The sequence below is a fragment of the Pelobates fuscus genome, chromosome 6 (genome assembly GCF_036172605.1).
Source record: "Pelobates fuscus isolate aPelFus1 chromosome 6, aPelFus1.pri, whole genome shotgun sequence".
Taxonomy (NCBI): Eukaryota; Metazoa; Chordata; class Amphibia; order Anura; family Pelobatidae; genus Pelobates; species Pelobates fuscus.
The window spans coordinates 84,500,713-84,644,891 of NC_086322.1; the positions used below are offsets into that span (position 1 = coordinate 84,500,713).

Genomic DNA, 144,179 nt, shown 5'->3' on the forward strand with positions numbered 1-144,179 from the left:
TTGAAAATGCAAAAAACTAATTTGAACGCAAATTTTGGCCAGTGTTTGTGACTAAGTGGCTACTAAAAAAACATACCCTATTTGCAATACCCTGGGTTGTCTACTATTGCAAATGGTATGCCATCATGGGGATAATTTTCATTCCTAGGCTACCATACGTTCTCAAAGGCAACCTGGCGAATTTTAATGTGAAAAAAATGAAACGCAAACCTTATATTTGACTCTGTAACTTTTGAAAACACCATAAAACCTGTAAATGAGGGGTACTGTTATACTCAGGAGACTTCGCTGAACACAAATATTAGTGTTTCAAAACAATAAAACGTATCACAACAATTATATTGTCAGTGTAAGTGCCATTTGTGTGTGAAAAATGCAAAAGATTTCACTGTCACTGACGATATCGTCGTTGTAATATATTTTACTGTTTTGAAACACTAATATTTGTGTTCAGCGAAGTCCTCCGAGTAAAACAGTAGCCCCCATGTACAGGTTTTATGGTGTCTTGGAAAGTTACAGGGTTAAATATAGTGCTAGAAAATTTAATTCCCTGAACTTTCGGCCTGGGTTGTCAGGCAGGTCCTGCAAATTGTAATTAATGAAATTACCTAATTATGTAAAATTATTACATAAATATATACGTAGAATTATTATATATATATATTTATATATATATGTGTATATATATGTATATATTTTTTTTATTTATATATAGGTATATATATATAGTGATATATACGTATATACATATGTATATAGATATATATATATTATTTTGTTCTACATGTATTTTGATATCAATATATATATATTAATTTTAAAATACAGTTAGAACGAAATGACGCATGTTTATATATTTTTTATCTATTTATTTTTTATTATTTTTTTAATTTTATTTTTTATCATATTTATATATTTATTTATTTTTTATTATATATAAATATATATATAATGAAAATTATATATATATATATTTAATCAATATCATTGTACGTGTATTTTGATATTAATATATATATATATATAATTATGTATATATTAATATTAAAATACACGTAGACAGTGTATGTATATTTATGTGTATATGTGTATATATATACTTAGATCATATATATATATAATAAATATATATATGATCTAAGTATATATTATTTAATTTTATAAATAAATAATTTTATAAATAAATAATGAAACGATTATGCATGTAGTAACTTACACATACATATGCCTAGACGCACAGTCATATATATACACACAGATGCACAAAGTCACATATACATAGTAAAACAAACATACACAGTCACATTCACACAGCCACATATGCATGCACATAATCACATACACACAGTAACACATCCAGTCAGACATATACTTACAGAATTACACAGTCACACACAGTTACAGGCACACACAGTCACAAACATAGTCACAGTCACTGTTACAAGGACACACTGTTATATTCATACACAGCTACAGCCAAACAGTCAAAAGCATAGTCACTGTTATAAGGACACCCAGATACAGTTACGTACAGATCCATCTTTAACGAGGAGCAAACAGCAATTTCTTTTTCTCTCCCATGGGCCCTCTGATGCAGCGTGGGGGGCTGCACTAAGCGGGCCCACTGGGTAGTTAATGCCTTTAGGCCCACCCAGTGGGCATTTTTCAGCAGGGTTTTGGTCAGACGCTGCCTGATTAACAGTGCGGCTGGGCCCCCTTCCAGTCTGCAGAGTAAGTGATGACCGGTCACTACCTCCCAAAGAACACAGAGCCGTAAGAGAGTGGGTAGGAGGATGCAGTGAGAACAGGTGCTGGACCCAGAGAGATGGAATCTAACTCCCAACATTGGACTCTGGGGGAACCCACCCCCCCCCCCCCCTCCTGCAAAAAGTAGAAAACTGGAGGGTGGCTACAAAAGTTAAAAATTTTGAATGTGTATGTGTGTCTGAGTGTGTGTGTCACTATGTCTGTCAGTGCATGTGTCTGTTTGTCATTATGTTTGTCAGTGTATGTATCTGTGTTTGTGTCAGTATGTCTTTTAGTGTCATGATTTGGTTTACTCAGTCTGGTGCAGGAGCTCACAGTGCCACTATCTGTCTGTAGTGTGATTGCAGGCTGTTGCACCCAGACTCTCTTCCCAGCTAGCCTTACTTTGCAATCTTATTCTCCTTATTTCGTTGAGCCTCACTCCTTCTCGTTTGCCAATTCATTAATGTCAATGTTGTTGGTCTGGTCCTGCCTATTCTAAGTTCTAGGTGCTTCCCTGTATCCAGAGGCCTTTCTTGAGTATATAGTGGGATTAACTGTGCAGAGCAGTGGGACCCTCAGTATATAGTGGGATTAACTGTGCATAGCAGTGTGTCACTCAGTATTTATAATCAATTGTTACAATTGCTCTATCTTTTCTGTATGCAGGGTTGCAGAGAATCAGTTTGTCATTGTTGTTTCCATCACTCTCAGCAACCATTGCTAGTTTATTTGCAAAAGTCATTAGCGTGCACATAGTTTCTCATGTTAGTGGGTGGGTGAGAGTAAGTGGGTAAGAGGCAGGGGAGGGAAGGTCAAATAAACTCCTCTGATTAAGAGGTGTGGCCGACAAAGCAAACGGAGAAAGTTCTTAGTACCATTATAATATTTATGACAAATTTTTCAACTTTTTCTTGCTTTTTTTTTAGTTTATATTGCTAGTGCTAGTTCATGTGAAACTGAGGCAGGAGATGGAAAGCTGAAAAAAACTACCCTAGCTAACAGGTGTGCCCGACAAAGCAAACTGAGTAAGTTTATAGTATGTTTATAATATTTTTTACATACTTTTCAACATTATCTTGCTTATTTTAGTTTGTATATTTGTTTAAAAGCTTGCTTGTTTAAAAAATGTCAAATGATTAATCAAATGTCAAATGATATCATTTTTTTTAATAACAAAAGTCTGTACATTGCTAGAGTTTGTAACTTTGGAGGCTTGTTACAGGAACATTCCAAAGTGACCAGGTCCACTGAAATCACAATGTGAATTTGGCAGCATCTCTGATATCACATCCAGCTCCATCCACATTATCCTTGACACTTGCTTTCTAGTGCTTCATTTATCAAGAACAAGGAAAGATGATGAATTGTCTCACCAAGTGTAAACATTTAAATGAGATAGAGAATGAGTAGGATAATAGGAGAAGCGGGGTTAAGGTGAAGTGAAATTATGCCAACAGGGCGTAAATTGAGAAGGAGAGTCATTTACATTATATAAAACAAAGGTCTAAAAAGGAAAGGTCTAGAAAGTGAAAGTGCCTTAAATCCTTATGAAATGTATATAAAAACAAACAGTTGGAATTTTATCACGCTAAGTCTTCTGTGTAGCTTTTCTTTCTTTTCATGTGTAGAACAAAGGAACAATGAGCAAGACAGCAAAATTAAAAAGTATGGGTGTAAATAGATTTTAGCCAGAAGCAGCATCTGAGATGTGATCTGAGTAGGAACAATGGATGAGAAAGCAATAAAGCTGCTGTGTGTATTTTTAATAAAATGAAAAGACTAACTAAAAATACATTAAAATATATTTTTACCACCTGAATGCACCCATTTTGCAGGAACAGACACCCTACCCTGTAAGTATGGAAATCCTGAGTTCGTCTTTACTTATAAATAGAGTTGAGCGGACACCTGACTTTTCTGGTCCGGCGGGTTCGGCTGAACTTCGGAAAAAAAGTCTGGGTTCGGGATCGAACTTGGCCCTGAACATGAACCCCATTGAAGTCAATGGGGATCCCGAACTTTTGGGCACAAAAATGGCTCTAAAAAGTCCTGGAAAGGGCTAGAGGGCTGCAAAAGGAAGTAAAATGGTGGTAAGAGTAGGACAAGTGCCCTGCAAACAAATGTGGATAGGGAAATCACTTAAAATAACTTAAAATAACATAAAATAAGCAGCTGCTTAGTAGATAGCTCCCTAATACCGTGGGAATTAGGGAGTTATCTACCAAAAGGCAGAAAGACCTGAATTGGTCTTTCAGCCACATTTACTAATAATAAGTAAAGATTACTTAGTATTAGTCAATTCAGCCCCTACTCGCTATACCGCGAGTAGGGGCGTGTCTAGTAAACAGTGAGCAGTAAACAGTGAGCAGCACATGGCTGCTCACTGTAAAAAAAATAAAAAATAGAAAAACCTATTGGCCCCCACCCCTGAACGGCGGGTGGTGGACCTAAAGTAAAATAAGGGAGGGGGGGACCTATTGTCCTCCCCCCGGCCCCACCCCTGAGAAGCGGTTGGGGGCCCTACATAACAATGAGGGGGGGGATCTACTGTTCTCCCCCCCTGCGCGGTGGGTGGGGGCCCTACATAACAATGAGGGGGGACCTACGGTCCTTCCCCCTGGCCCCCACCCCTAAGCGGTGGGTGGGGGCCCTACATAACAATGAGGAGAGGGACCTGCTGTCCTCCCCCGGCCCCCTGCCCTGCGCAGTGGTTGGGGGTCCCACATAACAATGAGGAAGGGGACCTACTGTCCTCCCCCCCCGGCCTCCACCCCTGAGTGGTGGGTGGGGGCCCTAAATAAGAATGAGGGGGGGGACCAACTTTCTTCCCCCCGGACTCCACCCCCTGTGTGGTGGGTGGGGGCCCTACATAACAATGAGGGGGGGAACCTTCTGCAGGACAAAATAAAAGGACAAATAAAAATTCATAATAACCAACGCACTTTCAAAAAAAATATTTAAAAAAAACGAGAGCAAAAAAAAAAAATCTATTTTCATCCATGGAGAGCTCCTCACAGACTGAGCTCTGCAGGGCGAGGAAGGCTTATGTCATTTTACACAGCTTGGGAAAGTTCTTTGGAATTTTCCCACGCTGTGTAATTTCACTCATAAAAACACTCTGATTGGTGGATTGAAAGTAACCAATCAGAGAGTTATGAGTCAAATTACACAGCGTTGGAAAATTCCAAAGATCTTTCCTTATCTTTTTTTATTTGGCCTTTTTGGGACTGAAAAAATAAGAATTTAGAATAAAGAAGACATCAAATGGTAAGTGTGACGGTACAATCCGTTACTCCGTCAAGCATTCCCTTCTTCCCATAAAATAATATTCCCAATAATGTACAGGAATAAATATCGCCGGTATCACCAAATAATCCACACATGAGCTAAAGCTTAATGCTGGAACAGAACTTTACTGGAAGTAACAACAACAGGTATTCAAGCTACAGTTTCTTTTATGCCCTGCTCCCATGCAGGGAAGGGACACACACGTTATCTACAGTAGCCAATAAAACAGAGGTTACAGCCCACACAAAATCCTCCCCTCTGCCTGTGATTCAATTATCTTATACAATAGAAGATGCAATTATCACAGGCAGGAAAAATACAGTTTTTACAGCATATTCATAACTTCTAAAATATACATCACATTCACATAAAAATTATATATTCACAATCAATCCATTCAGGGGAACAGCATATCAAAAAATGGCATGAATCAGACCAGGGGTTCAGAAGTATCTTTTGGGGCCTGGCTGGCAGCATGGCTATCTGGCCCAAACCAGTTTTAAAGAGCCCTCTATCCTGGAGACAATGGGGAAAATAATCCAATTATATCCAGGGATAGAGGCAGACTCTATTGAGCACATGTTACCAGTAAAACACAAAAGGATACAAAAATACATAACATATCATACTGAATTGAACGGGCCAAATCTCCCAGGGTCCATAGTCACAGGGCAAGAGGCGGGCAAGCAGTCCTCTCCAGGCACAAGTGGCGAAGGGCACTTCGTCACAGTAATAAATCCATGAATAAAGTAGCAGGACATTGATTTGTGGACAGGACCACCACTTATGAATGTATGTTTCTTTCAATCCATACGATCTCTAGCATGAGTCAGAATGGAAATGTATGTCTTGACAAGCGGGTCTTCTGCATAAGCCAAGAATGTATCATAACTTTTGGCTAAAAAAAACACAGTTGTAAATCTGTTTAACCAAACCTCCAACAAATTAATCATTTGTGTCGTTGAGGCATGTCCCTATCAGGCAAGCCTAGATGTAGAAGGAATGTTAAAAAAATGTTTTGTGATCATAAAAGTGGTGCAAAGTTGTAAAAGTTGAGTAAACACCAATGGAATGCATTGATTCCGTAAATTTTTATGGTTTTATGGTACTTTTGTCTCTTTTGGATAATGCACAATGCCACCATTACATACAAATGTTAATACACTCTACAGTGTTTTGGCTCTGTTCAGTTATATTTACGGAGAACATATGAATTTAAATATGAGTTAGCACTGAATAGCACAATTGTGCACTTTCTTAATAACTGTTAATATTTTATGTTTTTTTTATTTATTTTTTTATTTTTTTTTGGAGTTGAGCACTTTGTATCTGATCTCTCAGACATAACTATAGTTTTAGTTCTTCTTTAGAAGTATTCAACTTTGTTTCCACTTGCTGACTTTCCCCGAGCCTGCTCTTCCATGTCAGTGAAATTTGTCATCTTGATAAATTAAATGCATTTTGTAAATCGTCAAGTTGGCAATTTTCAACAAGTTGCCTGACCTTGAAGAAAACTAGTGACTTTGCAGAGCCCAGGGTATTAAACCTTGTTTAGTAAATGTGCCCCTAAGTCATGCTACTAAAATGTGTCTCTTATTGGTGATTTAAAATACTGAGAGGGTTAATAAAAATACATTTTTGCATAAAATCTGTTGCTTAATTAAATGGGAAACTGGCAGGTTTGCCTTGCATTTGTAATACAATATGCTTGACAGTAGATAAATAAAATACGAGCATAGTAATGGCAGAATGAGACGGGAAGGATGTACACTTGGAAAGGAAAGGTTATTATTAATTAAAAAGGCTTTGAAAATAGTTTGAAAACTTTCATTATTTCACTCTATTTCAGATTGCTACCTTTAAAGGGATATTGACCCCACTAACAATTTAATGTTGTTTTAAATTAATTATACTGTAATAGTCCATTACAGAATAAATCTCCGTATTTAATTCCCCTCTCAAATCCATTATCTTTGTCTTCACATGCAGTAGCTGATGATGTCAACATTCACAAGTGATCAAATAGAACACACTACCTAGCGTAAAGCGATACTATAAGCACCAAACAACTTGAGCTTAATGAAGCAGTTTGAGTGTATAGATCAGGGGTCCTCAAACTCCATGTGACAAACTACCATTTGCCACTGGGCATTGGAGAGGACTGATCGCTAGCCTCCTGCCCTGCGACTATGGCCCTGGGATGTATTGCCCTTTAAGAATTACATTTGGGCATAATGGATTTTTGAATGCTGTTCCTGGCCCTTTAAATGCTTTGGAGCAGTGTTACAACTTTTAAACTGGCACTTCGGATGCAGTCGAAGTGCCGAAGTGTTCGAAGTGCCGAAGTCGTCGAAGTGGCCGCCATTCGACAAACGAACACGTGGAGGCGGCCATTTTAACTTATTCAAACGCGGTCAGCGGTGTGTGCAGCCAAATCTATGGAACTGTTTGCGGCTACCCAATTGCACGAACACCGCTGACTCGTACCTTCTTCGACACCGCGACTGGAGACTAAGTCCCGTTCGAAGAGTCATTTTCTCGGTGTAAAATAGACCGACCGCACAGCCCAAATCCATGGAACTGTTTTGGGCATGAAAATGTGCTTGCGGTCGGTCATAAAGGACTTATATCCTGAACGGCTAAACGGATTCGAATGATTTTTGGGTATGTTTGTATTTGGAATGTGCTGATTAATAATATGTAACTGTTATTAATATTGGATGTATGGTTTTAGAGTTATGAAAGTTGGGTAAAAAGTATGTTTAAACTGTACGGATAATTGTTAAAAATACAAGTACAGAGTCTAAGTGTATAAACCAAAGAATACCAAGTAACTCAAAAACACCCGTGTGGTAACCTCTCTATCCACACTAAAATCAAACAGAAATATATACATACATAATGGGTGGAGTATCTTGGTTCAAGGTAAAAGATGGTGGTTAAAAAACAGATGGAATAACTGTAAAGACAAAATAATGGACAAGCACCTAGTGCAATATCATACAGTACAGAGATAATAAAGTGCAAGGTGCGTGATTAAGTACTCACAAGGAGAGAGCCAAAGAAATATGGCTCAGTCTGGGCGCCTGTGGGATAGTTGGAAGGGATCCCACTCCCTTTAGATGTGTAGATAATTCTTTGTTGTTCTTTGTTGTTGGGAACAACAAAGAAATATCTACACATCTAAAGGGAGTGGGATCCCTTCCAACTATCCCACAGGCGCCCAGACTGAGCCATATTTATTTGGCTCTCTCCTTGTGAGTACTTAATCACGCAACTTGCACTTTATTCTCTCTGTACTGTATGATATTGCACTAGGGGCTTGTCCATTATTTTGTCTTTACAGTTATTCCATCTGTTTTTTAACCACCATCTTTTACCTTGAACCAAGATACTCCACCCATTATGTATGTATGTACGCATAATTAGGTTACCTCTCAGGCTAATGGGAGGGAATCTGTGGGATGTAACCATTGTGTGATTGGGTAAAGTATAATTGTATGTGGGCGTCTCCCTTGCAGGGGAGAATTGCATAAAAGCAGAGTGTGTGCCATTAAACCTGAGTTCTTCTTGACCCTCAACACGTAGTCTTGTCTCGTGATTGGAGGGGACAGCTATATTCACACTGGGGATTGCTATGCGCTGCATACTCCCTTGAGCTTTAATCACTTAGCTCTTTTGAGAGCTTGCTCCTGTTACGCTCTCCTTGGAGGAGAGATCTTCCCCACACGGTCCTGGATGCTGGAGGTTCATACAGGGTGGAAGGAAGACGGCGAGACTCCAGTTAAGCTACGGTGGTTGTGGAGTCTGTGGTGGTTACAGCAGCGTTACAGGGAGAGGAGACAATCTGTCTCTCTCCTCAGTGGCAGTGCATCCTACAGGGAGAGGAGATGGTCGGTCTCTCTCCCCAGCAGCAGTGTGTACTACAGGCAGAGGGGAGGGTTTGTGTACACTCTCCCCAGCGGCCGCCTACCCTACAGGATTGTTGGATGGTCGATCCAGATCCCCAACCCGCATTACAGGAGTGCCAGGAGGAGGAGGTAGGCAATCCCTCCTCTCCACAACAGTGTCAGGATCGGGTCAGGGATCCAACACGCAAAGTACAAACAGGTACAGGGTACGTATACCGGACCTTAGAATGGCCGGACTAACGTACAGAGAGTATAGAGAATGGTCAGAGACAAGCCGAGGTCGAGGGAACGAGAGGACAGGTAAGCGAGTAACAAGCCGGGTCAAGGATAACAGAGGTAAACAGAGTAAGTCAAACAAGCCGGGTCGTAACCAAAAGGATAACTGAAAAACACCAGAGCACTGTGTGACTAGACAGGCTAGAACCACGACAGGGCAATGAGCAACAGGGCGAAGTATGTTTAAATACCCTGGCTGGAGAGGATAGACACGCCACCGACGAGTCCTGATTGGTCTTCAACGGATTGAGTGACAGGTTGTTCCGGATTGGCGTCATGACGTCGGTCTCCGGGCACCATGCTACATAAGGAAGTAACTCCCTCGCGGCCGGCGTTTATGTGAACGGGTCGACCGCGAGGAACAGGAGAAACATGGCGACCGGACGGATAAACGTCTAAGTCTCTACCTCTCTCGGAGGTAGAGACCTCAGGTACCCTGACAGTACCCCCCCTCTCAGATACGCCCACCGGGCGGAAGGAACCGGGACGAGATGGGAAGTGGGAGTGATACGCCCTGCGGAGACGAGGAGCATGAACATCCACTTGAGGTACCCAACTCCTCTCTTCAGGACCATAATCCTTCCAATCGACCAGATATTGAACCTTCCCCCGTGAGATTCGAGAATCAATAATAGAGTTAACCTCATACTCCTCCTGACCCTCCACCTGAACAGAGCGAGGAGGGGCTGTTGTGGAGGAAAATCTGTTGCATATAAGTGGTTTCAGCAATGAAACATGAAACGAGTTAGGGATGCGTAAGGTAGTAGGAAGAGCTAGACGGTACGCAACTGGATTGATTCGAGTCAGTACCCTGTAAGGACCAATATAACGAGGAGCGAACTTCATGGAGGGCACTTTTAAACGGATGTTCCTTGTGCTCAGCCATACCCTATCACCTGGAACAAAGACCGGAGCCGCCCTTCTACGTTTATCAGCGTGTTTCTTAACCAGCATAGAGTTGTGCATAAGGATTTGTCGAGTTTGGTCCCACAACTTCCTCAAATTGGCCACATGAACATCAACCGACGGCACCCCCTGGGAAGGAGAAGCCGAAGGAAGAATAGACGGATGAAAGCCATAATTCATGAAGAAGGGGCTTGAATGAGTAGAATCGCAGACGAGATTGTTGTGTGCAAACTCCGCCCAAGGAATCAAACCGACCCAATCGTCCTGGTGTTCGGAAACAAAACATCGTAAATATTGTTCAATTTTCGGGTTGGTACGTTCAGCAGCTCCGTTAGACTGAGGATGATAGGCAGAAGAAAAGTTCAACTTGATACCTAGTTGTGAACAGAAGGCCCTCCAAAATGAGGAATGAAGTAAGCCATCTTAGTGAATCTGTCAACCACGGTGAGAATAACAGTCTGTTTTTTAGAGATAGGTAGATCGACAATAAAGTCCATGGCCAAACAGGACCATGGTTTCTCTGGAGCCTCTAAGGGATGCAGGAATCCACAAGGGAGTGTATGGGGTTGTTTGGTTTTAGTACAAACCTCACAAGCAGCGATGAAATCTTTAGTATCTTTACGTAAAGCAGGCCACCAGAAGTCTTTGGAGATCAAAGCAAATGTTTTGCGAATACCAGGATGTCCCGCCATCTTGCTGTTATGGAGACACTGCAACAGTTCCAGTTGAAGAGCAGGAGGAACGAAATGTCGACCCGCAGGAGTCTGTTTAGGTGCTAGATGTTGCAGCTTAATGATCTTGGCCAGTAACAGGGAGTGAATCCTGAGATTCGTATTAGCAACAATATTGCATCTCGGAACTATAGAAGAAAGAACCGGTTCCGGTATAGTAGAAGGTTCATATTGGCAAGATAAAGCATCGGCTTTAGAGTTCTTAGAACCAGGTCTGTAAGTTAGCACATAATTGAAGTGAGTCAGGAATAAGGACCAACGCGCTTGCCTAGAAGACAGACGCTTGGCCTCCCCAATATAGGACAAGTTTTTGTGGTCCGTCAAAATAGTAATAGGGTGTAAGGTCCCCTCCAATAAATGTCTCCACTCCTTTAAGGCTTTAATGACCGCTAACAGTTCCCTGTCTCCGATGTCATATCTGCTCTCAGGCCCAGAAAGTTTCATGGAAAAAAAACCACACGGGTGTAGTGGTTTATCCACCCCTAACCTTTGTGACAGAACCGCACCTACTCCTGTCTCAGAGGCATCGACCTCGAGTAGAAACGGCAAAGTCGTATCAGGATGGACTAAAATTGGAGCAGAGGCAAAAAGTTCTTTGAGATTCTTGAAAGCAACGAGAGCTTCAGTAGACCACGTCTTAGTATCCGCCCCCTGTTTGGTCATATTGGTAATGGGCGCAATAATAGACGAGTAACCCTTAATGAAGCGCCTATAATAATTGGAGAACCCAATAAACCTCTGAATAGCCTTGAGTCCCTTAGGCAATGGCCAACCTAGAATAGACTGGAGTTTGTCAGGATCCATCTTAAAGCCTTCCCCAGAAATCACGTATCCCAGAAAGTCTATCTGGGTCTGGTCAAAACTGCATTTCTCCAACTTACAGTATAAACCGTGTTGCAGAAGTTTGTGTAACACCTTTCTGACTTGTCTATGGTGAGTCTCAATCTCTCTAGAGTGTATGAGTATGTCATCCAGGTAGACAATAACACAATCATGTTGGAATTCCCTAAGAACTTCGTTAATCAAATCTTGAAAAACTGCAGGTGCGTTGCAAAGACCAAAGGGCATGACCGTGTACTCATAATGACCATAGCGGGTATTAAACGCTGTCTTCCACTCGTGGCCTTGCTGAATTCTCACCAAGTTATATGCCCCTCTGAGATCCAACTTGGTGAAAATTTTAGAATCCTTTAGCCGGTCAAAGAGCTCGGTAATCAGGGGAATAGGATAGGCATTTCTGATGGTTATTTTATTCAAACCTCGGTAATCGATGCAAGGTCTGAGTGAACCATCCTTCTTTTTAACAAAAAAAAATCCAGCCCCGGCAGGAGAGGAAGATCTCCTAATGAATCCCTTGTCTAAATTCTCCTGAATATACTCCTCTAAAACAGCATTCTCTTTAGTGGATAGAGGGTATACATGACCCCTGGGCGGCATGGTACCAGGCAATAGATTAATTTTACAATCAAATGTCCTGTGTGGGGGTAGCGTATCAGCGTTCTTCTTGTCGAACACTGCTTTTAAATCCAGGTATAGAGGAGGTATCTGTATCCCCTTAGACTCGGTAGAACTGTCTGGTGTGTTAATTACAGCCAATGGGGATACCCTGCGTAAACACCTCTCCTGACAACCCTGACCCCATGAGAGTATTTCCCCTAACTCCCAATCGATAATAGGATTATGTCTCCTTAACCATGGGTACCCCAGAACTATGGGAACAGAAGGAGACGAAATGAGCATAAGTGATAAGTTCTCCTCGTGTAAGATACCAACAGTTAAGTTAATAGGTATAGTCTCACGCGAGATAACAGGCTCGAGTAGCGGTCTACCATCTATGGCCTCAACGGCCAAAGGTATCTTTCTTAACTGGGATGGGATAGTGTGTTTAGTAGCAAAGGCTTGGTCGATAAAATTCTCAGCAGCACCGGAATCTATCAAGGCCATGGTCTTTAGCACTCCCTTCTCCCACGTTAAAGAAACTGGTAACAGCAACCTGTGATTTTTATAATCATGAGTAGAGGACAAAATAGAAACACCCAAGGCCTGTCCTCTAGAGAAACTTAGGTGCGGGCGTTTCCCGAGCGAATAGGACAATTCAGGCGCAAGTGACCTCTGACTCCACAATACATACATAGTCCCTCCCTTCTCCTGTACTGTTTCTCCTCCTCTGAAAGGCGAGTATTGCCTATCTGCATAGGTTCAGGAAACAGTGAGGTATTGGAATCAGGACTTTGAAATGCGGGTGCTAACTTAAAGGTAGGTCTAAGATTCCTCTCTCGAGTGTTCTGTCTCTCTCTTAAACGCTCATCAATGCAAGAAATGAACGAAATTAAGTCCTCTAAATTCTCAGGCAGCTCCCTAGTAGCAACTTCGTCAAGGATAACATCTGATAACCCGTTCAAAAATACATCTATATAAGCCTGCTCATTCCACTTGACTTCTGCCGCCAGAGACCTGAACTCTAGTGCATAATCCACAAGTGTTCGGTTCTCCTGTCTCAGGCGCAACAGTAATCTGGCTGCATTGACCTTCCTACCAGGCAGGTCAAAAGTTCTTCTAAAGGCAGCTACAAAGGCATTATAATTATATACCAACGGGTTATCGTTCTCCCATAATGGGTTGGCCCATCTCAGAGCTTTCTCAATGAGTAAGGTGATAATAAATCCAACCTTTGCCCTATCGGTAGGATAGGAGCGAGGTTGCAATTCAAAATGAATACTGATCTGGTTTAAAAAACCACAACACTTCTCCGGTGAACCACCATAACGTACTGGTGGGGTAATACGGGAAGAGGCACCTACAGTGGCTACCTCTAGGCCTGAATTTACAGAGGAAATTGGAGTAGTACGCGTCTCCTCTGGTGGGTTATTAGCACGAGACAATAACGCCTGTAGTGCTAAGGCCATTTGATTCATTCTGTGTTCCATGGCATCAAACCTGGAATCAGAGGGACAAACCTGACTGTTTGTACCTGCAGGATCCATTGGCCCTGTCGTAATGTCAGGATCGGGTCAGGGATCCAACACGCAAAGTACAAACAGGTACAGGGTACGTATACCGGACCTTAGAATGGCCGGACTAACGTACAGAGAGTATAGAGAATGGTCATAGACAAGCCGAGGTCGAAAGAACGAGAGGACAGGTAAGCGAGTAACAAGCCGGGTCAAGGATAACAGAGGTAAACAGAGTAAGTCAAACAAGCCGGGTCGTAACCAAAAGGATAACTGAAAAACACCAGAGCACTGTGTGACTAGACAGGCTAGAACCACGACAGGGCAATGAGCAACAGGGCGAAGTATGTTTAAATACCCTGGCTAGAGAGGATAGACACGCCACCGACGAGTCCTGATTGGTCTCCAACGGATTGAGTGACAGGTCGTTCCGGATTGGCGTCATGACGTCGGTCTCCGGGCACCATGCTACATAAGGAAGTAACTCCCTCGCGGCCGGCGTTTATGTGAACGGGTCGACCGCGAGGAACAGGAGAAACATGGCGTCCGGACGGATAAACTTCTAAGTCTCTACCTCTCTCGGAGGTAGAGACCTCAGGTACCCTGACAAACAGCTCCTTGGTTCAGGACCTGAATCCCCGCAGCCCCCCCCCCCCAGCAGAAGTGCTGGCACCAGGGCAGAGCGCAGTTGGCCTCTGCCCACCATGTACCTACAGCTTCATGCCTGGGAACACAAGGGAGATCAGTGGTGGCGGTCGTGCCCTCTGCAGCCTGGGATAGACAGGACAAAGCTGGACACCCAAGAACTACAGGTGCAGTACGTGGTTGTGGGTGGGCTGCTCGACTAACTCAGGTACTGACCGACAGGAGGTCAGGTACCTGGTTAAGCTCCCCCTGGGAGTGAAGATGTGTGACGAAAGCACCTTCGTCACTGGGATTTGGAGAGGCCTGCTTGCCTCTCTACACTTCTGTTCATGCAACCCCTAGCCATATCTTTGCTGAATGTGACTCACACAGCCTGCATGAAAAAAACTGGTTTAATTTCTAATCACTTACTTACTTACTTACTTATAAAGTTTTTTTTATCTCCTGCTCTGTAAATTGAACTTTAATCACACACAGGAGACTCCTGCAGGGTCTAGACAGCTATTAACATAGCAGGAGATAAGATATTCTAGATTAAACAGACTGTGCAATACATGAACCTAAATTATCTAGGTTATTTTTCAAAAAGTGTTTAGGAAGGTTGTGCAAGTCAAATGCAGGGACATTTGACTATGGATGTATAAACAAAGTGATTTAACTCCTAAATGGTACATAATTGAGCAGTGAGACTGCAGGGGCATGGTCTATAAACCCAAAACTGCATCTTTAAGCTAAAGTTGTTCTGGCACCAATAGTGTCCCTTTAACCACTTAAAGACCAGATGATAGTCCATGCCATCATGCAGTGCAGGGATTTAATCGCCAGGCACTGCATAAACTGTCATATACTAATGGTACCAGAAGGGGTCAAATCCCTGCTGGTATCAAAGACCCCCAGATACCTTTTGATCTGTCAGCTGGGGCCACAGCTAGGGTGCACTTAAATAGAAATGGGGAAAGTATGGTAAAATCAATACATGGCAAAATATTCAAAAATGCCTTGGTCACAAACAACTTGCATCTCAAAAAAACCTTAGTCCTTAAGGTGTTTAAAAAAAACAATATGTTGAAACAAAGCATTAGTGGCGAAACGGTACACAATGAAAAATAGAAGGAGAATAAAGACATTGTTTCAGTTTCTTTCCTACCACTGTGATCAATGGCAAAAAACAAATACATTTATTATGATAATGATGATTGACCGTGAGATATCCATTTCCAGAACAGAAGTGTGTATTTCTACATTTAGTTGTACTGTTCAGAACCCGCCACAATATAATTGTGAATACATAGGATAGATAAACATAATATTAAAAATCCTTTAAATCCCTTTAAATTGTTAGATCCACATCAGCGGTTTCAGAATGACTAACTCTAAAACTCTAAATAGAAGATCTGCACAGTCAGTCAAATGTAGAATCTGTTACAGACACAATACCGTATTATTAAATACTCATTCCCTACTTGTATGCTAACCTCTAGTAAGCAGATGGTATATCAATATTCATACATTAGTTTTTTTTTTCTAACCTAGTTTATTGATAATCACATTTATGTTTACAGAAATCTTCATTTTCCAACAGCAGAAGCTAGCTAAACCTTGTTTAAAGCACTCCCCATTGGGATCTACCCAATCTACTACATTTTGTCTGTCTTCCAGTGATTTTTTACATATCTTCTTGAACTTAGATATACTTGAGGCTCAAAGTAATACTCTTATTTAAAAAGATGAGAATTTTAAGGACCCTTGGAATTGTTTGGGGTTTTTTGGGGGGGTAACAGCTGGAAATTAGCCTGACAAAACCATGTAATCAGCAATTTGGAGAATTTCCTTCAGTAGTGTTTTTTTTTTATCTTTTTTTTTTTTCAGCAGTTCATAAAAATAAGAATAGAAATAAGGGTTTGGGTTGGGTGATCATTCATTCTTTGGAACTTCTTATGTGGGATTCAGTATTGAAAATTATTTAACTCAAATTGTTGATTGAACATTAAAATAAAGGGATTGGGAGAAAAAAACCTGCATTGGTTAAATGTTGTATCCTTCCATACTGACCTAGAACATAGAGAGGCGTTATTTTGAGGACATTTTTTAATGTCCATCCTGATGACTGGAATTAGGTGATAAGATTTAGAAAGCCCCTGGTTTACTAATCCCGGGAGAGAAATTTCAGATATCTTTAATCTCTGCAGAAGTTACAATCGTATACATTATCACATTTCATTTCTGGTAAACTGTTACTTCGCAGATAAAATTTCTAAGTAGAGAGGGTTAGTGGAAAAGTAAACATGCTTAAAAAGAGTAAAGAGTATGAATGCATATACCAGTGGTTCCTGCCCTTTTTTTTTTTCTTCAAGGCACACTTCAATAAGCGAATAGTTCTAAAGCACAAATTTGTAACATATACTTTTCCACCCTCCTCATCTATAATCCAGTGACATATGCAAAAAAGCAACTTGGCAACATATACAAAATGTGTAGGTTTAAATAACTCACATCATATCACCCTTACATCGCACAGCCATGTTGCTTCTTTGGACGCATACACTGATACATGCATGTGTGTGTGTGTGTGTGTATGTATATATATATTTGTGTTAAGGGCTCCTGATAGTACAGAAGATACAAACACTGTTAGGTGTGGGATGGTATTACAAGAGCAAGTCGGTTGTGGTGTGCCGGAACCGACGATGAGGTAGACCTGTAAATAAAGAGGGCCCACCAAGAAGAAATGTAAGAAAAAGGAGTTGATAAAGAGGAGTGGGTGGGAGGGTGATGCAGCGCTGACCTCGGACGGTATGGAGCCAGGTAAGGGGTGTCCCTTAAGTAGGTAGAAGGTGAGTCATACGCCCCTCCCACAATTACAGGCCAAAAGGCCTTAATACTTGTGTTAAGGGCTCCTGATAGTACAGAAGATACAAACACTGTTAGGTGTGGGATGGTATTACAAGAGCAAGTCGGTTGTGGTGTGCCGGAACCGACGATGAGGTAGACCTGTAAATAAAGAGGGCAAAAGTAGAAAATCAAAATTTATTACGAAACGAGCAATCTACATACTTTAACCAGACATATCTTGAAAGGCATTTCTAACTTCTTGTACTGGGTTAGGTGTGTATCTAGAGTATGCAGAGGACTTCCAGCGCTGTAGTGGCTGCTCCTATGCGGAAGGAGTGGCCCGAATAGTTATTTGCTTTTAGGCCTAGTTGTGTAAGTAATGACCTGACGTGGGTCATGAAGGTGGTGGTAGTGAGTACCGAACCTTGTAGACAAAAGTGGTTGAGATGGTGATGCTTGTAAAACCTGGGTATATGTGTCCAGTAATGTGACGGGGCACCACTCGTTGTGGGTAAGATAGTATCTAACCTCTACCGGAGGTGCGTGTTGATTGGTTTTGGAGTGATGCAGAGGCAAGATATAGTAATCCATGTGTTTTGTTAAGTGTGAGTGAAGCAGAATGTGAGTGGACTGGGTTGTGTAGATGGCGGTAAATTCTCTTGGTCTTAAAACCCATAAAAAGTCATATAGATGGCGGTTTTAATACCAAGGTATGTGTTGGCAAAGGGTTTAAATCTAGTAGTGGGTAGATCTTTGAAAATATTGACGTCTATGGGTAGCCTTTGCGCAGTACGTGGGGGTTCGGATCTCTGAATACCCCTAAGGATATTTTGATCTGGTAGGAGGACATGAAACTTGTGTTGTTTGGTTGTAATGTTAACATGTGATGTTGTATGCCTGTTGGATATAGCTGATTGTGTTGTATGGTAATATGAGTTTGAGGTGGCAAAAAGGAAGCAAAACCCAACAAGGATGTCATAATGAAAGGTTGTGCGATATTGTGTGATGACAGAAATCTTTTGAATAGAAGGAAAGCCCTGTCATAGGTCTTCCGGGTATTGGCGGATAGCGCTAATTGTGACAATGTCCTGCTATGTTGCATTAGCGTCTAGTCCATGACTAGTTGGTGGAAAGGTGGAGTGGTCGTGGCTGTGCGTGCAGCTGACGGAAGTATGTCGAAAAGCCTGTAAATTGAAACGAGACAAATGGTCAGCAGCCGTGTTGCATACACCTGGGACATGCACACAAAACAAGAAGAAATTGTGACACGCGGCCAGCCAGGTGAGTTTCCTCAAGAACCTCATAATGGTCAGTGATTTGGATCGACCTTTGTTTATGATGTGGTACGTTGCTTGGTTGTCTGAGTAGCAACGTACTGATGAACCTGCCCATAGATGCCCCCATGTCACGGCAGCTGCCACAATGGGATATATCTCAAATAGAGCTGAAGTAGTTGAAAAACTCTCCAGGTCTTGAACCTCTGGAGGCCAACTACCCCAAAGCCATTTATTCCCGTAAATTACTGCGAAACCTGTGGTAGACCCGCGTCTGACCAGAGGGTGGGTGAAGAGTCAGACAATTCAGGGGGGAACATGCTTTTCCTATTCCAGGTGGTTAAAAGTTTCTCCACATAAGTAGGTCTGCCGTGGCCTGGGTATCCAGGGGTAACCTGTGTGCATCATGCTAAACAGTGGAAAACATGTTTAGGAGTCGTGAGATGAAAGCCCGGCCTTGGGGTATAATGCGCATGGCAAAATTTAGTGACCCAAGTAGAGATTGTAATTCTTGCGGTTACAAGTACCGAGGTGTAAGTAAAGGTTGATGTTGGTAAGAATGTTCTCTATCTTGGTGTGTGGCAGGCTGGCTTGCTGGCTGTGGCTGAGTCTAGTATGATTCCTAGGAAAGTGATAACTGTATCTGGTCCTTCGGTTTTGGTGGGGGAAACTGGGACGCCCACCTGTTTAAAAAGACTAATGGTTTCTATGCGGCTACTGGGTGGAGAAATATTCTCTGCGATCAGTAAGAAATCCAGTAGTGTATAACTGTAGGGCATCTGGCTACATGTAACAATAACCAGCATAGTGTTTCGGCGGATACGTCGAAAATGGCCGGACTACTTTTGAACCAAACGTTAAACGTGAGAAAAAGTAGTAGTGCCCGGCCCACTTAAGCCATGCAGGTGCCATAGTGTAGGGTGGATAGGCAATAATTTGAAAGCATGTGTTATGTCAGTCTTGCTGAGCCGTGCTCCGACACCTGCCTGCATGATAGCCGTAATGGCGTGATCTATGGTGAAGTAGTGAAGAGAAAATTCCTCCGAGGGGATAAGGGAGTTCAGACTCGGTGTGGCAGAGGTGTGAGGTGCAGACAGATCGATGATAAATCTTGTTTGTGGGAAGATTTCCCTTTAGATCCGTTAAGTATGCTTAGGGTACATTTTATATGGACACATAGTTTTCGCCTGTGCTCTAAAGCATGTTTGAACATATATGCAATAACCTACATCCACTGTAATTACATGCACAAACATATGAAATTATTACATATTTGGGATTTCCCCAAAAAACTTGATAGGACGACCCAGTTTATCTTTGGGCGTTTCCTCTGCTGAACCAGCGGAACCAGTGCCCTGTGAGGTAGTAGGTTCGTTTGCAGTGGTAGGACAAAAATTGGCAGTATGGCCATGGAGGAGCAGTATGCACGGGCCGGTGTTCTCAGACCTGCAAAGTGTCTGCAGAAAAATGACTGTATCAATCTTGCTCCAGTTGGACCTTGTCCCGTACTGTGAGAATGTGCCAGACACTTTTGGAAAAATCCTAGGGGATGTACTGGCAGGCTAATTATGCCGGGTAAGGCGAAACCATTAATCTTGTTCTTTGGTGACAGGTGAGGCCCTGCTAGTTGCCAAGTGGCTATGAGAGGCTCTGTCTATGAGTTGGCGCGAGGGGTTATTGAGGCCACCCGTCGTAGTGGCAGGAATCGTAGGCCTCTCGGTGATAGTAAAAGAAAACAGGGGGAGGGAGTGACAGGTGAGGCCCTCTCTATAAATATTGCGAGGCGGCTAACTCACGTGTGGCCCGATGGCGTTTGCCTCCGAAACTTGGAGGCGGGGTGTTGGCCTCGCGGACCACTAAACGATAGGCAGAAATGCCAAGAAGGGAGATACCTATTTGGGCCTATACCCCTAACTTGCCAGTACTCTATGGCCTAGAAGAATGAAACGTATGTGAACTACAACGTGAGCAGGCTTACGTACCTGGTAGTATGTGTAAAGTTTTGAGAATCGACAGGTATGAAAACCTGGATAAACCTAAAAAGGGATAGAGTGAGAATGGATCCCGTGAGACCTGTGTAATCTGTATAGGCTGGGATTAGGGCTTCTAGCAGTATGTGTGGGAGGTGTAAAAAGTAGGATAGTGACATGACTGCCCATGCTTGGTGACAAGCGTTACGCTGAGTCCGATACCTGGCAGCAGGGGATTGGCCGTGTAATGTGTATATATGGAAGGTGATCAGATGATATGCATGTCACTAAACTGATCTGGGAATGTAAGGGACTTTTTAATGTGAAAATGACAATATGCAGAATCATAAATGTGCTGTAAAGTGACGTATGAATGTATGAACCAGAACGTGTGATTCAAAACCAAAAGTCTTGTGAGACGTATATGCCGTGTTCTTGAATACTCGTGTTACGTCGTCTGAGTGTGTCAAGAAAAGGCCTGAGTTTGTAAATGCCATGTGAAATTATGTGAAATGGCAATCTATGCAGAAAATGTTGTGACGTATGAGTGGTTGAACCAATGCGTGTGATTCAACCCGAAACCCTCTGTGGAAGGTAGGACCGTGTTCTTATATACTCGTGGTAATTCGTATGAGTATGATAAGAAATGGCCTGAATAGTTAGTGCCATGTAATCGTAGTGTACATGGTTGTAATAACATCATATCTCCATTATACTCTTAGAAAATAGGACCGTGTCCTTGAGCTTGTGGTATGTTGTACGAGCATGACAGAAAAAGGAGCCGTAATGTAGGCTAACCATAACTGTTGTTATAACAGGATGTTATACTAATATATCCCAATTTAATAATATATCCTGAGCCCTCACTTAAGTATAATTTTATACCACATGAATAGGGAGGATATGCTTTAAACATCATATGTATATAAAATACAGTCTGTGTGTGTGTGTGTGTGTGTATGTATGTATAAAATAGATGAAGTATCAAGATGAAAATATATATACAGAGGTACTTGATAAAAGACTATAATTAAGCTTACCCGAAAGTACATGAAATAATTTACGACCGAGTTCTTGTGTATGTAATTTGAGTACATAAAGAAAAAGTCAGCATATGACACGTGCCATGTAATGAAAAGTGTACATGGTGTGTTTACACCGGGAGAGAGAGAAAAAACAAACCGTATGTTTAAAACAAATTCTCTAGGTGCAGATGGAGGATACATAAATAATGTAAAGTTTGTTTAAGCAAAAAAAAAAAAAAAAAAAAACTATGTATATACCAGTAATTAATATATTATTATCTAAAAATACATAGAGTCCTAACCTAAGTATAATTGATGTGAAAGCATAATTGATAAAAAACAATGCTATAATCGTTATATGTATATGATACCCAGACTGTAATACTTAATGAACTAAAATCTGTATAGGAGAGGGAAAAAAAAAAAAAAATATATATATATGTATATATATACACAATAACCTACTACCAGGTATTAAAACTGAAAATATAGCAACCAACTGAAAATAACAAGAGTGAAAAGTAAAGCACATGAATACTACATACTTAGTGCAAATTTTCCGGCAACCAGAGGGTTAAAAAAGCCTGAGACTTTGGCCGTAAAGCGTGTGGCCGTAAAGTAAGGCTGAAAATGATTGCGACGCCGTGGGAAGTTATCCGGGCGACGGACTTACGATTGAGAAGTCCTGAGGACTCGATCAGCGACGAAGACCGGTTTTTTGTGCGTGGCTGGCCGTGGAAAGACCTGCAAGGAGTTCCTGGACACAGCTGACACTGAAGAAAAACGCGGAGTTTCCGAAAACAAGATGGCGCCGTCCGTGAACCGGAAGTGGATTCAGGATGCAACGCTGACCTCGGACGGTATGGAGCCAGGTAAGGGGTGTCCCTTAAGTAGGTAGAAGGTGAGTCATACGCCCCTCCCACAATTACAGGCCAAAAGGCCTTAATACATATACATTCTGATATAGGCACACATACAGACTCTTGACACATGGGTAAATATACACACACACCAGGGCCGTCTAACACGCAGGGCATATGGGCAGGGCCAGATTAACATAGGGGCTAATGGAGCTGCAGCTACAGGCCCATGGAATCGGCCCATTTAAAATGTATTGGGAAGTTACGAAGTCATATCCATTTTTTTTTGAGAGATGGTATTGTGAACAGAGATACTTGGAGGGGGTATGGAATCAGATGTATTTAAGAAAGATTTGCCCTTTCACAGACACTTTGGGGAGATATGAGACTGGGAGATGAATTGGTGCTAGATTCATGAGTGTTTTGGAGAGGAGAAATGGAGCTTCTGCTGTGAAATCCATTACGGAGTGTGGTAAACCTTCTATTAAACCTACATACTTCACTGTCTGCTATGAAATGTCCCAGGCTTTTTTATTCTTCTAAAGTTGGCAATTAGGTCAAATATGGTTGCTCAGGCACAGTTGATGGGCATTCTGTGCTGATGCCATAATTTCTGGGAACAGTGACCATTAAAGCGGATCTGTCACTTTTCAGTATTTCATAAAGTTTTGATCTTTATGAAATATTAATTAAGACTGATTTCAGTGAAATTATGACGCAATTCAAACATATCATAAGACAATGTAGGAGCTTATTTGCCTAATGGTAAATCCTGAAGGTGACTAAAGGAGGAGCTCCTCTGTTAACTATGATCCAATCCCAACAGCCATCATAAATGACAGCTGTGGGACTAAGGCTTTGTCTATGGAGGATCCCGTTGTCTTCTGGGATCCTCAGTAGACCTCAATGTTATACACTCATGCATTCGCGAGAGTACAGCACTCATGGGGTTCCTGGCAGCTGAAGCGACAGGAGCCGAAAAGACGTGCAGTTTTAACATGGCAGCGGACACGAGGGACAGCCGGAGATAAGTAAAACTCACCTCCTCTGCACCCTGCAGCCACTAGACCCACAAAATGTCCATTTTGTGTATGTTTGCGAAATATGCAATTGACAGATCTTTAATTTTATGTCATGACATATGTGCTAGGCACAATTGCTAGGCACAATGGGTTCTCAAGCAAAAAAAGTAATAAATGGGCTGCATATTGAAGGGCAATGAGCATGAACATGTGGTTATGATATTAAGTTATGGAATATTTGCTGGGAGAAATAGGATCACAAAAATATCATAATCCTTAACTCTGTCCTGTAAGAGTTTGCGCTGGGCTTTACTCAACTCTTGATCCTTTTTGCTACCAATAATATTTGCTTTTCTTATCCAACTGCATTGTTTTTGTGAAGGAAAATAACATTTACATGTTGATTCATATTCTTCAAGATTGAAGAAAAGCCATAAATTTACAACAACTATTTAACTAACTAACTTTAATGCAAAGCGCACGCACTGACCAATTTATGTGATGTTCATGCTTCTTGCTCAATTTTATATTTTTGGATAAGCTTTTCAAAGTATATAATATTTTTGGATACACTTAGATGAAGTTTCCATTCCGATTTCTGCTGAATAGTTCCTATACTGAGGTCCTGACCCACCATACCGAGTTGGTTCCCTGGTGTCACACATCTGGGGACACCATCAACCATCTCTAGCCATCACTGCCTGAGTGCATAGTTAGATGCACTTGCACTGCGCAGAGGGCTCTAGGACCATGCAGGGGGCACTTTAGCAGTACTCTCTGTATGATATGCTCTATGTGGTGCCAGCTTTCAGTCAGGCTGTTGTGCATTTATGCCAGTTTGGCATACCCCTTCTGCCAACGAGACAGCCTCCATTCCACATGGACCCACCTTTTCTGGGCATCACTGACCTACCCACCCCTAAGGCCAGTGTGCCCACCCTAATGTTCTGTAAATGTCTATGCATTAAGCATTGCTAATACCAAACAGCCAGTTTATATCTACGTCTGTAAACCGCTAAAATGTTTTCTTAGTCCAAACCTGCTTTTAATGTCGACACAGTACTTCTACATCCACTAATACCAACCACCAGTTAGCGTTTACAGTTTTGGCTTAAAATGTATTGCTATTGCAACCCCACCAGGATACAATAATTTTGCTCAGTGTGTATGCATGTTCCAAGTGATTGTCTGACCAATTTGCCCATAGTGTTTGCATACCCCAAAGTTATCTGTTGAAATATCATACAGCAGGCAGAGAGATATGCATTAATGCTTACATAATAATAGTCTAGGAGTCATTTCCGGGATACGTTAAGAAATTAATTTTGCAAAGTGACTCGTTACTCTCAGTAATCACTGCTATTGTAGACATAAAACATGTATAAAAACCAAAGAAAAACAAGTTACCTGCGCTCTCTCCTTAATCTCTATGTATTTTTAAACAAATGGAGATTTTTTAGTTACCTCCATTGGCCATGAGAGGATGAGCCCACCTGCCAACGTCAAGGCAGACCCCCCTAGGTGGGTCCTAACTCTAACCATTCACCTTGCTTCCTTGAGCCTCTGGCAAAAATCTCTACTGAGAACGAAAGGGGTATTTTTTATATACACCCCTATATATTATTAACCCTTAATAGGGAACACATAGGATGGGCGGCTGCATTGTAACATGGCTGAGTGATACAAATAACGGATACAAATGCCGAAAGATAAGTCCTGCGCTCACTCCCGTCACTGGGCGGCAGCAATGACTACAGTGCACATCAGCCCCAATATATAGTAAAAACCAAAGAAAAACAAGTTACCTGCGCTCTCCCCTTAATCCCTATGTATTTTTAAACAAATGGAGGTTTTTTAGTTACCTCCAATGGCCATGAGAGGATGAGCCCACCTGCCAACGTCAAGGCAGACCCCCCTAGGTGGGTCCTAACTCTAACCATTCACCTTGCTTCCTTGAGCCTCTGGCAAAAATCTCTACTGAGACAGAAAGGGGTATTTTTTATATACCCCAAGGCTGAGTGATACAAAAAATGGATACAAATGCAGAAAGATAAGTCCTGCGCTCACTCCCATCACTGGGCGGCAGCAATGACTGATGGGACAGTAGGTTGAAGAGGACCCTGCTCAAACGAGCTTACAGTCTATAGAATGTGGGGTATAAAACACATTAAGACAGGAAATAGCAATCAAATAAGGTGGGAGTGAAGCATAACTGGAGGAGAGAGTAGAGTGCTGCCCTTTAGGAGAGAGCAAGAGACAGGCATGTAAGGTAGAGGTTACTCTGGGAGGCCATAAGCTTTCCTAAAGAGATGGGTTTTAAGGCACTTCTTAAATGATTGAAGACTAGGGGAGAGTCTGATGGGGGTAGGCAGGCTATTCCATAGGAAGGGAGCCGCCCGCGAGAAGTCCTGCAAGCGCGAGTTGGCCGTACGGGTGTGAGCATCGGTCAGGAGGTGGTCGCGGCAGAGCGGAGGGAACGAGGAGGGGCATACCTATAGATCTGTGAAGAGATATAAGAGGGGCTAAAATTGTTCAGTGCTTTATATGTATGGGTTAGCACTTTTAATTGACTCCTATAGGACAGGAACCCAATGTAAGGACTGACAGAGGGATAAGGTGTGAGAGGACCGACTAGAGAGGAAAATCAGTCTGGCGGCAGCATTCATTACAAACTGTAGCGGGGCAATACCACTTTTGGGAACACCAATCAGGAGAGGGTTACAATAACCCATGTGGGAAATTACTAGAGCATGGACAAGCATCTTGGTAGCATCTTGCGTAAGAAAGGGGCGGATGCGGGCTATGTTTTTAAGTTGGAATTTACAGGATTTGGCAACAAACTGGATGTGAGGCTCAAAGGTGAGGCCAGAGTCAAGTTATGACGCCAAAACAGTGTGCTTGCAAGGATTGACTTATGTGGATACCACTCACCTGAAGGGAGAGTGAGGGAGGAGGATCAGTATTAGTAGGAGGAAAGACAAGGAGTTCAGCTTTAGAGAGATTGATTTTCAGAAAGAGTTTCAGAAAGCGGGAGGACATCCAGTAAGAGATGGAATAAAGGCAAGCAGTGACACGTTGCAGGATGGCAGGGGAGAGGTCCGGAGAAGAGTGATATATTTGGGTGTTATCAGCGTACAGGTGGTAGTGGAATCCAAAAGAGGCAATAAGTTTGCCAATAGAGATGTCCCGAATAGTTCCTGGCGAACATAGCTTGTTCGCGTTCACCACGGACAGCGAACAAATGCGATGTTCGGTCCGCCCCTATTCGTCATCATTGAGTAAACCCTGTACCTCACAGTCAGCAGACAAATTCCAGCCAATCAGCAGCAGACCCTCCCTCCCAGACCCTCCCACCTCCTGGACAGCATCCATTTTAGATTCATTCGGAAGCTGCATTTTTTTAAATTTTTTTTTAGACAGAAGTGTGTTATATTTGAACATGCTAGGCTGAACGTGCGTATATCATGGCTAGTTGCAAGGACATGTTGGAGCGTAAGAAGCCAATGTCACAAAGTCACCCCCTTGCCCGGCATCTGACAGCTGGCTTGTCTGAACTCTTAGCCTGCCAGCTTTTACCATACAAGCTGGTGGAGTCTGAGGCGTTCCAAAAATTTGTAGCTATTGGGATACCGCAGTGGAAGGTACCCGGACGAAATTTCTTTGCACAAAAGGCAATCCCCAACCTGTACTCGATTGTGCAAAAGAAAGTAATGGCATGTCTGGCACACAGTGTTGGGGCAAGGGTCCATCTGACCACTGATACCTGGTCTGCAAAGCATGGTCAGGGCAGGTATATCACCTACACTGCGCATTGGGTAAACCTGACGACGGCTGCCAAGCATGGAATGCGTGGCTCTGCAGAGGAGTTGGTGACACTGCCACGACTTGCAGGCAGGCCTGCTGCCACCTGCTCTACTCCTCCTACTCCATCCTCTTCCATAACCTCCTCGGCTGAGTCCTCTTCTGCTGCTGCGTCTTGCTCCACATCAACGGCATTCCCCCAGCTCCCCAGGTACTATTCCACATCCCGGATACGGCAGTGTCCCGCCGTCTTGGGGTTGACTTGCCTGAAAGCAGAGAGTCACAGCGGACCAGCACTCCTGTCCGCCCTGAACGCACAGGTGGATCAGTGGCTGACTCCGCACCAACTGGAGATCGGCAAAGTGGTTTGTGACAATGGAAGAAATTTTGGGCGGCATTGAATTTGGGAAAGTTGACACATGTGCCGTGCATGGCACATGTGTGTAATCTGATCGTACAACGCTTTGTGCATAAGTACCCAGGCTTACAGGACGTCCTGAAGCAGGCCAGGAAGGTGTTCGACCGCCTGCTCCAACAAGAAAAAGCCGTTAACGACTATTTGTATGACCCGGGTGCTAGGACAGCCTCTGCGGAGCTGGGAATTTTTTTGCCACGTTACTGGATGCTCATGCGCAATGCCTGTAGGCTCATGCGTCCTTTTGAGGAGGTGACAAACCTAGTCAGTCGCACCGAAGGCACCATCAGCGACATCATACCATTTGTTTTCTTCCTGGAGCGTGCCCTGCGAAGAGTGCTGGATCAGGCCGTAGATGAGCGTCAAGAGGAAGAGGAAGAGTTGTGGTCACCATCACAACCAGAAACAGCCTTATCAGCATCGCTTGCTGGACCTGCGGCAACGCTGGAAGAGGATTGTGAGGAAGAGGAGTCAGAGGAGGAATGTGGCTTTGAGGAGGAGGAGGAAGACCAACCACAACAAGCATCCCAGGGTGCTCGTTGTCACCTATCTGGTACCCGTGGTGTTGTACGTGGATGGGGAGAAGAACATACCTTCAGTGAGATCACTGAGGACGAAGAACGGGACATGAGTTGCTCGGCATCCAACCTTGTGCAAATGGGGAGTTTGCGGTTGTGCAAATGGACTGTTTGCGGTTGTTTGCGGTGTGTTATACGGGGAGTTTGGTCTGTCACTGTGAAGCGGGCGTAACCCTTACACTACCTGATCGATACAACATCATACCTGATGTTTTAAAGCACGTTATTCCAAACAATTTAGGAATGTTAGGTGATTTATGCCCTTTATGGATTAAACTCTGCATCAACTATGTAATTTTCCATGGGAGTTTTGCCATGGATCCCCCTCCGGCATGCCACAGTCCAGGTGTTAGTCCCCTTGAAAAACTTTTCCATCACTATTGTGGCCAGAAAGAGTCCCTGTGGGTTTTAAAATTCGCCTGCCTATTGAAGTCTATGGCGGTTCGCCCGGTTCCCCGTTCGCGAAAATTTGCGGAAATTCATGTTCGTAGTTCGCGAACGGAAAATTTTATGTTTGCGACATCTCTATTTGCCAATAGAGGCAGTATAAAGAGAAAATAGAAGGGGACCAATGACAAAGCCTTGATGAGCTCCAACCGAGATAGGACGAGGATCCAACACAGAATGGCACGGCAGGAGAGTGGGACTAACGGGACGTATGCAAAGTGCAATAGAAGTGTACCCAGCATGCAGGGCCGGTGCTAGCATTTTTGGTGCCCTAGGTGAAAACAAATTTGCCGCCCCATTTGCTTCACCCAATCATGCAGACTAACACACGCTTACTCAAGTAGACACACACTGACCATGCAAACTGACATACACGCACTAACCCATGTAGACAAACTCATATATACACACACTGATCAATACAGACACACACATGTAGACACACTGACCCATGCAGACACACACACATACAGACAGACACACTGACGATTGAATACACACATATATAGACACACTGACCCATGCAAACTGACAACACACGCACTAATCCATGTAGACTGACACACACTGACCCAATGGACACACTGATCCATACAGACACACATACAGACACACTGATCAATGCAGACACACACACACTGACCCATGCAGGCACACACATTGACTCATGCAGACAGACACACTGACCCATACAAGCACACTGACCCCTATAGATACACAGGGACCTGTCTCTGAGGGCTGTTGAGTATGCCGCCGGACCGGTATTCTACCGGGCGCTAGTCAGCAACAAGGTAAGTGCTTCCGAGCGCCCGGTAAAATGGCCGGCGGCATACTCAGAATAATCTGAGTTGATGGAGGGGCGGCCGCGGCACAAACATAAAGCCAGGGCCAGCAGCCCCCTTAAGCAGCACCCGAGGTGGCTGCCTAGTTTGCCTATAGGGAGCGCCGGCCCGGGCAGCATGGGTCCCTTGCCAGCATCATCGGTCTCCAGGGAATAGTTGCTTGCATTCACATGGACTGGTGAAAGCAGTTTTGTGAAGTCTTCTATTCAAAATACCCCAACATCATACTCATTGCCCTTCACATGCAATCCTAGTGACTTCACAGAATACACTAGACAAAGGTCTGATTCCTACTTTCATCAGCACAGGGCTTTAAAACACAGAATTGTAGTGACTTAAGATCAGAATTGCAAAATGAAGGAAAATTAAGTCTCATCGCATACAGTTTAGCAAATAGACCATTAATGTTATCAGTTGTGTCAGTCTTTAGGTGTCTTGAAAAGAGCATGCACTGTGCACCAGGCTATTGTCCAGACCAGTAAAAGAAGATATGTATATCTCCCTTTATGATAACATGACCATGCAGCTATACGCTTAACCGCTTCATAGGTGACCTGACTGTGCCTTTTTAAAATGGCATTTTAGTTTTTGATATCTTGTAATTTATAATTAAGAACAAAAACTAAAATGCTTGGCAGATTTCAGAATGTGGGACAGGTCCCAGGACTATGTAGATGCGTGACAAGGAGCTCAAAACATGGAACTGTCCCAGCAAAAGCAGGACACAGCAGTTAGAAACAATGCGTCTCATAATACATAGCAACAATGACCCCTTACTGAGATGAGGAAAATTAATTCAATTATAACAAAAATTAGACAACATAAAGTTTATCTAATTTTTAACAAAGTCTTTGAAATAAATGATTTGTGTTTGGATATGACTTTTATATTAAAATTGCATGACTTTTGCTCATTTCAGTAAACGTGGATTGTTGCTTTGCATTGTGAGAAGTTTTTTAAAGGATTACTCTAAGCACCATGCCCACGTCACTGATTTTAAGTGCTCCTGGTTACTAGAGTCCGTATGTGCAGGGTTTCGCCATAAACATCTGCATACACAGATTAACGCCATCTGAGGTTGGTTCATTAGCCAGCCCAGAAAAATGTTCTGAGCTGGCTCATGTCAATTCTGTGCAAAATTGGCATCTAATACCTGCTTGCACAGCATACTGGCGCCTGACAGACAATGGTGGCATGTCCACACCCCCTTAATGCCCTTAGTGACTTAGCTTGTCCTCTCCTTCTGGTGAGGAGGAGTGACGTCAGTAGAGGAAGATAGGGCTAAGGGATAACTTGCAAAAAAGTTAAGTTTAAGCTGTTTTTGGTGTATATTAAGGACGTATGAAGACATCTAGCATAGTTTCATGGGGTTAAACGCTGTGTAAATGCAAGGAGCACCTCTAGTGGCTGTCTAGAAGACAGCATCTATAGGCAGTCTTAACCCAGCAATATAAACATAGCAGTTTCTCTATAACTGCAATGATTTACATTGCAGGGCGAAGGGGACAGGAGCACTGCAATGAGGTGCCTATAGTGTTCCTTAGTGTTTAACTTTGTGCCACAGGTTTTTTTAAAAAGCAAGGCAAATGCAAAGTCCATGTTTTCTGTGGGCTTTATTTTTGTGCACAGAAAAATAAGTATTACCTGCAGTCAGCTATAACAAAAAAAAAAAGCAACAAAAAAAAACATGCCTAGGGGACGTTTGCCAATATTTAGTGTGCAAATGTCAAACAGCTAAACACTTAGTCTGCAAACCAAACTTTTTGGGAGCTAAGAATTTTAACAAAAAATAAATACAAATATTTCTCAACATTCTCTAATTTCACCACAAGGTGGCGCTCATTGGACAACGTGTTTAGCGCTGTCACTCGAAAAAAGACATGCGCCTCTTTGTAACGGGACTTACGCCAGACAGAAAGATGGCTGCTGCGTGTTCGACGTATTAGCGTCATGAGGAGGGCACCCCTGTGAGTGACTCGGAATTCTGACAAGTAGCGTGGCGTGTGACATGTGTCACGTGACTTGCTGCAGCTACAACCACCCAGGGCAGCCACTTCCAGCATCAGCTGAATAAGTTGCAGGGTGACAGGCTTCGCCCCTTCCATTGTGAGTGTATCAGTGCATGTATCAGTTTGTATTTGGTTTATGGGTCTCTTGTAGAAAGTTTCCACTTTAATATATTATGAGTCAAACCCAGGGCTTGATTAAAACTTAAAGCTATTATTTGCAGAACAGCCCAGACCCCATGCACAGCCCTGGGTCAAGCATTTATTTATTTTTTCAAGAGGAAAGTTAAATAAGTTTTAGAATTTGAATTAAAATATATATATATGCCATGATTATGCTAAGGCATGAATGGACCTCTTTGTGATAAAGGCAAGTTACATTGTCTTTCCCATTCATTGGATGTCTGGTTAACTTTCAATTCATTCTTTCGTGGAATTCCATGTAGATTGACTGTTCTAATTTTAAACCTTGTAAATTTGTTAGACTGCAAATACTCACACACTTCTCACTGGTTATATGTGGTTTGGTTCTCGGGTCCAATTTTGTGGCAAACTATCTTCCCTGAATTTTAAATTATACATTTGTATATTTTTGTATCTCTCTAAGGCCACACCTCAAGACAATCCTAAATTTGAAGCTCCTATCTGACCAAATTTAAGGGTTGTTGCCGGCTGTCCTGTATCTGGGGACACCAAAGAAGTGTCCCCAGTAAATACAGTGCAAGAGTATCATTAGACGTGAGATACAAACCACACCCAGGAAATTTAGCCTGTGCAACGCACTGAGTGGCGCTGGAACTTTCATATTATCCTCTGTTTGGAGGTATGTTACATGGGCTGAAAAGAGACTTGCGTCCATCAAGTTCAGCCTTTCCTACATTTGTGTTTGCTGTTGATCCAAAAGAAGGCAAATAACCCAGTATGAAGTGCTTCCAATTTTGCAACAAACTGGGGAAAAAAGTTTGATGTATGCTTATGCAATATATGATTATACATTCTAACTAAATCGCCATTTAGTTTAAATATCCAATTGTAATTTTTTTTATTATTCCATTGACTTTGAAGCTGATTTAAAGAGTTCAATGTACACTTGTGTATGCAAAATAAAGTTGTGAACACATTGCAAATTCCTATATACAGTATTTGTTTTCTAACAAGTTGACTTTTTTTTCATTTCTTACCTTTTCAGATCCTAAAACATATATGCTGTCCAGCCTGAATTTCTCAATAGAAAAATGAGACTAGTTATCCTTGATGATTATGCTCTGGCTAGTGAGTGGGCTGCAAAGTACATTTGTAATCGTATCATTCAGTTTAATCCTGGACCGGATAAATACTTTACATTGGGTTTACCCACAGGTAATGCTTTGTTTAAGTTTATATCTATACACTATTTTCAGATGTAAATAGAGAAATATGCGAGATTTATGTGTGGTATAATTTGTCAAAGTAATATTTCTTCATATATTTTTCTCTTTACAGGAAGCACACCATTAGGTTGTTATAAAAAGCTGTTAGAATACCACAAAAATGGCGACCTGTCCTTTAAATATGTAAAGACCTTTAATATGGATGAATATGTAGGTAAGGTATATTTATATAAATACAAAGGGGGATGCACACTGATGATAAATATATATGACTGTGTTTTGTATTATTTAAAAGAAAAGATAACTTATTATATGGCATCTTTATTATTTTGCAATTTATGCATTTGCATTATCTGGTTTCAGTTACATCATATAAAAATAACAACATATAAATGCTGTTAGCCTTTTCTTCATATGATATTTTGTGTTCTTTTACATATATACGAAATATTTTAGAAAAGGACATCTAGGGGGGAGGAAAAATATATAATATATATTTTTATTATTTATTAAATATATTTTCAGTTTCTGTAGCGGCAGTACATGTGGGATGTTCTGAATACTGCTGGACTAGTAGCCCCTGAATATAAAAAAACCCCAACAATTTAGTGAACAGTATGGTGTAAATGTGATGAGTATTCTGGGTAAATGTACAGCTTCAATTCCAGCAGTAAAATGGGTCAGATAAAGAATAAGGCCTCTATAGTCGGAAATTCTACAGAGTATGAACAAAGGACAGAAAGATTTTGAAAAAAATATCAGTATTCTGGAGAGTCTTAACATCATTAGACTAGTGGACCCAGTTAAAATTTATTTTTCAAGATCTGCTATTCAGACAAACACTGGAAATGACTACTACAGATGCCTCTGTCACTGGATGGGGTGCTCACATAGATACCTTCATGTATCAAGGTTTATGGAATCACCTAGACTCAAACCAATATTAGAATTTTAGAGAAATGAAGGCAATATGGGAAGCTTTACTAACCTTTCAGTAGTACATCAGAGGTTCCTCAGTAAGAATTCAATTGGACATCTCACCATGGTAACATATGTAAGCAAACAAGGAGGCATGAGCTTAAGGAGCTTGTCAGTACACTGTGCTTTAATTATGGAATGGGCAGAAAAGAATTTAAGGGACATGTCTGCAACATACATCCGAGAAATAGACACCATTGTGGACAATCTAAGCAGATCCCAATGGAAACAAACCGAATGGCACATAAGCAAATATATATTCAGGGAAATTACAGCAAGATTCAGTACCCTTCAGCAGATCTTATGGTTACAAGAACAAACAGAAAAGTTCAGAAATTCTGAACAGACAAGACAACCCAGACTCTCAACGGACTGTCAGTGTTATGTATATATTTTGCATTACACTGGCCCATTTTGGCTGGCCTGATTGGGTTCAGTTTTTTTTTTTTGTTTTGTTTTTTTATTGTACTGACATTTGTCCGAAAATAGAGTGTGTTGTAAAATTTCCTGCTTTTGTAAAAAAGGTTTGGTGTAGCTGTGCACAACTCTAATAACCTCAAAATACAGTTCAGTCTAGGCACAGCTTGGGCACACATTGCAAATGAAGAGGCAAAATTAATGCGAGAGATTATTAAAGTGGTCTAGTGTACCAATAGCAAGGTAATCGACACGGAAACCACTGGAAACCGCAGGCACATTCCATTGGTGACTCTTTCCCTTTTACATTATTGCACCACTTTCTAGAAAAGAACCTTTGATAAATTATCCCCCATAGTTTCTGGAATTTTTCTCTTTACTCTCTCTTAATGCTGGCTGACTGTTGCAAAGAACACTGTGTGTAACAGTGATTGACAGGGATCCAAGGTGGAGTCTTCTAGTGTCAGGATAGTGAGTGGATCTCTACATTTAATTTTCTTATTTCCCAAACACGTATTTATTAAATATAAGGAATAAGTAAATGTAATATTAAAAGTTCTGGGAAGTGACGGTTCTCCTATATTTGTATAGTAACTCTTTAAGCTGCTGCATTACCTTACTTACCCTTGCTCTGTAGGAGCAGTCATACACAAGCAATAATTGGTAGACACAAAGAAGGTCTATTAACATTTCATAGCACAATGGAGTACATTTCCATCTTAGGAATGGTTAAAAAAAACAAACAGATCATTGTGTGTTTTAAATTTAAACTGCTATTGATTATGCCTGTTCATTGCTAGATGAAGATGGTGAATTGCCAACTTTTCTGTTATCTTATTGACAAAGCCAATTTGTTTCATTACATTTTAGGGCTTCCCAGAGATCACCCCGAAAGCTACCACTCATACATGTGGAATAATTTCTTCAAACACATTGATATTGACCCTAATAATGCTCATATCCTCGATGGGAATGCTACAGATCTACAGGTGGAATGTGATGAATTTGAGAGAAAAATTGAAGAAGCAGGTGGAATTGAACTGTTTGTTGGAGGTATTGTATGCCATGTTTGCTTGTTTTTGCAGGACTATACAGAGAAAATAAAAAACGCAAAAACAGTGTCTTCTGTCCAAATGGTTTCACGTAAACTAAGTGCGCAATAACCGTAAAAATAAACAGATAACATATATATGTTATCTCACGATCAAAGGTCGCATTTTGATGAATGATTTTTTTTTTTTTTAAAGAGAAAAAACTTTCATAAAATGTCAGTCTTCTGAGATTTTCCAAAAATTATAACTTTATGAAAAAAGAAAACACTGATACAGATTTTTTTTTTCTTCTCTATTTCATCTTAATTCTAATATCTAAATGAGATGTAAGCTACAAGGTCACATGAACACTATTGTGCCACATTTCTATGTTTTCCATCAGCTGTTGTAACTGGTTTTAACAGGCATCTTATCATGCCATGATATCTATGTCATCTCCTTGGGCTGGATCTCTTGTTGAGGATTTTGTACGTGCATGTGTAACAGTATTGGTAGAAGAGTGACCAAAAACAAACATGGCGTTTCTACAAGAGATATTTAGGGAAGTATATGTAGAATGTCTGTACATTTTCTTTCCTCTCCACACAGTCAAGCGAAAACAATGCGGTCCATTTGAGTGTCTTATTGCAGAACATATGCTGTTGGCCTCCTAGTACATAGCAACTTGTTCATTCAATTGTTACATTGAACCAGTCTGATACACTCCTATTCATACTCTTAAGAGTATTGGCCAGGGAATATTTGCTGCATGCTCACCTTGGTTAGGCCATTCCTGCACCTTGTGCATGTCTTGCATATCCATTCACACATATTGGAACTCACACTTTTAGCTAAACTACAAACAAAACTTTATATTGTCTCTGGCAGTGGTAACAGAGTTATTCTATAATCCTTTTACACAGAAATTTCATTTGCTTGTCTTGCAAAGGAAAAAAAATAAGTGTGTGTTTATTTGCTTAACTGATGTAGTTTCTTTTTTTTTTTTTTTTGTAGGTATTGGTCCAGATGGCCATATTGCCTTTAATGAACCTGGTTCAAGTTTGGTATCCAGGACAAGGCTAAAGACCTTGGCTATGGACACTATTTTAGCAAATGCTAAATATTTTGATGGAAACCTTTCAAAAGTTCCAACAATGGCGTTGACTGTTGGTGTTGGTACAGTAATGGATGCCAGAGAGGTAAGTTCATAGCAAATGATGTGCATGGGTGCACATACTTTTGTAAGATAGTAGATTGAAGATTAATGTAATGATTAGAAAATCCAGCAATTAGATGTCAATGCACGGCACGTCTGTGTAACTTTGAAAAACTATGTATACATTTACTTCAGGTTGACTTGAGTGTTTTTCCATTTTGTTTCAATATTAAAAGAATGAATTTTAAGAAGATCTGTCGGTCTCAGCAGTCATACACTAGTGAAAGTTCTTCTATCCCTACACGCCAGTAGATATTGAAGAAGGGGGGAAAAAACACAACAAATTGCGACAGCCCCCTTTTAAGGTCCAGCATCATTAATGCTTTGCTGTGAAATTGTTCGATTCATTCAGTCCTTTTATTTGTACCTTATGCACGTGTGTCTTTAAAGTTAAAGGCAGAGATAGCAGGACCATGCACACAATACTGTCTGTAAGGACTTATACAATGTTTCGTCTTGTGCAGGAGCCTTTTTCAAGTTAATGGGACAATTTATGCAGTCCAATGTAGTGGTTAGGTTGCCAATAAATTCTTGTCAGGGATATTCATTAAAGTGACAGTTATCAGGAATTCAAAAACAATTTCACTTTTTTTTTTTGGGGGGGGGGGGGGGGGTTCAGAAGAGAGGTGGGAAGGCAGGGGTTGGGTATAAAGCACAATGACAATCATAGAGGTAACATTTGTCATAATAAAACATTGTTCATAACTTAACATTGTTCACAAGGCAACATTGTCAACATGTCCTCCATTTATCCCAGTACATCATGTCTGCATCTGTCTATTGTTCAGTTGTAGTGTTCCCAATACATTAATTAAATTACATTGTGCGGTGACACATGTTAAGGCCACATGTCCCGTGGTCTATGTGCCTATGGCTTTTTGCTACTTTTTGAGGCACAACATCAGTTTCTTGATATATCATTTGTTGGTGTATTTTAGTGCGCAAGGTCATGGTGGGGGGGAGTGGGGAGGGACGGGATGTAGGGTATACCTGGGTTATTTCTTTGTAAGGCCGTCTGGTACTGGGAACTTGCCCGTGGGCAGGGAGTGGATGGCCTCCATTATTTCCTGCATAGTTATGGGGGTTTGTATGGCAGTTATTTGTTGCTCTGTCAGTTTTGGCAGTGTGATGGGGTTTAAGAAGTTCATGATCTCGACGTTGTTGGGTTTATGTAGGGAATTGTCTTCTATGAGGTTAAAGTGTATGGCAGTATGCTGCCATTTCGTTGTTGATGTCCTGGGGGTTGTGTATTTTGTTGCCCTTATCCGTTATTAGGTATGGTATGTTGCCAAGGTCTTCCCGGTGTTCTATCAAATTTCCCTACCCGTGAAAATCCCCTACCCTCGTCACTTCCGGTGAGGGGAATCAGCTGGACCCTGTGCTGCACATGCGTGCTAGCACTCCTGCTACTCCTCCACAGCAAGGTCCTGGAAGGTAAGTAAAACTAGTTTTACACTTTCATTATAGTTAGTTCATTCACTAAGCTTAGGACATGGGACATTTAGGGTTAATGTTAGGGTTCAAATTAGGGTTAGGATTAGGGACTTGTTCATATTTTGTGATATTTCACATTAGGGGAATATCTCTAAATAGTGATTTCTCACACTCTATTTTAACCCTTACCCCAAGGGTTAGGGTAAGAATAGAGAGTGAGAGAGGTTAGAAGCACTTACCTAACCCTAATTTGAACCCTCTCTTAACCCTAAATGTCCTGTGGTAGGGGATTTTCACGAGGTAGGGGAATTTGATAGAACTCTATTGCCTTGGGAGTAGTTTTTCAAATTTAATTTGGTAAGTATGTGAGCAGTTTTTTGTAGGGATAGCTCACATAGGTCTAGATATTCCAGTTGGTACTTCTTTTTTAAGTAGGAGGCACGAGTGATAAGTATGCCCCTGATAACTGGTTTGTGAGCTTGCCATAGGGATAGTGTAGATACGTCTGGGTGTCATTTGTTGTAAAGTACCTTTGCAACTGCTCCTGTATATGTTGTGCAAATATGGGGTCGTGTAGGTGGGATTCATTGAGGCGCCAGGGCGACTTGCCTCTATGTTGGTATTGATCTATAAGGGTTAGTAAGGTTGGAGCGTGGTCGAACCATATTATGTCTCCTATCGAGCTGTGTCACCTGTGGGAATACGGTTTCTGAGACCAAGTTGAGGTTTATTCTGGAGTATGTCTTGTGCACTGCAGAATAGTATGAGTATTCTCTATTCGTTGGGTGCATCATTATCCAGGAGTCATATAGGCCTTGTTCAATGATCAGTTTTGTGAGTGCTTTACCTGCATTTCTAAGTGTAGTGTGTCTGGTGACCGTGTCTGGTAGGGATGTGTCCGTTCGGGAGTTCAGGGTGTGATTGAAGTCTCCACACGCTATTACACTGTTGGTTGATGTTGTTGGTAACTTTGACAGTACTTTATGTATGAAGTTACGTTGTTGTTAGTTTGGGCTGTATAGATCCACTAGAATATATTGCACGTTGTTAATCATGCAGTGGAGCAGCAGGCACCTTCCCTGGCTATCTTTTTTTGATGCTAAGTAATTCTACAGTTGGGGATTTGTGTAGAAGTATGGATACCCCTCTAGATTTGGAGGAGTGTGTTGCATGGTACTGTATGGGATAGTCCTTCAAGCCAAAGGTGGGGACCCTGTTTACGAAGTGTGTTTCTTGAGCACATATAATTTCTGCCTCATTTCTTTTAGCGTTTTCTAGGAGCATGCACCTTTTATGTGGAGTATTTAGCCCTCTGGTATTATGGGAGTAGATTCTCATGGTATTTGTGCTAGGGTTTGTACTGATGTGCTCGGGTTTGAAAATTGTGCCTTACTTCATTTATATGTGAGGAGACTGGGACCTCAGTCTGAAGAAGTGTTGGGTTAAGAGGGTTTGAGGGCTGGTTGTGAGCTGACAGGTATGGGAGGGGGGGGGGAGGCAGGGGGCGTAACTGGTGGTTGCTGGTAGGAAAGGGATGTCGTACCTTGGGGGTTGGAGATATAGACTCCTGAGTAGTGGCTGATGGGCTCCTGGTTGGCTTGTGTAAAAGTCGTTGGCACCATCCTGCAGAGCGGGCCTCGCAGCCTCCGATGTGGTGGATGGTTTCTGGCCAAAGAAATTTAGCTTGTCTGCTCTAGAAGCGTGTTTCTTGCTTTTATGTTGAAACATGGTTGAGGGGTGCAGGATTTTTGTGGGTTCTGCGTGTTTCTGCTGAATTTGTAGGAGCCCAGGTGCCAAAGCAAATCTTTAAGCGTCCATCTTGCTCGGCAGTCAGCCACGCCCCCATACATTTCAAATTTAAGACCAGAACAGCCAGACTGGAAGCATAGTTGGTTTGGAGAAGGTTTCAAGCTAATCTATTTTGGCCTTAAATGTGAAATTTACATTGTATTCACTTTGAATTCCAGAAAAGGCTCTCTTTACTGAATAACACTGTTGGTGTCACCCCTGGTTCTTTGTCAAACTGCTGGGGAGAGCCTTGATTTAAAAAAAAAAAAAATCAGGGTTCACTACTACACCTGCTGTTAAATAGAGACAACCCCCACCTCAGGTGCATTGATAATGCATAATTTACACTTAATTATAACTGGCAATTTCATCCATTCTGGATGGCAGTGATTGGCTGAGACCACTGGGCTAACCAGACCCCTCAGCTTGTTACTTCTATCCAAGTCGGACTAAATTCACACTGGTAACAGAAATTTAAAGTGCACATTTTCAATGTTTTGTTACTTAGGGCACCTTTTTAAAGAAGTTATTGAAGGCTTATTGTACCAGTCATCTTGCTGTTAATATATTTTCTTACAACAATATCTCTTTTTTTTTTTTTTCCTTTAAGTTTTAATATTGTATTTTTTTTTTTTTCTTCCGACCTATACAGGTGATGATCCTTATAACTGGAGCACATAAAGCATTTGCATTATACAAGGCAATAGAAGAAGGTGTAAATCATATGTGGACGGTTTCTGCATTTCAACAACATCCACGTACCATTTTTGTCTGTGATGAAGATGCTACTCTAGAATTAAGAGTTAAAACTGTTAAATATTTTAAAGGTGAGCTTGGGTATTTGTAACTAGTAATTTGTATCTCAACTGATTAACTGAGATTCTGATATTATTTATGTAAGTCTACACCACGGGTAGTCAATGCTTCGGTACTCCAGATGATGTGGACTACACCTCCCATAATCATGGCAAAGCATCAGATGAGATGTAGTTAACAACATCTGGAATGCTAATGGTAGCTTAAGACATCCAGCATAGAAATGTGCAGTAGACCAAAAATTTGCTCCTTTGCAGGCACTTTTCACTTTTGAAGGGGCTTTCCATGCACCTACATGTTATGTTTTTTTTTTCTTTCTGTTTTCTCCAAAGAGACTCCATCACTACTCCCAGTATGTTACACGTGTACCAGCAGCTTATCATTTATTCCTATGTAAAAATATTACAGTTGTATGAATTTGTATAGAGTACGGGACTAAAATATCTTCTGGAGTGCTGTATATTTTACACAATAGCATACTAACAAAGGCATTCAGAGTTAAATAATATACAGCTAATAAAAAGAATAAGATACCTAAGAGTTTACTTCTTGGGCTCTATACACCAGTGTAGACACTCCAGTAGTAGTGTTATTATTATTATTATTATTATTATCCACCCAGGAAATATTCACATAATCCACAATAAAGTGGATGAGTTAAAAGCTGGAAAAATGTACCGTATATACTCTAGTATAAGCAAAGTTTTATGCCACATTTTTTGTGCTGAATAAGCCCTCCTCGGCTTATACTCTAGATTGCCATAATACAGACCAGGACCGTCAGGCTCATTACAAGCCCGGTGGTCCTGTTGGGAGCCGGCAGCAAGCTGTTACTTACCTTTTGTAGCAGCTCCGGTCAGCTCCCTTCACCTCCGTTCCCTTCCGCTCACAGTGTAAGTCTTGTGAGACTCGCGGCCGTCAGAGCGTTGCCAACGGTGGCAACGCGGCACGCAGACCGCGAGACTTACACTGTGAGCGGAGGTGAAGGGAGCTGACCGGAGCTGCACAGTACACACCACTGGACCACCAGGGAATCATATAGCCCCCCTCCCTGGCCATGCAACAAGCAGGGAGGGGGGGACAAAAAAAAAAAAAATACAATTACATTTTATAATATTAAAATAAAAATATAAATGCCCTCCCCCACCCAGTTTACACACACCACACACACTGCATTATATACACACTCATACAAACACACACTGCATTCATTATATATACACACACTGTAAATAAATATTCAATTCATGTAATTTTTTTGCAATCTAATTTTATTTAGAAATTTACCAGTAGCTGCTGCATTTCCCACCCTAGGCTTATACTCGAGTCAATAAGTTTTCCCAATTTTTTGTGGCAAAATTAAGTGCCTCGGCTTATATTCGGGTCGACTTATACTCTAGTATATACGGTAATCGGTATCCTGAGGTAAATGGGATCACAGTCCACTCTGCATGCACCAATACATACACAACACATATGTATCCCCAGTGCAAGTGAAATCTACTAGCCGTGTAAGGCTACTCTACCTAGTATAGATAATGGATAACCATTGGATTATCCAGCCAGGTGCTTAAAATATTAATATACAAGCTTTATTAATTAGGCTGATTTGTAGCACTTTTGATAACCCTATGTAGGTAAGTAGTTCACTGGAAAATAAACCAGTGTACCAAAGTAGACAAGGGGTTAAACCATAGTATTAGTTTAAAAAAACAGGGATTAACTAGAGGTTAAAACATAGTTCTGTCTGTATAAGGCAGCAAGTTAATAGTACCTTTGTTAGCCCTTGGTAGGTAAAAAGTGCACCTGTCTGGATAATCCAATGGTTATACATTATTTATACTAGGTAGAGGAGTAGACTTACACGGCTAGTACATTTCACTTGCACTGGGCAAGTTGTTTGTGTATGTATTGGTGCATGCAGAGTGGACAGTGATCCCATTTACCTCAGGATACTGACTAAAATTTTCCAGTCTTTATCCACATTATTGTGGATTAGGTGAATCTTTCCAGAGTTAAAGAATGTATCTAGATTATGTGTCCCCCCCCCCCAAAAAAAAATATGCTACACTCTCCAGTGAAGTAGCTGTTCAAGTGATGTGGCTTTTTGCTTTAAATATATACCTGTATGAAGTTTTTTTTTTTTTTTTTCTGTGGCAGGAGCATAACTAAACTCAACCTGTTCAGATTATCTGATTAAAAATGCAAGTTAAAGGAATACTATAATTGTGGTTTAAACAATATAGGGTCAGGAATATGTTTGTGTTACTGATCCTATAGTCTTAAAACCACCATTTAGGTGGCTTGTCTCTTGTTAACCCCCTTAAAAGGCAATACAACTTACTTTATTTCCAAGGCCGTGTGGGTCTGCTGGCCCTGGCCCCGGCCCCCACCCCCACCCATCTATATGAGGATCATTCAGTGACAGTGCTGCAGATTGTGCAGCAGTGACCATTAGATGAGTGGCAACTGGAGGTGTCCCTAGGGGGCAATGTAAACACTGCTTTTTCTCTAAAAAGGCAGTGTTTGCATTAAAATGCATGCAGGTACGGATTATACGCACCAGAACAAATACAATAAGCTGTAGTTGTTCTGGAGTCTATTGTGTCCCTTTTAGCTTTATTAGCTGATTTTCTGCCAAAAACAGATTTTGCATTACTGCTGGTAAAATAGCCAATGCAGGAAGTCAGAAACAATGAGTATGTGATAATCTGTTGTGGAGATATATATATATATATATATTTTTTTTTTTTTTATTGTGTGAAGCATTATTTTTATACAAAGCAACATCTGTCAAAACTAACCTTGTCACTATCCCCATTTCTAGCTATAAATTAAATTTCTGATGTTCTGAATGAAAGTGTTATGGAATGTTTAAGCACTTATTTATAAGTAACTACTATGTGCCTACAGTAGAAATGACTGTTTCTGTTCTTTCCAAAGGCTTAATGCATGTACATAATAAACTTGTGGACCCACTGCACAGCATGAAGAAAAACTGAAGTGAAAATGCTTTGGAAAACATAGCTCCACATTAGCTATGCAATATTACTGAATTACAAAATCTGTACTGGTCAATTCAACATTCCACATTATTTTTATTTAGTTATCTTGGTGTATTTCCCTTCAAAGCTTTATATAAATAATGGTGTCTGTTGCTTACAACAGATTGTTTAAACATTGAATTTAAAAAAAAAATGCACTCATTAAATATGAGGAATCTAACACCAGTTACCTACCAATTTACAGTGGACTAATATGTTCAATTCTACCAGTCTATCCATTTACTTTGAACAATGGTCAATGTATAGTATTATTATTGTTTATTATTTCTGAATGTGTACTACAGCAACAATGACATTTAAATTACATGGACATATTGCACAATGCCTGTAATCAGGTCTTTCTTTTCATATGCAGCTCTTACCATATTCAATTTTTTTAATTTGTATTTTGAAGCATTTAAATGTAGAAATAACTTCTTATGAATCGCAAATGCCTTGATTTACAATAAACTGACTGGCCTGATTGTCTTTACCAAGAAAGTATTTTTTAGTATTTCAATGTCCGGCTACCAGGAAAAGGAGGCTGATAAGAGGATATTTATTGACTGTGGAGCAGTCATGGCAGCAGCTCAGGTCAAGCGGGTTTTATTAGCTAAGCAGAGAGCTTGCACTAAGATGTGTTGTGAAAAGAGGAGGCACTGTTATAGGGGTTGGGCTATATTATATAAAGCTGCAAAGGCAGAGCAATGACACCTAGATAATGGTGGCAGATGGGATACAATTAGCCCATCTAGTCTTGTTATATTACTTAAGGGACATTGTACTATAACTTCAATAGCTTGACATAGTGGTTATAGTGTCCCAAGTGTTCAGAAGCTTTCCCCCAATTTTAATATCAAACCATTTTTAGGATATTGCTCCTCTGACTACACTAATCATGTTATAATTACAGGTAAGCATTTTTGTAAGTAAGTGTAAACTATGCGTTATCAATACGGCTGAGATGGTTGGTTTCCGGAAGCAGCTCCCTTTTTAGGTCAAACTATTCCTGAACTGATAACTGGAAAAACTAGACTGGGAGACTCCTTACACATAAGTGTGTCTTTGCATCTATTAAAGGACCACTCTAGTGCCAGGAAAACACTTGTTTTCCTGGCACTAGAGTGCCCTGAGGGTGCCCCCACCCTCAGGGACCCCCTCCCGCCCGGCTCTGGAAAGGGGAACAGGGTTAAAACTTACCTTTTTCCAGCGCTGGGCGGGGAGCTCTCCGCCTCCGTTCCGCCCCGTCGGTTGAATGCACACGCGCGGCAAGAGCTGCGCGCGCATTCAGCCGATCGCATAGGAAAGCATTCATAATGCTTTCCTATGGACGCTTGCGTGCTCTCACTGATTTTCACAGTGAGAATCACGCAAGCGCCTCTAGCGGCTGTCAATGAGACAGCCACTAGAGGATTAAGGGGAAGGCTTAACCCATTAATAAACATAGCAGTTTATCTGAAACTGCTATGTTTATAAAAAAAAAATGGGTTAACCCTAGCTGGACCTGGCACCCAGACCACTTCATTAAGCTGAAGTGGTCTGGGTGCCTAGAGTGGTCCTTTAAGTTAAAAAGTGGTCTACAATGGGCCATTCACCTGCACAAAGACAAAACAATATACCATCCCTTTAACAACACTTGTAAGGCCAGTTCTAAAACTAATGAATAGAACATGTCCCATGACTGTAATTTGAGAGACTGTTAGTATTTCTCTTCAATTAGAAAACTGGTGCTTATTAAACTGTAGCTCAGCTAGACTCAACATATGCAGTTTAGGCATCAGCTTGCTGTGTAAATACTGTACAGAATTTCAAGTACACTTGATATTTTACCAGTGTTGATACTGTACCTACTTTTACACCCTGATGCCGTCATTTGTATATTTTTTATTCCAAAATGTGGTTCTGGTATGGTTGGCTTTCCACTGCTGTTAATACAATTCCCAGAAGATTCAAGCTAAGTTTGGGCTTTAGTAAATAACATGTACATGTACCAAGTAGCACAACTGGTTGTAAATTAAAGGGACACTATAGTCATTAAAACTGCTTCATTACGCTAAAGGTAATGCCCCTACAGTCTCCCTGTTTAATGCTCTGTCATTTAGGAGTTAGATCACTTTGTTTATACAACCCTGGTCATACCTCTTTGCATTTTATTTACACATCCTTCCTTTACACATCCGTCATCTAACGTTTACACTTCCTTTATTGCACAGTCTAATTTAGAATTTCTTATCTACTGCTCTGTTAATAGCTTCCTAGACCCTCTAGGTGCATCTTGTATGTAATTAAAGTTCAATTTACACAGCAGGAGATAAAACATCTTGATTAAGTTAACATCTGATTTAAAATGGAACCATTTTGTTGTCATGCAGGCGGTCAGTCACAGCTAGGGGAGGTGTGGCTAAGGTTGCATAAACGGAAACAAAAGTGATTTATCTCCTAAATGGCAGTGAATTGAGCAGTGAAACTTCAGAAGCATAAGCTATACACTAAAACTACTTCATTTAGCTAAAGCTGTTTTGGTAACTAGTGTTCCTTTATGCTCTTTTTTTCCCTCTCAGCAACAATTTGAGAGCATTAACATACCAATGAATTACAGAGGTAATTGGGTTGAGAAAAGGCACATTGTCTATTATGTAAAACTATCCAGATTTAGTAGGTGCTGATCCAAATTAAAGAAAAACCATAAAGACTAACTTTCTATCGTGACCCTCCCAAAAATACAACCATGTAAAACATTGTAGAATAACAATTTTATTTGTATTAGAGAAAAGGTTATCACTATTGCACACACTTTCTGTGCCAAAGGATCATGGTATATACCATTAAATTAGTGTGAATTTCCATTTCTTTTCTTGCCTATCTTTAACACACTGGTATTGTAACCAAAACAGTTGTTTAAATAACAAAATAGGTTGGCTTAGCAATTTAACCTACTTCCCATGAAATATAGGGATAGACATCACTGTCCCATAATTTTAACAATATGCATGATGTTTAGAAACAGCCAAGAAACGCTCCCTTGTATATTGCTGGGCTGTTTTATTGCATTTTGCAGGATTTCCACTAGTGTTTCATACCTACACACCATTGTTTGTAACATAAAATGGTGTGCTGAACGAGGTAGTGCCCTCTTATCATGATTTACTTTATTGCCAATATTAGGTTTCCTTAACAAACACGGGAAAATGGTTGCAACAGTCTGGTTAACTTTGTGGATAAGTTAATGCCATCATGGATGGCAAATAAAAAACTACTGGTCTAATAAAATTGACCCAGTAGTTTGCAATTCAAATGTTTAGTTAATTCCATTTCATTTGTCTGGCGTTCTCTTTAGCACATTAATAAATGCATCTTTTGGCACTTCAATATTGCCGATTTGTCTCATTTTTTTCTTGCCTTCAGCCTGTCTCTTCAACAATTTCATTTTTCGTGTAATATCGCCTCCATACTGCCAAGAGAAAACTGGGATCAGACTTGGATCACTAAACAAAGTACTGCGTACCATTTTGTCCAGTTTATAGGCCCAAATGGATTCATTAGAAAATTTGATGCCTATAATCACAGCTTTACAAACCATGAAAACTATCCAAATTGATCAATGCGGCCTATAATCCAACCATGAAAATATATATTTTAAAATAAAAAGACATTAAGAAACAAAACAAGATAAAGGCTGCTACAGCATAATGGTTCAATCACATTCTTTGTTAATGCTATGTATGAACTACAATTTCAAACCCAATCTAAATGCATAGTTGAGTGAGCTTAAGTTGCTTTACAGTGAAGTTGTCTTGGCAACCAACCTGCAAAATTCTAGGATATTATATTCATGCTGGAAACGGACAACAAATGCTAGCCGACAGCTATTTAGTGAATACATCCCTAATTATGGTTCTGAATATGAACCCTATTTATTTTTCATATTCTGCACGAAAAAGTAATTGTTTAAAAAAAAATATCTGTAGATGTCTACATGCTTTGCAGCCAAAATGTTTTTTCGCCACACATTTTAAATTGTAAAAGGGTATTGAGTCATTTCATCAACACTCTTCTCTGACACCCCCCCCCCCACAAATTAAAATAAAATCAGAAACTGAAAAAAATGCTTCACTTGAACAATATAAAATCAATAAGGTAATGAAAGTTGTACATACACATTTAGCTAGTACATTTTTCCTGTATGCTTTTATCCTGAAATACAAAAAAATACACATAAATATACACATATAAAAAAAAAAAAAAAGCGAACAAAAAATCATGTTCTTTTATTATACTTACGTTTCTCTTGCAATGACTTTATTGCCAAGAGCAGCCTGAACTGCTATTTCAAACAGTTGTCTGGGTATGGAATCTCTGAGCCGTTCACAAATTGCTTTGCCAACTGCATATGCTTTTTCTCTAAATGTAAGAGAGGGAATATTACACTGTCCCAATATTATGGAAAATAAAAATACCAATCTACATATATCAGGTCTCACCATGAGTGAAATTTAGATTTCATTGTTCAAAAACTGCATTGGATAGCATTCTAGCATTCTTTTAACTTCCATGGCATTACTTATAACTTGGCACCTGTTTTTGTCTTGATAAATCTCCTGCTTTAGAGTGTAAGCTCACAAGTTATCCTGCTTAGCAGTTTGTACAGAAGTACTGTATTTGTTAGATTGTAAGCTCACAGACAGGACCTGTTCTTTCTTTCAGTAGGAGTTCATTGTTTGTCTGTATTATACAGCTCCGCAGAATTTGCTTTCGCTATGTAAATACCAAATAATAAATATTAACTTTAATACATGCTAATGTTCAACATATTTTGATTAAATTATACTTGTCGTGGCACACATGTTCATTTTAAAGTGTTTAACCCCATTAAGGACCAAAGTTCTTGAATAAAAGGGAATCATGACATGTCACACATGTCATGTGTCCTTAAGGGATTAAACTCCATCTATACAGACAGCCGAAATTCTAGCAAAAGTGTAGATTTTAATTTAAAAATTTTGACAGCCCCCCCCAACTTGTTAATCAACTGATGTAATAAACATGTGTGCCAGCGGCAAAAGGGTCTAATGCTGTCACTGAGTGACATGAAAATCAAGAAAAGCCTCCTCCGGGCAGCTCTCTATCGCCCTGTGCTGGGCTAGTAGAAGGATATTTTGTCACAAACGTGCTGGTAATGAAGCTAAGTTGTTGCCATCAACAGTGATGACGACCCTAAATAAGGCAAATCACAAAAGACAGAGGCCGGCAATGGACATTGGATGTTACCATATTGTAACACCCACAGTCCCTCTGGGATGGCAGAGCTGGGGAAAGGGGCAGCCGTGAGATTTTAAACAGTTCCAAAGCAATCAAATATATTGTTACTAATTTGTTGCTGTTATGGGTTAAAATAAACACCTGTCCTCACAAGTTCGCTTTAAATATTTATATCTTGCATTATACAATGTGCAAAATACTTTACTTTTTTTTTTTTTGAAAATGTAATTTTCATTGCAATTTCGGAAGTAATATAACAATCAAGAAAGAGGAGCCAAAACAAAATAAAAGATACGTTTAGAAGATACTGAAATGGTATTCCATATAAGAAACCAAGCATTATTTGAACACGTGATAATTGCACAAAACATGGCAATAATGTGGCAGTTGAAGACATCTATCTTAATTTCTTAATCTGCCTTGCATAAAAAGAAAAACACAAAAAAGTTTAGAGTTCATAAATTAACACATTCACACAAAAATGCTACTGCTGCCTTTACATACATAGATATTTAGATATTTCCCTCTGATCCCTTATCCCGACAATCAAAGGGTTAAAAACCCTTTAAAAACTTACCTGATTCCAGCCAGAGGTCCCTCAGCACTTGATGATTTCCTATAAGGATTTGCAAGACGCTGGACGTGCTCATGCAAAGCGTGAGGACGTCGAGCATTGTTACACGGAGTTAAAAATAAATAAAAAATAAGCGCATTTGGTAGACAGCCACTAGAGGCAGTCTTAACCCAGCAATGTAAATATTTCTCTAAAACTGTAATGTTTTCAGCTGCAGGATTAAGGGGACAGGGACACTGCACCCAGATTCACTTCATTGAGGTAAAGTGGTCTGGATGCCTATAGTGTCCCTTTAACCCCTTAAGGACCAAACTTCTGGAATAAAAGGGAATAATGACATGTCACACGTCCTTAAGGGGTTAAACTCCATATTAGGAGGTATAAAAGTAGGACAGGGATGAGTATGATCAAGCACAGACATTTAATACCAGCATTCGTGTTGGTTGGGTGGCATGCCAACCAGGGCTGGGCATGTGAATAGGAAACAGTATTACATGGGTGAGTGTTTGTAATCAGACCAGTGTTCTTAAATTAAGATTGCCAGGCTGCGTCCATGATGCTCAAGAGGTGTGCATTCAATTGATTAAATTAACACAGTTTACATGCAAGCATACATCACAAAGAGGAGCAGAGAGGAGAAGGAGAGCACCCTATAGTGTTAAAACCACCACCTAGCCCCCTGGCCCCCTCTTGCCCCCATTAATATAGTAAAAAGTATTCAAGTCTGCAGCTCCTGGCTCTGCCACTGTTTGCCTGTGAACTGCCTCTATCTGCTGACATAATCAGAAGTGGTGGTCTGAGCTAATCACAATGCTTCCCCATAGGATTGGCTGAGACTGTCAAGGAGGCAGATCAGGGGCGGAGCCAACACAAGTCAAACACAGCATTGGCCAATCAGCATCTCCTCATAGAGATTAATTGAATCAATGCATCTCTATGTGGAAAGTTCAGAGTTTGCCTGCAGAGGGTGGAGACACTGAATGGCAGTGCTGCTCACTCTGCAGCACTGCCCTAGGAAACACCTCTAGCAGCCATCTGAGGCGTGGCCAATGGACTTATTACTAGACTGTAATGAAAACACTGCATTTTCTCTGAAAAGACAGTGTTTACACCAAAAGGCCTGAAAGGAATGATTATACTCACCAGAACAAATGCATTAAGCTGTAGTTGTTCCAGTGACTATAGTGTCACTTTAAGGAACATGGTGAATATAAGTGATAAGAAAAAGTATATATGAAAAAGTATATACAGGCAACTGAAATGTACAGGCAGTGTGACAGATAAATCCATGCTAATAACAGACCAGCCGACATAAAGAAGGACAGGATTATTCGCTAAAGTCAGAATTCACTTCAATTTATGGCCAAAGTAGCCTGACTGCAAGTATAGCTGAATAAAGCTGACAATGTTTCCTGTCCTGCTATTTTGACCTTAAATTTTAAATTCACTTAAATTGTAACTTTAATGAATGAGGGTTTTTATATAGAAGATGCCACGTGTTAAGCACATTAAACCAGAAATACATTTGAAATCATGAATCTAGTCATAGAAATATGATAAATGTAATATTTTAATTTACCGGTGTGCGATAGTGACCAGTTCTTCCACAGAACGTCCATTTAGTAAAATATCCATTTTTACAAGGTCCGCCGTCTGATAGCCTGCATCTTCGTAGTCAAAGCTAACCGACAAAACACATATACATACATTTCAAAAATATGCAAACCACATGTTCGTGATTGTTCACATTAATTAAATCAGGTATCTACTGAACCCCTGGAAAATATTGTCTGCAGAATGGATTTGATAGATACATACAAAAGCATGGTTATTATTTTTGTAAAGCACCAACAAGTTATGCAGCACTCATCAAAAGTGAAGAGGTCCCTTTTCAAAAGTGCTTATAATTTTCAAAAGAAATTGGGTAAATGAATACAAGTAATAGAACAAGTTCTAAAAGTTGTGGTGAGATTAAAAATGGAAGAAAAAAAAAACCAAAAAATATTTCATAATAAAGTGTTTATCATAAGGGAGATTTAACTAACTCTAGCAGACACAAAGTTATTCCATAATCATACCATGTAAAATATGTAAATAGGCACACACAGAATTGGCTCTTTTTTCATGATTCCAACCCACTTTCACAATCAAACATGGAAGCATTTACTTATGGGTTAGTTCTGCCCATCACAGCAGAAAGGACAGGGAATAGCCCTGAAGATAAAGAGGCCAATACTCACGGTAAGATAAAGCTTCCCCTGGTGAGTTATTGAAGCACTTGTATATAACTTGTGTTTATAAGCCCAATTCGAAGTCCAAGCAGACATTTGTTCCTATCATGTCATGATGCATTGATTTCTGTTACCTGCACACATTAGCACATAACCAGGCTTCTTTCATAGAGAGGAAGGTAAATATACTGTTTGGGTCTTTTTGCTTACCTAAATCAGCATATGCTTTCTGTATGATTCTCTGAATGAGCTGGTGTGAAGCACATCCTCAGTATATGTGTCCACTACATCCCCTATGAATGAGTTACTGTAAGAACACAGCCTCAATATATGTGACTGATATCTCTGTATATGAGCTAGTGTGAAGCACGGCATCAGTAAGTGCCCAGTATAAGCTATATGTAGGATTTACTTTGAGGTCTCAGCCTCACTATACGCTCTATGTAGGAGTTAGTGTGAAAACAGAGCTACAGTACATGTGAATGATATAAAGACAGAAACTCAATATAGGAGTCCAATATAACCTTTGTGTATAAGCATTTTAGAAACAATGCAATTAGAAACAAACAAAAACAAAACACAATTTAAAGAAGTAACAGGACAGAAATATATTTTAAATGTTGCCAAACATACCTTGCATACCCAGATGACATTGATTTTAGGCTATCATAAAAATCGAGCACAATTTCGTTTAAAGGAAACAGATATTTCAGCATAATTCTGTGTTCATCAATGTACACCATACTTTTCTGAACTGCTCGTCGTGTCTAAGACAACAAAACACGTTACATTTAATAAACAATCATAATTTCAGCACTAGCTGACTTCAAAAAGAAAATCGCCTTTAAAAGAAAGAAAAAAAAAAATCACAAATTGTGAAGAGTAATAAATGCATATAGAAGTGGGCATACAAAAAGTCTCTTAAAAAGTTGAATATGTTTTGCACTCAAGTCATCACTTGACCAATCATATATTTTCTGTGTCTGTGTCCCTGCACAGCCACATGGGACTGAACAATACTTGAACATAGTAAGTATTCCGACAATTTACATTCCAAGAGGGCCATAACGTCTCTTCTCCTTTCTACTGTAGAACCCTACCTTCAGGTTGTTATTTTAAAAGAGGTAGATCCAGCTGTGCTACAAAATGCTTAAATGTAAGAATGTTCAAAGTCCGCAGCTGGTTTTTCCCCAGACAAATCTTTCATGCAGTGCTTGAAATGTAGCTAGGGGCACGGTTAGAAATAAAAGGAGGCCATTGACAAGCCTTATTTCATTGTTTGTTTCTAGAATCCTCATCTGTTTTGGAAGCATTGAACATGACATCTATTAGAAAACAGGTCTATTTACTTGTATTGATTTGTTAATGTCCTATACCGTGCTTTGACAATGCTTCCCGGTAAATTCAGAAAGAACAACAGTTACTTGCTACAACTGCAATTGAATGTATGCCTGGGGTTTGTAATTTCTCTTGTCCAGAGATTTGTCTGGAATTTTGGGATAGCTCTACAGCAATGACCAGGTGACCTCTCCTATGTGCATGACATGGCATTTGTAGTCTACCCATAGAAGTCGAAACTCCAAATTCTGTCATTTGCTCTACAATGAGGGTGTAGAGTGTGTGCAAGGATATTCTTTCATGGAAGTCTCTAGAAGTCACAATGGTGCTACTGACAATGACATAGTGTAAATGATAAAGTACCAATTGGCAAAAATTAGGAAATATGGTCACTGATACGGATTCTTAAACCAGAATTTCTGAAGCTGAAAAGTAGTAACAAAATGTTTTTACTTTTCAGAGGGAAGTATCAAGATTCAATAATTAGCACATTTCAGCCGCAGAAGCCAACATTTTCTAACCTGGCATAAAGCAAGTATCTTTCCCATATAGTCATCAGGTGAAATGATGGTACCCAACACAACAGGCTCAAGATATTCAGACACTTGTGACTTGTCAGGAAACTCCGACGGGTTTACTATAGTTATCTCATCCTCCCCATATTCCTATAAAATTCAAACATGAGACACAAATTATAATATTGCTAGAAAAACTGATGTTAAGCTATGAAATAAATTTAACAAAGAAGAAAAGATGTTTTACACAAAATTCAGTGCTATGTTTTGCAAGGGGCAAAAAAAGTCAATCTCCTATAGAAACAGAAGTCAATAAAATGAAATCAGTAAAATTAACAAAAATGACATAAATCAGATTGCCAATGCATTATGAATTTATCACTTTTGGTTGTGTGTGGCCATTTAACTTAAAGTGAAAAAGGTCTCTGGTGAAAGTGGTAGTTTAGTTTAGATTTGTTTTCCCTGTTTGTTATTTTTTTCCTCCCAGAATTTCTGCTAGCTTAGTTGGGGTTATATCCCATCTGTTGATTACCTTATAATGATTTTCTATGATGTTCAAACGGCGTAAAGAGGAAGTTACGTCTTCAAGCAAATTTATTAGGTCTAATTCTGTAATAGTGATATTTAAGTCTATGAAGGTTTCACTCTATTTTTAGATCTAGAGATCTAATAATATTTTTGGCTTTTGGAATCATCCCTTTGTCTGTGTTCCTTTGCAGGGCCGGCGCTACCTGTAAGGCGGACTAGGCAGCAGTCTAGTGCGCCCCTTGGGAAGGGGCGCCGCCAGGAGCGCCGGCCCCCCTCATGCTGCAGCCACCCGAGCGCTCTGCAGAGAGCCTCAGGCGGCTGCAGCTTTGCCTGGGCTGGTGCGTCCATGAGGGCGCACCGCCCGGGCGCAGCATGAGGAGAGGGGCTGACAGGAGGGAAGCACTCCGTCCTGTCACTCCCTCACTGTAGCGTGGCCGAGCCCTGTATGGTCCGCGGGTACAGGGAGCTCCCTGTACCCGCGGACCATACAGGGCTCGGCCACTCTACAACACAGGTAGGGGAGGGTGGGACCGTGGGGGGGATAAATGGAAAGGGGGGGGGGGGATAAATGGTAAGGGGGGGGGGGGGAATAAATGGTAAGGGAGGGGGGGGGGGATAAATGGAAAGGGAGGGGGGGATAAATGGAAAGGGGGGGAATAAATTGACAGGGAGGGGAGGTAATACATTGACAGGGAGAGAGGGGGAATAAGTTGACAGGGAGGGGAGGGGAATAAATTGAAAGGGAGGGGGGTAGGGAATAAATGGACAGGGAGGGGACGGGAATAAATGGACAGGGAGGGGGATAAATTGACAGGCAGGGTGGGGGGAATAAATTGACTGGGAGGGTGGGGGGGAATTAATTGAAGGAGGGGAAAGAAATTGACAGGGTGGGGGGGAAGAAATTGACAGGGAGGAGAATTGACAGGGTTGGGAGGGGGAATGAGAGTGGGGAGGGGAGAAGAGAGTGACAACGGGGGAGACGAGAGTGACAAGGGAGGGGGGAGAAGAGAGGGACAAGCAGGGGGGGAGAAGAGAGGGACAAGCAGGGGGGAGAAGAGAGGGACAAGCAGGGGGGGAGAAGAGAGTGACAAGGGAGGGGGGGAGAAGAGAGTGACAAGGGAGGGGGGGGAGAAGAGAGGGACAAGGGAGGGGGGGGGAGATTAACATCCATCACACACACACAATGCACCCCTTGGACACAGAAAAACACACACAGACACACACACACACACACACACAAGCAATGCAACCCTTACACACACTCAATGCACACCTTACAGACGCACACACTGCATCCCGTACATACACAGAAACACACCTTGCAGCCCTTGCACATACAAACACAGATTCACACAATGCATTCCTTAAACACATATCAGGACATCCCCTACTCCACCTCCTGTGAACAAACTCATTGGTGGAACATGAAGGTGGACCTGGGACCCAGACCTTGAGCTGTGTAAAGGGCGTTAAAAAAAAATGGAGCTGCTTCCCGTTCTCCCAGAACATTGATTTTTGTGACCACAGTTACAAACAGCCTCCAGGGCCTGTTCTACACCAGACCAGTGGAGCCAGACATGGTTCCCACAGTGCTGCCAAAACAGCAACAAGACATCTGAACGTTAAACAGATACTGTATGCTGGGAGAATAAAGGTGTATTATATATATATATATATAAACACCTACAAATACATTGTTCCTGTGAAATATTTTATTCAAGATTTTAAAGTTTTTTTTTTTATAAATATACAAGTGAAAGGCAACACATATACAGAGCTTTTTGTGAGAAATATTTCTATGCTGTGAAACATCTTTTGAACAAAAAACAGGAATAAAAACACAGAAGCATACCTTTATTAATTTTTGCGAAGATAGTTTAGCCTTGTATGGAACAGTGGGTGCAGTCATAATTACTGAAGCGTTGTATTCCTGTTCCAAGCGCTGGTTGAAAACCTCCATGTGTAAAAGTCCAAGGAAGCCTAACCTGCTTAACAAAAAACTCTGTTAAAATCACATGTATTTATTATCCAAAGCACAATATAAAAAAAAGAAAAGAAAAATAAAATCCCAGATATCCTAGCAATCACATCCTTTAACATACAGATTAAAAAAAATATAAATCATCTTGTTTACAATCTAGCATTTGTATAATGCAGGATGATCTATAAGCGTATAGTTGAAAGAGTTTATGTCTGTTGAGGCAAAGAGTGGCAGTGGAGAAAATTAAAAGGGGCACTGGAGACATCAAGACAACTTTAGATAAAGCACGAATGAAGCACTCTTGATGTTGCTTATGCTACCTGAGCCAAACTCATTTTCAATCAGATGTTAACTTGTTTTAGAAGTTTTTATCTCCTGCTCTGAAGATTAAACTTTGATCACATACAGGAGGCTCCAGCAGGGTCCAGAAGGCTATTAATAGAGCAGGAGATAATACTATTCTAAATGAAACAGAATATGCAATGAAGGATGTTTAAACATTAGACATCACTTTACAGGAAGTGTTAAGGAAGGTTGTACAGGGAGGCGGCAACTAGAGCTGCAAAAAACTAAGTAATTTAACTCCTAAATGGCAGAGAACTGAGCAGTGAGACTGGGGTGTCGGGGCATGGACTTTACACCATTAAATTGCTTTGGTGCTATATAAATTTATTTAATTAACTAATTTAAATATTGTATAATTAAATATTTTGCTAGCTGGGGTGGGTGGGAGTTATGGGAAAATTGGGAATTTACTGTTAGTGCTGCTTACTGCTAGTTAGGGGTTAACGTAAAAAAAAAAGCTTAGAAAAATGTTAAATCTGTAAAAAAAAGTTTTACGAAAGTTTAGGAAACTTTAAAAAAATGAATAATCAAAACAAAAGTTTAAAAAATAGTTTTAAAAAGTAAAAAAAGTTTTAAAAAGTAAAAAAAATACATTTAATAACGCTCATTACCACTACACCTGGTACAAGCTAGCGGAAAAATGATCCCACGCTAAGGTTCAAAATATGCCTTTTGAAATACCCTGGGATGTCTTCTTTAAGAAATGGTATGGCTTTATGGGGTATTTGGATTATATAGCCTAGTAAAATACTCTAAAATGGGACATGAGCACAGCGTAAAAATTTAAAGTTTGAAAAAAAATGGAATGGCTGTGTCCCAAATGTGCCCCTCCGATGTCCACATATACCTAGCAAAGGTACATACAGGGGTATTTTTGTACTCAGCAGACATAGCTGAGCAACATATGAAGTATTATACAGTGGTAGTACACATATGGTTTGCAAAATATACTGTGCAAACTCACTTTGTGTGTCAAAAAGGCAGAAAAAAAACGCTTATAACCACTACACCTGGTACACGCTAGCGGAAAAATGATCCCACGCTAAGGTTCAAAATATGCCTTTTGAAATACCCTGGGGTGTCTACTTTAATAAATGGTAGGCCTTTGTGGGGTAGTTTGAATTTAAAACCTGCAAAGATGCTTGGAAATTGCACATAGGCCCGGCGTCAAAATTCAAAGTTCGGTCAAAACTGATATGGCTTGGTCTCCTATATGGCACTGTAGCTTCACAAAATAGTGCCATAGACATACAATGGGGGTGTCCTTTTACTCAGAAGACTTAGCTGAGCATAATTTGGGGGGTTTGAACTTAGTGGCACACATGAAATATACAAAATGCCCAGCAAAAATGCAATCCGTATGTAAAAAATGCACAAAATTATTTTTTACCACATACTTTGGCATGTAATGGTAAAAAAATGGGGGCATGTTAAGGCACAATATGCACCTTATGAAATACCCTGGAGTGTCTTCTTTTACAAATGGTAGGCCTTTGTGGGGTTTTTTGAACAGTCAAACTACTATAATACCCCAAATGGAAGCATAGGCTCATTAAATCCGTCTCTCAAAATCCTACTGTGAATACTGAAAAGGACAGGTCTCCTATATGGCACTGTAGCTTCACGAAATAGTGCCAAAGACATACAATGGGGGTACCGTTGTACTCAGCAGAAGTAACTGAACACATAATAAAACTTTGTACAGGAATAGCACACACCAACTTTACAAAATACACATGAGAAGTTCTTTGTTATAAGTTTGTGTGCGAAAACCCCCAAAAAACACAATTTTACTCCAATATTTAGCAGAGGTTGGCGGTAAAATGGCTACGTAGAAAGTGTCAAAACAACCTTAGGTAAATAGCCTGTGGTGTCTACTTTATATAAATATATACTTTTGTGTGGCAATTTTGTTTTCTTTTATAGCTATTAGGCTTACAAGACAAACATACCAAATTCTAAAATCGCTCCACATAAAAAGTTTATTTTACTCCTTGTGCTTTGTGACCTGTAACTACCAAAAAAAACTTAAAATCCCAGACACATTATATATTCTGTAATTCAGAACAACTAAATGAATTTATTTTTAATTACTTTCCTTAACCTGCACTAATTATGTACACATTATTATTGCAAAAACTGTAAAAAAAAAAAAACACAAAAATTCATTTTTTTGCATATTTCTGTATTTTTTTTATAATAAATAAGCATTTATATATATATGTGTTACATCAAATTAAAGCCCTTTCTGTCCTTTAAAAAAACGGTATATAATATGTGTCGGTGCAATAAATTAGTAAAATGCAAATTGCAGTTGAACGCAAATAGCAAAAAATGCAAAAAATGCCGTTGTCATTAAGTGAAAGACAAGCTTCTGAAGCTCTGTCCTTAAGGGGTTAAAGTCATATTGTATACCATTGCAGGACACAGTCAATGTGAGCATTTTATCTTTATGAAATACTTTTTTTTTGGGGTGGTCGGGGGGAGGGACGATCAGAGTGACAGTGCCACTTTAACCTGAATGTGTCACTACAAATTCTCCGGTTGCTAACACATCAGCCTACTCCTTAACTCCAACTGAAAATGAACAGATGTAACGTGCAAAGCTCTGACCACAGGACATTTTGTAAGGTGTTAAAGCAAAACCCTTATTGCTTTACTACAATGCATTATTTGTGTGGATGCACACACAGCCTCCTTTACTCAGTGGCAATGCCTTCCCACACACATTACAGGATTATTTACTAAAGTGAGAATTGTTGGGCATTTCAAGCAAATTCAAAGTAAATGTATCATTTTTAAGGTCAAAAGTAGTTACACTGGGAGCATAGCTAACTGGGAGAATGTACCAGTTTGCTGGAAATTCAAACTGAATTTTAGATTTAAGGCCAAAGCAGCCAATTCTCAGATTAGCAAATAATAACACAAGTAGCGAGCACACCACGAACGTTTGTGGTGTTGGGCGAATTAAGATAAGATTAAAGGAGTAGTAAAAATAAATAAATGAAAAAAAATACCAGGGCTGTGGGTGGAACCGGACTGCCGCGCTGATCGGATGCACATCCCGAGTGCTCCGAGGAAAAACTCTATATAAAAACGTTATTTACTGACTAATGGTCCACAGTTGCAGCTCTTCAGCAGCCAAAACTACTCGGCAACCGAGTGGACCCAACTGTGGATGTTCTAGCTGTGACCGTGATCGAGTTCAGTAGATACTGTTGGCTGTCCCATTTATCGTTTTATTTGTTGGCACTGCTGAGGTTTTACATGCCTGGATTATACAGATTGACATTGCACCAGCTATGGACATACTTTGTTCGGTATACGAACAAAGTACCGAACAAACGGACTACCCTGATGTACATTAATCATGCAATTGACTTCCCTGATCGTTTCTCTCATTCCCTTGGTTTATACAAACCAAATCACTGCTGTATCCCCTGAGTGGCCGCCATTTCGGCAGCCGAACACGTGGCTGCGGCCATCTTAACCCCACGAACAGCGGTGTTTGGTCGTCGAGTGTCTGGAGCTGAAAACGGACACTCGACTAGCCGAACACCGCTAAGACCTCCAGGACGGCAGAAAGTACCGAAACCAACTCACGAACGGCCCGGCATTCGGTAGGATGAATCCCACGAGCTAGGGGATTCATCCGGTTACCGACTCCATTATGTGTGGCATAGCCTTTCGGGAGTTTTGGGGCACGAAGAGAGACCAACCGCAGGGCCAGATTTCATGGAACTAATTTCGGCATCTTTACCCATGCGGTCGGTCAAAACTTTACCTTCTCATAACTCCCGAACCCCTGGTCTGATCTGGGTGATTTTTGGATATGTTGCTCACCCAGATCAGGGCTACCAGGGGGTACTTAAAGGTATATCTTGAAAGTGGGGAAAAGTATGTACAGTATAATCGTATTATCTGTTAAGCTAAGGGGAGATGTGTGGGAGGTAACGTCTGTATGATTGGTGCAAAGTGTAATTAATGTGAATCCCTCCCTTGCATGGGAGAATCTCATAAAAGCAGGAATACTGCCATTAAACTTCAGTTCTACTCCTGATACTGTGTGTCGTCCAGTTATTGGGAAAGGTGATGGGATATCCTTGGATTATAATACGGATAGTGCTAGCTACCTGGTTGGATTTATTACTTGTTCCTGCATCCTCTGGAAATATTGGTGGAATTAAGTTGTGAGAAATCAGCTCTCCGCTACACTGCGGCCTTCCAGAGGCCTACTCACAGACGGAAGGAGGGAGTCGGCCAATCCATATACCTACTGCCTAACAAACCTCACAAGGTTTCCCCTACTCTCTCCCACCCTACCGTAAAGGGATATTCAGGTACTTGCTACTTGTGTTGTGGGGACACAATGGCAGACACCCCATGTGTATGCACACCCTGAGACCTGAAAAACTTCTATCCTGGATAAAATGGACAGATTGTTTGCAGACTTTTGGTTTAAACTCACCTGCCGCCTGGGAGCTTCTGTGGATGTTCCACAGGTGCCTACCTGGACTCCATCTACATGGCACTGTGCACATCCAAGCCAGGGTGTGGATACCCACAAGAGGGAACCGAACCGGAGTACATGCAGGAGACAAGCCGCGAAAACTCCAACATTGTCTGCGGAGGGGGGTTGGGAAACAATGTTCTGTCCACATTTGGCACGAAATGCCAGGGCCCTATACATGCAGGGAGCCAGTGCACTACTTGCTGAGGAAACCATTACAAACGCCTTGGGACCATTCCTCAAACTTACCACAGTCTGGCACCTTATCACCAATTGAACATGTGGCCCACTGAAAGGTCACCTCTTGGCATGACTGTGATGTATACCCAGGGGGCATAGGCTAATAAGGGTTAAGGCTTGCTTACCTGGTGTCTTTCTTTTGACACTTCTTACTGTTATACTTTCACATGTCTATACTTACCTGTGATGTTGGCAACGCACTACAAAAATAAAGAATAAAAAAAAAAATAGCCAGGGCTTAAAATTTCAACTCCTGCCCTACTAGTCAGGCTTTAAAGGTTGCTTGCCACTTTAAGTTTAGAGAGCCTATGGCACAGTCACCAGGGGTAAATTTCTACTCGCCAGGGCACTCCTACAGTTAGACATCAGCAAAAATGTTCACATTTTGCGTGGTATGGACTCCAACTTTCTACAGAGAATGTAGAACCCTAATAACAAAACAAGTATGGACCATCCTGCGAAAGACGCTCTTGCTCTTTTCACACATACTGCCTAATCCTATTTTCAAAACGTTTCATGGACTGCCTATTTATAGAGAATATCCTTAAAGGACCACTCTAGGCACCCAGACCACTTCAGCTTAATGAAGTGGTCTGGGTGCCAGGTCCAGCTAGGGTTAACCCATTTTTTTATAAACATAGCAGTTTCAGAGAAACTGCTATGTTTATAAATTGGTTAAGCCTTCCCCCAAATCCTCTAGTGGCTGTCTCACTGACAGCCGCTAGAGGCGCTTGCGTGATTCTCACTGTGAAAATCACAGTGAGAGCACGCAAGCGTCCATAGGAAAGCATTGTAAATGCTTTCCTATGCGACCGGCTGAATGCGCGCGCAGCTCTTGCCGCGCGTGCGCATTCAGCCGACGGGGCGGAACGGAGGAGGATCGGAGGCAGAGAGCTCCCCGCCCAGCGCTGGAAAAAGGTAAGTTTTACCCCTTTTCCCCTTTCCAGAGGCGGGCAGGAGGGGGACTCTGAGGGTGGGGGCACCCTCAGGGCACTCTAGTGCCAGGAAAACGAGTATGTTTTCCTGGCACTAGAGTGGTCCTTTAACTAGTAAATTATACTTTTCCTGTTCAGTCGAACAACGAACCAATTAACGTCTTGTCATTTAAATCTATGTTTTGTCTTTAATAATTCCTGCTTCATCTCTACTCCACTTCCTTCAAATTATAATCTTGTTTTAACTTGGTCCTCACGAACATCTATGGCTCACACAACCCATTGTACAGAGTTGAAGAATATGATGATGATTTAATAATAACAATAGTAAATATGTTTGTCTTTCATAGCCTAAGTAAAGTAATCAAATGCAAAACAATAGGAAATTAATTACAGATTGGTCACAAGATCTCAACAATTTCCTGGACCTCGTAGTAGCTGCCGATTTGCACAATCTGCAGGACTTCTGTGACATTGTTTTGTTTTTAATCTCACAAAATGAAAAACGAAGGCTCACCTCCAGCCAGCTCCCAGTGCCGCACTGCTGTCCCGATTAACAGTTACACTCGAGTCATTCAATGTCAATTTTTCTAAAGCGCTCTTCAAGTTGTTGTATTCAGATTGGTCAACTGGATACATGCCTTTTGAGAACAACATAAATATGTTAGCTCCAGGATAAGTGAGTCATGGAAAAGCAAAGTATAAGCTCCGTAGTTCAAATTAAACCAAACATGGCATGTATTATTTATTTTAATTACAAAGCACTACAAGTCTCTTTAATTATGCACCAAAACTGACAATGTTGCAAAAAGAAGATAACCCCAAGAGAAAATGATGGCTAATCTTGACACACAGTTGTTTGTGAACTATGTTTCAAAACAACTGACTGAGGACCATGGGAAATATTCACAAACATCTGTAATGCCAACATAAGCCATTCACTGCTCTAGATCCTCCCTGCACTTGTGAAAACTTTACATTCCTTCTTAAACCAAAAAAAAACACAAAAAAAACAATATATATATATATATATATATATATATATATATGATTAGGCTGCTACCAATCATATTCGAGGTAAAACAAAGTTTGTATAAACAAAAGTTTTTCACAAAGCATCTACGCTTTTAAACAAAACAGTTGTGTCACTTTTAAAGCATCCCTTTAAGTGTACAGACAAAACACCACAAAAAATAAAAAAATGCATGCCTATTTGATATACCCCAGTCCATTAAAACACAAAATATTAAGTGGACATGCATCACTATGAGACAACAGAGTTATTCAAAAACTTTAGCATTGAATGAGACAGTTGTGTCATTCTGCAGGCCTAAATGAATGGCAAGTAAATATGATGGGATTCTTGTCCTTCATATTTACCTGCTTCTTCTTTCTCGCGCCTTTATGCTTTCCACAGCCCCTCCAGGGGAGACACTAATGTAACCAGTCAGTGTCTTTTCCCTAGGAATTCTGGAGAAATGCATTGAGCATGCCTGACAGATTTACACATGTGCAGTTGTAAGATCTTTTCACCTTGCAACATCCTGACAGGGGGAGGAAAGAGGGAGTCTGATCAATGTGATCATACACATTGGCTCTGGTGTCTGATTTTTCTCTCAACAATGCCCTGTTTCTGTCATTAGTGGATTGGTCTGAAACCAAGGTGGGTAAGTAAGGGGGTGGACTGAAGAAACTCCCTTACCCGAGAGGCATGCCCAATAATGCAATATGACCAAGTTTATAGTAAGTTTAGAAACATTTATTAGATACGTTCAAGGTTTTTCTTGCTTTAGTTTGGTTTGCATATTTGTTTAAAAGGGTTTGCTTGATGGTTTAAAAAAAATAAAAAAAAAAATTCAAGAGATGCATGTCCCTCAAAAAAACAAAACATAAAAAAAACAAAGCAAACAAGTTTTTTGCTAGCCTACCCAAACCAAAAATACACGTGAAAGTTAAAGTTAAATATAAAAAAAAGTCTGCTGGCGCTCCCCTGGCACACTCCTTGTTCAAGTGCTGTAAACTTTAGATTTAACTTTGGTAATTATCCCCTCTTGTGAAGTTGAAGTAAACCCTGCCAAAGTCGCTAGTCTGGAGCACTGTACTTTTAGAGAATTGAGAGAAAGAAACCCATCAGTCATCGTAGTACACATTTGCCAATACAAAACGTTTCTTAAAGTAATTATTTTGCCTCAATGTTTCCATTCCTTCATCTTCAATGCACAGTACAGCATGAATGAATGTGCCAGAACTAAACTGGACAGTGATGTAAAATGCTAAGTCTTTAAAAAAGAAATAAATAAAATTAATAAGCATTACATAAAGAAAAGTGAATATGATTTGCATTGTTTTATTTGTAGGGAAGGTTATTCCACTAAAGTGTGCACTGTTGGGAATTAAAGGAACACTAAAGCGTAAAAAAAAAAAAAAAAAAAAAAAAAAAACTGTATTCCTAACACTTTAGTGTTCCTGTCCCTAAATTTACAGATTATCCCCCCGTCTTACATTTTTTTTCTAGCGGTGCCACTTACCTCTCCTCCTCCCACGACGACACAGAAGAGGCATAGCCTCCTCTGTCAATGTCTACTTCAGTACTCCTCAGAGAAGAATTGGGGACCAGATGTGCATGCACTGAGTGCCGAACACGCGTCAGATTTCCCCATGTAAACATTGAAGTTTCTCCAAAACTGCAAAGCTGTACATTTTAAGGTTAACCACTTAAAGACACAACTTCTGAAATAAAAGGGAATCATGAGGGAATGTTTATGTCATGTGTCCTTAAGGGGTTAAACATTAAGCACCAAGTTCACTTCCTTGAGATAAATGGTCTGATTGACTTTAGTGCTCCTTTAAAGCTAAAATAACTGAACTGAAAACATAACTGACTTGGGTTATTTTCCATATCAGCATAATTTAATCAGAAAGTTTATTGTGAATTCACTTCCAACAGTTCAAACTTTACTGAATAACCTTGTATGTAACCTTGATGTTGCTTACCTGCAAATACCATTGGTTTAGCGTTTTTGAACCCTGGCAGAGGCTCTACAGGATGTTTCTGCAGATAAAGTGTGTCTCCAATTTGAGCTTCCTTCACCTCTTTCATTCCAGCAACTAGGTAGCCTACTTGTCCAGCATAGCTAAATGACGAAAAAAAAAAAAAAAAAGCAATAGAGTTTTGTTTGTTTGTTTGTTTGTGTGTCTAGAAAAGCTCGGTAAAATGAATTGCACAAGTATAAAATAGTTGCAGATTTTCTTCAATCCAAAAAAGTCCCAAACTGCAGCACACGATTTCATTTTTTAATTAAAAGCAAACAAAATTGCATTCTGTAATATAATAGAAGAAGCAAAAACACACTTACAGCTTTTCTACAGGAACCTCTTCGGGTGTTAGTATGCCAACCTCGTTAACTTCATAGCTCTTTCCTGTATGGGCAGACACAATCTTGTGGCCTTTGCAAACCTGTCCCCCAAAGAGTGCGACGTTAGTCACAGCTCCTCTGTAATGATCAAATGTGGAGTCAAACAAAAGAGCTTTAAAGGGGCTATTTTGGTCAATGTTCGGTCTGGAACAAATAAAAAAAAAAATATGTTAATTTGAATTTTTTTTAATGGTTTAGACAGTAATACGCAAGTTATACATATAGGAAAATGAGACTGAACCACTCGAGTCCTGCTTACTTTTCCTTCAGTTCAGTCTAAGAACTGGTCTTGATACAGAACCTATTTTCAGATTCCCCTTTAATGAGTACAGTTTGCTGTAACCCTGTTTTCATCTGCATATTTGTCTATTTATAAATGTGGCTTTTTCCCCCCCTTCAACGTGACTTTCTGTATATTTCAATATATTTTTTATCTTCCCTTTATAGTGCTATATACGGTGGGATGAAGTTAGCCTGAGCGTCACACCAACTATCTTCTTTAAAATAAATGAATACAATCCAGAGATATGGAAAATCATGTTGTTATTTTTAACAGGTCACATTCCATGAAAATAATCATTTGGGTAAATGCATAAAATTATAAATTGACATTTAACTTTGTTAAAACCATAGCTTACCATAAAAAAAATACCAAAATGAAGTTAAAAATTACAAAAATAAAAACTTTACAGTATGAACACTGTAAACATTAGCAACAAAAAGCTCTGTTCAGTATTATTTATAAAGTGATTACAACAGAAAGAAATACATACGGTGGGATTTTGGTTATAACTTCTTCTAGAACGCGTTCCACATTTGTCCCAAACTTAGCAGAAATCTAGAATAATGTATATAAAGATGTAGGGATCTATTAATTTGCATAATATATAACTGTAAAACAAAGGGAACAATAATAATAATAAAAAAAAGAATTTCTCTTTCCAATACCATTAAATACACCAGATATTATACAGTGTTTTGCAACATCTTGTCCAAGATGACAATGAATACAAAACAAGTGAACAAAAACTTGAAAAAACATTCATATTATACTATATATGTATCATATTAAACTATCAGCTAGATTTTGTAATATTACAGACAAAAAAAAAAAAAACACCTTAATAACATGTGTAAATTGTGTACATACCTTAATGCAGTCACTTCCTGGAATGTCAAACATTTTTTCAATTTGTTTTTCTACTCTTTCTGGTTCTGCATTCTTTAAATCAATCTGGAAAAAAAATTAAATATTTTTTTTACCTGATATAATTATAAACGCAGTGGTAAAACACATCTATTTATCACACAACAACTCTAAAAGATCATATACCGCTCACAGAATGCTATATGAAGTATGCAAATAAGCACAGACGACACTTGACTCATTTTCGCAGTCTGCAGGAGGTGTCATAAGAGCCTGAACACATTTTTTATACCAGTGTAAAGCTATATATCTGAAAGAAGCAATGGCCATCCACGTTTGTTCCTGACCTTGTTTATAACTGGAATAATTGTAAGTTGTGCTTCAAAGGCCAGAAAGAAGTTTGCCACAGTCTGCGCTTGAACACCCTTAAAGGAGAAAATAAAAAATAGCGATATGAAAGACCATCTAAAAAAATGCTACATCAAACTCACTACACAGATGTTTCCCTCTAATGTTCTTAAAAGTACCGCTATTTAGGCAATACATAAAATATAGAAATATGCATAATTAGATTTTTTTCCATGAGCTGAGATGGAAAAATAATAGTCAATATGTGCATTGTTTTAATTATAGGAAATAATTTAGCTATAATCGTTATGAAATACTGATGCTGCCCGTGTACATATAAGCCATCAGTGGCAATTTGAGGCTTTAAAAGTAAAACAATTGAAAAAAAAAAAAAAAAGTGTCCAAAAAGGAGGGCACTCAAAATATAAACAACATAGAAAATATCGTTAAGAAAAAAAAAAAAAAAAAGATTTCTGACCAACCAGTTTTTTTTCCCCACTATAATTTTACCATTAATAAAATATAGCATGACATAGAAAGAGTAGCATTTGTCATCTCAAGTTAGAACCCCAGAAAAACATAAATTTTGCTTACCGAAAATTTCTTTTTCCTGAAGATTAGAGGCAGTGCTTACACCATAGGGATATCCAATCTGGAGGGAAAAAACAGGCAGGCAAATCTCCAAACATTTTAACCCCTCCCCTAATTACCTCCTTTCCAATAAGTAGCAGCTCCTCCTGATCATCCCCAGACAATACATAAGCCAAATAGCTGCAAAATTACTGAGTTTATTAGAAAAAGGGGCGGGAATTGTAGCACTGCCTCTAATCTTCAGGAAAAAGAAATTTTCGGTAAGCAAAATTTATGTTTTTCCTATCAGATTAGAGGCAGTGCTTACACCATAGGGATATAATAAAGCAGATCCTGAGGGCGGGTTTCAGTTCACTACTGCTTGAAGCACCCTGCGCCCAAAAGCTGCATACTCCGAGGCCAGTATGTCCCACTTGTAGTGTCTTGAGAACGAATGGAGAGAGGACCGAATAGCAGCTGAACAAATTCGAGACGGAGAAGCAGCTGCACGCAGAGCCCATGACGGCGAAACAGCTCTAGTAGAATGTGCCTTTATAGGGCCTGCAAATTCCGTGCTACTCTTAGAATAAGATAACAGAAAACAATCCTTCAGCCATCTAGCCAGAGAACTCTTCGAAACCAACATACCTTTTCTTTGTGCCTATGAACAAGACAAACATACTGATATCCTACCGGAAGGATTCCGTAGCTTTTAGATATTGCCAAAGACATATCTTTACGTCTAAGCAGTGAAAATTACTTACCAAGGCATTAGACGGATTCCGACAAACGGTCGGCAAAACCACTTCTCGGTTGACATTGGCAACAGAAAAAACTTTAGTGATACCTGAAGGATCGAGCTTCAGAACCTCCTTGTCCTGATGAAAACCAAAAAGGGAAAATACTCCCGAAGCGCTCGGATCTCACATACTCTTTTAGCTGACGAATAGCCACCAAAAAAAAAAAAAAACGGTATCCAACGAAAACATCTTCAGGGAAACTTCTTCCAATGGTTCAACAGACGGTACTCAAAGCGCGGAAAGGACCAAATTCAGATCCCAGGGAGGACAGGCTTCCCTAACAAAGGGCACCAAACGTGTCAGAGCTCTGAAGAACCTTGAAATCAGAAAATTCGAGGTGAAACATCTGAGGGAGAAGAAACTGATAGCAGAAACATGTAATCTAAATGAAGCAGGTTTAAGACCTTTGCAAATCCCATCTGACGGAAGCATAGAATCTTCTGGATGGACGCGGAAACAGGGTTGACTTCAAGCCTACAACACCGCTGAAAAAAACTTCCAAATCCTAACGTAGAACCTTGCAGTAGATTCCTTGTAAGATGCCAAAAAAATTTTTTTATAACTTCAGGATCCAGACCTTTACCCTCTAAAATCTGGAGTTCAGAAACCAGGCCGTCAAACGGAATCTCCGAAGGGCCGGAAGAGGCACCATGGCGTCCTCTAGAATTACTCCTGAAAGAGGAAGCTTCCAAAAGGTGGCCCCCGGAAAGTTCAGGAGAACCGAGAACCAACTTCTTCTTGGCCACCATGGAAGGATTAGGATAACACTTACATTTTCCAGCCTTACTTTTGGAAGTATTCTGGGAAGAAGCACTACTGGCGGGAAGATATATGCCAGCTTGAACTTCCATGGTACTGACAGGGAATCTATGAAATCCGGCCTGTCTGCTGGATTTAGGGATGCAAAACGTCTGCTTGTTTCAAATGATGCCTGCTCAGGGCATCTGCCACCACATTGAACTTTCCTAAAATGTGAACTGCAGAGATTGACATAAGGTGCACTTCTGCCCACAGCATGATTATTGAACAAAGGCTTTCTAATCTTGTTGATCTCGTACCTCCCTGTTTGTTCAAATATGCCACTGTCGTTCGATTGTCTGAACGAATTTGAATATGTTGATCTTTGATGAGAAACTGAAACGCCAAGAGTGCCATCCATACGGCCTTTAATTCCCTGAAGTTCGAGGAACTTCTCATATCCTTCTCTTGCCAGGACTCCTGCTTCTTTATGTCTCCCAGATGGGCCCCCCAGCCCAGCGCAGAGGCGTCTGTTGTTATGATAGTGAAGGACTTCATCCGGACTGACAGACCCTCGTGGAGGAATCGAGAAAATGTCCACCACTGCAGACTTTTCAAAGTTAGATCGTTAAACCTCATCAGCCCATCTAGGCCGAGATCCTGTCGATACCAGACTTGCAGAATGTTTCTTTGTAGAGGTCTCATTCTGGCTTTTGCCCAACCGACTGCCGGGATTGAGGCTGTAAACAGACCCAGCAAGCACCTGGCTTCTCTGATTGAAAACACACTTATTTCTCTGAGATTCCGGATTAACCGCTTGATCTTTAGTATCTTCTCTTCTGGCAGGAATAACTTCATCGCGATAGAATCCAAAATTAGACCCAAGAACTGGATCCTTTGAACTGGCACTAGTTCCGATTTGTTGAAATTTATTAGCCAGCCATGCTTTTCCAGCGATTTGATGGCTGTCCCCAGGTCTAACTGTAGTTGAACTTGGGACTCTGCAATGAACAGCCAGTCGTCCAAATATGGAATGACAGCGATGCCCATACCTCTTAGAAAAGCTGAAACTACTACTAGAAGCTTTGTGAATACTCTGGGCGCTGATGACAGGCCGAAAGGCAGTGCTCTGAATTGGTAATGTTTGGTTACCGATTGGCAGCACACCGCAACCGTAGAAAACTTTTGCTGGATTCTGCTATGGGTACATGAAGATAGGCATCTTTCAAATCCAGGGACGCAAACCAACTTTATGGGTGAATAAGCAGAGCAGCTGACTTTACTGTTTCCATGAGGAATTTCTTTTTGATAATCCGCTTGTTTACGGCCTTTAGGTCTAGGATAGGTCTGAACGAACCATCTGGTTTTGGTACCAAGAAAAGTCTTGAATAGGTGCCTTGATGTCTTTCCTTTAGAGGAACTTCTTCCACCACTCTTTTTAGTAACAGTCGATACTTCCCGCATCAGAGGGAGTTCCATATCTAGAGAATGAATCTCGGAACATAGAAACATGTCCTTTGGGGCTTGTGATAATTCTAGAGCGTATCCGTGCTCCATCACTGTAAGGACCCAGCGATCCGATGTTGTCTCTTTCCAGTGCTCTAGGAAGTGACTCAACCTTCCACCTACAGGCCTGGCGTCATCATTTTTTATTTCTCTTGGCAGTAAACCTTTCCTTCTTCCTATAATCAAAGGCTCTTTTCTGTTGACCCTTGAAATAGTTTCTACGAAAGAAACTTCTAAATGAGGGAAGTGTCTCTGCGTTACGGCTTCTAAACTGCTTCCTATATGATACTGGTAAAGCTTTCCTTCCTTCTTCATCTGTTTCAGCAACTCATCCAGTTTTGAACCAAAAAGTCTACCCGGTTCAAAAGACAGTTCACACAGTGAATTATTAGATGCCGCATCTGCTGACCAATTTCTAAGCCAAAGCGCTCTTCTGGCGACTGTTGAAATACCTATATTCTTGGCCGATAATTTCAGGCTTTCTGCAGAGGCATCCACTTTTCTAGTTCTTCCAACCAAGTTTATGGGCCTTGGTAACGGATGACCCCGTAATCAAAGCCTTAGCTTGGGCTGCAGAAGAGATGAACAACATCTTTAAGGAGGAGTCCATGCGTTTATCCATGACCTCCTTGAGCCCGCTTAAATCTCCAATTGGTAATGTAGTCTTCTTACCTATTTGAGCAATAGGAACGCCCACTACAGGGATAGTATCCAGCTTACAGTCTTGTTCCGCTTCTATGGAAAAGAGAGATTTAAAAACTGTCTAGCCAATAAACAGCATGTGACTTGGGAATTTTCCAATCTTTTAAATCAACTCCCCAATCTGTGGTTGAAAAAGAAACCTATTGGACTTCTACCCTGTTCCTCAAGTTCAAATGCCACTGCACTTCTTTAATCAATACCCCAAATGGATTCTACTGGGAATGCAGATTCCTCATTTGATGAGACACTGCTGAATTATCGCCATACTCAGAACCACTAGTTCCAAACTAGAATCGGAACTTCCCAAGATCTTAGGCTTTTGTTAGCATGTATAACAATCTGAGAATCCTGGGCAACCGAAGCCTGGATTGTCTGTAATGCTGCTGACCACATATCCACAACTGTTTGCTGCATACTTTGTTGCAACCAGCTGATAAAGTGGACATTTCTGTTCTTTGTGCTTCCTCTGAAGCTTCTTTGAACACACAGAGCAAAGTTTCCTTTTTACAACCATCTGGCATAAGATGGCCACACACAGAGCACATTAAATGCTTGGCTAGATGTACATTTCCCCTTCTCAGCAACTTTATCCAAATTTTCAGGATTATATACTGGGAACAGAAAACAAACAAGGGAAAATAAACAAAATTTTTCCCTAAAGATTCAGGCTAGAACCATTTAAATAAAAACTTAATCAGTCTTACCTTAAATGGCCTGAGAGTGTGTTGGAGGGCAGGTGAGAAACACACTTTGCAACCGTTCTGAGAGCTCCTGGCAAACAGAGGTTGCTGCTGGTAATGCTCCTTTTAAGTCCTGTAACCAAACAAAAAACGCCAAGTTCAAATTTGGCGCCTGAATCCAGGTTCGCATTGCGCATGTGCATAGCGCTCTGCGACTCCCTGGTGGAACGCAACGCAACCTGTGTGTGCGTTCCACCGACAGGACCTCCCAGCCGACGCACGCCTGCGTCCTTCGTCAGACCGGCACCTGGCACGGCAAGAGACGGAATAAATTCTGAGGGACCACGCCGTCCGGCGTGTTAAACGCTACTTACCCGAACATCAAGGAAGCAGAGCCTCCCGAACCTCAGCCCTTCTCACCTGCTTCCTGGAGAACCTTCCTGCATAACCTCCCCTGCCGAAGGCAGGCAAAGAACTGGGGATGATCAGGAGGAGCTGCTACTTATTGGAAAGGAGGTAATTAGGGGAGGGGTTAAAATGTTTGGAGATTTGCCTGCCTGTTTTTTCCCTCCAGATTGGATATCCCTATGGTGTAAGCACTGCCTCTAATCTGATAGGAAAAACTAACTTGAGAGTTAATCTACACCTAGACAATACCAAGAGGATGGGACTTAACATGCAATCGCCCAAAATGATCACAAAATGCTATGGATGGCAGATAGAATTTGCACTTGGCCCTTGGTGCAATGTTTTGCAGCCTAACCTATCTGGATATCAGTCCACTTCTACCTACTTTTTTGAAGTTAGTATTTATTTTTGGTTATCTAATGGTATACTTATTTTTCAGTTTATTGAGTTCTTCATTGATGGTATGGATATTGCTCCCTTATTTATTGATTGTGGAGTATAATGTAATGTAATTAAACTGGAGTTTTGAGCACTATATACAATTATTCTAACCGCATTTATGCCACGAGTGTGCCTATTTTCTAACAATTAAGTTTTAAGAAGTTAATTAAGAAGTAAAAAGAAAAATGACCTCATTTGCATCGACCACAAGCAGGACACCTTGACAAGCAGAAAGGGACCTTGAAACTTCATAGTTAAAATCAACATGGCCCTGGAAAATACACACAGAAGCAATATACATTATACAAAGAGCAACACAAAAAAATCTTTAAATGTATGCCCACGTGTACTAACAAACTAGTAGCGTATGTATGAGCGGACATTATTAAGGAATTAAATATAACTTACTCATGCTCGAACATGTTATAAGTGCCAACCTCCATACAGCCTAATTAAGTTCCCTCACCTTTGCCCAGGTTTGTTTGTGTAAATTAGTATTGTCAACCCTTGCATAAACCCTTCCACAAATGTGTGCAATATCCCACCTAGAATGTGTTTGGCATATTTAGGCAGGGACACATAGATTCCAGCAGTTATTTAGGAGGAGGCAAAAGCTTTAAGATACAGATTTGATGGTGGTAATTTCACCAGCATAATGCATAAATGTGTATAGCTATCCAAAGCTAAACTTGTCAGAGACTATTTAAATGTTGAGAGTGTACATTGAGTTTTGGAAAAGAAAAAATATAAAAAAAAAAAAAAACGTAATGTGCTTTTTAGGATGTAAGCAGATTTCCCCCCTACCTTTTCCAGTTCAAATGACGGGTTTGGGCACCATAACTTCATTAAAATAAAGTTATTAGGGGTGATGCTGATTGGCTTACATAATTATGTGGCCTCAGATAAATTGACTTACACTATTCATTTCTGAAATTATGAGTTATCTGTCTAATGCCTACCATTTTCTTTTTTATATCCTCTCTTTTGGCATTGGTACATAGGGTATAGGATACCAGTAGTTATTTTGAATATGTTCACTGGACCCAGGTGTTCATGCTTGTTCTTAGTCACATCATGTCCAATTCAGTGATTCACACTATATATGTATACACATCATTGTACTATTGCTATTCTAATTTTTGTGTATGAGTATCCTAGTTATGCTATATGACCATTGTGTGATTATATATACACTTTATTTTCATTAGATTTATTTTCTGTATACATTTTGTTCATGTGACAGCTTTTAGGCCATGTGACCTTGTTAACCCAAACGCTTATGGGTATGTATTGTGCTTCCAAATGGCAACTTGCTATGCACGGTTTAGGACACTTTTCTTCACATTATGGCAACATTACATAGTGATACTTCCATATATTGTGCTACCAAACGCATAGATTAGATTTTATTCTCAAACTACGTGTTTCTTCTATGTCGCCTTTATCTGTAATCATAGATCCATTCGCATTTTCCTGGTGAGACAAATTTGGTTCCACAGCTCATCCTAACAGGACCCCTAAGAGGTTAGTCTGGGTGCCATCAGTCTATTTAGTGAAACTGTGCACCCCCAGCAAATTTTCATCCCCATGTGTCTGGGAAAACAGTCACATACATAATCACACAAACACACTAGTAAACATATATATTGCCATTGTAGTATTCCTCCTTCTTCTAACCCTTTGATGTGCTACAAAGTCCATGTTAAAGTATCTTTTCCCAACACCCAGAAATGTTAGTGTGATAGATGCACAGTAGCAGTACTCAGGCTCTTAAAAACTCCCAAAGTAGGAGTACTGCCTACACCATTGCAATAGAGGTAACATACTACAAATCTGTTCTCTGAAGTTATCTAAACACTCAGTCATTAAACCTAGCTGCATGCTGGTCTATATAGAATGTTGAGTAAATCCTATGAACACCCATTGCAGGTAGCCATCTTGGATGGGGCAACACTCTTCAAATAAGTAGATCTTGTATGCTATACAACATTGCATATAGTTTTGCATACACCATGACCAAATGACAGAAATATAAATGTTATCAAGTTCTTTAGAAATAATCAATGGAAAACAAATACTGAAAAGAGTGTTTAAAACGTAAAATCTAAAAATAAATAAGGGATATATGTGGAATTTACCGGGGTGTCTATCAAATTTAAAAGATACTTTTTGTTTTTAAAGGTGTAAAAAAGTGATGCGGTCTGTGCTTTCACTGTAATTCCTCTTTCTCGCTCCACTTGCAGCTTATCCAAAACTTGCCTATTAGAGTCTGCTTTCGGAATACGCCCTTGATAAAAATAAATAAGAATCAAATAAGTCAAAAAACAATTAAAGGGTAACAAAGTTATAATTCTTCGGGATTGTTACGTACCTGTAATTTCAAGAAGCCTGTCAGCAAGAGTACTTTTACCATGGTCCACATGGGCTATTATACTGAAATTTCTAATACAGTCTACAGAATATTCAGACATGTCAAGCTTTTCCTGCAATACAGAACACACACACACACACACACACACAAAAGGTTTAGAATACATAAATGGCATAAAACGTAGGATAACCCATACCAGTCAGAGGCCAACAGTCACATATTATGTGCTACTTTAATTAAAGGGCATTTGAAGCAACATAACCACAACAGCTTGTGGTTGAGCCGCAATAGTCTTTGGGCTCCGAACCACTGTTTGTTAGCAACCAATTGGAGCGGTTTGATTGGAAGGCTCTCCACAGCATTCAGAGACTGCCCCTCCATAACCGCATTGATAATGTGAAATTTACATTTCCGCATTATTAAAGGAACACTCCAAGTACTGTTCATTGTAGTTGTTATGGTGCCAGAAGAGCCCAGGTGCGATCTCATAGTAATATGCCAATCCATTTTATTTCACAACTGACTTTGGTTTTTCCAGATGATCCATTCTTCTCCTTGAGATTCTGTTTTGCCTATCTTGTGATCTAGCAATGTTTCATCTGCGGGGCAAGTACAAACTAATAGCCTTTTTTTGGTGCATGAAACTCACAGATCTCTGTGTGGACGGTCCTAGAATTTGCAGATGGAGGCTGCTATAGTAGCAAGGTGTCACAGAATATATCCCTGCAACCTCCTTCAGTATAACTTGCGCAGCCTGAAGGAGCAATTACAGTGATTTGTGCAGATGAAAATTATTTCCTGTGACTTCATTGCCACCAATAAAATCCAAAATGTTATGCATGTAATGAGCACTGCTTTATCTTACCCCGCAATCACCTGTAAATACATCCAGGGATACCATTAATTACGTCATAGTCTAAAAGCTGGGTCTCATTGTGGCATCATGTGCGCAGGTTGAATCAGAAAGCCTTGGATTGAGAAGTGCTGATGGTTTGAGAGTGTCAGCTTATCAGTGGTGCCTCTGTCCAAAGCTTCCAGATTCAAGCCTTGGACAGAAACTAAATGTGTTGGGCAGAGCTGACTATCCCTAGGTTCAAACACTTTGTATGTTAAACCGTTCATTAATGGTTTAACCCTTGAAGGAGCCAGTGTCATGGACCTCCTGGCACCATAACTCTATTCCAATGACGTTATGTTTCCCAGAGTGCTCCAATAATCTATTTTTAACCCTCCTGTATTGATTTAAAGGATTATAACATTTATGTAAAAGATGGTCAGATCTATGAAAATCTAATTTAAATTTTTTTTCACTGAAAAATACAAAATAGAACATATAGAATATGTATGAAAAGATCAAAGACTACATTGAAATTGAATTAAAATTCCACTGCAATCAAAATAGGACATACAACAAAAGATGGATTACCTTTCTGTCACGAACAAGACAATTGTTTTTATAATCAAAATGTGTCAATGGATGGAGCTACTGACACTTGCTGTTTCCCATTAACATTCACCCATGATACATACAGCATCTCACAGATGCACGATGTCTTCTTGCTTAACATGATCTATGGAATACTATACAATCTCACCACTGTTTAAAAAAAAAAGCATCGCTAAAAAATTAAGACCCAGAAAATGATGGTGACGTTGATGAGAAAGACATTTCTTTCCACGTAAATTGACATTTTACCCTGGGGTGGTCTTTGCAAAAAAAACACAATGACTCCAAAAGTGGTAGATCTGTTTTAAGTTTATGAGCTAGTTATTCATACTACATTTGTTAATTAAGGGCAAAATATGAGGTAAAGGTTATTTTACCCACAACTTACCTGCATTCAAGATAAAGAAAGTCTCAAAATCGCAAAGTGACTTAAAATACCAAACAATTAAAACAGTGCATTAAAAATGCAGTAAACAGTTTACAAATTAGATTAACTCAGTGTAAAAAGTCCTTGTACAATTGTAATGAATGAATCCAGCAACCCTACCTTTTGGGAACTATAATGCATTTGATGAAGAAGGTTTGAGCAATGAATTTTCTCTAGGAAGGCATGTCGATCGTATAGATTTGTACCACATAAATTCCACATACAGGAGTGTCTGAAGCGCACACAAATCTTGTGCTTCCAAACATGCAGGCATTTTGCTGTGTGATGTGAATTTAAGGCAAACATATCTTTGCAAAATAAAGATAAATCAGGGTGTCGTTATGCATATGCCCAGCCTGTTGGCATCATAAAAACGGGATTCTGTGTAAGTTCATGAATGCAGTGCGGTAGCAGAAACTAGTGTATTGTTGGCACCTTGATGCTTCCCATCATCTCCATATTATATATGTGCACCTAAAATGACAAATACATTGTTTAATATTCTGTGATGTAGCAGAATTAACAGTAAATATACACAAGGAAATACTAAGAATGCCCCAAAACTGGTCCCTTCTGCTGTCAGACAACAATTCATATAAGGTGGTATTTTATACACTTAATGCTATTAACAATATTCTGTTCTAGAACTATACTACTAATTAGAAGGGACAGGGTAACTTTATTTCTCACACTGCCTGTTTATGTATTAATGGGTAACATTTAAAGTGGCATGGTCATCACGCCTTGAAAAATTAGTATTTTATAAAGATAGAATCTGAAATTCCAACCTTGTCAGGAGATATAAAGAGAAAAAGTAGGGACTACTTTGTCTCTGCATTTCTTCTCCACTTGACACAAGACACTCCCTACGTATCAATCCCTACAGTGGTCATCAATGAGGACTGCAGGGAATTGACTGTGTCTGTGGAAGATCCCGCGTTCTTGTATGGTTCTCCATAGACCTCAATGATCTACTCCCGTTAATGCATGAGAGTACAGCAGTGACGTTGGCTTCGGGCACTGAAGCGACAGGAGTTGAACATGAGAAACGCAACCAAGATGGCGGCGCCCACGAGGGACAGGTTCAAGTAAGTAATCTCACCATTACCTGTCCCTGGGGCCAACCAGACTGCAAACAGCGATGTCACCGCTGCAGACGGTGACAATGACGCTTTTGGCAGGTTAAATGTCTGACTTTATTGCTCTCTGTAAAATATATACAGAAAAATAGTGTCATCATAGACCATATTTTAATTGTTATTCATTCATGAACCAAACTCTGTAAACTTTTGTAAATGAGTGAATATAGCTTGTAATCGTTTCATGTAAGTTTTTTTCTGTCTTCCTAGTGAGGGTTTGATATTTTTTTTTGTAATGAAGCACTTACAGAGGAATATCTAACAATTAACCAATTAAAAGGTATTTACAGTATGAGCTGCAGTATTGTAATTCATATACAGAGATTCAATCACAAAAAAGCAGACAGTGACCAAAGCTGCCCCCATGGCAAGGAAGGCTGGGCACAGAGCTGGAGCCAGGGGAAGGCAGGCAGGCTGGGGGCACAGAGCTGGAGCCAGGGGAAGGCAGGCAGGCTGGGGGGCACAGAGCTGGAGCCAGGGGAAGGCAGGCAGGCTGGGGGGCAAAGAGCTGGAGCCAGGGGAATGCAGGCAGGCTGGGGGGCAAAGAGCTGGAGCCAGGGGAAGGCAGGCAGGCTGGGGGGCAAAGAGCTGGAGCCAGGGGAAGGCAGGCGGGCTGGGCACAGAGCTGGAGCCAGGGGAAGGCAGGCAGGCAGGCAGGCTGGGGGGGGGGGGGGGCACAGAGCTGGAGCCAGGGGAAGGCAGGCTGGGCACAGAGCTGGAGCTAAGGGAAGGCAGGGTGCGCTCAGAGCTGGAGCTAAGGGAAGGCAGGGTGCGCACAGTGCTGGAGCTAAGGGAAGGCAGGGTGCGCACAGAGCTGGAGCTAAGGGAAGGCAGGATGCGCACAGAGCTGGAGCTAAGGGAAGGCAGGGTGCGCACAGAGCTGGAGCTAAGGGAAGGCAGGGTGCGCACAGAGCTGGAGCTAAGGGAAGGCAGGGTGCGCACAGAGCTGGAGCTAAGGGAAGGCAGGGTGCGCACAGAGCTGGAGCTAAGGGAAGGCAGGGTGCGCACAGAGCTGGAGCTAAGGGAAGGCAGGGTGCGCACAGAGCTGGAGCTAAGGGAAGGCAGGGTGCGCACAGAGCTGGAGCTAAGGGAAGGCAGGGTGCGCACAGAGCTGGAGCTAAGGGAAGGCAGGGTGCGCACAGAGCTGGAGCTAAGGGAAGGCAGGGTGCGCACAGAGCTGGAGCTAAGGGAAGGCAGGGTGCGCACAGAGCTGGAGCTAAGGGAAGGCAGGGTGCGCACAGAGCTGGAGCTAAGGGAAGGCAGGGTGCGCACAGAGCTGGAGCTAAGGGAAGGCAGGGTGCGCACAGAGCTGGAGCTAAGGGAAGGCAGGGTGCGCACAGAGCTGGAGCTAAGGGAAGGCAGGGTGCGCACAGAGCTGGAGCTAAGGGAAGGCAGGGTGCGCACAGAGCTGGAGCTAAGGGAAGGCAGGGTGCGCACAGAGCTGGAGCTAAGGGAAGGCAGGGTGCGCACAGAGCTGGAGCTAAGGGAAGGCAGGGTGCGCACAGAGCTGGAGCTAAGGGAAGGCAGGGTGCGCACAGAGCTGGAGCTAAGGGAAGGCAGGGTGCGCACAGAGCTGGAGCTAAGGGAAGGCAGGGTGCGCACAGAGCTGGAGCTAAGGGAAGGCAGGGTGCGCACAGAGCTGGAGCTAAGGGAAGGCAGGGTGGGCACAGAGCTGGAGCTAAGGGAAGGCAGGGTGGGCACAGAGCTGGAGCTAAGGGAAGGCAGGGTGGGCACAGAGCTGGAGCTAAGGGAAGGCAGGGTGGGCACAGAGCTGGAGCTAAGGGAAGGCAGGGTGGGCACAGAGCTGGAGCCAGGGGAAGGCAGGCTGGGCACAGAGCTGGAGCTAAGGGAAGGCAGGGTGCGCACAGAGCTGGAGCCAGGAGAAGGAATGCTAGCTGGAGCGTGAGTTGGAGCTAAGGGAAGACAGGGTGGGCACAGAGCTGGAGCTAAGGGAAGGCAGGGTAGGCACAGAGCTGGAGCTAAGGGAAGGCACAGAGCTGGAGCTAAGGGAAGGCAGGGAAGGCACAGAGCTGGAGCTAAGGGAAGGCAGGGTAGGCACAGAGCTGGAGCTAAGGGAAGGCAGGGTAGGCACAGAGCTGGAGCTAAGGGAAGGCAGGGTAGGCACAGAGCTGGAGCTAAGGGAAGGCAGGGTAGGCACAGAGCTGGAGCTAAGGGAAGGCAGGGTAGGCACAGAGCTGGAGCTAAGGGAAGGCAGGGTAGGCACAGAGCTGGAGCTAAGGGAAGGCAGGGTAGGCACTGAGCTGGAGCTAAGGGAAGGCAGGGTAGGCACAGAGCTGGAGCTAAGGGAAGGCAGGGTAGGCACAGAGCTGGAGCTAAGGGAAGGCAGGGTAGGCACAGAGCTGGAGCTAAGGGAAGGCAGGGTAGGCACAGAGCTGGAGCTAAGGGAAGGCAGGGTAGGCACAGAGCTGGAGCTAAGGGAAGGCAGGGTAGGCACAGAGCTGGAGCTAAGGGAAGGCAGGGTAGGCACAGAGCTGGAGCTAAGGGAAGGCAGGGTAGGCACAGAGCTGGAGCTAAGGGAAGGCAGGGTAGGCACAGAGCTGGAGCTAAGGGAAGGCAGGGTAGGCACAGAGCTGGAGCTAAGGGAAGGCAGGGTAGGCACAGAGCTGGAGCTAAGGGAAGGCAGGGTAGGCACAGAGCTGGAGCTAAGGGAAGGCAGGGTAGGCACAGAGCTGGAGCTAAGGGAAGGCAGGGTAGGCACAGAGCTGGAGCTAAGGGAAGGCAGGGTAGGCACAGAGCTGGAGCTAAGGGAAGGCAGGGTAGGCACAGAGCTGGAGCTAAGGGAAGGCAGGGTAGGCACAGAGCTGGAGCTAAGGGAAGGCAGGGTAGGCACAGAGCTGGAGCTAAGGGAAGGCAGGGTAGGCACAGAGCTGGAGCTAAGGGAAGGCAGGGTAGGCACAGAGCTGGAGCTAAGGGAAGGCAGGGTAGGCACAGAGCTGGAGCTAAGGGAAGGCAGGGTAGGCACAGAGCTGGAGCTAAGGGAAGGCAGGGTAGGCACAGAGCTGGAGCTAAGGGAAGGCAGGGTAGGCACAGAGCTGGAGCTAAGGGAAGGCAGGGTAGGCACAGAGCTGGAGCTAAGGGAAGGCAGGGTAGGCACAGAGCTGGAGCTAAGGGAAGGCAGGGTAGGCACAGAGCTGGAGCTAAGGGAAGGCAGGGTAGGCACAGAGCTGGAGCTAAGGGAAGGCAGGGTAGGCACAGAGCTGGAGCTAAGGGAAGGCAGGGTAGGCACAGAGCTGGAGCTAAGGGAAGGCAGGGTAGGCACAGAGCTGGAGCTAAGGGAAGGCAGGGTAGGCACAGAGCTGGAGCTAAGGGAAGGCAGGGTAGGCACAGAGCTGGAGCTAAGGGAAGGCAGGGTAGGCACAGAGCTGGAGCTAAGGGAAGGCAGGGTAGGCACAGAGCTGGAGCTAAGGGAAGGCAGGGTAGGCACAGAGCTGGAGCTAAGGGAAGGCAGGGTAGGCACAGAGCTGGAGCTAAGGGAAGGCAGGGTAGGCACAGAGCTGGAGCTAAGGGAAGGCAGGGTAGGCACAGAGCTGGAGCTAAGGGAAGGCAGGGTAGGCACAGAGCTGGAGCTAAGGGAAGGCAGGGTAGGCACAGAGCTGGAGCTAAGGGAAGGCAGGGTAGGCACAGAGCTGGAGCTAAGGGAAGGCAGGGTGGGCACAGAGCTGGAGCTAAGGGAAGGCAGGGTGGGCACAGAGCTGGAGCTAAGGGAAGACAGGGTGGGCACAGAGCTGGAGCTAAGGGAAGACAGGGTGGGCACAGAGCTGGAGCTAAGGGAAGACAGGGTGGGCACAGAGCTGGAGCTAAGGGAAGACAGGGTGGGCACAGAGCTGGAGCTAAGGGAAGGCAGGGTGGGCACAGAGCTGGAGCTAAGGGAAGGCAGGGTGGGCACAGAGCTGGAGCTAAGGGAAGGCAGGGTGGGCACAGAGCTGGAGCTAAGGGAAGGCAAGGTAGGCACAGAGCTGGAGCTAAGGGAAGGCAAGGTAGGCACAGAGCTGGAGCTAAGGGAAGGCAGGGTAGGCACAGAGCTGGAGCTAAGGGTAGACAGGGTGGGCACAGAGCTGGAGCTAAGGGAAGGCAGGGTAGGCACAGAGCTGGAGCTAAGGGAAGGCAGGGTGGGCACAGAGCTGGAGCGAAGGGTAGACATGGTGGGCACAGAGCTGGAGCTAAGGGTAGACAGGGTGGGCACAGAGCTGGAGCTAAGGGAAGGCAGGGTGGGCACAGAGCTGGAGCTAAGGGAAGGCAGGGTGGGCACAGAGCTGGAGCTAAGGGAAGGCAGGGTAGGCACAGAGCTGGAGCTAAGGGAAGGCATGGTAGGCACAGAACTGGAGCTAAGGGAAGGCAGGGTAGGCACAGAGCTGGAGCTAAGGGAAGGCAGGGTAGGCACAGAGCTGGAGCTAAGGGTAGACAGGGTGGGCACAGAGCTGGAGCTAAGGGTAGACAGGGTGGGCACAGAGCTGGAGCTAAGGGTAGACATGGTGGGCACAGAGCTGGAGCTGAGGGAAGGCAGGGTGGGCACAGAGCTGGAGCTAAGGGAAGGCAGGGTAGGCACAGAGCTGGAGCTAAGGGAAGGCAGGGTAGGCACTGAGCTGGAGCTAAGGGAAGGCAGGGTAGGCACAGAGCTGGAGCTAAGGGAAGGCAGGGTAGGCACAGAGCTGGAGCTAAGGGAAGGCAGGGTGGGCACAGAGCTGAAGCCAGAGGAAGTCAGGCTGGCAGGGCACAGAGCAGGAGGCAGGGAGAGGCAGGCTGGGCACAGTGCTGGAGTCAGTGAGAGGCAGGCTTGGCACAGGGCAGGAGGCAGGCTGGGGAGAAGCGCTGCAGTCCTCACACTCAGTACTCTGATCCATGCAGTCTGCATATAACCGGCTCCCAGGACCCTCTCACTGACAGCATACTCACCACACATGTTCCTGCTCAATGTGAACGTGACCTCCCAGAATTCAGCGCGGCACCGCTAGCCTTAAAGGGGCAATGTCCTGCTTTGTGTTAGAAGAGCAACTACTCATTGCCAAAGTAATACAAACATGACGTGAACATAGACACTCTTGAAATGTTCCTATCAGCTCATCTGGTGCCATTATAAAGTAAACATTATTGAATAGAACTACTGCCAGTGTGTTTCCCCTACTCTTCTACTATGCTCCTACTAGCATAACTTTTTCTCGGCTCTTCCTCGGCAATTTCCGTAACCCCGCCCACACGAGGCACGCCCACTGCGTATGCCACACCCCTTTCTCTGTTCACAGACTGATAATAATTAGCATTAGAGAGTGAGTTAGTTTTGGGAAACTTTGTCATGCAAACTAATTGTAAAACCCTAAACATGTCAGTACTAAATAAATTATATTATTATAATATGTAAATATCTGCACAGTGATATATATAGGGATTGACATATTTAGGGTTCAGAATAAATTCTAGCTGCAGTTTAAGACCATAAGCCAATAGTAATGATAATATTCATTCATGTTGTCCTGCATTACTTTTATGTATTTTACAAAGTGTAAGATTTGCTTTAATGCATGCACTGGGTTTACCTGGATTGTAGGGTCTTAACCTATTGTTCCTATACCAATGTGTTAATGTCTCATTTATAGTTAACCCCTTAAGGACTGAGCCAAATGTACAAGTTGTGATCAAAACAAATGTAAACAAAAACTTGAATTTGCGCTATATGTCTGTTCAGGCGTAATTAGTCTCTTTCATATTATGGGCACCCACACTTATTATATATCATTGTATTTAGGGGAAACAGGGCGTTCATTTAACATCAAATATTTAGGTATGAAACATAATTTAATATGAATAAACTATAAAAAAAAAATGGGAGAAAATAAGAATTTTAAAAATTTGTTTAGTTCTATGTGACATTTTAACTGTGAATGTCATAATGTGGTGGAATCTCGGTAAAAATAAATTTAGTAGGCCGAGATTACCACGTGGCATGTGTACGTGCATATGCTGACGTATCGATCAGTTGGTTGCACGAGGCAAGATACGATCAGTAGTGTACGGAGCATGTGCAAGAATACAGGATGTAGTATTCCCCCTCCTCCATTGTGCTGGACAAGCCATGCGGTCAAACAGGAAGTTAATTCTTATTTGTGTTGATTGGTTAAGAGAATGTGCGGGTGGAGCTTAATATGGGAGGAGTTATGTGCCTATATAAGGAGCCTGCACTATTGTCCGGGGCTCAGAATTTGCTGTATTTTGGTGACGTTAGTCCCTCTGAGTCCCGATCGGTGATCCAATAAAGAATCTCTTCCTTCCTGAAGAAACCTGTGTCCATCTCTCTGTGCTTGGCTTCCGTCAGTTTCTCCGGTATCATTTGGTGCATTGGCCGGGAAGCTCATCGTTCAACGGTAGCTGAGAGGCAGAGGCGTGAGACGGTCTATCTTTGCCCACGTTCTCTACGGCTGCACCCCTGAACTTCTGCGTGGACCTCCCTTCGTCTCGGCGCCACTGGTCTGTTGTCCAGGAGATCATCGGCCTCTACGTGAGAAGTGCTGGGGTGTCCCCGTCTATGAGTGTGAACTCAGGTTCAGGAACGAGGAGGTAAGACAACTGCTGTTTTAGACGGCAGGACCCACTAGGGGTATACCGATTGTGCGGTAGGCCCAAAGGGGTTTTGAATCTGTGTATCTGCCCCCTCTGTCGGAGGGAAGGAGCGAAGGCGCACCGCTCGATCGAACGCTCTTTAGTCAGACCGTTTGATTTTGTTAGTCAGGCGGGGCTCTGGTGTAAATAGCCCTAGCCGGACACCGGTGTCTTGTCTAGACTAGCGTTCTAGGGTGTATATTTTGTTCGCTAGGTCGGAGGGACCGGGAGACTAAGCGGCGTCTGTGTAAATTCGGTTCGCTAGCTCTCATCCTATCTGGGCTAAGTGGGAAGGCGTGTAAATTTGGAACCCACTAGACTTTTGATAGTGCGACTAAGAGGCGTCTGTGTAAATTCGGTCCTCTAGCTCGCTATATATGTGGTGATTGGGCAGTGTGGCTAACCAAAACGTATGTAGATTGTTTTTAGGTAGTCCATTCAAGGTACTGGCCAATAGTTTAGTTGGGAATTGTAAATGTGATAAAGATTGTTTAGTAAAGTGTATATCTTGTTAGATAGCGCGAGCTCAGCCGTCTAGCGAGAGTGTTAATAGTGTGTTGCTGTATCATAGTGCACGGTACCATAACCCTGTATATTTACTGACACTGTATATAAGTACTAATCATTGTCGTCCATTGCATGTTTAACACCATAACCACTAATAATTGTATTGTGACCTTAACTTGTGCTTTGACCTATGCTAACCGTACTGTAACCGCTAATTGTAAAAGACGATGTTACTGGGGTGTGTTATAGACGGGTAATTCGTATATAGAGAATTATAGCGTGGGTGACTGTATAGTTACGCCAAAGGGCATAATATTGATTATATAGTGACTGGTGTAACAGCTGTGTGTGTACGGGAATTCCCTGAGTGTTTATTGTTATTGTGTACGTTTCACTTGGTAACCGTACCACGTGGTGCTGTTGCCAGAGGAAACGGGTGTGACTGTTGAATAGTACGCGTGTATAGTATTCGTTGTCGACGACGTTCCATTGTTAAGTATGGGTGCGTCGCAGTCAACGATTCCGGATCCCTTAGGTTGTATGGTGAAGAATTTTAAAAAGGGATTCAAAACTTGTGATTTTGGGGTTAAAATGTCTCCTGTACGTTTGGTCACTTTGTGTACTAGGGAGTGGCCTACTTTGGTTGCGGCATGGCCGCCACGTGGCAGTTTGGATCCAACTCTGGTACAGCGCTTACACGTGGCTGTATCAGGTAGGCCTGAACTTTACGGCCAGTTTCCTTATGTTGATTGTTGGAGACAGGCCGTAAATGACTCGCCAAAATGGCTCCGGACATGCCACGAGGAGCAATGTCGCCTCATGGTAGCTAGGACTTGTTCGTCCACTAGGACTGGTGTTAGGCCCATTTTGGACACGCCCCCTGAGTCCGAGATCCCTTTGCCGCCCCCTTACTTTCCGTTAAGAGGAAGTGACGCAAATGCAGGAAGTCCTGCAACCCTCCCCTCATTACCCTCATCCACTTCCGCTTCCTCCTCCAGTACAGGATCCACCCCCCCTCGTACTAAATCTCCCCTTCCGGAATCAGAACCAACCCCCATTAAAAACGAATATCCTGATTTGGCGCCACTTCAGACTTCCGGTCAAGCTTCATCTAGCTCGGCTCGAAGTGTTTTATTTAAAACCTTTTCCCAAAACCAAGCTCCCATATCCCCATACCCTATTTCTCCCCAACTGGAACCTATGACTGACGCCCCTCCACGTAGCCCCATACAGACCCGACAGTTGACCGGTGCCCAACAATTAAGACACTATCAGATGCCTCTTCGTCTGAATCCTGGGTCAGCCTATATCGATGCCGCAGGCCAAATGGCACATGCTGACCCAGTCTTTGTATATGTCCTATTCACGACAACCGATCTTTTAAATTGGAAGACCCACAATTCCTCGTATACTGAGAAACCACAAGCTATGACTGATCTGTTCACCTCAATAGTACAGACACATAATCCGACATGGGCTGATTGCCAGCAGTTATTAATGACTTTGTTTAACAATGAGGAAAGGACAAGAATTAACCAAGCAGCCATTAAGGCACTAGAGGATAAAGCCCGTACTTTAAACCAAGCCAATCCATCAGCATGGGCCGCAACACATTATCCCAACACCGATCCCGATTGGAACGTAAATGGTGCTGATATGGTTCAACTCAGAGCCTATAGAGACGCTATAATTGCTGGCATGAAAGCCGGAGGAAAGAAAGCCATTAACATGTCGAAGACAGTTGAGGTGATTCAGAAAAGCGATGAAGCGCCCAGTGTCTTTTATGACCGATTATTGGAGGCATACCGCTTGTATACCCCCTTTAATCCGGAAGATGCAGATAATTCCCGAATGGTGAACTCCGCCTTTGTCAGCCAAGCTTACGGAGATATTAAGCGCAAGCTACAAAAGTTAGAAGGGTTTGCGGTATGTCAATCACCCAACTAATGGAGGTAGCGAATAAGGTTTATATGAATAGGGAAACAGAAAGTAAGAAAGAGGAAGAGCGCAAGATACGTAGAAAGGCAGACATGCTAGCGGTAGCGATCGCAGGCGTAGATAGACGGGGCCCAGATAGAGGCGATAGTAGATGGAATGAGGAACCTCTAAGTAGAAATCAGTGCGCATACTGTAGGGAAGAAGGGCATTGGAGAAATGAGTGTCCTCGAAGAGAACAGTTTGAGAAAGACAGACCTAGGATAGGTTATGGAAACTTTAGAGGCAGAGCGAGAGGTAGAGGAGGCCCCGGAGGGAGTAATGGTAATAGAGGGAGTAATGGGAACAGAGGAAGTGTTAGGGAAGACAGGTATATTCCAGCAGCGCAAAGGTCCCGCGATAGAGAAGGCAGGGACTTCGTGGGATTGGCTGACACGGTCATGGAGGACTATTGATACCGACCGGGCTCCATCCCCCTTGGTCGAGCGGAGCCTATGGTCGAAGTATCAATAGGGGGAAAAAGGAGTGCGTTCATGATCGACACTGGTGCTGAACATTCAGTGGTGACTAATCTAGTTGCTCCTCCATCTGGAAGGACTATTACTGTGATAGGAGCAACTGGAAGAAGTGCTGAAAAACCGGTTCTTAAAAGTCGACTCTGTACATTGGGAGGCCACGTAGTAAAACATCAATTCCTTTATATGCCTGAATGTCCAGTCCAATTGCTGGGACGTGATATGCTATCAAAATTACAAGCGCAGATTACGTTCCTACCAAATGGAACAACATCCTTAAAGTTTAATGGACCTTCAGGTATCATGACATTATCCGTACCAAAGGAAGAAGAGTGGCGACTTTATACAGTGTTGACTAGCCAAAACCCTAGGAGTGATGAGACATTATTTAACATACCAGGAGTTTGGGCAGAGAACAACCCACCAGGACTGGCCCGCAATATTCCACCTATAAAAATTTAACTAAAACTTGGGGTTTATCCAGTGAGCCTAAGACAATACCACATCCCGCAGAAGGCTAAGAAGAACATCCAATCCTATCTGGATAAGTTCATACGGTATGGTATCCTAAAATTCTGTACTTCCCCCTGGAACACCCCATTGCTGCCTGTTCAAAAGCCCGGTACAGATGAGTATCGACCTGTGCAGGACTTGAGAGCAGTCAATGATGCGGTTGTTAGTATACATCCAGTTGTACCCAATCCATATAACCTGCTTGCTTTAATTCCGGGCGGGGCTACTTACTTTACAGTCTTAGACCTCAAAGATGCCTTCTTTTGCCTCCGAATTGCCGCAGAAAGTCAATGTATTTTCGCTTTTCAATGGGAGAACGCTGTAACGGGCTCAAAACGCCAAATGACTTGGACAAGACTGCCCCAAGGGTTTAAGAATTCACCTACCCTATTTGGTTCAGCCCTAAGTCAAGATCTACTGGATTTCGAGTCCATCCCAGGAGAGTGTGTATTGTTACAATATGTAGATGACTTGTTGATAGCAGCAGTTACAAAAGAAATCTGTCAGCAAGCAACGCACGATCTGCTACACATTCTCTGGAAGGCAGGATACAAGGTGTCTAGAAAGAAGGCTCAGTTGTGTTTGCCAACTGTCAAATATCTGGGATTCCATATCTCTGAAGGTCAAAGAATTATGGGACCAGAGAGAAAAGAAGCTGTCTGCCAAATACCAATACCCAAGAATAGAAGACAAGTGCGAGAATTCTTGGGGGCAGCAGGCTTCTGTAGGATATGGATCCCCAGCTATGCGATACTGGCAAAACCTCTGTACGCAGCTATCAAAGGTACAGAGCACGACCCCTTCTTATGGACCCAAGAACAGCAAACGGCATTTGAAGATGTGAAGAAGGCTTTGATGAGTGCCCCAGCATTAGGTCTACCTGATCACACACGACCATTCTACTTATATGTACATGAGCAAAGAAGAATGGCTGTGGGAGTATTGACACAGTACTTGGGATCATGGCAAAGACCTGTTGCCTACATGTCTAAGCAATTGGATGCAGTGGCCAGCGGACTTCCACCTTGTCTAAGAGCCGTAGCTGCAGCCGCCCTGCTAGTAGCTGAAGCCGATAAACTCACTCTGGGTCAAGAACTTTATGTACGAGTCCCACATGCAGTACAGATGTTGTTGGATTACAAAGGAAATCATTGGTTTAGTAACAGCCGTATGACCAAGTATCAAGCAATGTTGTGTGAAAACCCAAGAGTGCATTTAGAGACTGTAAACACCTTAAATCCAGCTACCCTTTTGCCACAACCTACTGAAAGTCAACATGATTGTTTGGAAGTAATGGATGAAGTATTCTCAAGTAGACCAGATCTTCGTGATTTTCCCATCCAGAACCCCGATGTTCAATATTATACCGACGGCAGTAGTTATGTGAAAGAAGGGATCCGCTATGCAGGATATGCAGTAACAACAATAGACAAGGTGATAGAAGCTCGGCCACTGGCGAAAGGAACATCAGCACAAAAGGCAGAATTAATAGCACTAACACGAGCGTTACAATTGGCTGAAGGTTTGAGAGTAAATATCTATACGGACTCCAAATATGCGTTTTTAACCACTCATGCCCACGGAGCTTTGTATAAAGAAAGAGGACTACTGAATTCAGAAGGCAAAGAAATCAAATACGCAGCTGAAATCCTACAACTATTGGAAGCAGTGTGGGAGCCGAAAGAAGTCGGTATCATACATTGTCGAGCGCATCTGAGAGGAGATGGTGATGTAACCAAGGGAAATCGGATGGCAGATAGTGCAGCTAAGCGTGCTGCTGAATCAGGAAGACAGGAGTATGTGGGGCATATAGCTGCTCTTATACCAACTCCACTGTCCCAATGGACTCCAGTTTATACAGCTCAAGAAGAGGAGTGGTTAAAGACTGAACCAGGAAAGTATTTGGAGAACAAGTGGTATCAGCTAGAAGATGGAAGAATAGTCATACCAGCATCACTAGCGGTAGAAATTGTCCAAAATTATCATAACGGGACACATTCTGGGAGAGACAGTACTGAAGAATCTCTCAGAAAGCATTTCTACATACCAAGATTGTCCAACTTGACTCAGGCCATTGTACGAAGATGTGTAACGTGTGCTAAAAATAATGCAAGACAAGGACCAGTAAAGCCACCAGGAGTCCAGTTTATGGGGGGACTCCCCATGTCCGATCTACAAATAGACTTTACAGTGATGCCTAAATCGGGTGGACATCGTTACCTGCTGGTAATTGTGTGCACCTATTCAGGCTGGGTAGAAGCATGTCCTACTCGTACAGAGAAAGCAGGAGAAGTTGTGAGATTCCTGCTACGAGAAATAATACCCCGATATGGACTACCCTGTTCTATAGGATCGGACAATGGTCCAGCTTTTGTTCATCAGTGCCTACAACAACTGACTCATATGCTTGGTATAAAGTGGAGGCTTCATACTGCATATAGACCCCAGAGTTCTGGTAAGGTAGAGAGAATGAATAGAACTATTAAGAACCAGTTGGCTAAAATGTGTCAGGAAACCCAGCTTAAGTGGAACGTTCTCTTACCCAAGGCTCTATTGCGAATCCGCAGTACCCCTACCAGAAGGATGGGCCTCTCTCCTTTTGAAATCATGTATGGGCGACCACCTCCCGTACTTGGTAACTTAAGGGGGGATTTGAGTCAGTTGGGAGAAGGAATTACCCGGCAGCAGGTTGTAGAGTTGGGTAAGACTATGGAGGAGGTACAGAAATGGGTACAAGATAGATTACCTGTGAATATTTATCCCCCTGTTCATAGTTATCATCCAGGAGATCAAGTGTGGATTAAAGAGTGGAATAATGTACCGTTAGGGCCCAAGTGGAGAGGTCCTTATGTTGTTCTTTTGTCTACCCCTACAGCGATAAAAGTAGCCGAAGTGACTCCGTGGATACATCACTCCAGGGTTAAACCAGCAGCAGTCGATTCTTGGCAAGTTACAGCAGATCCAGAGAATCCCTGCAAGATCCGGTTAAAACGCACTACTCAGTCGGAGTAACGAGGAATCGTGTGGATTACAAATTTTATTGTTACAGGGATTTGGTGCGTGAGTGAGAAGGCCATAATAAAGCCTGTCCGCTTACCAACACATAGTATATAAGCCAGGAAAGTCTCGAAGGGACACCTGTGAAGACGAGCAGAACTCCATTCCCTGCAGCCCTCACATCCTGGAAGCTGAGGCGCCTTCGCACGGACGAAGACTGAGGATGACGGCGAAAGATGTGCTTTTGATAGTGTTTATTTATATGTGTTTTTATATTCAGGAAGGTAGAGGTACCGACACTCCTAGCTGTGAGGTATGCATTAAGACTACGAGAACAGGTAACCATATTTCCCAAACCCTAATCTGGCATTCACAATACGAGTGTAAAGGAGATGTATCGAGATGTAGATACTTAAATATAGACTATAGTGTGTGCCATTTAGGAGTAGGAGAACCTAGGTGCTTCAGTCCGGAGTATCAACCTCGTACAATTTGGTTGACTCTCAGGAATGGAGATCCTCAGGGGACCCTAATTAATAAGACGGTGTTAGAATCCGTACATTCTTCGGGTGTTCTGCTATTTGATGCGTGTAAAGCGATATCGAGTGGTAGAAAGCCGTGGAATGTATGTGGGGATCTTAGATGGGAGAGGACGTATGGGTCTAATGATAAATATATTTGTCCCAGTAGTAAAAATAAATATGTGAGTCCTAGATGCCCAAATAAAGACTATAACTTTTGCCCATATTGGTCTTGTGTGGGGTGGGCGACTTGGGGACAGACAGTAGATAAAGACATGATAGTGACTAAGTTGCCGACTAGCCCATATTGTAAGTCTATGGAATGTAATCCCATCCATATACTTATAAATAACCCCGATAAGTTCTTAGACAAATATGGCAATTTATTTGGGTTTCAGATATACGGGACGGGTTTAGATCCTGGGACATTATTGTTTATAGGGATAGAGACTGATACGGTATCCTCCCAAACTCATCAAGTATACCATTCCTTTTATGAAGAGATGAGTATAGATAATAAGATCCCCCATAATGCTAAAAACCTGTTTATTGATTTAGCCGAAAGTATTGCCGGTAGTCTTAATGTTACCAACTGCTATGTGTGTGGAGGTACTAACATGGGAGACCAATGGCCTTGGGAAGCAAAGGAGGTAATGTCCGGTTCTGAGGCAGTTGACCAACTAATATCTACACAAGCCGATTATCATATGAGTGTTAGAGGTAAATCTGAGTGGAGATTAAAGACCTCCATCATAGGTTATGTTTGCATAGCAAGGAAAGGAATAATGTATAATACTTCTGTAGGAGAATTAACTTGTCTAGGGCAAAAAGCTTATGATGATGATACAAAGAATACAACTTGGTGGTCGGCTTCAAATGTCTCAGAACCATCTAACCCGTTTGCTAGATACACCAATTTAAAGGATGTGTGGTTTGATTTATCCATCACATCTACCTGGAGAGCCCCAGCAAATTTGTACTGGATCTGTGGTAAGAAAGCCTATTCGGAGTTGCCACAGGACTGGGAAGGGGCATGTGTGTTGGGTATGCTCAAACCATCCTTCTTCTTGTTACCAATTGAAACAGGTGAGACTTTAGGTGTTAAAGTGTATGATGTGAATCATAGGAAGAAAAGGGGACCCATAGAGATAGGCTCCTGGGAAGATGATGAATGGCCTCCCCAGCGTATCATAGATTATTATGGGCCAGCCACGTGGGCTGAGGACGGTACCTTTGGTTACAGAACCCCTATTTATATGCTCAACCGAATTATAAGATTACAGGCGGTGGTTGAGATTATCACTAACGAAACATCACAAGCGCTCAATCTTCTAGCGAAGCATAACACCAGGATGAGGACAGCAGTCTACCAAAATAGATTAGCCTTGGATTACCTTTTGGCAGTAGAGGGAGGTGTATGTGGGAAGTTTAACCTGAGCAATTGCTGTCTTCAAATAGATGACGAAGGGCAGGCAATAGCTGAGCTTACTAGCCATATGGTTAAACTAGCGCATGTGCCTACTCAGGTATGGAAAGGGTATAATCCAAGTAGTTGGTTTGGTAGCTGGTATGAATGGTTTGGAGGGCTTAAGGCAGTGGTAGGTGGAGTCCTACTGATTTTAATGTTGTGTCTACTCCTGCCGTGTCTTATACCATTAGTAGTTAGGTCTGTGCAAAGCCTGATAGGAAATATAGCAGAGAGGAAGGCTGCTGCACAGATAATGGCGATTTATAAGTATAAGGCTTTAGATCAGGGAGAACCAATGCAGGAAGATGAGTGTTAAAAGATTCACATCATAAGATAAGTCTGGTCTGGTTCAAGGTAACTTGCGGTGTATGCAAACCAAGGTTAAAGTGATGCCTCAAGTAATTGTAAAATATCAAGAGGCATCAAAGGGGGGAATGTGGTGGAATCTCGGTAAAAATAAATTTAGTAGGCCGAGATTACCACGTGGCATGTGTACGTGCATTTGCTGACGTATCGATCAGTTGGTTGCACGAGGCAAGATACGATCAGTAGTGTACGGAGCATGTGCAAGAATACAGGATGTAGTATTCCCCCTCCTCCATTGTGCTGGACAAGCCATGCGGTCAAACAGGAAGTTAATTCTTATTTGTGTTGATTGGTTAAGAGAATGTGCGGGTGGAGCTTAATATGGGAGGAGTTATGTGCCTATATAAGGAGCCTGCACTATTGTCCGGGGCTCAGAATTTGCTGTATTTTGGTGACGTTAGTCCCTCTGAGTCCCGATCGGTGATCCAATAAAGAATCTCTTCCTTCCTGAAGAAACCTGTGTCCATCTCTCTGTGCTTGGCTTCCGTCAGTTTCTCCGGTATCAATAATGTGGTGGAATCTCTGTAAAAATAAATTTAGTAGGCCGAGATTACCACGTGGCATGTGTACGTGCATATGCTGACGTATCGATCAGTTAGTTGCACGTGGCAAGATACGATCAGTAGTGTACGGAGCATGTGCGAGAATACAGGATGTAGTATTCCCCTCCTCCATTGTGCTGGACAGGCCATGCGGTCAAACAGGAAGTTAATTCTTATTTGTATTGATTGGTCAAGAGAATGTGCGGGTGGAGCTTAATATGGGAGGAGTTATGTGCCTATATAGGGAGTCTGCACTATTGTCCGGGGCTCAGAACTTGTTGTATTTTGGAGACATTAGTCCCTCTGAGTCCCGATCGGTGAACCGAATAAAGAATCTCTTCCTTCCTGAAGAAACCTGTGTCCATCTCTCTGTGCTTGGCTTCCGTCAGTTTCTCCGGTATCAATAATACTGTTTGCTTTTACTGCAATAAAATACACATATTGGTATTCAGCGATGTCTCACGTGTAAAACAGTACCCCCTATGTACAGGTTTTATGGTGTTTTGGTGAAGTTACAGGGTCAAATATAGCATGTTATATTTTTCAGTTTTGTCACATTGAAATTCACCAGATTGGTTACCTTCAGGGCCGGCCTTAGGGGTGTGCGAGCTGTGCGTCCGCACAGGGCGCCATGAAGCAGGGGGCGCCCTGCGGCCGCACAGCTCACAGATGGCCGGCCGAGATAAAAAAGAAAAAAAAGAAAAAAAAAATTGTGGCGGGGCGGGGCTTACCGTGCGGCGGGGGCGGGGCTTACTGTGCGGCGGGGCGGGGCTAAAAGTGCCGTGTAACTGCTGCAGGGGAAGCAGGAAGGAGTCCCTGCTTCCCCCAACAACCAGAATCCAGGAGCTGCACTGCCTGTCTGCCTCCACTAGGAACAGAGGTAACTATGTGTGATTGTCTGCCTGTGTGTGGCTGTCTGTGTGTTTGTCTGCCTGTGTGTGTGTGGCTGTCTGCCTCTGTGTTTGTGTGTGGCTGTCTTCCTGTGTGTTTGTGTGTGGCTGTCTGCCTCTGTGTTTGTTTGTTTGTGTGTGGCTGTCTGCGTGTGTGTTTGTGTGTGGCTGTCTGCGTGTGTGTTTGTGTGTGGCTGTCTGCCTCTGTGTTTGTTTGTGTGTGGCTGTCTGCGTGTGTGTTTGTGTGTGGCTGTCTGTGTGTGTCTGTCTGCCTGTGTGTTTGTGTGTGTCTGTCTGCCTGTGTGTGTGTGGCTGTCTGCCTGTGTGTCTGTGTGTGGCTGTCTGTGTGTGGCTGTCAGCCTGTGTTTGTGTGTGGCTGTCTGGGTTGTCAGGCAGGTCCCGCAAATTGTAATTAATAAAATGACCTAATTATGTAAAATTATTACATAAATATATACGTAGAATTATATATATACGTATGTATATATACGTGTGTATATATATATATATATATATATGGCAATAGAAAAAAATATACCAGCACTCCTCGGATTTTCAAATGAAGTTTTCCTTTTATTCCAAAGTACAATTTTGACGTTTCAGCTCTCCCTCAGAGCTTTCATCAGGTATATGTCCTGATGAAAGCTCTGAGGGAGAGCTCAAACGTCGAAATTGTACTTTGGAATAAAAGGAAAACTTCATTTGAAAATCCGAGGAGTGCTGGTATATTTCTTTCTATTGCTGTGCATGAGCTACCAGAGCACCAGGTACTAAACAAACAGTGAAGAGTGCAAGAGCTGTCTGCATTTATATATATATATATATATATATATATGTATATAATGTTTTACATTATTTTTATTTATATATTGGTATATATAGTGATATATACGTATATACTATATATATTATTTTGTTCTACATGTATTTTGATATCAATATATATATATATATTAATTTTAAAATACAGTTAGAACGAATTTACAAACACATATATATATATATATATATTTTATTTATTTTTTATTATTTTTTATTTTATTTTTTACGTATTTACATATTTATTTATTCTATATTATATATAAATATATATATATATATCTAATGAAAATTATATATATATTGAATTAATATCATTGTACGTGATATTAATAAATATATATATATATATATATATATATATATATATAATTACATATATATTAATATTAAAATACACTAAGAAAATGTATGTGTATGAATGCATATGAATTCAGGACAGAATTGCTGGGAGATCCTGGGGGCTATAGAGAGGTGTTACGCTACGCCTCCTGCCATCAAGCTCCTCCCCCATGTTAAGTAGGAGACCTTGCTGCAGAAAATGGCTACCTCACCTCCCAGCAACAGCTTCCATTGCCAGGTAGGCTTGATATACTCAGCTGTGTGTGTGTGTGTGTGCGTGTGTGTGTGAGCTTGCGAAGTGAGCTTGTGTGTGTGTGTCAGTGAGCTTGTCTGTAGTGAGCTTGTGACAACTCACCACCAACTCACCAGCTTGTTACAACTCTCCGGAGGGAGCACTGACATTCTCCCTTCCGATTTCCCAGTAGCTTCCCTGGCAAAAAGACTCCTGCTCTGCCTTGCTGATGCAGCCCTGCCCCCACATCATAAGCTCCACCCATGTATGCAAGCTACGCCTCCTGCCATCAAGCTCCTCCCCCATATTAAGCAGGAGACCTTGCTGCAGAAAATGGCTACCTGACCTCCCAGCAACAGCTTCCATTGCCAAGTAGGCTTGATATACTCAGTTGTGTGTGTGTTTGTGTGTGTGTGCCTGCTAGTAATAAAGCTTGTGTGTTTGTGTGTGTGTGAGCTTGTATGTGTGTGTGTCACATACACACACACACACACAGTACCCATCACACACACACTGCACACCAAACACACACACACTGCACCTCTCACGCACGCACAACACCTCTCACGCACACACACATAGCACCCGTCACACACTGCACACCTCACACACACAGCACCTCTCTCACACACACACTGCACCGCTCACCCCTACACACACATAGCACCCCTAAACAAAAACACATACACTGCACCCCACTGCAGTCTGTGTGTATTCAGCAGTCTGTTTGTATATTCAGCAGTTTGTGTGTGTATTCAACAGTCTCTGTGTGTGTGTGTGTGTGTGTGTGTGTGTATAAAGTAGCCTGTGTGTATTCAGCAGTCTCTCTGTGTGTGTATTCAGAAGTCTGTGTGTGAGTATTCAGCAGTCTGTATGTATTCAGCAGTCTCTGTGTGTGTATTCAGCAACCTGTGTGCATTCAGCAGTCTGTGCATGTATTCAGCATTCTATGTGTATTCAGCAGTCTGTGTGTGTGTATTCAGCAGTCTCTGTGTGTGTTTGTGTGTATTCAGTGTACTGTGTGTATGCACTCTGTATGTGTGTGTGTGTATATTCAGCAGCCTGTGTGTATTCAGCAGTCTGTCTGTGTGTACTCAGCAGTCTGTGTGTGTATTCAGCACTCTGTGTGCGTGTATTTAGCAGTTGGTGTGTGCGTATATTCAGCAGTCTGTATGTGAATGGGTTCAGCACTCTGTGACTGTATTCAGCAGTCCAGTCTGTGTGTATGTATTGTATGTATGTATTGCATTTGTCGGAGGTACCAGTAAATATAAGCTTAATTTTATCGATAAGTTATTGATAATACAGGTCTGTGTGCATAATATCCTGGTACAGTCAGTGCTCCCTGCATAATGCTGTGTTCTGTATAATACAGATCTGTGTATATTATCCTGGGACAGTCAGTGCTTCCTGTATAGTGCTGCTCTCTGTCCCAGGATATTATACACACATAGGTCTGTATCATACAGAGAGCAGCACTATACAGGAAGCACTGACTGTCCCAGGATATTATAGGAGAGTCAGTGCTCCCTGTATAGTGCTGCTCTCTGTAAAGTACAGGTCTGGGTGTATAATATCCTGGGACAGCCAGTGCTTCCTGTATAGTGCTGCTCTCTGTATAATACAGGTATGTGTGTATAATATCCGGGGACAGTCAGTGCTCCCTGTATAGTGCTGCTCTCTGTATAATACAGGTATGTGTGTATAATATCCGGGGACAGTCAGTGCTCCCTGTATAGTGCTGCTCTCTGTATTATACAGGTCTGTGTATAATATCCTGGGACAGTCAATGTTCCCGGTATAGTTCTGCTCTCTGTACAAAACAGGTTTGTGTGTATAATAAGCTGGGACAGTCAGTGCTTCCTGTATAGTGCTGTGTTCTGTATAATACAGATCTGTGTATATTATCCTGGGACAGTCAGTGCTATAATACCCGCAGACTCCAGGAATTAGAAGAATCAGAAGCAGATGAGTGGTGACTAAAATCTCAATCTGAGACACTCAACATGCTGAATTGGTGGTATGAAACTGGGCTAATGGAATATGTGCATATGTATATGTAAATATAAGCTTAATTTTATCGATAAGTTATCGATAATATAGGTCTGTGTGCATAATATCCTGGTACAGTCAGTGCTCCCTCTATAGTGCTGTGTTCTGTATAATACAGATCTGTGTATATTATCCTGGGACAGTCAGTGCTTCCTGTATAGTGCCGCTCTCTGTCCCAGGATATTATACACACATAGGTCTGTATCATACAGAGAGCAGCACTATACAGAAAGCACTGACTGTCCCAGGATATTATAGGAGAGTCAGTGCTCCCTGTATAGTGCTGCTCTCTGTAAAGTACAGGTCTGTGTGTATAATATCCTGGGACAGCCAGTGCTTCCTGTATAGTGCTGCTCTCTGTATAATACAGGGATGTGTGTATAATATCCGGGGACAGTCAGTGCTCCCTGTATAGTGCTGCTCTTGTATAGTACAGGTCTGTGTGTATAATATCCTGGGACAGCCAGTACTTCCTGTATAGTGCTGCTCTCTGTATAATACAGGTATGTGTGTATAATATCCGGGACAGTCAGTGCTCCCTGTATAGTGCTGCTCTCTGTATTATACAGGTATGTGTGTATAATATCCTGGGACAGCCAGTGCTCCCTGTATAGTGCTGTGTTCTGTATAATACAGGTATGTGTGTATAATATCCGGGACAGTCAGTGCTCCCTGTATAGTGCTGCTCTCTGTACAATACAGGTTTGTGTGTATAATAAGCTGGGACAGTCAGTGCTTCCTGTATAGTGCTGCTCTCTCTATAATACCCGCAGACTCCAGTAATTAGAAGAATCAGAAGCAGTGGAGTGGTGACTAAAGTCTCAATCTGAGACACTCAACATGTTGAATTGGTGGCATGAAAAGGGGCTAATGGAATATGTGCATATGTTTTCCTTTTGCTCCCATTTCTCTCTTGAATTCCATTCTGTACATTATCCTTCTATATCTTTCATTCACTCCCTAGTATAATTATTTTTGTGAACTAATGTATGTTCTATGGTGTAGACACAGCTCTCTAACTGAAGCACATTTGCACAAGGTCTTTCTATAGTTGTACTGACAGTGTCACCACTGATATCCAATTCACATTAAAGTAATACAATGTACCTGCCTGATATAGATGCTGCAAATGTATCTATTGCACACCAAGGATGCATGGTACTGTTGGTGGGAACTTGGTGTTATAAAGGTCTACTCAATAAAGAGAGAATTGCAGAGAATTGTGATAAAATTTCAAACTTTAGGTTGAACTAGTGCATATAAATGGGAGAATCATTCCAACTTGGCTACTTTGGCCTTAGGTTTAAAATGACCATCTCAATTCCCTGTAATTCTCTCTTTATTGAGTAGACCCTGTAATCTGCACTATAAGTAGGAGGAGATTAAAGGATCACTATATGGTCAGGAACACAAACATGTATTCCTGACCCTATAGTTTTAAAACCACCATCTAGCCCCCCTGGGCCCTTCATGCCTCCACAAATATAGCAAAATCCTACTGTATTCAAGCCTGGAGCTGTAACTCTGCATGCTGTTTGGCTCAGAAAAACAAGCAGTCTGCTGACATCATCAGAAGTGGTAGCCTGATCCAATCACAGTGCTTCCCCATAGGATTGGCTGAGACTGACAAAGAGGAAGGTCAGGGGCAGAGCCAGAATGATTTAAACACAGCCCTGGCCAATCAGCATCTCCTCATAGAGATGAATTGAATCAATGCATCTCTATGAGGAAAGTTCAGTGTCTGCATGCAGAGGGAGGAGACACTGAATGTTTGGATGCATTTTAGGCAGCCATGACCCAGGAAGGATTTCTAGCAGCCATCTGAGGAGTGGCCAGTGAAGTTATCACTAGGCTGTAATGTAAACACTGCAGTTTCTCTGAAAAGACAGTGTTTACAGCAAAAAGCCTGAAGGTAATGATTCTACACACCAGAACAAATGCAATAAGCTGTAGTTGTTCTGATGACTATAGTGTCTCTTTAATTATGTGGGTTGGACATAGTGGGCGGAGCTTTGCAGCAGTGAGCATGGTAATTTTTCAAGGCAGTTATTGATAGCTGTGCTGCAAAATGTCCCTTGAAATTTTTTAAAACTGTTGGCAACTATGAAACTCTACTTAGCACTCTGGAACTCAGCGCCGGATCGGAGCCTAGCCGCGCTAGACTAGTGTTTTGGTGAGAGCGTGGTAACCTGAGCAGGAGGGTATAATCACTCTGGAGGGAAACACAACTTGGAAGTGATGACCTAAGTGGTAGTAACCCATCTTCTGGAGGGTACACTGCCATACTGTCGGACATCTCATTCGAGCGACACACTCAGACTGTGCAACTGACACACTATCACGCAAGGTATCATAATTTATGACTTATGGTTCGGGAACCGAACAAACTCACGAATTGCCCTCTTTATACTCCCCATACTCGGACCACCTCTTGGCTTGTTGACCCCTATTGACCTCTCCTGAAACCTCCATCATCATGTTCGGACCTAGTAAACTCAAGTGTTCAGCTGGGTGGCCGCTGTTCGCATGGACGAACACGTGGGAAATGAGTTGGCTGCCATCTTCTGGCACGAAAGCAGGCAGCTGTGTTCGGACGTCGAGTGCATGGAACTAAGAACGGACAGACTAACTCGCGAACACTGCTGAACTTGTAACATCGCCTGCTTCGTTTATAAACATCTCAGGAGAGCATTATTCAGTAGGATTGTTCGCATGAACTAGGTGAACAATCGCTACCTAGGAGCCAGAAGACCTGTTCGATATTTATTTCGTTTTCGGACTCCCGAAAGTGACAGACCGCTGCCACTTTTCTTATGGAACAATTTGGGGCAGACACCAAGTCAGTGAAAACTTTACTCCGGTGGCGATATGGCTGAGTGTTATTTGGTTATGTTGGGTGCTCAGATCAAGCTATCCGGGGATATAGTATTTATGGAGGTCCCTTGTAATATTGTGTGTGTTTTTACATGTTTTTTATTTTTTTACAATGTACCTCTGTGCCTGGGAGACAATTAGTTTAAGCCAAGTACACTAAATTATCTCCCAGACACAGGGACGCTGGAGAGGAGTTTGTATTCAACTGTGTGGAGACCCCCTGCTGGGGGTTTGTGTATAAATTGCATGTACCATGTCCCATTAAACCAGTTCACTCTCAGCATATATATACACACCTAGGAATCAGGCTCAGGACGCCTACTCGGCACATCCTCGGTGTGAATATTCACCGCCGCAATCTCACAACGGAACTTTCGCTCCGTGTATAGGCATCCTGTGTGTGGATGTTCAGTCGGTGTTACCATCTCGTTACCTTGATTTCCTCACTTGAAACAGTAGCGGGTAGCTTTAGTATCAGAGCAGGCTTTTTTTAAGGGGTGCCCACGAAGGCACATTAGATTCTTACTAGCCAATTTGCACCTCCTTTCTCCCTCTTTCTCAGCCTTGACCCTGTCTAATGTTTTTCAGTGTCTAAATAATAGCATACCTATTTGCTTATTGACAATTTTCATAGATTCACTGTTACCTTGCTACAATAGTATCTATCATTAGATACAAAAAGGACTGAACGCCTTGCTTTATCCTATTTATCAATCTCTTTTTATTGAACAACATTAAAAGTTAGGTTTTACTTAGACACGAATTGAAATTACTTTCTCAATTAAGAGATAAGTTTTAATGTTGGCACTAACTGTAATTTCTTTCTCTATTAAGAGATACTTGCTCGTAGATTTTGTTTTCTCTTTTTCTTTAGTATTTTTCTCTCAAGCTAAATAAGTGATACAATACAAAATGGTATCTGACTGAAGTATGTTCTTGCTACTGTTAAACTCAACATTTATTTGGTGTAGGGGTATGCTATGCTGTTTTGTATATCTACCCGTCCTTTTTGTGGTCTCTTACTCCCTCATTTGTCTTATTACATTGTATCTATTACCACCCCTTGAATATTTTACCCCATTTTGTGTTTCTTACCCACTTATGCCACGCTTGTATCTCTTATATCCATTTAGAATGTCTTGTCTGCTGTTGAGAGAGCAGTGCAGCATGGGCAACATTGTAAGTTAACTATTTTCTGTGACGATTTACTCATGCTTGCTAATAAGTTAGTCAACAAAATTGTGGCAGTACCTGCCTTGTGTCCATAAACATCTCCATAAAGACTAAAACAGTCACCCTGGCTTCCCTACCTTCCCTTCTTGAAACCTGGAACTCTGGCTCGGCCGCGATAAGCACCACCTCCTGGTCAAGTTCCATACTTGTTTTTCCCTACCTCTATTATGACCACTAGAACGCTAATTGGAGGGAAGGTACAACGGACACTGTTGAACAATTGCTCCATGAAAGCCAGGGGACACTCCCTTTTTCAACTTAACAAGAGCTGACCGAAAAATGACCTACTCAATTATCTCCCAGACAGAGACGCCAGAGAAGGACTACCTATGTTCACAATGGAGAAACCCTGATGAAGGTCTGTGTATAAAAGATCGCCTTGTCTCAACATCAAGTGTCGTCTGATGTGTAGGGGAATAAGGGCTATATCACTAAACAGTGCTTTCTTCCAGCTTGAGGGATATTCCAGCGGAGATACCCAGCCGAGGTATGGGAGCTTGGCAACAATTATTTTTTCTTTTTTGATTTTAATGTTAAACTGATAGATCATTGGTTATTGCATGATCATATAAAGTTACAATTTAGTTGTATAAGTAAGTCAATCTTGATGAGCAGATTGCTTGATCGACAGCTTTAGATTTGCTTTGGTGGGTGTACAAGTGGAAGCTGCAAAAGAGTTTGACTAACTTTGCTGTGACATTAGGAATCTTTTTAACTATCACTGCTTCAACTGACAGTTGTGAACAAAGTTTTGCAAAACTTAAATGAATCAAAACGTATCAGAGTTCTACAATGAGCCAGGAAAGACTGAGTAGCCTAGCAATACTGTCAACTGAGAGTGGTTTTAATGTAAATATCAATACTGTTGCTAACAAAATTACACAATTTAAAACCAGCCAATTTTAATTAAATTTGAATATACTAGCATTAAATGCATTTTACTGTAATTACAGCAGTATTTTCTGAAAATACAATACATGTGTTTCGGGACTGGTAGTGGAGGGGGGAGTAAGGGGTTCATTACTGGACTAGTGGAAGGGACTCAGGGAGTGATAATGGTTCACGGGTTAGCGGGACAATGCTTGCCTTGCCCACCAGGTCACTGAACGAAAGCAGGATCAGCTTCACAGAGATGAAGAGATCAAGGCACTGTAGGTATGCCCATTTCAGTGCTGTCATCTAAGCATAGGCTGTGAGCACTGGCAACAAGCTTGAGCAAAGCAGAGTCTAAGAGAAGAAATGCCCTGTTTACCAAAGAACATTCCAAGGTACACACACAACAACGTTGTGAAGGATTTGTATGTATTTACCTGTGTGCCTTCGGTTATGCCTTCTCCCTGCAGTTTAAATTTGTGTAATAAGTTCCTTTCGTTTATGTATGTTGAGCAATGTATTCGTCTACTGAACCGAGTCCACCATGGATAGCAATCAGAACTTAGAACGTTGAGGAAACCGCATTTAATTGCTCCCAGGTGGCCGCCATTCGGCATACGAACACGTGGCGAGAACAAAGGATGGCGGCCATCTTAAAACTCACGAACGCGGTCAGCGGGACTTACGCATGATTTGCCTGGAACTATTTTCGGCATGGCAATTCCGCGAACACCCGGTCATCATGGAAGTCTCGGCTGACTACTTTCCACCTCACTAATCAAACCGGCATTTGGGAGGTGGAATCTACCGAACAAGGGGAGCAGTTCTATATAACCAAATGCAACGTTCGTATGGTAGTTTTCGTGTAATTAGACGCGAACGGAGACCGGCTCTTGCTGCTGATTTCATGGAACTGTAAAGCGGATACCACCACATGACGAGCCGGTCAAACTTCCACATGATGCGACACGGAAACTACCAAACGGAATTTCGTGAGTTTTGTATATGTGACTCCCAGTATCCACAGCTACCCAGGGATGAAATATTATAACTGTATATATTATGGAAAGTACTTTTCTGAAAATGCTGTAAATTGTAATATTTCTGGCCAGCAGATAATTGAGTTTAGCATGTGGCTGAAACTCAATTATCTAGCCTGGCCCAGAGGAGGAGTCTGTTACTGTTTAAATTGAATGCCTGTTGCTTCCAGTAAATCAGTCTTGTTCCAGCATTAAGCCTTGGCTCATGTGTGGATTATTTCGTGTTACCAGAGCTATTCATTCCTGTGGATTATTGAGAATATTCTTTTATGAGGAAAAAGGGAATACTGGACGGTGATATAAACTACTACCGTCACAAACGTATACACACAACTGCAGGGCTCCTTTACTTGTCCGTTAGCCCAACCATTGTACAACACTGCGGAATTTGTTGGCGCTTCATAAATAATAATAAAGAGAAAAAGATCAATTATAGTAGAAGAAGAAAAAAATAGTAAAACTTCCAAAAAGGCCTCGTTCACGCACAGAATCTCAGAAAACCTCAGTCACCATGGGTTTGTCTTCTTCTTTTTATAGTATTTGTGTTTTTTGTTTTTCTTTTACATTTAAAAAAATAAAAAGATAGACCCTTGGATCTTGTATTTGACATAATTTTCACACAAAAAACCCAGAAAAAAATACAAAACAGAATGTTGCACAGAAAACTGTGAAACCAGAAAAAAAGATACAGTGACTCATGTATTTAAGCTACTAGTAAATTAAATAAGTGTATGTTTCTGTGGGTGGGCGTGTGCGCAATCACTCACCATATCTACTGTATAAGCCATCTGCCTACACAGCTGCTTAGCAACCTGCACGTGTTATTGCAGATATTTCACCATGACTACCATTGTATATCTATTATCTAACACTATCAAGTATTAGGCTTATATAAGAAACAAACACAATGCAACACAGTTTGCATATGTATGTTAGGGTGTTAGGATTTGCCTGTTAATTTATTTCACTGTTAGAGATGCATGCATTTTAGAAAAAGACTGAACAGGACAAGATACAAAAAAAAAAAGAAAAGAATAATTGTTTATTATTATTATTATTATGATATTTATATAGCTCCATCAAATTCCGCAGCGCTTTACAATGGGTGGACGAACAGACATGTAGTTGTAACCAGACAAGTTGGACACACAGGAACAGAGGGGTTGAGGGCCCTGCTCAATGAGCTTACATGCTAGAGGGAGTGGGGTAAAATGAAACAAAAGGTAAGGATAGTATTAGACTAGTGACAGTTGCAGAAGAGGAATCAGTCAGGAGCTATTAACAGTTTAATTGATACGCTTTTATGAAGAAGTGGGTTTTTAACAATTTTTTTTGAAGCAGTGGAGACAGGGTGAGCATCTAACGGAGGAGGGAAGCGAGTTCCACAGGAGCGGTGCAGCCCTCGAGAGTTTATATTTCGTTATGTGATGCATTAGTGGTTGGCATTTATCTACATGCAGTTAATGAGAGTACCTAGTATTGATTGCAAGCTCTTTAGTTCACATGCACTTTTTTTTGTAATGTTTTACACTTAGTCAAAGAGGAGAGAGAGGAGTATTGTTGAATGTTTGGGAGTGTTAGTGTGGATACATTGCTGTAAAGTATCAATCTACTCTTTTCAATTGTGTCTTTTTTTTACGTTTGTTTAAATTATTTTTTTGTTTCACACTGGGAGGCATGGTGACTAGAAATAATAAAATAAATGGTGACATACTTTGTACTTTTATATAATATAAAGTTGCCACGGTTCAATATTTAGTAAGGAGACACCATAGTTTGTGTTAGGAGGTCCTCATCACTGTCCACTTGCAACGGTGCAAGGGACATTCTTGTTCCTTCTGTCTTTGGCTTATGAATACAGCTATTTGCAAACAATAGTGTAGCTATAAAGCAAACAATTCACTCAAATACATCACAGGAGAAAGTTATGTATTCCCTGTCCGTATACATATTTGTATGACTTGCACGTACAGGATTGACACACTCCATGCAAGTTTCCACTTCTCTACGTGGCTCTAACATAGCTTTTTGTAAAGGAACTGGTACAGTGTCCATGTCTTTGGTTCCATTCACGAATTCATGAATTCCACGGGCTCACAGTGGCTGTCACATAGTTCCATAATAATCTAGTTTAAAAAAAAAAAAAGGACCTTTGTCAACTAACTTCTGCCTTCCACATCGTTTATCAAGAAAAACTTGAAATGATTGCCAGCCGTGCTATAAAAAAGAAGAAAAAAACACATAAATTAGTCACTTTTCTTATAATGCATATGTATATGAAATTCATTGGTCAGAATGATACAATAAATGACCTAGACCACTGATTAAAACCATAGACTGTATAATACATAGAGACTACATAAGAATGGTAGTCTTGATTGCTGAGCTAAAGGATTGGTGCACATTTTTAGTCAGGACTACAATATAGAAATATAGAATTAAAATGTATATTTAAAGAAAAAAATTATAGGTTTACTATATCAAAGCATGTTTTAAAACACATTTTTAAAGAATAAATACTGAATTGATATTACAGGTATGGAAAACAATGAAATATTTTCCTTGTATTGTATACAATGATAAAAGATGAATTATTTACTACGTTTTATAACAAATAATAAAATGTAAGTATAAGAAGGAAACCTTTACATATTTGAAATTGACCACTAGGTGTCACTGTTGATCCACTATTAACACATTACTGCATGTAGTTTTTCCTCAGATTTTGAGGGACCATAATAGATTGATTTTACTTTCCAGTCTCACACACACACACACACCAAAATCATATTGTGAACAATGCCGCATATCCTTGTAGCCTTAAGGAAAAGTCGTTTTCACATTTCACATTCTCTGCAACAAATTACATTGCATGAAATAATGTGTTTTATGATTAGAAAAGCTATCTTGTGGTGCAGTGGCGATGTGTCCTGCATGCGGTGTTCTTAGGAACAATATGTCTAAATGAAAATGTTTCATATATTCAATCTCACAAAGCATTAGCATGTACATCAAGAAAACATAACTAATAGTCAACCAGTTTCCTGGCTATGATCTCTAGCCATTGATACAGTTATACCACTGTGAATTGAACATTTAAAGGACCCTTTCATCCACAAAACAACGTGGATAACAGCAACATAAAGAACCTTTTTTTTGCATTGAGGCTACATGAGGTTTATAGATTAAAAGATATACTCACCTGGAGATGTCTGCTTAATGAGAGCAGCTGCTTCACAACTTTACAGGCAGTCAAGTTTCTAGTTTTCCTCACAGAGGAATTCAGAAGAATTCAGAACTTCAGAAGCCAGAGGTATAATGTATAACAATAGCCATAGTTGAAAATCTAGAGCCCCTTTAACATCAATTTCCTTTGCAACAAGAAGATGGAGTTCCGTTTCTCATAGCAGGATGTAGTGACCAACTTGGGTTTAAAGAGATGCGCATTGTGTTTCGGTCATGGAAGAAAGTTGGGTTTCAGAGAGGTGCACGTTTCATCTTTATAAAATTTTGTTCAAATACAGAACAAATTTGGAATTTTGGGAGATCGCATTGAGGATAGGGTTTATTCACAGGTGGAATCTGGGGTTGTATTATAACAGGATGAGGTAATGTCACAGAAGGAAGTTGGGATTCAGAGAGGTACAGCTTGTATCTTTCTAAGATATCTTATCAGTCTAAGATACCTTGTGTCAGTGAGCTTGTCTATAGTGAGCATGTGTGTGTGTCAGTGAGCGTGTCTGTAGTGAGCATGTGTGTGTTTCAGTGAGCTTGTCTGTAGTAAAATTGTGTTTGTGTGTCAGTGAGTTTGTAGTGCGCGTGTGCGTGTCAGGGAGCTTGTCTGTAGGGAGCATGTGTATGAGTGTCAGTGAGCTTGTGAGTGTGTGTCAGTGAGCTTATGTGTAAGCGAGCTTGTGTGTGTCAGCTAGCTTTTCTGTAATGAGCATGTGTTTGTCTGTAGTGAGCATGTGTATGTGTTAATGAGCTTGTCTATAAGTGAGCTTGTGTGTGTCAGTGAGCATGTGTGTGTGTCAGTGAGCTTGTCTGTAGTGAGCATGTGTGTGTCAGTGAGCTTGTCTGTAGTGAGCAAATGTGTGACAGTAAGCTTGTCTGTAGTAAGTTTGTGTATTTATACCAATCAGTTTGTCTGTAGTAATCTTGTGTGAGTGTCAGAGTTTGTACTAAGTTTGTGTGTGTGTGTACTAGTAAGCTTGTCTGTGTGTCAGTGAGAACGTCAGTGAGCCTATTTGTGAGCTTGTGTTTTTATGACAATGAGCTTATGTGTATCAATGAGCTTGTGTACTTGTGTCAGTGAGCTTGTCTGTATCTGCATATGAGTATGCTTACTGTATAATTAAATTTTTATACTGAAAGAACCAATATTTTGAATAAGAAAAAGAAACATACCAATAATATATACAGGTATTTCCCAGTTATTGAAATCTCACTTTACATTTTCCCGCCTTTACAAATGCTATCTGGATGCGCACTCCCTTTTATTTTCGTCACCTTTTTGTTTCAGAGCTCCGCGGATGCAGACCGTGGAGCGTGCTTGGAGGCACTGGAAAACAAATTTGTGGCCAGGAGAGTGAACAGGAGTGAAAGGTAAGGTAAAAAAACGGGCTTGTGTGTGTGTGTGTGCCTGAGATTGATGTGAGTGTGCTTAGGAGAGTGAACAGGCGTGAAAGGTAAGGTAAAAAACGGGTTTGTGTGTGTGCCTCAGATTGATGTGAGTGTGCTTGGGACGTCTTGCATTTTCCCTAATTACCCCTCCCCCTTACCTGTAGACAGACAAATAAAAGTTGTGAAATTAAAGTCAGGTAGTGTCTGTAATTTTAGCAGTCTATCCATATGAAGTGTGTGTGTCCCCTTATCTGCCCATTGTGTAACTGAGTGGTTTGTCATCATCCCTGTAACAGCCTGTATAGGTGCCGCAGAGAGTAGCTTGGTTGGACCCATTAAGTTCGGTATTCCATGTTTTTAGCAAGTGTTTTGTGGAAGAAAGTTTAATTTTCTGTGTGGTCCGTGGGGGTTCGGCGCTCCAAAGTAATGATGTCATATTGTTCAGTGTCATGGAAGCACTCTCTAGAAATAGCTACAGAGATCAGCTATCAGGAGATGTATTCCCTGTGCGAGTGCTGATGCTATATAATATGTTCGGGTGCATGGTATACCCTATCCCCCTTTCTGTGTGGGTCTCCTACCTATCCCATGTGAGATGTGTGGAGGGAGTTTTTTCCAAACATGAGCATTTATGAGAGCCTGAAATGTCTTCAGTATAGCGGTCGTTAACTGAATTGGGATTGTCCTGAATATGTACAATATATGTGGCATAACCATCATCTTGATGGTATTTACGCGACCCAGCCACGACACCTCCAGTTTTCCCCATTTTTTCAGTTGTTGGTACAACTTAGTCAGCAGGGGCTCTTGTTTTTTTGCTATTTAAAGGCTAGATGTTCTTGTCATTTGGATACCCAGGTTGGTAGTGGACTTTTTTTAGGGCCTTTTTCTCATGTGAGAAATCTTCTGCATGGTCTGTCCTGGAGAGGGGGCATGCTTGTCATTGGTGATGCTTGTCATTGGCCCCAGCAGGCTCCCCTATAGCAAGAAGAAAAAGCTAAAGAAAATAAAACCAACTGCCTGCTGCCTGGCGTCTGGAACTATCCCCTGGGTGATACAAATTCCACATTCCTGATTCTTACAAGTCAATAAGTGTTAATCATTTCACAAGTCTACTAAATTCCTTTTCTGAATTTTATCTAGTTCTATTTTCCTTACTAGTAGGAGAATAGTAAACCAGATTGAAGGTACACTCCAGTTCTTTAGAGCACTTCAGCTTCCTTTAAAACACTTCAATTTTCCTTAGTGTAGGAGAATATGAAACTAGATTAAAGGAATACTCCAGTCCTTAAAAGTGTCACGTCCTGCTCTGTTCTGTGGAGATGTCTGGCAATGGCTTCTGGTATCCAGTACTCTTGTTACAATTCTTGTTTAGTTTTTCGGTTTTCTAGTCTATGTCTGGTTTTCTTTATGCTGGGATTTCTGGATTCATTCCTATAGTCCGTCCCTGGATTTCCCAGTCTCTTGGATTCATTTAAATGTTTGTTTTATTTGCCACACCCATTTGTTTTCCATCATTCCTTTTGGTTTCAGCCTGGACCTGCAGCAGTGTTTCAAGTCTCTGCCCTGTCTTGCAGGTAAGTGCTATATATGTCTTCTTTGGTTGTTTTCGTATACATTAGGCAGTGTAGGACCTGCCAGATCTGGGGTACATTGGCTTATGCAATGTATGATCATATAGTGTGACTAAATCCCCATGATTTCCATATGTAGTACTTAGTTATTTATCCTCTTGTTTTGCCTATGTTATCCTGTCTTGTTTTAGTTTGTATACCCAGTCCATGTCAGTCCTGTCCAGTCATGCCCATGTTATGTTCATGTTTTCCTCATGTCTTGTGTATATGTTCTGGGTTTAGCTTACTATCTTTCTCTGGTTCTGGGTTCTATTAGTTCTGTCTTGTTTTCATGTTTGGTGCCTATCTCTAGTCTTGCCTTGTTTCTAGTACTGGATACAATCTTGCTGCAGAGCCTCCCTATTCAGCTCCTGGGAGGTCTGCTTAATTCCCAAGCTCCTAGTTCCTGGTATCCGCTGAAGCTGATTCAGGGTCTTGGTATGTGGCTGCACAAACGCTGGTGCTCAGACCCTGCTAATCCACCTCCACACTGTGACTCCTACTCTGAACATCAGACATACTGGGTTCCGGTCCTGCACCGCCGCCTGGATACTGTCAGGGTGGTGGTCCGGTGCCCGGGACCCAGACAGTGTCCAGGCGGCGGTGCAGGACCGGGACCCAGTATGCTTAGAATGCTTAGAATAAACATTCAAACAAAAATTAAAATGAAACCTGCAAGCAGGTGTAAGGAAATTACTTTCCATCTGGCCAGGGCCGGCGCCACCTGTAAGGCAACCTAGGCAGCCGCCTAGGGCGCACCTTAGCAGGGGGCACCGGATCCCTGTGCCCGGAGTCCCCGCGGTGGCTCCTCATGCTGCGCCGCCTGAGCGCTTTGGCAAGCCTCAGGCGGCGCAGCACTGCTGTGTGGAGGGCGGCCGAGTTTGAGTGACCGTCAAGAGGGAAGCGCAGAGTGCGCCCTCCTGCCGGTCACTCTATGTAGCGTGGCCGGGCGGCGCGGAACGCGGGACAGGAACTTCTGTTTCCTGTACACGGCCGCCGCCGGAAACAGAAGTTCCTGTCCCGCGTTCCGCGCCACCCGGCCACGCTACATAGGCAGGAAGGAAGAGGAGGGTAAGGACCACTAGGGGAGGAGGGAGGGGGGGGGGGAGCAAGGACCATTAGGGGAGAGGGGGAGCAAGGACCATTAGGGGAGGGGGGGAGCAAGGACCATTAGGGGAGGGGAGGGGGGGGAGCAAGGATGGGGAGGGGGGACTAAGGACCATTAGGGGAGGGGGGGCTGACGACCATTAGGGGAGGAGGGGAAGGGGGAGCAAGGACTATTAGGGGAGGGGAGGGGGAGCAAGGGCCATTAGGGGAGGGGGGGACTGAGGACCATTAGGGGAGGGGGGGAATAAGGACCATTAGGGGAGGGGGGGAGTAAGGACCATTAGGGGAGGGGGGGAGTAAGGACCATTAGGGGAGGGGGGGGAGTAAGGACCATTAGGGGAGGGGGGGAGTAAGGACCATTAGGGGAGGGGGGAGTAAGGACCATTAGGGGAGGGGGGGAGTAAGGACCATTAGGGGAGGGGGGGAGTAAGGACCATTAGGGGAGGGGGGGGAGCAAGGACCATTAGGGGAGGGGGGGGAGCAAGGACCATTAGGGGAGGGGGGGCAAGGACCATTAGGGGAGGGGGGGGAGCAAGGACCATTAGGGGAGGGGGGGGAGCAAGGACCATTAGGGGAGGGGGGGGGAGCAAGGACCATTAGGGGAGGGGGGGGGGAGCAAGGACCATTAGGGGAGGGGAGGGGGGAGCAAGGACCATTAGGGGAGGGGAGGGGGGAGCAAGGACCATTAGGGGAGGGGAGGGGGACTAAGGACCATTAGGGGAGGGGAGGGGGACTAAGGACCATTAGGGGAGGGGGTGGACTAAGGACCATTAGGGGAGGGGGGGAGCAAGGACCATTAGGGGAGGGGGGAGCAAGGACCATTAGGGGAGGGGGGGAGCAAGGACCATTAGGGGAGGGGGGGAGCAAGGACCATTAGGGGAGGGGGGGGAGCAAGGACCATTAGGGGAGGGGGGAGCAAGGACCATTAGGGGAGGGGGGGGAGCAAGGACCATTAGGGGAGGGGGGGGAGCAAGGACCATTAGGGGAGGGGGGAGCAAGGACCATTAGGGGAGGGGGGGGAGCAAGGACCATTAGGGGAGGGGGGAGCAAGGACCATTAGGGGAGGGGGGGGAGCAAGGACCATTAGGGGAGGGGGGAGCAAGGACCATTAGGGGAGGGGGGAGCAAGGACCATTAGGGGAGGGGGGAGCAAGGACCATTAGGGGAGGGGGGAGCAAGGACCATTAGGGGAGGGGGGAGCAAGGACCATTAGGGGAGGGGGGAGGGGGGAGTAAGGACCATTAGGGAAGGGGGAGGGGGAGCAAGGACCATTAGGGGAGGGGGGAGCAAGGACCATTAGGGGAGGGGGGAGCAAGGACCATTAGGGGAGGGGGGGATTAAGGACCATTAGGGGAGGGGGGGATTAAGGACCATTAGGGGAGGGGGGGATTAAGGACCATTAGGGGAGGGGGGGATTAAGGACCATTAGGGGAGGGGGGGAGTAAGGACCATTAGGGGAGGGGGGGAGTAAGGACCATTAGGGGAGGGGGGGAGTAAGGACCATTAGGGGAGGGGGGGGGAGTAAATACCACTAGGGGAGGGGGGGAGTAAATACCACTAGGGGAGGGGGGGTGTAAGGACCACTAGGGGAGGGGGGGTGTAAGGACCACTAGGGGAGGGGGGGTGTAAGGACCACTAGGGGAGGGGGGGTGTAAGGACCACTAGGGGAGGGGGGGAGTAAGGACCACTAGGGGAGGCGGGGAGTAAGGACCACTAGGGGAGGGGGGTTAAGGACCACTAGGGGAGGGGAGGGGGGTAAGGACCACTAGGGGAGGGGAGGGGGGTAAGGACCACTAGGGGAGGGGAGGGGGGTAAGGACCACTAGGGGAGGGTAGGGGGGTAAAGACCACTAGGGGAGGGTAGGGGGGTAAGGACCACTAGGGGAGGGGGGAGTAAGGACCACTAAGGGGTTTGGGAGAGGGAGGACCACTAAAGGGGGGAAAGACCACCAAAGGGGGTAAGAGGGAGGACCACTAAGGAGAGGGGAGGAGGGTAAGGACAACTAAGGGGGGAGGGTAATGACCACTGGGGGGAGATTACCACTAAGGGGGTGGGGGCGGAGGGGAAGGTATACTAAGGGGTTCGGGAGAGGGAGGACCACTAAGGGGAGGGATGGAGGACCACTAAGGGGGAGAGGGGGGAGTGAGAAGACCACCAAGGGGGGACTGCAGAGGGACAGGGGGCCAAGGGAGAACACGGAGGGACAGGAGGGAAGGGGAAATCAATAATTGACAGGAGGGGAGAGCACTATGAAAATGTTTTAAAAAAAAATAAAGAGCTGCTCCCCTCCCAGTCCCTATCCTACCCCTCAAATCTTCTCTTTTACACCACACACACACACACACACACACACACAGAAACATACAATGCATCCCTTACATTCACACAAACACTTATTCACTTACACACAGAAACAAAATGCATATCTTACACAATCAATGCACCCCTTACAGACACACACTGCATTCAATTACATACACAGAAACACACCTTGCACCCCTTACACACACACTCACACACAGAAACATACAATGCATTCCTTACACGCAAACACACACTGCATCCCCTATAGACACACTACATCCCTTACACAAATTGGTATCCCTATACACTACATTCTATAAGAACACACACACATTGCATCCTCTACAATAACACATAAAACATCCCCTACACACATACACTCCACTTCCTGTGAGAGAACTCATGGGTGGGCCATGTAGGTATTTATGGGTGGGCATTGTAGGCATACTCACGGTCAAGCCCTGGCGGCCCAGACCTTGAGCTGTGTAAGGGGCCCTAAAAAATGGGGCTGCTTCCTGTTCGTTAATTGTTGTGAGCGCTGTTAAAAACAGTCTCCAGAGAGCCTCTTCTACACCAGACCTGTGGAGCCAGACTGAGCCCATCATCAGCCTCTTGTCCTCATCTGGTGGTAAGTAGGCAATCCAATATATTATTAGTTGCACTAATCTCACATTAAATGGATACTATAGTCACCAGAAGCACTACAGCATAATGTAGTGGTTCTGGTGTCTATAGCCTGTGCCTGTAGGCTTTTTAATGTAAATACACTGTCTTTTCAGATAAAAGACACCTCGTGAAGACTGGCGTTGGCCCATATGGCAGAGCATATGGGCGCGGCATTGTGATGTCACATGGTGGGCAGGACATATGGGGGGGTGGCACATTTTTTTTTTGCCTAGGGCGGCAAAAATCCTTGCACCGGCCCTGCATCTGGCCCCTGGCAACTCCTTGATAGATTGTGACCTTTGTGAACATCTTCACAGCATCAACATTGCCTGCTTAAACTGCATGCCTGTTATAGTCACAGTTGTGGCTATATGTAATGATCATCTGATGAATATTTTTTATCTAAAAAGAAGTTTGAGCAGACAATTGCCTGTTTCTGCATTTGTTCTCATTCTGCAATATCCTTCTTCAAAAATGGCGCCCATAACAGCACCATAAGGTGGGATCTTACCCTTGATTTGTAAAGAGGCATTTTGATCCCATGAATCAATACCTTTTTTTTTATACATGAAAGCACCTTACTAACGTTTGCATTTTAAGACCGGCATTGCATACTGTAGCTTAGATTGTGATTTGTAATTGTTCGAAAGTCCTTTTCATTTAGTGTTATCCCTAACTCTTTTATGTACAAGTGACTTGTAGGTTCCTTATTGCCAAATGCATGATTTTGCATCTGTATTGAATCTCATCTGTCCCTTGCCTGCCCAGTAACCCCATTTTTCTAAATTCCTCTGTAGAGAAGTTATATCATGTTCAGACTGTATTATCTTACCTAGTTGCGTATCATCTTCAAATACCATCAAATGGCTTCCAATGCCTACTTCAAAATCATTTATAAAGAGAAGTGGACCCAGGGCAGAATCCTAATGCACTCCACTTACCACTTTTTTTCAATTTCAAAAATGTTCCACTAGCAACTACTCTCTGCAATCTATCTATTCAAGAACACACTTTTTCATCTTAACTATCTGATTTCAGTTTCAACAGTAAACTTTTGTATGGAACTGTATCAAATACCTTAGCAAAATCCAAGTAGATCACATCCATCAGAAGGCCCCAATCTATTTTTCTACTAACTTCTTCATAGAAGACAATTAAGTTATTTTGGCATGACCTGTCTTCCATAAACCCATGTTTATTCCTTCTAATGATATTGAATTATTAAATATTAATCCTTAAAAGTAATTAAAAAAAATCCTAACCATGGATGCTAAACACACGTCTGTAGTTTCTGAGCTTTTGAACCCTTTTTAAATATAGGCACCAAATCTACTTTTCTTTAATCCTCTCATACAATTCCTGAATGAAAAGAATCATGAAAAATCAAAAACAGTGGTATGGATATTTCTATTTAAACTCCTTAAGTACTCGAGGGTGACTAGCATCAGGCCGCGTGGCTGTATCCTGTGTTAACCTATCACCTGTTTGATGCCCAATTATACTTCTGTTTATGGTTTTGCTATTCTTGCAAATTTGGATCCAACTTTATTTGACCTGACAGTCGGCATTCAATGCCCAAACATTTTGGCACCACAAAAAATGAGATATTGGTGTTAATTACTTAAACACTGGTGTGATTAAGAGTTTATTTTAAAAACCGTTATAACACATTACATGCAGCCCTTTGCATATTGCTGTAAAAATATATTTGAGGAGGGGCGGAGCCTAGCTGCAGAGCTGTACAGACGTGTGCTGCTTGAGCTCCTGCGGCTGGCACACTACAATCAACAAATATGCCAAACCAAATACCTACTGGGCTGCAAAATCCCGCCAAGCTTGTTCCTGACACGCTGGTGGTTCCGGGGATGTCTCTCACAGGACTCTCCTCCACGGGCAAATGTGACTCGAGGCTTTGCGGCCTACCAGTGATCGAACCGAGGAGAGACGGCCGCTCTCCCACTGCTTTAACTGGAGGTACAAATCGACTAATGTTGTCCCCCCCCCCCTATGGACCGGCGGGGGTTATCCCGGTCCTGCATGGCATGCTCGACACAATCTGGCGGCAGACACCAACCGCACGGAGCAAACGGCTGTCGCATCCCACAAGCAGCCACGATCCCCATGGGCGCCCAAGATGGCGGTCGCACGCGGCCCACACACTACAATGCTCCCCATAGAGTGGACACTCCGACGACTGGACGAGCTGTTTGCCCAATTTTGGGCCAAACTAGAAAAACGGGTGACAAAAAAGCAGAGTCCAAAGCACGGAGGCACCCGGAGGGGCGCAAGCCCGAGAAAGAAGGGCCTACAAAGGGGCGCAGAACGCATCCGCAACGCTACCAAACCCAAGCGCAACCCGCATGGACCAGGGGACTTGGGGGTACTCACCCCGCAGCTATCCTCACGCAGACGGAGAATCACCCGCTACAGACGGCGATCAAGCACCAGGACCCTCCGCCGCCCACGTGGCCAGAGAGACTTTGACTCACCGAGCCCCCAGATCCATGGCTTAAAGACACCGGCCCTTACACTGACCCAAGACCGAAAGGGCGAAATACGTTGCCTCCTTCAATCAATAACCCTGGAGAAGCCATCAGCCCCCAGCAAGCACCATGGGAGTCGGTTGACAACGGACTGAATAATTGCAGCGAGCGGACGGTGGCGGCAACAACAGCCGAGAGCCGTGCAATATCTACAGGACTGAGTGCTATTTATCTTGAGGGACTCTACAGTTTTGTGCAACATAAGCAACCTTTATTGTTGGTTTATGCATGCCTCACACGCTTAGCCAGCCACTATGTCACGCTAGGCTTTTCCCCTTGAGCCTACACCCTTTTAGACCCCCTGCCTAGACCCACAGCTCAACCTGTTTCAATATGCCGGTACAAAGAGCACTTTCCTAACACACATCTAACAGACAAGACAATATACAGGGAATGTGCTGGGGAATAAGGGACCTCACAATAAGGCTGACCAACCTAATAAGCCATTTAACAAACAACCACCATCACACACACAGCTCACTCGACCAGTCATATGTGCGGCTCGCTCACCTACTTGTTAGTCTGCCTCTCATGTACACCATGCATTATATTTACCCAGTAAAAAAGCACATATAGTCAGCCAGTATAGCTTGTTCTCGCATCACATGTTTGTTGTCACTCCACTGACTATTGTTCGTTTATTTTTTCTTGACTATCTTATAAAAAAAAAAATGTGCAACTATATCTTGTGCCACAATTGTTAAACCGTGTTTTAGCTTGCTACATGCTACTGCTGTTGTGGCAAAGCATGAAAGCTTGTAATAATAACTCTTGCATGAAAAAATAAAGAATTTAAAAAAATATATATATATTTGAAAATCTTATAATAATATTGTCAAAAATAATTATAATTTTAGCATGGATAAGCCATATGCCACAAAACTGGCGCAACATTCTAAGCTTGATCACATGTAGTACCCCCCATTTGCTAAAACATATTTAATTATTAATTTTGACTCAACGTTTTTATTTTTAAATATCACTTATTTTTGTATGTGGCATAAACCTTTAGCACAAAAAATGAGAAAAAAAATGAACTTATGAGTGTTTCATAATACAAAATATCTGTAATGCTTCATATTGTATCCACTGAAGTATATCATTTTCCACTTAAACTATGCATAAAACATAAGTAAATTGAAAACAATAAATGGAACAGCTGCCTATAGATTTAATATTCTGAAAATGGCTCTTGTGTGTTGCATAGAAAATCTGTTATCTATAAGGGGAATTCACGTCTCTTTTTTTCAGTAATTTTAAAGTAAAAGTTAACTATCTATAAATGGACACTCCATGTATTGTAAAGGGTGGAACTCCTTGCATAGATTGATAATGATAAAGATCTATGCCAAGTTTGTCCTTGGTTTATAAATTCATAATTTTCCTGTAATTATATGGATACATGAGTAGGATTGGTGTACTTCATTCAAGTGTCCACCTCTCATCTCATGACATACATTTCTGTGAATGAGGCAGTCTAATACTTGAGCCGATGTTCAATTCACATTTTGTCATGAATGGACCTGTTGCCTACCTACTAGCCCCATAAACACCTGCTAAGTATATGTGTGTATATATATATATATATATATATATATATATATATATATATATATATATATATATATATATATATATATATATAAAACAAAAGGGTTCCTTGCACTCAGGTATTGCCGGGTGCCAAAGTCAACTGGCTGATGCACATAACATATCCAATAGGGATGACTGCACTCATCGGTCTTCGTATAAAATCAAAATAGCTTTATTAGATATACATTAAAAAGAGAAAGATCAACGTTTCAGCCCCACTCTGGGCTTTCCTCAGGATCAAAAATTACATACATGTGAATTGAACATCGGCTCAAGTATCAAGTGTATATATATATATATATATATATATATATATATATATATATCTATATATCATTTTTTTTTTTTTTTTCAGTTATGTTGGAGAAATGATCTGTGTTGAACAATGTATTTACTATCCACTGACTTCAGGTGGAAGGGTTTTTCAATCACTTTTTTTCCCACCATAACTACTGGTTTGTGCTCCACATGTAATGTCATGCCTTAATAGCAAGCCAGTAATCAACCTCATGCTAATGAGTTGCATTAACAACGAAACGGACGTTCATGAGTGGTTATCTGGTTTTGCATCTCTTCCTGAGTTGTGTTTCAAAGCTGTTGTTTACAGCAGACATATACTCTAAGGAATCCATGTTTAAACTGGAATAAATTAGGTGGTTCTCTGATGAACTAATTTGCATACGCCCACCCAGAAACCTTTGCAATTGCGCTGCAAATGTGAGATTTCTGTGGGAAAAGCAAGTCTGTGCAATTATTCCCTGTAATGAATGGGTAATAACGCAGGGATCTCTGTAATATAGTTTGGGACTCTAATCTTGACAATTGCTGCTAAATACATGTCCTGGTCTGCTTGAAATTAGTGGGTGAGCCAGTGCTGCCTTTATAAGTCCTTACCTGAACCTTTAACCCCTTAAGGACACATGACATGTGTGACACGTCATGATTCCCTTTTATTCCAGAAGTTTGGTCCTTAAGGGGTTAAACTTCCCTAATACACTACATATAAAAGTCCTACATTATCCTACCACATTACACTTCACCACACGTAATCCCTCACACTGCACTACACTATCACTGAACCTCAACCGCTACACTAAACATTAACGCTTACACTACACACTACAACTCCTGCATTATACCAACACTAAATTTAACCCAGAATGTACCCCAACACTTACTTTAAGAGTTCTGCTGAAACCAATTAATACAACATGTAGAATCCAGAACACTCAAATTGAAATCAGCTTCAAACCCTAAATAGTTAAACCACCTAACAAGGATTTTATTATGTTGTAAAATAATGCATGACATATGTCTGCCTTTGTACAGGTCCTTAGCAAACACACACACATGCACACAGGGAGAACGAGAGATATAATATAATAATTATTGTGAATTGTTTATATTGGATATTTAATAAAAAAAAAAAAGACTAAGAACATGAGTTAAAGAGAGGTTATGTAATGGTGAATGTTGTATTATGGTGAAATAATGAATATGTTAAAGGGTTTAATGTATCCTTTTAGCCCAGTTGTAAAAATTTATGACAATTTTTTTCAACTGATGTTTGTTCAGCTGGAAGAGAGGGTTCTGTGCTGTTTAGTGTTTTTTTGTGGGCACGGCTAATGATAAATACTAGCCAACTTGTGGGCTCTGACCAGGGCCGGACTGGGAAGAAAATTCATCCCAGGCATTTTTTAATTACAGCGGCCCACTAAAAAGGGGGCGGGCCAGATAGGGTGTGTTTTGTGTTTTGTCATCACAAATGACAAGCACGCCCCATCACAAAGTGAGCATGTTGGTTCAATGCACTTCCAGGGTAGACCATGTGCAGAGCTCTAGCATGAGAAAAAGACCCTGTATTTGTTCTGCACAGCGCAAGCAAATTTAATAACATGCTTGCACTGTGCTTGCTTGAAATTTGTCTCTGGTGTCTCCGTAGATGGGATACCAGGAGACAAAAATGCTAGGTAAGCATATTGTGCAGTATGTGTGTGTGTAAGGGGTGTAGTGTGTGTGTGTGATGGGTGCAGTGTGTGTGTTGTGTATGAGTGGGTGCTGTGTTTGCGTGAGGGTGCTATGTGCGTGTGAGGAATCTGTGTGTGAGGGTGCAGTGTATGCATGTGAGGGTGCTGTGAGTGTCAGGGTTGCAGTGTGTGTGAGTGAGGGTGTTGTGAGAGTCAGGGGTGCAGTGTGTGTGTGTGCTGTGAGTGTCATGGATGCCATGTGTGTGGGTGCAGTGAGTGTCAGGGGTGCAGTGTGTGTGGGGGCGGTGCTGTGAGTGTCAGGAGTGCAGTGTGTGTGTGTGTTGTGAGTGTCAGGGGTGCAGTGTGTGTGTGAGTGAGGGTGCTATGAGAGTCAGGGGTGCAGTGTGTGCTGTGAGTGTCAGGGGTGCAGTGTCTGTGTGTGTGTGAGGGTGCTGGGAGTGTCATGGGTGCAGTGTGTGTGTGTGTGTGAGTGAGGGTGCTGTGAGTGTCAGGGGTGCAGTGTGTGTGTGTGCTGTGAGTGTCAGGGGTGCAGTGTGTGTGCTGTGAGTGTAGGAGGTGCAGTGTGTGTGTGGGGGGCGTGGTGCTGTAATTGTGTGAGGGGTGCAGTGTGTGTGTGTGAGGGTGCTGTGAGTGTCAGGGGTGCAGTGTCTGTGTGTGAGGGTGCTGTGAGTGTCAGGGGTGCAGTGTGTGAGTGAGGGTGCTGTGAGTGTCAGGGGTGCAGTGTGTGAGTGAGGGTGCTGTGAGTGTCAGGGGTGGAGTGTGTGTGTGTGGGGGGGAGTGAGGGTGCTGTGAGTGTTAGGGGTGCAGGGTGTGTGTGAGTAAGTGAGGCTGCTTTTACTTGAGTGATTATATCCCCCCTCCCTTATTACCTTATGCCTGGGAGGGGGGAATTGTGCTGCTTCTGCTGCCATCCATCCCTGATGGTCCTAGTGGTGAGTGAACTCTAGCCTGTGGGGCTAGAGTTCACTCTCACGAGACCTGGAGCGTTGCCATGGTTAGAGCTCCTCCGGGTTCCTCTCCTGGCTGTCTCCCTCACTCTTTCCTCGCCGGCCGCAATATACTGCATGTGGGCCGGTGAGGGAGATGTTTGATCTCCTCACTGGCCCGCCGTGGACTACTGCAGGGCCGGCGCTCGGATAGTGCCGGCCCTGCAAAGACCGGCAGGGGAGATCCTGTTATCTCCCTTCTGGCCTCGGCCCATGGCCAGTCTGGGCCTGGCTCTGACAACAGTATTTAGACAGCAGTTATACCATAATTGTACCAGAATAGTTTCTATTTTGTGAAATACTATAGAAGGTTATAGTATTTCTCCAGAAATGAGTCATAGCGTAATAGCAATCTACATGGTATGCAATAGTCATAATTAATCAACATAATTAATGTATTTTCTTTTAATCACTTATTAATTGTGTTAAATATATTCACATTTAACGATGTGCAAAATAATATTTGTTTTCTGTTCATTTCCTTCCTTTGGTACATTAGTTTCTTATGAAAAAAAATATCAGATTAAAAAGCAATTTTAATAACTGGTGTTGCAAAAACAATTAACTGTACTCTAAGAAAACACTATTTTTTAATATTAGGATGCAATTATATATTAGCTACTTTATGTTACATAAATAAACACAATGAAAACTAATCAGCTATTAATGTAGTAAAGAAAAAAAAGTAATATACTCCAAGTAAAATATAACCCTTATATATGATTTAATATAAACACTTTTTGACATGTAAAAATAAAACTTTTACTAGCTATTATCACTTTGCCCAACACCTTTATAAAAGTTGGCTCGATGTCTTAGTAATGGCCTTCTGGGATTTAAATTGTTCTAATGCCAGGAAATGAATAACTCATCACATCCTCCGAAGGCATGTTAATGCAATGTCTCTCATTCTAAATGGATTTATGTCATACTTAATTCATCAAGTTGTAGAAGGCAACTGTAACTCTTGTTCTGCAAATCTATAGTCTTCTTGTCTATCTTGTCCCCTGCAATCTACTTGTTTAAGTGGGCCTGGAGCATACAGTATGTTCTAGAGTAATTAATTGGCAGCAATGCAATAGCAGATAATTGTAATGTAGTGTATACGTACACAAATGTATCCTAGACAAGCTGTCATTAGCTGTGTCATATCATGTAGCTTAACTTCTGAAATGAACAAAAGTATAAACCAAACATGGTGACTATCTCATTATACACAACAGAAAAGGCATACTAATATAGTGTAAGGCTACATGAAGGTGCATCATCCAAACATGATGCCGCATGTCACTTTTAGCCGGCATCTGTACTGTACAAGAGCTTCGGGCTACATGGTGACTGGGACGATCGCTGTTATAGAGTTGAGGTTGTGTTTGTTCTCGTGCACAATACATTTCCTGTCTACAGATACAGCTGCCTACTTTGATCATTTGGAGCCTTTATAGTAACTTCTTTTGTGAGTTAAATATTGGCACTTTGCACCTTTTTTTTGTGTATACTATTATTTGTTTCTGTTTTCTTTTATGTTTCAGTATTTGTTATTAAACTAATGGAAAGGTGTAATTAGAAACAAAAAAATCAAATGGGCTGCAACATATAACTACAAGTGACCTAAATAGAGTGTGAGCTCAAAATCTGAAAAAGTATATGTGCGCTCCTAAAAAGTAAAAGAAAAAATAAAAATAACACTTATAATACAAACGTATATTTAATGAATAAAAAAAGGACCTTTATAATCAAGAAATCTAAAAAAACATATGCAATTATGACGAACTGGATCTGTTACTAAAAGGTGAATAACCAATAAAAGATCAAATGGATACACAAATCCTGGTAAATAGTAAAAAAATTAATTGAATAGAAAAGTAAAAAAGCCAGTATTTGTTATTGAAGAATTACTATTTGGTACAGTAAGTGTATCACTGCGTGCACACTTCTTGCACTTTACATATATATGGTGGTACCTTAATTTAGTTGGCACTAATTGCATATTTGCACAAGTTTACACAAGTAATTTATTTTATATTACAACACCGAAATAGGCAAAAAAATTGTATGTCTTAAAGACACAGCACACCCTTTTTTTAACATTTTTTTTGTTTTACTATAAGTGTGTTACAGAGCTTAAGTACACAGAGAAAAAAAGAAAAGAGGGGAGCCTATTAGTAAAGATAGGGACATGGAGATTATTGACTAAAGATGGGGGGTAAATAATAAAAAAGTTTTAGCAATTGCTTATTCTCACTCAGATAGAAATTACTTTGGAGATTTATGAATTTTGCTTTTGTTTTGTATTTCCATTTGTTATAGAGCTTATTTACACTACAGAGATGCAGCTCTTTTTATAAATACTCAACTTTTTACTAATAAATGACCTTTTTTTTCTGTATAGTAATTTGCATAAGTGCGTTTTGTTCACTTGCCTTGCATTTTAGTATGCTACATGTCACTTTTTCCCGAGTCTTAGGTTGATTGATGCAGAATGGTGTAGGGCAGGGAATGGCAACCTTCAGCACTCCACGTGTTGTCGTCTATATCTCTCATAGTGCTCTTACAGCCATAATACAGGCAGGGGAGATGCAGTCTGTGAAAGAACACCCGTAACTTGTTTTATTTTCCAAGATTATGGTCAAAAGACTGTTGTCCCTATCCCTGACTCACGTCACCTTCCCCCCAGATCAATGGACTAAGAACACTATTGTCCCATCGCATAACTAGAGTCCAGAAGCCACAAAGACTTCAGCGGGACTTAGGCACAACTCTTCTGGAACTCCGGCCCGGCCGCGGTTAGTCCCAAATCCCAGCTAACTTCCATCCCGGTTTTCCCCCACTTCCCATGTAGCCACGTGAGTGCTTTTTGGAGGGAAGCTACCTCAGATCATGGACTACAATCGCTCCCTGGAAGCCGGGGGTAGCACCCCTTAGTTTGACCACAGGAGCACCCGTCATTTGACTTACTGCAACCCTAATTGTTCTGGAACTCTTTTGGGCATGGACCACGTGTGCGGTCTGTCAAAACTTCACCCCGGTGGCGTTTCATCAATTCTTCATGGATCTGGGAGCTATTCAGCCAGCATGGGTGCTCAGATCGGGGCTATCTGGGGATGTATAATAAGTGGGGGTTCCTGTATGTTATGCTGTGTTTTGGGGGTATTTTTGTGTTGTGCTCTCTGTATCCAGGAGATAATTAGTTTAGCAAACAACAACTCAATTATCTGCTAGACACAGAGGTGCCAGGGTGGGGCCTCTGTGTCATGAATAACCATGCTGAACTGAATAAAACCAGATATACTCCCAGCATAATATTTGCTAATGTAGGGGGGAGGAGGGGGCTATAACACACTTCTCTGCTATAATCACTGAAGATGGTGCTGACAGAGTTACTGCGAGGGAGAAAGAATTACTTTGGCAGTGAGACTCGAGTCCCTTATTGGGTGGCCAACACACAGTCCATAACATCTGGAGTGCCAAAGTTGTCTACCCCTGTATAATGGTACCTCTGTGTATATTAATGAAGGTAAGCATCAAAGTTGATGTGAAGCAATGCATCATTCATCAACAAGCTTACATCTTCTAGTGACAAGAGTCCAGGAATTGGTTGCCCTGTTATGGTTTTTTGTTGGTCTGACAGTATATTTGTAGTCCAGTTTGGTTTCTTCAGTCACGTGTTTGACTAGTCTTTTCTGGTTTCTAGTGTCTCTAGAAATTGACATTAGTTACCAACTTTTTTATTTCTGTATCCCCACACTTAGTTTGTCTTTTGCCTTCTCTTGGTTTTCACTCCTGTGTGATTTTGGCTCTCTAAGGTATATAAGCTGAGCCCCACCAAAAAATGCATCTATCCTTAGATATTTCCTGCAAGTGTTATCCAATCTATTCTCTGCAAGTTAGGGTTAGTCTGATCCTGATGCTTGGAAATTATGTTTTGCATTTAATCACAAGGGGATATCTGCCACAGTGGGGTAAGAATTGTTTTGTGTAACTATTAAATAGATAAGAATACGAGTAATGTTAATCACTAAAGGGACAATTAAGGCACACAAACCACTTAATCTCAGGGAGTACAATGTACTTGTCATTTTAGTCCTGCAATCTAAAGCTTTCCCATTTAGTAGATATGTCATGCCAAAAACAAAAATACTAATGTGGAAGAAAAAGCATTCATGCCTTATTTGAAGGTAAGTGTATTTCCAGTGAACCCCACTCCCACTTTTGGACACTGTATAACAAATCTTTATCTCCTGCAGGACTGAATTGAATACCAAGAACTAAACTAATGGAATATTTTTAAATGAGTACAATAGAGAAGAATGTTTTTAACAGATTAGCAACAGTATGATTTAGTGTCTGATTTAGTATATATCACAATGTTTTTATTGGAGGGCTAAACACACCTCTAGTAGCTGTCTTCCTGACAGCATTGGATTGGACAAGACGTGAACAAAACAATGGGTAGGACTCCCGGATGACATCGGAGGAGGCAGAGTGGTGCCAGTGCTAAGTGAGCCTCGGCGCTGTGAAAAAGAAAAGTAAATACCTTTTATTTCCTTTAATTTAGGGGGTGTAGACATCTGACTTGTGACGACATGTTTGTATTCCTAACGTTATCGTGTTCCTTTTAAGTGTTGATGACAGCTGTGAAATGTGGTCAGTTGCTAAAGCAATATTAGGCATTTTCTGTAAATTTTTCTTACTTTGTTTTAATGTAATATTACATAGTTAAAAAAAAAACAATAAACAGGTGGAAAACAGAGGAAAACTAAAAAATAAATAAATAAATAAATAAAAGACTTTTATTACTATACACAAACACATCTTTTTATTCTTAGTAGGAATATGTTGTTAATTCTGGCTTGCTCTTGTTTTTTTCATTTTTAATTGTATTTTGGATGTTATGGTGATAGATGACATGGTCAGCAGGAAAGATACAATATGTGAATGATTTCCTGCTAGTTGGCTTAACAAGAAATAATGTGTTAGAACAGCTGTTGTTCACTTCCAGGTCTGTTGTAACAGTTATGATGGATCCCTGCTGGGCTATGTGGTGCTCACATCTAGTAATGTCATGAGATTTTATGGATGTACACAATGTCAAATTACAGCACTTTGACTAGAAATGACATCCTGATGCTAAGAGATGGAATTGTTCATGTTCCCTGTAAATATGGCTTTAGGACAATTGTAGCAGATACGTTTTGATTCAAATCAGTTTAATCACCTTTGATCTGATGCTTTTATACTGACGACTTGATCAACAAAGATCAAAGTTTTGCCATCAAATGACTTCAAATAATGCTTCATATTTGCAGTCACATTTTAGCAATTTCCTTGATGAAAAGACACATATAGGGCCAGAAAGTACAATTGAAACTATGATTAAAGTGCCAATGTAATGTAGGCCATTAATCTACATAATTTCTAATCTAAAAAAAAAAAATAATAATAGCAATAAAGCAGCTGGAAGTACGTGTCTGCTCGTGTGTGTGCATGTGCTTGTGTGTTTGTGCGTGTGTAAATTGCATGTTCACCTTTGCACCTTGTGGGGATGCAATCATTTTAATCTGTTCTTTTGCTCAGTTTTACTCTGCCAACTATTATTCTTTTCAGTGAAAATGTCCCTTTTGTCTCCAGTATGAAGAAATAATTCCACAGAAATTACATGTTTATTTAAATCCTCTCAGTATACCATGTTTTATACAGAAATTTGATTTTATTTTTTTTTTACATGAATGCAACATATACGTACCAGCCAACAATATGCAACAATTGGTAGTGAAAATGGATCTGTTTTATTCACCAAAGTGTGAATTGTCTGGAATTTAGAGGGAATTTAAATGTTTTGGCCACAATAACATACCGGAATATATAGCTGACTTAAATCTAAAGTAATCTAATTTAGCAGACTTTCGAGATTATTACATAGGATGATATGATGATATATCATAAATTAAATTAACAGGGGGTGCAGCAGAAGTTAGTTACACTTATCTAACCCTTTTCTTCTGTTTGCCATCAACTTCTTTCGTCATTCTCTAGCATCCTCACATTAGTGATGTAGGGAATAATACTGATGTCTAAGGAGTATCCCACAAGACCTTCCATGTATCCATGTCTTGTGAAAAGCTAGACAAACTTGATGTTAGAAGCTCTGCTTTTTGGTCAAGTGAAGCTTTTACAATAAGACAAAATATCCCCTACTTTGTCTTATGATGTAATTTTTCTGTGTTGAAGCAGTCAATATGAGCATTCAATCATAAGGATTTTATCTTTGTGAAATGCTCATAAATAATTGTTTTTAATGACAGACTCAGTTTAAAGAAATAATCTGGGCTTCATAACCACTTCATCTCTTTGAAGTGGTTATCGCATGAGTTTCATCTTTTGGTTCACTTTAAACCATTTACTTACAGCATAATGTTTAATTGGGTTCACAGTCACCCATTTTTGCTCAAGCTAACACTTCATTGTTAAAAAAGTAACTATTAATAAAAATATGTATGGAAATAATATTCACATACATGTAGATAAAGAATGTATCTGCAAATGCAAAACGTCATTGCTGGCTACATAGATGCCCCACCAGGGGCGTATTAGCTGCGAGGCAATTAAGGCATTTGCCTTGGGCGGCATTTTCCAGGGGGCGGCAAAAAACGCCGCCCCCAAATGCCCAGGGCAAATGCCTTGTTAGCCTTGTGGCTAACTGACAAGCCCTCTGGGCGGGCGATCTGCTGGGCGGCGCTGGTGGGCGGCTGGCGAGGGAGCACTTCCTCTGAGCTGTCTGCTCAGCTCCCTCGCGCGCCACAGAGTGAGGCTGGGAGCCGGAATATGACGTCATATTCCGGCTCCCAGCCTCACTCTGCGGCGCGCGAGGGAGCTGAGCAGACAGCTCAGAGGAAGTGCTCCCTCGCCAGCTGCCTGCCAGCGCCGCCCAGCAGCCATTGGACCACCAGGGAGAGAGAGAACCCCCCCCCCGCATTCCCAAAGGTAAGGAGGCTGGGGGGGGGCTAAATTAAAAAAAATAAAAAGTGTGTGTGTGTATGTGTGTGTGTGTGTGTGTGTATGTCTGTTAGTGTGTCTGTTAGTGTGTGTGTGTGTGTGTGTGTATGTCTGTTAGTGTGTGTGTGTGTGTGTATGTCTGTTAGTGTGTGTGTATGTCTGTTAGTGTGTGTGTGTGTATGTCTGTTAGTGTGTGTGTGTGTGTATGTCTGTTAGTGTGTGTGTGTGTATGTCTGTTAGTGTGTGTGTGTGTGTATGTCTGTTAGTGTGTGTGTGTGTATGTCTGTTAGTGTGTGTGTGTGTGTGTATGTCTGTTAGTGTGTGTGTGTGTGTATGTCTGTTAGTGTGTGTGTGTGTGTATGTCTGTTAGTGTGTGTGTGTGTGTATGTCTGTTAGTGTGTGTGTGTATGTCTGTTAGTGTGTGTGTGTGTGAGTGTGTGTATGTCTGTTAGTGTGTGTGTGTGTATGTCTGTTAGTGTGTGTGTGTATGTCTGTTAGTGTGTGTGTGTGTGTATGTCTGTTAGTGTGTGTGTGTGTGTATGTCTGTTAGTGTGTGTGTGTGTGTATGTCTGTTAGTGTGTGTGTGTGTATGTCTGTTAGTGTGTGTGTGTGTGTATGTCTGTTAGTGTGTGTGTGTGTGTGTGTGTGTGTGTGTGTGTGTGTGTGTGTGTGTGTATGTCTGTTAGTGTGTGTGTGTATGTCTGTTAGTGTGTGTGTGTATGTCTGTTAGTGTGTGTGTGTATGTCTGTTAGTGTGTGTGTGTGTGTATGTCTGTTAGTGTGTGTGTATGTCTGTTAGTGTGTGTGTGTGTGTATGTCTGTTAGTGTGTGTGTGTGTGTATGTCTGTTAGTGTGTGTGTGTATGTCTATTAGTGTGTGTGTGTATGTCTATTAGTGTGTGTGTATGTTAGTGTGTGTGTGTATGTCTGTTAGTGTGTGTGTGTATGTCTATTAGTGTGTGTGTGTATGTCTATTAGTGTGTGTGTGTATGTCTGTTAGTGTGTGTGTGTATGTCTGTTAGTGTGTGTGTGTATGTCTGTTAGTGTGTGTGTGTATGTCTGTTAGTGTGTGTGTGTATGTCTGTTAGTGTGTGTGTGTGTCTGTATGTCTTAGTGTGTGTGTGTGTCTGACTGTGTGTGTCTGTTAGTGTGAGTGTGTGTGTATCTGCTAGTGAGTGTTTGTTAGTGAGTGTGTGTTTCTGTTAGCTAGTGTATGCGTATCTGTCAGTGAATGTGTGTGTGTGTGTGTATTTAGAAGGCGGGGGAAGGGTTGGTTGGGGGTGGCGCAGGCGGGCGGGATGGGGGTGCCTGAGTTTTGTCCTGCCTAGGGCAGCACAAAACCAGGATACACCACTGTGCCCCACACTGTATTTGTGAGCCCTTACAACTTTCCATCCCTGACTTAAAAGGACTTTATAATCACTAAATAAACTTTAGCTTAATTAAGCAGTTTTGGTGTACAGATCATGCCCCTGCCACTGTTCAATTCCCTGCTATTAATGAGGGTCAAGGCAATCTAAAAAATGGAGATAGGATAGAAAGGAGATGGGCTTAAGTTCAGTATAAGGGTGGTGGAGATGTGGGGAGGGGAAAGCTCAGAACAGAGGAGGTATGTAATATTGATAAAAATTTACAAAAAGTACAAATGACTCATGATAGTATTAAATGTATACTTACTAATGCAAGGAGCCTATGTAACAAAATGGGGGAACTAGAGGCAGTAGCATACACTAAACAATATGATATAATAGGCATTACAGAAACATGGTGGAATGAGGCACATGACTGGGCAGTTAACTTAAATAGGCACATGTTGTTTAGGAAGGATAGGAAAAACAAGACAGGTGGTGGGTTATGTTTGTATGTCAACCATGAGTTAAAGCCAAATCTTAGGCATGTGGAGTGTGACAAGGAAAATGTGGAAGTTTTATGGGTAGATATCTGCTTGGGGAAAACGAAGGGAAATTATTTACTGGTTGGGATATGTTATAAACCACCTAATGTAAATATTAATGAGGAAGAACAGCTGCTAGAGCAAATTGGGAAAGCCGCAAATCAGGGTAACATGTTAATTATTGGAGATTTTAATTACCCAGACATAAATTGGGATAGAGTGACTAGAACATCTGCAAGTTTTTGAATGTGTTAAATTACACCTTCATGTCACAACTGGTACAAGCACCAACTAGAAAGGATGCTTGTCTGGATCTCGTTATAACAAATAATGTTGATCATTTCACCAACATTCAAGTAGTGGAGCATTTGGGAAATAGTGATCACAATATGGTAATTTTTTAAATAAACTCTAAAAAGCAAAAGCATGTGGGTTATACTAAAACATATCATTTTTAAAAAGCCAGTTTCAATAAGATTAAGGCAGCTCTACAGCATATTGACTGTCATAAACTCCTTAGTAAAAAAAAAAAAAAACACTGAGGATAAATGGAAGCTTATTCGATAGGAAAATTATTCGATAGGTACATTTCTCAGTATGTACCAATGTGGTTTAGTAGAGAAGTAAAGCAAGAGATTAAAAATAAGAAAAGGGCTTTTAAAGCATTTCAATCAGACAAATCAGAGGGATACTATATAAGATACAAAAAAGCCAATAATGCTTACAAAAAGGCAATTAAAGTGGCTAAACTAGAAATGAGAAATGGATAGCCAAAGAATGCAAAACCAACCCCAATATTTTTTTCAAGTGCATCAATTCTAAAAAAACTAAAAATTAAAGTGTAGATATACTGTAAGCAGAGATGGGTCTGTTAATGAAGACCAGGAAAAGGCAGAAATTTTAAATAACTATTTTTCTTCCGTATAAATTAATAGTGATGTCGCGAACACAATTTTCGGTTCGCGAACGGCGGACGCGAACTTCCGCAAACGTTCGCGAACTGGCGAACCGGGCGAACCGCCACTGCCTTCAATAGGCAGGCGAATTTTAAAACCCACAGGGACTCTTTCTGGCCACAAAAGTGATGGAAAAGTTGTTTCAAGGGGACTAACAACTGGACTGTGGCATGCCGGAGGGGGATCCATGGCAAAACTCCCATGTAAAATTACACAGTTGATGCAGAGTCTGGTTTTAATCCATAAAGGGCATAAATCACCTAACATTCCTAAATCACAATGGATATGGATTGACACCTGACATATTGACACCTCAACATATGTATTGACACCTGTCCTCAGAGACCCTAATACACACTGACACAGAGCACAATAGGGACTGTTCCCCCTATGTAGGGTCACTTGGCAGATATGGATTGACACCTATCCTCAGGGACCCTGATACACACTGACACAGAGCAGAATAGGGACTGTTCCCCCTACATAGGGTCACTTGGCAGATATGGATTGACACCTATCCTAAGGATCCCTGATACACACTGACACAGAGCAGAATAGGGACTGTTCCCCCTACATAGGGTCACTTGGCAGATATGGATTGACACCTGTCCTAAGGGACCCTGATACACACTGACACAGAGCAGAATAGGGACTGTTCCCCCTACATAGGGTCACTTGGCAGATTTGGATTGACACCTGTCCTCAGGGACCCTGATACACACTGACACAGAGCAGAAGAGGGACTGTTCCCCCTACATAGGGTCACTTGGCAGATATGGATTGACACATATCCTAAGGATCCCTGATACACACTGACACAGAGCAGAATAGGGACTGTTCCCCCTACATAGGGTCACTTGGCAGATTTGGATTGACACCTGTCCTCAGGGACCCTGATACACACTGACACAGAGCAGAAGAGGGACTGTTCCCCCTACATAGGGTCACTTGGCAGATATGGATTGACACATATCCTAAGGATCCCTGATACACACTGACACAGAGCAGAATAGGGACTGTTCCCCCTACATAGGGTCACTTGGCAGGTATGGATTGACACCTGTCCTCAGGGACCCTGATACACACTGACACAGAGCAGAATAGGGACTGTTCCCCCTACATAGGGTCACTTGGCAGATATGGATTGACACTGTCCACAAGGACAAGCTGCAGGCTTCCTGGCAGGGCCCATACAAGGTGGTAGAGCAGGTTTTTGATACCACCTTTGTGATCTGTGGGGTCACAGGCACAGGAGGCAATAGCATGCTCCATGTGAAAATGCTCAAGCCATACCACGAGCGCACGGAAGAGGTAACCACGATCTGTGCACCTGCCACTGAAGATTATGATAATTTGTCACTCCCAGATCTCCTAGACCAAGAGGGCCAGAGCGGAGACCTGGGAGAAGTACAGTTAGGAGAACAGTTAGACCCCCAAGAGTGAACCCAGGTCCAAAGACTAATCCAGGACAAGGGGGCCACATTTTCCAACCTACCTGGATACACTCCGTTAACCACTCACAAAGTTAAAACCCTAGACCAGACACCCCCTTTGCCAAACCGCCTATCGCATACACGAAGCAGTTAAAGAAAATATGCGGAAATAAATTGAGGAAATGATGCAGTTAGGGGTGATAGAGCACTCTGACAGCCCCTGGGCCTCCCTGGTAGTACTAGTACCGAAACGAGACGGCACGACCCGTGTCTGTGTAGACTACCGGAGGCTAAACGATAAAACAACCTCAGACGCCTACCCTATGCCCCGGATAGACTAGCTCCTAGACAAAATGGCCAGAGGCCAGTACCTCACCACAATAGATCTGTGCAAGGGGTACTGGCAAATTCCATTAGCCGAGGACGCCATCCACAAGTCGACATTTGTCACCCTGTTTGGCCTTTATCAGTTTAAGGTCATGCCATTCGGGATGAAGAAAGCCCCGGCTAACTTTCAGAGGATGGTAGATCGGCTACTGGATGGGTTTCAGGAGTATGCCTGCGCCTACTTGCATGATATAGCCATTTTTAGCTGCTCCTGGCCCGAACACCTGACCCACATAGGAGCCGTACTAGACCGGATTAGGGAGGCCGGACTGACCCTAAAGCCCAGTAAGTGCCATATAGGAATGGCAGAAGTTCAATACTTAGGGCACAGAGTTGGGAGCCTGCTACAGAAACCAGAACCCGCTAAAATAGAGGCAGTCGCCAAATGGCCACCCCCCCGCACTAAAACCCAGGTCCTCGCATTCCTGGGTACTGCAGGGTACTACAGGAAATTTGTAGCTAATTACAGCACCCTAGCTAAACCTCTAACGGATCTAACACGTAAAAACCTCCCCAAGATAGTAGTATGGGCCCCAGAGTGTGAACAGGCCTTCCAACAGCTCAAGACGGCGCTCATTAAATCACCTGTACTTTCTGCTCCTGATCCAACTAAACGCTTTCTCGTCCATACAGACGCTTCTATGTTTGGATTGGGAGCAGTACTGAGCCAAGTCGGAGCAGATGGCGGGCGAGCAACCCGGGGCTTATCTAAGCCGGAAACTTTTGCCCAGGGAAGTAGATACACTGCCATTGAAAAGGAGTGCCTGGCGGTGGTGTGGGCCCTCAAAAAGCTGCAACCTTACTTGTATGGACAACCGTTTACCTTACTCACAGATCACAACCCGTTGGTGTGGCTGAACAGGGTGTCAGAGGACAATGCCAGGCTGTTGCGCTGTAGTTTGGCGCTACAGCCTTTTGACTTTACAATTCACTATCGCCCTGGGAAGCAAAATGGCAATGCTGATGGGTTATCCAGACAAACAGACCGTGAACAGTGATCTGTGAGTACTCCTCCGGACATCCCCAAGCCGATCCTGGCCTGCTTCAGGACGTCCTGTAAGCCTGGGTACTTATGTACAAAGCATTGTACGATCAGATTACACACATGTGCCATGCAAGGCACATGTGTCAACTTGCCCAAATTCAATGCCGCCAACAAATTTCTTACGTTGTCACAAACCACTTTGACGATCTCCAGTTGGTGCGGAGTCAGCCACTTTTCCACCTGTGCGTTCAGGGAGGACAGGAGTGCTGGTCCAGTGTGACTCTCTGCTTTCAAGCAAGTCAAACCCAAGACGGCGTGACACTACCGTATCCGGGATGCGGAATAGTACCTGGGGAGCTGGGGGTGTGCCGTTGATGTGGAGCAAGACGCAGCAGCAGAAGAGGACTCAGCCGAGGAGGTTATGGAAGAGGATGGAGTAGGAGGAGTAGAGGAGGTGGCAGCAGGACTGCCTGCAATTCGTGGCAGTGTCACCAACTCCTCTGCAGAGCCATGCATTCCATGCTTGGCAGCCGTCAGCAGGTTTACCCAATGCGCAGTGTAGGTGATCTACCTGCCCTGACCATGCTTTGCAGACCAGGTATCAGTGGTCAGATGGACCCTTGCCCCAACACTGTGTGCCAGACATGCCATTACTTCCTTTTGCACAATCGAGTACAGGTTGGGGATTGCCTGTTGTGCAAAGAAATTTCGTCCGGGTACCTTCCACTGCGGTGTCCCAATAGCTACACATTTTTTGAACGCCTCAGACTCCACCAGCTTGTATGGTAAAAGCTGGCAGGCTAATAGTTCAGACAAGCCAGCTGTCAGACGCTGGGCAAGGGGGTGACTTTCTGACATTGGCTTCTTACGCTCAAACATGTCCTTGACAGACACCTGACTGTGGGCAGATGAGCGGGAACTGCTCAAGGCGAGAGACGGAGTGGCGGATAGTTGAGAGGGGGCAAGGAGGACAGCAGTGGTTGACGTGGCTGAAGATGCTGGACCAGGATAGGATGGCGGTTTTGAGTTTGTGTGCTGCTTGTACTCATGTGATCCCATAGGCGTTTGTGATGTGCGATCATGTGCCTACGCAAAGCAGTTGTACCTAGGTGGGTGTTGGACTTCCCACGACTCAGTTTCTTTTGGCACAGGTTGCAAATGGCATCGCTGTTGTCAGAGGCAGACACACAAAAAAAAGCCACACTGCTGAGCTCTGCAATGACGGCATTCTGGTGGTGAACACAGCATGCGTTGATTGGCGTGCTGTCGGGCTGACCCCGGGTGCCGATGCATGCTGTCTGACTGTACCACTACCTCCTTGCGACGACCTCCCCCTGCTTCCAACTTGTCTCCTCCTCCTCCTCCTCCTCCTCCTCCTCCTCCTCCTCCTCCTCCTCCTCTCTGTCTCCCCATCTGAACTTTCGCCCTGTTCTTCTTCTTGCCGAGCGTGCACCCACGTGACATCCATGGACGCATCGTCATCATCAACAGCTTCACTTGTATCTGACAACTCAGCAAAGGAAGCAGCAGCGGGTACAACATCATCATCATCACACCGTACGTCCATGTGTGTAATGCTGCCTGCCTGAGACATATCCCTGTTATCTACATCCTCTGGCAATAATGGTTGCGCATAACTAATTTCTTCAAACGGATGTGTAAATAACTCCTCTGACATACCAAGTGAAGCGGCTGTGGTGCTAGTTTTGGTGGTGGCGGCAGGCGGGTGAGTGGTATCTTGAGAGGTGCCTGAAGCTAAGCTGGAGGAGGATGGTGCGTCAAGGTTCCGAGCGGAAGCTGTAGAAGATTGGGTGTCCTGTGTTAGCCAGTCAACTTTGTCCTCAGAACTTTTCAAGTTCAGGGTATGTGGCCTCTGAAAACTGGGCATTATTCTAGGGCAAAAGGGAATCACAGCACCACGACCACGATGGCCCCTGCGGGGTGGCCTGCCTCTGCCTGTCATTTTTTTTTTCTATTAGTGGTACTATGCATGCAAGCTACTGTGCGACCAGATATGAGTGGCACTGTGCAGTGGCAGAGGTTGGCAAAGTACACGCTGTAGGCCTGACTCACCCGCTTGAAGACAACTAACTGCTATTCAATCTATAACAGTGAAAAAAAAATATTTTTAAAGGCACGCTATAGAGACACCAGATATGAGTGGCAAAGTGCACTTGCAGAGGTTGGCAGAGTACACGCTGAAGACCTGACACCCGCTTTAAGGACACTGACTGCTATTAGCTTACAGTGAAAAACTTTTTTTCTTTTTAAAGGTACTGTAACGGACCGTTTCACTTACAAGAGGATAAAACCCAGTTTAGGCAATAATCCCCTTTCCAGATGCACAGGCAGCTACTGCAAACACCATTCTCCCGACTGGAACCACATGAACACTGGAACAGCTGAACAAGAAAAGCAGACATCGGCTTACACTCCTGGCAGTCAGCATACAATCCCATTCCCCCAAAGAACGAGACGACACATCGCTTTGAGGGTTAAGCAAGAACTCTGGACTGGGACACCCAGCCTGGCTTTTATTACAAACAGGTACATACAGGACACTCCCAGGGGGAGGATGAAATTAACCAATCACATGGATGTACCTCCCACACATTTCCTCCCCTTAGATTAACACTTAACATAATTATACCGTACACCCTTTTCCCCAATTCCTGGATGTACCCCAAATACATATGATACACCCTTAAATCCAGCATCGCTGGATAGTCCTTATTCAGGGGGACAACATATTCAAAAATCAGGTCATTCGGATGAACGGTTCGGGAGATATGGGGTTCCAAAGATTTGACCGACCGCATGGGTAAAGTATCCGAAAACAGTTCCATGCATTTTGGCCCTGCGGTTGGTCACAAACAAGGGAATGAAAACAGACGAATTGCCTGTGTTATAGAGCCTGGAGAGGGTTTGAATGAATTCCCTTGTTTGTGGGGTTCTTTCTACCGAACGGCGGGTCATTCGGTAGTTTCTATACGAATTTCTGGAAGTATGGAGGTCTCAGCGGTGTTTGCCTAGTCTAGTGTCCGATTTTAGCTCCAGACACTCGACGGCAAAACACCGCTGTTCGGTAGTTTAAGATGGCCGCCGCCACGTGTTCGTTTCCCGAATGGCGGCCACCCAGAGGACAAAGCATACATTACACTGATTGCCAATTACCCGTTTGCAACATTGTTGCAAACGGTAATTGGAGGCACACTTATTCCTGGGTGGTCTGGTTGTTCGGTAGTTTCACTCAATATACTGAATGGAGTGATTCTACCGAACAATCAGAGAATGCTGCATACATATAACCCAGGTTAACTGAACACATAAATGCATACATGATATTAAAGGACCAAAGGCAGTATTACTGTAATATGCTCCACAGTCTTAAAGGTACAGTATCCCAAAAGTCCCAATATGTCCATCGATGATTTTAAAGGGCCAGTAACAGCAATATAAAGTACAATATGCCCAAATATAGTTTTTATAGAGCAATATGTCCAGGGGCCATAGTCGCAGGGCAGGAGGCTAGCAACCAGGCCTCTCCAGTTCACAGTGGCGAAGCTGGTTTCGCCACAGGTACGCTATGGTGACACCAGATATGAGTGGCAAAGTACACTGGCAGAGGTTACTAGAGTACACGCTGAAGGCCTGACACCCAGATGCTTGCAGACAACTAACTGCTTTTAGCTTACAGTGAAAAACGTTTTTCTTTTTAAAGGCACGCTATAGAGACACCAGATATGAGTGGCAAAGTACACTGGCAGAGGTTGGCAGAGTACACGCTGAAGGCCTGACACCCAGACGCTTGCAGACAACTAACTGCTATTCAATCTATTACAGTGAAAAACATGTTTTTGTTTTTAAATGCAAGCTTAAGATATGAGTGGTGGCACTGGGCAAGTGGGCACAGTATCCACTGTGAGCCTGACACAGAAGCTGACAGGCAGGCAACTGCAATTACATTACACAAAAAAAAAGAAAAAGAAAAAGCAGGCTGATGTTCTAGCCCTAAAAAGGGCTTTTTGGGGTGCTGTCCTTACAGCAGAGATCAGATGAGTCCTTCGGGACTGTAGTGGACACTGAATACCCTAGCCTAGCTATCAATTTCCCTATCAAATGAGCAGCAGCTACACTTTCCCTCCTCTATCTAAGAATGCAGCTTCAGAATGAATCTAAAATGGATGCTGTACAGGAGGTGGGAGGGTCTGCTGCTAATTTGCTGGAATGTGTCAAAGTTTACTCAATGATGACGAATAGGGGGCTGATTGAACCGCGCATGTGTTCGCCCGCCGTGGCGAACGCGAACACACTATGTTCGCTGGGAACTATTCGCCAGTGAACAGTTCGGTACATCACTATAAATTAATGAGGATCCCATGGCAAGACAACTTGCAGATAACTTGTGATTGGATGACTTGAGACAAGGTGCTACAGCAATTAAAGACAATGTAAATAAAGCTCTGGGGTGTGATGGTATTCACCCACAAGTGCTTAAGGAGCTAAGTGAACCTCTGTATCTAATCTTTCAAGATTATTTTGTTTCAGGTATTGTACCAGAGGAAGGCAGATGTTGTTTGTCTTGACACAGCCCAAGCCCTGCAGACAGCAAGGCGTGGTATTGTACCAGAGAAAGGCAGATGTTGTTTGTCATGGCACAGCCTGAGCCCTGCAGAAAGCAAGGCGTGGACGCACCTTTAAGAGACCTGGCTGGGTTTGAACTCCCATTTCCAGCATCCCAGTCGAGTTCTCTGCTGTGCTCTCCACCAGGGGGCTTCAGTATCTGTCTGCATAATTCTGCTTCCTCACCCCTTGCCTGGATTAAGCAGTGCTGACCCACCTGCAGCCCTTTTTGAAGTTAGGGTCAGCTGCATCTAATTAGCAGGCTGTAAAAGCAGGCCTGCCTGAAACCTAGGATCTAGTCATTTTGCCTGTTTGGTGTTTCCTGTCGGATCTCTGCTTCGCTACTGACTGATTTCCTGGACTCTGACCTCTGCCTGCTTTACCGACTACGTTACTCTGCTGCCAGCCCTGACTTTTGCTTCTCATCTGACCCTGTCTTTGGATTTCCCCTTAATCTGTACTGCGCTTTTGGTTTTTGCCTCCTTATTGTGCCATCTCCTGCAACTGGGCTCCAACTCCTGGTAAACTGTTACATAAGTCCCCAGGTCACTGTTACATCGTTCCTATATTTAAAAAGGGCTCACAATCCTTGCCTGGAAATTATAGACCTGTGAGCTTAACTTCTGTGACTGGGAAATATTTGAAGGCCTATTAAGGGATAATATTCAGGAATTCATTGGGAAGAACTTTGTTATTAGCAATAATCATCATGGTTTTATGAAACATAGGTCATGCCAAACTAACCTGATTTTATTCTACAAAGAAGTAAGTAGAAGTATAGATCAGGGTGTTGCAGTGGATGTGATCTACTTGGATTTTACCAAGGCATTTAATACAATTCCTCACAAAATATTAGTCTTCAAACTAAAATAAATTGGTCTTGATGAATATTCCTGTTTTTGGGTAGAACATTGGCTTAAGGATAGAGTACAACGAGTTGTCATTAATGGTAAATTTTCAAGCTGGACAAAAGTGGTAAGTGGTGTCTCTCAGGGTTTTGTTTTGGGACTGCTTCTATTTAACATATTTATAAATGCAGATAAATTTGCAGATGATACAAAACTTTGTAAAGTTTTAAAATGTGAGTAGGATATTGCTTTGCTGCAGAAGGATTTAGATAGATTGGGGGACTGGGCACTAAAATGGCAGATGAAATTTAATGTAGAGAAATGCAAAGTTATGTACTTCGAGGTCAATAATGCACAAGCAACTTACACCCTAAATGGTAGTGAATTAGGGATAACCACACATGAGAAGGATTTTGGAATTGTTATAATCAACAAATTAGGCAGCAATATGCAATGTCAATCTGCAGTAAGGTTTTGTCATGTGTGTATATATAGGGGCATAAATTCTAGGAATGAAAATATGATTTTGCCTCTTTATTAATCGCTTGTAAGACCACACCTTGAATATGCTGTGCAATTTTGGGCACCTGTTCTAAAGAAGGACCTCATGGCACTAGAAAATATGCGGAGATGAGCTACAAAATTAATAAAAGGAACAGAGCACTTTAGTTACGAAGAATGTAAAAAAAAAAAATCTCTTTAGTTTGGAAAAACGATGCCTCAGAGGGGATATGATAACATTATAAAAATATATTTGGGGCCAGTACAAACCATTATCTGGAAATCTATTCATAAACAGGGCTATACATAGGACACAAGGTTTAGGTTGGAAGACAGGAGATTTCATCTAAGGCAAAGGAAAAGGTTTTTTTTTTTTACAGTAAGAACTATAAGGATATGTAATTCTCTGCCTGAAGAGGTGGTTTTATCAGAGTCCATAAATATGTTTAAACAGCAATTGGAGAAATACTTCCAAAAACATAACATACAGGGATATCATTTCTAATTAGTGGGGTAATAGCTGCTTGATCCAAGGAGATAGATGACTGCCATTTTTGGGTCAAGAAGGAATTTTTTCTTAGTTTTTTGCAAAATTGGAAGTGCTTCAGACAGGGTTTTTACCTACTTTTGGATCAACAGTAAAAACATTTGTGAGGAAAGCTGAACTTGATGGACGCAAGTCTCTTTTGAGCTATGTAACTATGTAATAAACATTAGATGACTCTTTACAGGAAGTGTTTAGGAAGGATCTGTCAGTCACATGCAGGGAGGTGGGACTAGGTCTGCATAAACAAAGTGATTAAACTCCCAAATGGCAGATAATTGTGCCGTGAGACTGCAGGGGCGTAATCTCATCCCTTTAAAATCTAGTCAGTGCGAATTGCGCCATGGCATTTCTCATGAAGATTAATGAAGCCATTTTCCAGACTGAAATCCTGACTGAAAAATGTATTCCTCCTCTACGTGAACACCAATGATGGAACAAAGTAAAGCAACTGGTATTTAACAAACTTTCTAAAATTTGTAATTCCTCAATGTGCAAGTAACCGAGAAGGGAAGTGGCTTAGGGGAACAAGAGTTCAAATTTCAAATAAAAGCCAGATTCCTAACTAATATATAAAAAAGTTCAAAATTGAGAGAGCCTACCCAAATCTGGCACTGTTGCAGAGTAGGTATTCTTTCTCCTTTCCCAAACCTATTTTATCTATACTAACATTATTTGTCTTGGGAGTGTATTAATTAAAACATGTGAACTGTTTACTTTTGCTGTTCATTTCAAGTATGTTGTTCTTATATGCATTACTTTTCTCAATTTTCCCTGAATCCAAACCAATAACTCAGACAAAGAGATTGATTACTAATTTTACTAGCTAATAGCATCATCAAGCAAGTGCAAAAAAAGTCAATAACAGAGGTAGAAATTGATTTTTAATAGTAATTATGTTTGACACGCATTGTAAACAGTGTCTGCAATTTGATATTAACTAGCAACAAAATCAATATGTTTAAAATTATTCCGCCACGTTTTAATATAATCATACATTCCATCCTTGATTTAATCCATCTAAACATAATATATCTTCATATAAAGTTTAAGGGTCTGGGTTTTAATGCAGATATTGACTCCAAGGGACATCATATATTGAGAAATATGTAATTTAAACCATAATGGAATGTTTTAAACATATGTTTATCATTTATAACACATGAGAAACACAAAAGCACATACAAAATGCAAATTGTAGTCAATTCTAAGTAAGTGATTTTATATATATATATATATATATATATATATATATATATATATATATAATTGATCTATTTGTGGGTTTTGTCCCAGAATGCACTTTAACCCCTAAAGGACCAAACTTCTGGAATAAAAGGGAATCATGACATGTCACACATGTCATGTGTCCTTAAGGGGTTAAGGTTATTAAAACAGACCATTTAAAGTGTCTCTCTCACCTTCTGAGGGCCTTTACATAATTTGCAAAGATCTCCAATGGTGACATCACCGATTGGTAAGCAGTGTCCAAGGGGTGCAGGGGAAGGTATATTTTACTTACCTTAAACTGTCCTTCGTGGCTGCCCCCATGTTAATCAGCTGCATCCTACTCAACTGCGAGGAGCCAATATGAGTACACTGAACTTGGGAGACTTCATAGACTAAACATTTTTTTCCTCAGCCAGCTGGTGCATGTGAGAACTTGATTATAGGTTCACTGTTTAATGATATACCCCAATGAAATAGGCATGCATTTAATTATGTGCACACTAAGAAATATATAAAATTCCCACCACCATTGTAATAAAGTACTGGTGTAGGAATTAATGCCAGCTTCCCCAAGATGCTGTCCCAGGAAGTATCCTTCCTATATTTCAGTACAATCTATCAAGTTATGAAGCTGCTACATCAGTGTTTTCAAATTGTATTTGTGATGGAGAGATATCAGGAAGTCTTTCCGATAGGACAGGAAAAAAAATCCAAAATCACTTTTAAATTATGAGTAAATCTCTCATATTTTTTTTTTTTTAATAAATATTTATTAAGGATTTTGTTCTTTTGTTTTTTACATATAACATGTACATATAACATGTACATGTAAAACTCTCATAATTTAATGTATCTACAAGAGCATAACTACATACATACATAACTTGTCATATGATATTTATTTATTTATTAGTGGCATTTATACAGCACCAACATATTCTGCAGCATTGTACAATTGTGAAAAAGACAATACAATATAAACAGACCAATACAAAAGGTAGAGGGACCTGCCCAAGATCTTACAATCTAAAGGTTAAAATGGGGAGATGAGAAAAGAGGTAGCAGATGGAATTGGAGGTGATGGCAGAGAGAATCAATAGTATAATTACAGTAACTGATAACATGTGAAGGGAATAAGAAGGTGATTGACGGTGATTCCAAATAGCTGGAAGACCATGTTCTATAGTTAAAGGAACTAGAGTGGGCCAGAGGAGCGGTGGGATAATGGGTAGAGCTGAGTAGAAATGAAGTAGCTTTATTTCAGTTGGATTGTGGAATTTGGCCTTAAAGTTGCAATCATATCTTCATTTGACACACCATTTACCCTCAGTCCTCCTAGTAACCCAACAACCTGGCTCTGTCATCAGGTGTCGGGAGTACTGAGGGAAAGTATAGTTAGTATAACTACACTTTTAATGCAGTTCAGTACATTTGAATACATATACAAGTGTTAAGACACCTTTTGTCTCTATTAGTAAATCTCTGTTTAGTTCACCTTCCCCTCTCACCGTATTAAGTCTCTGTTCGTATACTTTATAATCCACGAACCATAACCAGGGGAAGCGATAATCTCCCGAACGGGATTCGTGCATGCACTCTGGTTCCCGAACCGAACTCCACGAACTGCCGCTAATAACCGAATCACGATATCCACCAAGCGGCATAAGTTTCCCATAAACAGTCTCTAAGCATGAATAAGAAATCCCCCCAATAACGAGACAGAAGCTCCGTATTGAGGGTCAAACAGGATCTGGATTTACTGTGGGCTACCCGCCCGTATTTATGCAGGTCTCCCACTTGGTGGACACTCCC

The 144,179-nt window shown here is 42.2% G+C and overlaps 2 protein-coding genes across 5 annotated transcripts; one reads left to right on the forward strand and one right to left on the reverse strand.

Moving 5' to 3' along the window:
* Positions 1-2,755: 2,755 nt before the first annotated feature.
* On the forward strand, positions 2,756-44,108 carry GNPDA2 (glucosamine-6-phosphate deaminase 2). Of its 2 annotated transcripts, none has more exons than XM_063459929.1 (7): positions 2,756-2,774; positions 32,719-32,888; positions 33,012-33,113; positions 35,165-35,347; positions 36,340-36,524; positions 40,416-40,590; positions 43,523-44,108. In XM_063459929.1, exons 2-7 carry the CDS (start codon positions 32,765-32,767, stop codon positions 43,579-43,581), a joined length of 828 nt encoding a protein of 275 aa, XP_063315999.1. In that variant the 5' UTR covers positions 2,756-2,774; positions 32,719-32,764; the 3' UTR covers positions 43,582-44,108. The 2 variants fall into 2 exon arrangements, with proteins under 2 accessions (XP_063315999.1, XP_063315998.1); XM_063459928.1 differs by lacking the exon at positions 2,756-2,774 and adding an exon at positions 31,580-31,629.
* A 2,364-nt stretch (positions 44,109-46,472) lies between these two features.
* GUF1 (GTP binding elongation factor GUF1) lies at positions 46,473-83,362 on the reverse strand. 3 transcript variants are annotated; one of them, XM_063457915.1, is made up of 18 exons: positions 83,139-83,362; positions 77,201-77,554; positions 75,207-75,318; positions 74,974-75,122; positions 73,026-73,106; positions 66,990-67,067; positions 66,646-66,729; positions 66,269-66,333; positions 65,436-65,639; positions 65,074-65,213; positions 62,597-62,720; positions 55,921-56,053; positions 53,547-53,690; positions 52,321-52,454; positions 51,036-51,137; positions 47,905-48,024; positions 47,781-47,817; positions 46,473-47,074 (listed from the first exon to the last, which is right to left on the reverse strand). In XM_063457915.1, the coding sequence occupies exons 2-18, from the start codon at positions 77,384-77,386 to the stop codon at positions 46,937-46,939; spliced, it is 2,031 nt and encodes a 676-aa protein (XP_063313985.1). In that variant the 5' UTR covers positions 77,387-77,554; positions 83,139-83,362; the 3' UTR covers positions 46,473-46,936. The 3 variants fall into 3 exon arrangements, with proteins under 3 accessions (XP_063313985.1, XP_063313986.1, XP_063313987.1); XM_063457916.1 differs by having other exon boundaries at positions 83,134-83,362; XM_063457917.1 differs by lacking the exon at positions 83,139-83,362 and adding an exon at positions 83,063-83,124.
* Positions 83,363-144,179: the final 60,817 nt, after the last annotated feature.

Coding starts and splice junctions, on each gene's coding strand:
- GUF1 (XM_063457915.1), bottom strand. CDS start 77,386: ATGTTTGCCTTAAATTCACATCACACAGCAAAATGCCTGCATGTTTGG. Junction 66,334..66,645: donor CAGGAAGTGACTGCATTAAG/GTATGTACACAA, acceptor ACATTATTCTAG/ATTTCTGCTAAGTTTGGGAC. Junction 65,640..66,268: donor GTTATAACCAAAATCCCACC/GTATGTATTTCT, acceptor TATTTGTTCCAG/ACCGAACATTGACCAAAATA.
- GNPDA2 (XM_063459929.1), top strand. CDS start 32,765: ATGAGACTAGTTATCCTTGATGATTATGCTCTGGCTAGTGAGTGGGCT. Junction 32,889..33,011: donor TACATTGGGTTTACCCACAG/GTAATGCTTTGT, acceptor TTCTCTTTACAG/GAAGCACACCATTAGGTTGT. Junction 33,114..35,164: donor TAATATGGATGAATATGTAG/GTAAGGTATATT, acceptor ATTACATTTTAG/GGCTTCCCAGAGATCACCCC.